The sequence below is a fragment of the Anser brachyrhynchus genome (genome assembly GCF_964034855.1).
Source record: "Anser brachyrhynchus genome assembly, chromosome: 22".
NCBI classification, from domain to species: Eukaryota; Metazoa; Chordata; class Aves; order Anseriformes; family Anatidae; genus Anser; species Anser brachyrhynchus.
The window spans coordinates 1,546,460-1,668,355 of record NC_137715.1 but is presented as its reverse complement, the minus strand read 5'-3'; the positions used below and the strand labels follow the sequence as shown (position 1 = coordinate 1,668,355).

General features: G+C 46.3%; 6 protein-coding genes and 2 long non-coding RNA genes across 20 annotated transcripts; 4 read left to right on the top strand and 4 right to left on the bottom strand.

Annotated features, from left to right (window-relative positions):
• Positions 1-1,983: 1,983 nt before the first annotated feature.
• On the top strand, positions 1,984-32,634 carry IGF2BP1 (insulin like growth factor 2 mRNA binding protein 1). The gene is made up of 15 exons (XM_080564977.1): positions 1,984-2,574; positions 3,615-3,675; positions 23,876-23,924; positions 24,447-24,498; positions 25,737-25,800; positions 27,520-27,801; positions 28,530-28,664; positions 28,902-29,024; positions 29,540-29,675; positions 29,806-29,928; positions 30,239-30,355; positions 30,554-30,628; positions 30,980-31,111; positions 31,297-31,410; positions 32,003-32,634. The coding sequence occupies exons 1-15, from the start codon at positions 2,400-2,402 to the stop codon at positions 32,093-32,095; spliced, it is 1,731 nt and encodes a 576-aa protein (XP_080421103.1). The 5' UTR covers positions 1,984-2,399; the 3' UTR covers positions 32,096-32,634.
• An 882-nt stretch (positions 32,635-33,516) lies between these two features.
• On the bottom strand, positions 33,517-46,897 carry GNGT2 (G protein subunit gamma transducin 2). Its single transcript, XM_080564992.1, has 3 exons — positions 45,284-46,897; positions 44,593-44,684; positions 33,517-44,205 (listed from the first exon to the last, which is right to left on the bottom strand). Exons 2-3 carry the CDS (start codon positions 44,674-44,676, stop codon positions 44,080-44,082), a joined length of 210 nt encoding a protein of 69 aa, XP_080421118.1. The 5' UTR covers positions 44,677-44,684; positions 45,284-46,897; the 3' UTR covers positions 33,517-44,079.
• ABI3 (ABI family member 3) lies at positions 44,212-53,741 on the top strand. 2 transcript variants are annotated; one of them, XM_080564978.1, is made up of 9 exons: positions 44,212-44,457; positions 46,896-47,252; positions 48,194-48,361; positions 49,261-49,437; positions 50,140-50,222; positions 50,484-50,579; positions 50,968-51,149; positions 51,273-51,398; positions 51,615-53,741. In XM_080564978.1, the coding sequence occupies exons 1-9, from the start codon at positions 44,416-44,418 to the stop codon at positions 51,773-51,775; spliced, it is 1,392 nt and encodes a 463-aa protein (XP_080421104.1). In that variant the 5' UTR covers positions 44,212-44,415; the 3' UTR covers positions 51,776-53,741. The 2 variants fall into 2 exon arrangements, with proteins under 2 accessions (XP_080421104.1, XP_080421105.1); XM_080564979.1 differs by lacking the exon at positions 50,484-50,579.
• On the bottom strand, positions 52,571-61,216 carry PHOSPHO1 (phosphoethanolamine/phosphocholine phosphatase 1). 10 transcript variants are annotated; one of them, XM_080564982.1, is made up of 5 exons: positions 61,021-61,216; positions 58,986-59,088; positions 55,972-56,258; positions 55,668-55,757; positions 52,571-55,112 (listed from the first exon to the last, which is right to left on the bottom strand). In XM_080564982.1, the coding sequence occupies exons 3-5, from the start codon at positions 56,014-56,016 to the stop codon at positions 54,354-54,356; spliced, it is 894 nt and encodes a 297-aa protein (XP_080421108.1). In that variant the 5' UTR covers positions 56,017-56,258; positions 58,986-59,088; positions 61,021-61,216; the 3' UTR covers positions 52,571-54,353. The 10 variants fall into 10 exon arrangements, with proteins under 10 accessions (XP_080421108.1, XP_080421106.1, XP_080421111.1 ...); XM_080564980.1 differs by having other exon boundaries at positions 55,972-56,088; XM_080564985.1 differs by having other exon boundaries at positions 55,972-56,088; positions 58,986-59,022.
• A 254-nt stretch (positions 61,217-61,470) lies between these two features.
• Positions 61,471-67,606, top strand: LOC308181596. The gene is made up of 2 exons (XR_013941512.1): positions 61,471-65,018; positions 67,099-67,606. It is a non-coding gene; the product is annotated as an uncharacterized lncRNA (long non-coding RNA).
• Positions 67,607-74,920: 7,314 nt separating this feature from the next.
• Positions 74,921-101,904, bottom strand: ZNF652 (zinc finger protein 652). 2 transcript variants are annotated; one of them, XM_080564976.1, is made up of 6 exons: positions 101,768-101,904; positions 83,435-84,587; positions 79,865-80,012; positions 79,440-79,555; positions 76,527-76,671; positions 74,921-76,121 (listed from the first exon to the last, which is right to left on the bottom strand). In XM_080564976.1, exons 2-6 carry the CDS (start codon positions 84,341-84,343, stop codon positions 75,607-75,609), a joined length of 1,833 nt encoding a protein of 610 aa, XP_080421102.1. In that variant the 5' UTR covers positions 84,344-84,587; positions 101,768-101,904; the 3' UTR covers positions 74,921-75,606. The 2 variants fall into 2 exon arrangements, with proteins under 2 accessions (XP_080421102.1, XP_080421101.1); XM_080564975.1 differs by lacking the exon at positions 101,768-101,904 and adding an exon at positions 101,264-101,555.
• Positions 101,681-111,249, top strand: LOC308181597. Its single transcript, XR_013941513.1, has 2 exons — positions 101,681-101,807; positions 110,928-111,249. It is a non-coding gene; the product is annotated as an uncharacterized lncRNA (long non-coding RNA).
• On the bottom strand, positions 109,837-115,356 carry PHB1 (prohibitin 1). 2 transcript variants are annotated; one of them, XM_080564990.1, is made up of 7 exons: positions 115,239-115,356; positions 114,536-114,661; positions 113,979-114,140; positions 113,320-113,462; positions 112,414-112,530; positions 111,191-111,286; positions 109,837-110,208 (listed from the first exon to the last, which is right to left on the bottom strand). In XM_080564990.1, the coding sequence occupies exons 2-7, from the start codon at positions 114,621-114,623 to the stop codon at positions 109,996-109,998; spliced, it is 819 nt and encodes a 272-aa protein (XP_080421116.1). In that variant the 5' UTR covers positions 114,624-114,661; positions 115,239-115,356; the 3' UTR covers positions 109,837-109,995. The 2 variants fall into 2 exon arrangements, with proteins under 2 accessions (XP_080421116.1, XP_080421117.1); XM_080564991.1 differs by having other exon boundaries at positions 115,057-115,264.
• Between the last annotated feature and the right edge of the window lie 6,540 nt (positions 115,357-121,896).

Here is a 121,896-nt window from a genome sequence, read left to right as displayed (position 1 = left end):
TACATGGGGAAGGTTCTCTGTAAACCAGTAAAAGCAAAACCAAAAGTGGTCTGGTCAAGATTAGAAATAGATCTGAAGCAGATAGTGGATCATTTATTTTAGCTGTATTTGTGTGTGATGTAACTGTGGAAGAAAGTGAATATTCCAGTTTTCAGTCAGGCATGGCTTGAAGTGCAGTTTCCAAGCCGCATGAAACTTACTTCCAAATTTCATTTCTTTATTCTTTTCACCTATGAATTTTGAGCATGGATTATTCATTGGTAGCTTCAGAAGCATGCACATGGACACAGCAGTTCTTCTACAAAAACTCCTCTGGCGAGTTTGGTTTGGTACTTCCAGGAGAGCAAAGTAATGCAGCTGGAAGTATGGGAACCAAATTTCCCCTGGTGAGCAGCACCTACGTGTTTTTAAAGCAAAAACCCCGGTATAGTAGAATGGATCAGATACAGAAGGGAAAGCTAAGGACTCATTGCTTTAAATTACTATTTCCCAGTTTTGTTGTTATTCATTTTATTGAGTTTCCTAAGTGGCTGTAGCACAGAGCACATAGAAACGTCCTTGGGTATGCGCATCTATTTTTTAAGGTTTACACAGCAACCGATTCTCGAATAATACCAAATTTATTTACTAACAAATTCTCCACGTGGCTCTTCCCCAGCACTGCCGTGGCTGGCATAAAAACAGTGATAATAAAAAGAAATGGTTAGAAATATAAAGCAGCACAGCACATCTGCGTAGCACTGAGAGAACAACTGAAGAACCCGGGCGTGCTGCCGGTGCCGGTCCCCCCCCCGCCCCCCCCGGGGCCCGGCCCCTCCGCGCGGCCGCCCCGACAGGCGGTGCCCGCCGCGTGCCCGCGCAGGAGGCGCGGAGCTGCCCGAGATAAGCGCGCCCAGAAAGCCCTGAGCCGAGCGTCCCTACAGATACCCGAAGACTCGTGCGTTCGGAAATCGTTTTTCCGTGCCTGTTGTTTCTTTATCGGGGGGACGGGGAGAGCGGGACCTTCGGCCCGGCGGGCAAGGCAGGCAGGAGCGCGTCCCGCCCGGGAGCGCTGCGTTTAACTGCGGGCGCGGGGGGGCCGGCCCGTGCCACTACTTGCAGCGCGGCAGGAGGGAGGCGCCCTCCCCGCCCGGCAGCATCCCGGGCACAGCCCCCGGTGCACCGCGGGTCCCCCGCCCGCCCCGTCGGGGGCGGCAGGAAGGCGGCCGGGTGGGTGAATGGGGGAGGGGGGCGCGCTGCTATTTTCAACCCGTCTCAAACCTAAATATAAAAGTCTCCAGAAAAAGCAGGCGGGGAGGGAAAGAGGCAGGGTCTCGGGAGGGGAGTGTGTGCTCCACATAGGTCATTCGGCCGACAGGGCGCGCTCCCCTCTCGGCCCGGCCTCGTCCCCGTCGGGGATCGGACCTTCTCCATCGTGGGGCCCTTTTGTGCCGGGAGGAGCCCTCCCCCCCCGCCCGCCCGCCCCCGAAGGCTTCCGCAGGGCTGCACATGAAGGGCTTAAAACAATACCGGGGACAATAGCCCCCCCGGGGGGCTCCCCTGTTCACCCGGCCGCGCCGGGCCGCCCCCGGGGGGCGGGAGGGCCATTCTTCCACAACCCCGCTCCCCTGGCGCCAGGGGACCGCCCGGCCCCTTTGATGCCGAAGTTTTTTACACCCAGAAAAATCCCATTGAGGCACCGGAGAAGGCGTGGGGGAGGGGCGCGGTGGGGGAGGGTCGCGGTGGGGGAGGGGGACCGTAGCAGATGGTAAAGTGCCTCCGACGGGACGGGCGGAGTTGGGGGGGGAAAGGGGTGGATGCGCTCCTCATTCCTAAGGGTGTGTGTGCGTGGAGGTAAATAGCGTAGTATTTAAATTAAAATAAATAATTAAGTGGTGGCTGCCCCCTCCCCCCCGGCCCCTCCCCCCGGGGGCCGGGCCCTCCCGCATCACCACGTGGCTTCCTCCAGCAAACATTTTCACTCATTTTCCAGGTCGGTTTTATTTAGAGGCGGTGCCCGGCTGCCGAGAGGCGTCCGGTGACACTCCAGTGCCACTCCACCGACTTGGGGGCCCCCAGAGCCGGCGCCACCGCCTCCCTGCCCTCCGCCACCGCCCGCCGGAGCCGCCCGCCCCGCCGCCCCCTTCCCTGGGATCCCCCAACAGTCGCCGCACCCCTCTCCAAAGACAAATCCGTCAATCCAACAAATCAAGCCAAACAAACAAAACCAAACAAAATAAAAAAGGAGGGGGCTTAAAAAAGAAGACCACCGAGCCCCCGCCCCTGCCGTGGGGTGGCAGAGCGCGGCCGCAGTCCGACGGTGCGGACGCACGGTGGAGCCCCCCCGGCAGCCGCGCTCCGAGTCCCGGCGCGCCGCCGCCCGCCCGCCGCCCCCCGCCGCCGCCCCGCCGGCAGCCACCATGAACAAGCTGTACATCGGGAACCTAAACGAGAACGTGACTCCGGCCGACTTGGAGAAAGTCTTCAACGACCACAAAATTTCCTTCAGCGGGCAGTTCCTGGTCAAGTCCGGCTATGCCTTTGTGGACTGCCCCGACGAGCAGTGGGCCATGAAAGCCATCGAAACTTTTTCGGGTAAGCGGCGTTCTCTGGCCCTCTCTCCCCAATCCGCTCTCACCTCCCCGGCGAACTGCGGGCACCCGCGGGTCTCAGCCCCCCGCCTGGGCCTCGCTCCCCGCACAACGGGGGGGGGGGGGGGCCTCGTGCCCTCGCTCCCCGTCGGGGTTTGCACCGCGGCGCGGCGGGGGCAGCCCCCGCTTTCCCTCCCAAGCGTTAGCGGCGAGCGGCGGGGGGGTGTGGAGCGGGGCCCCCCGCAGCCTCCTGCCCCGCGCCGGCCCCCCCGTCTCCGGGGGCACCCCCTGGGGCAGCCGCGGCGGGGGCAGCGCGGCGCCTGCCCCGGCGGGGCTCGGCGTGGGGGTCCCGTCGCGACACGGGCGGTGGGCTGGGACTTTGGCCATTTTGATTTGAAACTGGGTTTCCTGGGGCATGTGATGTGTGGAGTAGCGCGAAGGTCGCCATGCTGCTCGCAGACAGAAAAAAGCTCCCCGGGAAACAGATAATTTCTAAAATTTCCGAATGTTTCCCCATGCCCAGGGCTCCTCCCGCTAGGCTCTTCCCATCGCTGCTCCCCTCTTCCCCTCCCTCCCCCAAAATAAATAAATAAACGAACGGCAAAGAAAACCATCCCGTTTTCAAAGAGAAATCCATTTCTGCCGTGGAGTTAACATTTCTAGCCTTTAAATGGGGAGGAAGATTTCTGCCTAGAGGAGTTTTGGAGGGATCGAACATACGGAATTAAATACAGACGAAGATTTTTTTTCTCAAAATACTATTCTTCATTTTCTTTTGGTCAAAGCAGACCAGTATGAACTAAGGAATTAAATATTCCTAAGAAACATTGTCCAGACAGCTAACTCACCACTCCCTCCCACCGCTTCCCATTTGAAGCCAGTCTTGTATTTAATAAAATGCACTTGTGAAGAAATCAGAAAATGTATTTTTGTGTGCTTTGTAGTAATTCGATTTAAATCGAAAGTTTCGCATGATAGAATGTTATCCAAAGCTTTCTGACCCCTCCACCCAGATTATAAAAAACAGACACATTTTGTTTTTAGGGAAAGTGGAGCTTCATGGAAAACAGCTAGAGATTGAACATTCAGTACCTAAAAAGCAAAGGTAATACAGTGTTCTATTTTTTTTTCTGTTGGGGGGGGGGGGAAATCGTAAGATAAAGGAGGCAGAAAAAAATATATCCAAATATGTGCATGTGAAATTAGGTACGGTAGAGATTTTACTTTAGGTATGTCCCTAGTGAGATAAAAGGCAGTTTTGACGATGAGCATTTGATTTCTTATCTTTCTTTATTTTTTTTTTAAAGAAAACTTTCTTTGTGATTAAGCTTTTTTGTTTGTTTTAAAAAATGGTTAAACAATTATCCAGCAACCCACCCAAGGTGATGAGTGACTGAGACGTTTTGGGTTGGGATTTTCAAACTTGTGGCACTGGAAGAATTTCCCAGCGTTGCTCTCGTCCTCCTCTGCAGAATGGGTGAAGTTTGTTGTTTTCTAACAGAATTGTAAAGTTTTTGATTGTTTTTCGTTTTAAAGCAAAATTTGCTGGGATTGATGGTGAAGACTTGAAAAGAAAAAATATGGGGTTTATTGCTCTTTGCCATGCTGGGGAGGGATTTAAACCCTGACGAGGGCAGGGTGCTGGCCTTAGCTTCTGGCTACTGTCAACTTTTCTTTTCGGGGCTGGAGCTGCATTTCTTCACGTTCTCGGTCTACCTGAGAAACGGCTTCATGGGCCTCTGGCCTTGCCTAGTCCAGCCTCTCCGTGTTCTTGGCCCTTTGTTGTGTGCTCGGCTCATGTGCAGGATGCCAAGCCCTAGAGCAGCTCTGAAGAGCTCAGAAAGTAAGCTGCGGAGTGCTGGGGGTGCTCAGAGTTTGTTTTTGCGGGGGCCCCTCCATGGAGATGCTGCACCCCTCTCTGCTGGGCGAGTTCATCCCAAACCCCAGCAGTCCACGTTGGACCACGCAGCCCGATTCGCCCACGTGATGAGGCGGCTGCTTCAATGCCTGGGCACAGAAGGAGGTGGAAGAGCGAACTCTTCCTCCTGAAACTTGTGGGGCTCCCTCACCACTGAGAAACCCATCTTGGGACCCCATTTTGGGGTCCTAACCCCCTCAGGGGGCTGTAAAACTCTGCACTGATTCCTTCCTTGGAGGGGCCCCAGTGCCCCCTCAGTGGGACCATGAGTCCTGGAGGGCTGATCCCAAAGGCAAAAATCCATTTAACAATTTCCTCTCCAAGGTTTCTTTGCAGTGAGACCCACCTCGTGGAAGGATGATCGATATTGCTCGTTACAGCACTCAGAGACTTGCTGTGGCTTAAATATCAATGAATGCAGGGGTGTTATTGGAAAGCCAATTGCCCTATGAAGGGTAACATAATGACACTCAGAAAAAAGCGGGGGGAGCGGCACAGAGGGTCGCTTTTTTTTTTCTTTTCCCCTCCCTCTCCTAGTGCTGCTGGATAATCAATAGGTTGGGGGGAGTGGAGCAGATTTCAGGGTATTTCCCAGCTCCCTTCTTCCCCCTCTGACTTTTCCTAAGAGCACTCCGGGAGAAATTCAATGGAAATGTAAATATTTCTTTGGTGGCTGTAATTCAAAGAAATACTGGTTGAAACTTTACAATAGGTGGAAGCAAACGGAAGGTTAGTTAGCACGGTTTAATGAGAACCAGGAGAAATGCAATTCATTATATTTTGTTGCTAAATCCCGGGGGGGGGGGTGAGAGGGTGGCTTTTAATTTTAGCCCCATAGCCCCTGTCTGTTGCCTTTAAAGATACAGGAGACATTTTTTGTTGTTGACTTTCCTCATGTGCTTTGCTTGAAATAACTTCGTTAGCCCAGATTTGGTTGTTCCTTGCTCAGTGATTGCCTGCTGCAATGGAGCAGTTGCTACAGTTACTTTGTCTTAGTTTTGGGAGGCAAGTTTGTATTTCTGGGTCAGCAAAGGCAACTTTGGCAGCAGCTTGTAGACTTTGCTGGTTGTTTGCCCCCATCTTCGGTGGTGTGCGATGTTATGGCGTATTTTGCTCTCCTCCCCCTCTGCTCCTCATTCTGGATGAAGGCTGAAATGATGGGATGGACTGCCTCTGTTTTGAAGTTGGTGGCTTCCCCCCCCCCCCTTTTTTTTTAAGACTGGATTTTCCAGTTTAAAGGCACATACGATATGGTTAATTAAGTATGAGCAGTGAGGACAAAATCAGATGGTTTTGGTGTGATCTGAAAAACTGCCCCCAGCCCCCAACCTGATATTATTTTTTTGAGTGTAAAAATGTGGGAAAACAAGTCATGATCTATGGTATGCTTCCCAGATAATTTATAAAAGAAGAGCTTGTCTTTGTGGTTGTTTTTTTTTTTTTCTTTGAAACTGCAAATACAAATGTTCAGGAAAACTGATTTGGGTGCTTTTAGAAATAAACGTGTTCAATGAAATTACATATTGTAAGGAAATCTTTCTTGCTGGTGTATTTCCTTCATTAAATTTTCTCCCATCCTTAACTGTATCGCAGAAATGAATTAAAGAATAGAGAATTTGTTAATATGGCATTAGAAAGAGTGACTGGTGTGTAGCTGCTCCAAAACTCACAGAAGAGTAAACTGGTTTATAGCTGTTTAATTACAGTAAATTCTTCAAATAACACTTAGAGCTGCAAATTATCCTAATGATCATAGGAAACCATTTTGAAGAAATACTTTAAAAGTATTACTGTGTAAGAGAGCCATTGATGATAAACATAACATTTGATTAAAACCCCTCAATTTTAAAATTTGTTTAGACTTATTTTAAGTATCTTTTTGTTTTGGAGTTATTTTTCTGTAACTTTGCTGATGGAAAAACTTGGGGAAACCTAAGAATATTTTTTTAACCTGAAAATTTCTACATGTTTTATTCCTCAGAAGGTTAAACAATAAGCTTTAAGGGGGGAAAAAAGTTCAATTTTCCAACTCAAGATTAAAAATCAGTTTGGGGGGTTGGAGCTCCAAAACTGAAAAGACCTCAGTAGATAGTATTAGAACGAATGAATGAAGGAAGGAGGAGGGGCAAGGGGGGAAAAAAGTGAATCCATCAAGCAGACATTCCAAATATGAGGAATGTGGAAGTGAGTCGACCAGAGAGAATGAAACCAAGTAATTGGGGGAAAGAGGGTGTTTGGTTGATAACAGCCAGTAGACTTAAAACTAGAAGTTTTTGTGCAAGGTATTTTTATGTAGAGGTCATTCATAAACAACTCTTATTTAGAAGGGTCAGTGAGTTCCTGAGTAGAGGTGGGAATTATTAAATGTTGTTAATGACATGAAGATACAGTGTAGCACATGGAATCGGATGGAGAAATTTTAAAATTGCCGTTTTTTAAGTCTTTGTTTAAAATTAATGTTTTTGCACTGGAGAAATACTTTGTGTGTGCATAATCATACACTAAATTATTTGTAATGAAATTTTAAAACATGATAATAGCTACTATGTTTTCTTTGTATATATTAATCAGAAAATATGCCTTTTTCCCTCGTATCGTTTGGATTCTGTGGACAAAATGAACTGAAAAAAGTTTTTGGTAGTTTTTTCATGTAAAATAAAGACTGTTTGAATACTGAGACAAAAAAATCCCCTTAGGCCATTTCTAAGGGCATTCTCTTCCCCTTAAAACAGGTGTGCTTTACAAGTTATAGTATCGTTACAAAATTAGCAATACCCTTGTACACAGCAGTGTTTGAAAATCGAAACACAGGATGAACGCTTTTTTCTAAGGATGTTTAATGTGATTTGGTTTGTTACTACTTTTCTTGATTATGAAAGGGTAATAATACCGAGTTTCTCTATTTATTTTGAGTGCCCATCTTTGAGCTGAACTCTGCAATACTGAATTTACACTGCTCAGAACTGTGATCATTTTGAAATTAATATATTTTAATATTTTCCAGCTATAAAAAATAGAAATTTGTCATTCAATGATGGATTAATAATTTGTGAGCACATTTCATCAATTCAGTTTAAAACTGGGATAATTTGACTAATTTTAACAACTTGGGAGAACAACTATATTTAACAATTTGCAGTCTGAAGTTAAAGAAATGCCTTTACTTCCCATTTTCCAAGCTGGAGCAGTAACTGGGAAATAAGTACAAGAAACTGCAATTTAACCATAAATTTTGTAGCCTCAAGTTTTGAACCAATAGAAGATGGATTTTGTCCTGCTCAGATGCCTGCTTCAAGTGTGTGCTGATTTTTCAATTCAGAAGAAAAGAATTAATTTGGCAGAAAAAAAAAAAATCACTGCATTGGTGGCAATTGCTAGGGCTCAATCTGCTTCTCCAGTTTAATCTGCTTCTGTCTTTGTCTTTTAGGTTAGAAAACAAGCAAACAAACCACAGAGATGTGGATAAGGGAAGTGGGGTTAAAGTACTCACTTTGAAAATTGAGACCTTTCATAATTAAAAATGTAGAAGATCTCTTCCCCCTCCCCCAGTCCAAGCCCCTAGAAATGTTAATGTTTTCCAGAGTTACCAGTAGGGTTTGGGAGAGTTCAGGAGGCTCAAGAGGCTGCTCAGGATGGCACAAGGTTAGCCCAGAAGTATGAAACTCCAGTCTGGGGCAGGAGGAAATGTCTCCAGCCCCTTTTCCTTCTGGAGATGGCATTACTGACTTGAGCACATGCCTTTCCTCTTGTTTCCAAATTTGCTGAATTTAGCAAACTTGGTATTTCTGCCTACTTCAATGCAGCCAGAAAGGATTTTTCCTGCTTCTCTTAATGATGCTACTGGTTTACAGCTTTCATGGCAGCTATAATACTCTAGAAATGGGGCCATACCTGTATGGCACAGGGAGAAGTGGGAGCTTAAAGCAACTGCACAGAGAAGCACCTGGGGGATGCCAGTGTCTCCCCCTTCCCCAAAAGTGAGGAGGACAGCAGATGAGCAGGAGGAAACCCAAATAATTCAGGGGACCTAGAAATGGAGGTTGCAGGTTTCTTTTGAGGAAAAGGCATTTTTTAGAAGTTGCAGAGACATTTCTGGGGTTTCACCAGAGAGGAAACTTTCAAAAGTTTTAGGTGAAAACTCCCATTTTCAGCATGCCTGAAGGCATTTAATAGGAGCTCACACCTTCGCTTCAGCTAAATTGCCGAATCCTGAGCAGTGTTAATGCATGCAGCCAGCTGCATCTTTCAGTTTGTGTGTGAGGGGTTTCCCAACTGATGGTGCTGAGCCTTTGTGCACCTTTAAATTCTTATTGTGCCCAGTGTGAAGTACTCAAATGTTGTGGAAGAATCCTTCACTGAATACCTGCAGGTATTTAAAAACGCACTTGCTCAGGGAAGGAAAACAACCACAACAACATGCAGGAAAACAACTAGCATGGGAGAAAAATGCCTCAGAGATGGCGGTAATGTCCTGCAGCATTCTGCCTCCGCTTGGGATTGCTTTTACCTGCTCCACAAAGTGTTGCAGAGGCAGTTGTGAGATAGTCTGCTCAGTGGGAAAGTTTTTCACTTTTTTTTTTTTTCCAAGAAGTTAGAAGCCCAGACCTGGGCCAGGGGTATGTTTTTCTCCTCTACAGTAATCTGTATGTGGTTTTATCCTGACTGCTTTCCCAGGTCAACTGGTCATTACCAGCACATGGGAATTTAGTTCAGAAATCTTTGCTGGACTTACACCTGACAATTGCCAGCTTATCCTAGATGTTGTGGGGTTGGGGAAAATTACAGAGGCCTCCTCTTTTCCTTGTTTCTGTAAGTGGTGCTGTGGGTGTGCATATGCCTCTCTTCTCTGCTGCGTGTTTTCTGTGATGTGCAAGCCATTCTGCCTTGAGCAGCTTTGAAACCTGTTTACCTGCAGACGGGGTGGCTGGGGGAAACACTGAGGTTGGCCTGGGATATCTCCTGGGTCCCTTCCCACCTGAGTTGTGCTGTGAACCTAGTGAAGATGTGTCAGACCAAAGCGGGCTGGAGGTTTTATACTGCTTGTGTATTGGTAATGCCCCTGGGAAACTGAAGTGTTTCTCTATTGGAAAGTTAGTGTCAGGTGTTGTTTTAAGCTGTTTTTCTTAAAACCAGAGTGTGTATTCTTCTGATTGAATAGCCTGCTGAACAGGAGTGGAAACCAATTTGCCATCTTTTTTATGTCCAGTGTCCATAGCACACTCTTGGAGATGCCGGAGAGGTCTTCGTGATCCTAAGTATAAGGATTAAAAAGAAAAAACATGCTTTAATTGAAACCTGTTCAGTTTTCTCTTCTGGACGGAGGCAGCAATGAATGGGGCTTTCTGCAAAGGGTCTTGAAAGGGTTGCAGCCCTCTTCTGGCTTGATGCCACCATGCTGACTCCTGCCAGCCCTTCCTGTAGGGGACACTGCACAACCTTTCCATATTTCCTGGGGTTTGGCTTCATTTTGAATGTTGTGCGTGACACTGGCATGCCCTTGACTTGTGGACAGGAGGTTTTACAGGGAGCGCGTGGTCTCTGTGGGTGGCTGCTGGCTCTCAGGAGCTGCAGGTTCTGTGCAGGAGCAGTTTCTGGAGCGGGACTCTACCAGACCGCGTTTCTGTAGTACTGTGGTTTCAAGGTGCCTGGGGTTATCCCAGTGGTCTGTGTGTGCCGTGGAGGGCTTCTGTGCTACTTGTGGTGCTTTTGGGAAACCATCGGCTACCACTCGCCCTTCCCTGAACTATTGCCTCTGGTCAAGCCTTCTACAGCCCCTGCACTGGAGCTGCTCCCCAGCATGGCTAATAAACCTGAAGAGCAGAGGACACTTCATTGATTCTTGCTCAAAGTGGACCAGGACCTGGCAGAGCCTTGGCAGAGGGGGGCATTACTGAGGACAGGGCAAGAGCAGTCAGGAGGGCACTCTCAGGGCAGTAGCACAAGCACAAATGCACCCCCAGCCTGCTCTGACCTCCTGATGCCAAAGAGCAGGGGAGTGCAGCCTTCTCAGCAGAAAAAGAAATAATAAACAAACATAAAAATCTGTCCATCTGTTCCTCTCAGAGGAGCCCTTGTGATCCATCAGGAAATGGGTCATTTGTTTTATTGTTACTGACACTTGGGAGCTCTGACATGGTCAGACCTGAAACTTCACACTTTTCTGGCTACCTTAATTGTCTGGTCCTTATGCAGGAAAACAGTTTAAGGACATAAAATGTAATCCACCTGCATCTGCGGCAGAACTGGGTCCGCACTTTTTCAAGAGTAAAACACCACATTGAGTTTACTGTGCTATGAACACAGTATGACTATAATAAAAATAGCAGCAACCTCATGCACCAGGAACCACTCTGAGCTGACAAGGCTCCATGCAGAGCACAGCAAGATGCAAATCCTGCACCATCCAGGGGGTGCTGTGAAGTGTAAACAGCACTGGAGGTTACAGTGAAACTGATGTGCACAAAAAGGAGAAAGTTTGATTCTGATGCAGGTCCTGCAGCAGCTTCCTTTTACAAAGTAGAAAGTGTAGCCCTTAGGAGAGCAAACTCTTGTACTGGAGTATAAAATGGGAGGATGAGGATCTTGAGCCAAATAAAAGGAGATGGGAGAAAATGTACTCAGAGCCAGATTTTCCAAGTTGTACTTAATCATCTAAATAAAAGCTACGTTTTCAGATGTGATTAGCACCTGATATGCTGAGTACTTTTGAAAAATCTGACTGGTGTGGTTTCTTCTTATTTTATTATTGAGATTTTGATCCACTAGCTCTGCCAGATGATGCATAGGAGGTTTAAGCGGTCACTGTCCCACCAGGTCCTGTGTCTTCAGCCCCTGGTGCTGCCCCAAAGTATCTGAGGTGGGGGGTGAATGCCATCCACGCAGACTATCAAATCTAGAAAAGTTACTTGTCCCCCTGCTCTTGTGCTTCTAGCTGTGTTGAGAACCATTGCATATAGTGCTTGTGCTGTGAAAGGCTTGTAAAACTGGGAATTTCAGTAGCATGGTTCCTTCTGGTGAGTGTGCATTGAAAATAAATCTGAATTTGTGGATTAAATGCGAAATAAGGGACACTAAGTTGTTGCACAGGGAGGTGGGGATGATTCTCCCGTCTAGCTCTCAATTTTCTCTGACGTGTCACCTACAAAGCATTGCCTTTACTTAAACTCTTTCATGAATCAAGGCTGTGGGATCAGACATTCTGAATATGTTGCATGCAGAGAACTACCTGCAGGTAAATGATAACTATATTGTAATATCACAAACAATAAGCAGCTTTTACCTGAGGTGCTGGGAAACACTGTATTCTCAACAGGAAAGCTAATGGGGTGGGATGACCTCTGCTGTTCTGCCTTATATGCAGGACTGTCAATCTTATCCAAATTATTCCTTGTTTAATATTGGTCATGTCCAAGCAGGCTTGATCACCAGAGTGGGTAGTAGTCGTGTGTACACACATTTATATAAATATACGTGAGAATGTATGTTTTCTTCGCTATGAAGACACTAGCTTGTGTTTTGTGATCTCCTGTGGTTCAAGCCTCTGGCATAAAAGTGTATACAAATTGGTCAAATGAGCAAAGAATAAAAGAAATTTGTGATCTCCACTATAATGAAGAAGATGTGGCTGCTATACTCTTTTTATGGAGTTGTTTGTTAGGGTGTAATTTCATGGAGAGCCATGAACCTCACATAAATTTTCTGCTTTTAGGCTCTTATTCACAAGTCTCCTAAGGACATGCTTTTAAACAGGGAAGTCATCTTTTTGAAGTTAATGGGGCTGCTTCTATGTTAAAATGAGGCATATGCTGAATTTGAGCCTAAGTATAGAACTTTATATGAACTTTATATAGTCATTGTTTAGCGTTCAGTTACAGCTGAACTAATAACAAATTTCTCTGACATCTGTAGCCTATTCTTGATTATGGCAAAGATGCAAAGTAGCTGTGACTTTTATATTTAATACTTTTTGTGGAGAGTGAATTTCTGCAATTTCTTTAAAACTATAGCTTGAATGAAGAGTTTGCATCAATGAGTTTTTATCTGTCTTGTGATATTGTTTCTGTGCCTTACTGGTTGCACATGCCTGGCGTGAATATTTGCACAGTGCAAATTTTATATTTAGTTTCCCCAAAGTTGTTCATGCAACTTTGAAACCTACTCTCTGCTGCTGTTTGTGCCAGTAAAACTTGACTTGTGAATGTTTATGGAAGGCAGACAGGAGAGAGGGCATGAACATGTCTGTGGGGAATTCACGTAGGAAAAAGTCCAGATCAGATATTCAGACAGCTTTGTGCTGGATTCCCCTAACTGTGCAATGAATTTATTTGGTGTATGTGTCAGTTTGGCTTTTAATGTTGCCTATGCCAAAGTAGTACTGGTGGGCTTTAAATGGCTTTGCTTAGGCATCCCTGTAATAAGATGAATGGCAATCAAGTAGAAAAGCTTTATTTTTGCTGTTTTCAGCTCCTGCTCTGTCCTACCCAAGCTTCAGATTTTTCCTTTTCTCCTCTCAATCCTGACACTCTTGCTGTAAAAACAAAACAAACAGAAAAACAACAGGACTAACAAATATAAGATGGCTTTCCCTATCTGGAAAGTTTACATTTCTTCTGCTGAATAAATTCTTCCAGCTTTGGGAGAAGGAAGAAGCCAGAGTGGTTTAACCACCCTGTTGTTTAACCTTCTCCCAAACCATTTAGATACCTAAGGAGGAACCACAGCAAGAAACCAGAACATGGCCACATACATGTAGACTCTGTGGGTGCCTCTGGCTTCTCTGTGAGTTTATTGGCATCTTTCCTCCTGCTCCCAAAGGGTGATTTTTGTGGGCTCTGCATGGGAAATCTTATTTTTTAGTGAGAACCCTAGATCATGTTTTCTTGGAAAAGTTTTGCTTTGCTCTCACCTCCTTTCTGAAGAGGAAATACAAGAGAAAGGGAGTGTGGCTTCAACCAGATTTGGTGAAGAATTCTCCTATTTAAAATTTATGTTGGAAATGCAGGAAAAGAAGTCCCACGTGTACTTTGTCATATCAGTTTTTCTTCTCTTTACCTTCCCTTAGAAAGAACAGAAGCATTTTGATTTCACTTGTCAGTGGAAAAAACATAATACTTTTAACCCAGCTCATGCTCAACTGTAGTCTTGGTACCAAACCTGCTCTCATATTTCTCTGTCTTCCTTGCTTGTCTGATCCCTGTACGCAGACCCATGAAAACTCGAAGGGGCTTTGGGAACTTCTCACAGGTCTGTGTCAAACTTCACGTCTGATGTGATGGGGGATGTGATGACGGATGCTCACAGCTGTTTTGCCCTCTACAGGCTGTTGGAGGTCTGAAAAAAACACACCACCTCATCAGCCAAACTGGGAGGACTGGAAGGCCTGAATATGGCATCGCAGGTTTTAACTTGAGTTTTGGTAAAAGATTCTCCACCCTTGAGTTAGGTTCATAAGATAGCATAATCTGTGTTGTAACTTCTGGATTCTCACTAGACTCCCTTGACAAGTTCACTTTGATCTTTGAGATCTTGTCTGTATGCAGTCATTACACTAGTTTAACCTGATTTAGCTTGAAAACAGATTCAGTGCCATTGGCACAGAGCCATGCATGGAGACTCTTATTGATTTTTGTTGCAGCTTTCTCTGACAAATCTGTACCTGCCAGCATGAGGGATACAGAACTGTGCCCCCCTCAGGGAGTATGGCGAAGCGAAACATCAGCTACTGCTCTACTGCCACAACCCTCAAACCTGCACACGCCTGTGCTGCCTTTTCTTCCTCGTGGCACAGACCTCCATCAGAAGTACCCCCAAGTTCTCATGCAGTTTTGCTTCCTCTTCCTTTCTTGCATGGTACTGGTGTGTGCTTAAGCATCTGAAGTTGTGAGGAGCCTGAATCTTTGCAGCTTCCCTTAGTTGCAAAAAAATAGCTCGAAGTACTCTGAGCCTGCAGTAAGATCTCCAGTAACAGACTAATACCCCACTGTCCTTGGTGGACTGGGAAGCACAGGAAAAAAAAATTGGCCCTGGCCACTTTCTCTGAGCAAAACTATATGAAACTGGAGTGACAACTGTCAATCACCTGGTAAAGATGCTTAAATATAAAGAAATTAAAATGGTCTGAGACCCACCATAGAGCATGTATTGATGGGGTTTGGGGTTCCCACTGACATCAGCTGCATGGGGGCTACCCTCGGCTGCATTGCAATGTTTGTACTCAAATTGAAGCAGCCCCAAGCCCACAGCACCATTAGAGCCACTGGAAACCAGTTAGAAATGCATCCTGGGAACTGGAGGAGGGCAGATGTGCCCTCTTCTGGCGAAGAGAAGTAGATGACACCCAGTTGAAACCTTGGCCCTAGCACACCAATGAAGGTGGCATTAAGGGGAAAGGGGTTGGTGTGACCATGCTGTAGGTTTCACACCATCTGAGCTTTTAACTTATGCATTGTCAGATTTGAGGGGGATAGCAGGAAACATGGTAGGCTGACACGTGTTGTGTTGGTGGCTTGAGTCAGAGCTCCTGGAGGCACGTGGTTGACTGAGAATCCACGCTTAGTATCTTTTCTGTTCAAAATCAGTCATAGTGGGTAAAGAGAGATGGTCTGAAATGTGGTGTGAAACTGCAGGTCTCAAAAAAAAAAAAAAGGCAGCATATACTTTACCTCTTGTGTGCTTTTATTTTTATTTAGGTGAAGTTGGAAGTGCTTGCTTCAACATTTTGAGGGCATGCAGATGATACCACGTGTCCCCTTGCCCTGCTGCTTTGGCAGATGTTGTATTCTACTGTTCTCCAAAGTGATGGTCTCAGAAGTGCTTTGAGATTCACAGATGAAAAATGAGTTGTGGAACAAGACACACTTTCTGTCTCCTCCCCCATATGTAATATCTGCAAGACAATATGCCTTTAAGCATTGTATATATTGGCGTGCTTGTAGCCCAGCTAGTTCTTGATTGATGCCAGTACGAGCTCAAGGGCCAGATTTGATTAAGGTTAGATTGAGATTTGCAGTTTTATATTTTCTTAAGGGATGAAAATCTCTCAACTTGTTTCACTGGCTGCTCAGTGAAGTGGGACTGAGCAGAGCCATGGTTGGAGTCTGCTGGGAAGGAACTAATGTATTATCCTCTGCCTGTTTGTCAGAGGCAGCATGTCCTGGTCAGTTTTGGAGCTGGGTTGCCAGTTGTGGGGGCTTACAAAATTTAGCTGGGTTTGGCTTTGGGTCATGTTCATAGCATCAGAAAGAGCTTTTCAATAAATGGCAACTTGCCAGCAAATTAGAATTGGAAGATAATGGATGCATTGTATAAAACTCATCCATCTTTCCTCTATTACTTACTGTTAAACTTGTCCTGTCTGCAGATACTTGATGTATTGATTTAGCAAGGACTAACCCCAGAAGTCTGGGGGATGATTAGAGTCTTCCTCTGGGTGTGCAGAATATAAAGGTTTTTGAGATTTCTTGCATCTTTTGAAGCATGAGGTGTTGACTCCTCTCGAAGGTTGACACTTAGCTGAGTGGACATGGCATGTGCTTCGTGCCAACACCATCTACCTGGGATCAGTGGGGAAAATGGAAAGGTAGCACAGCAACTTTGTAGAGGAGGGAATTTAAGAGTGTTTTTTTCCAGCACTGGGCATCAACCAATTCTTCCCCTGCCTGAGATTCAGCAGTTCTTTAAAAAACAGGAATGAGTTCTTTTGGTCTTTCAGAGGGTTGTTCGTGGACAACTTCTCATTCTCAGCAGCTCTCTGAAAAATCTTGTCAATTATTAGGTATGATTCTTTGTGTACAAAGCAGTTCCAAAAAAGAGCTAATGGGGTGAAACCAATTAAACAGATTTATTAGTCCAGGATCAAATTCTGTTTGCCGAGATGATTGGTGGAAAGGTTTATCATGTTCTGCTTGCTTGTCAGAGATAACTACTAACCAGGGCAAGTTGGTCTGTATGATATTCGTGCATGGAGGATGCATATGCATTTCTCCAAAATCCCATGGCAGGTTCACTTCTGTGTTCCTACAAGAAGCTGAATGCCTTTGTTGACTTCCTAAAAGCATGATCTCAGAGGGGTGTTTTGGATCATTTCTCTTGGCCTCATTAGCAAATCTTCAAGGGATGAGCCAGGTTTTCTCTCTGCCTTTTATTTTTTTTTTTGCTACTGCTGTTTTAATGTTGTCATATATTTGCATATTTCTTTCTCAACCTCCTCTTCCTTTTATTCCACCCCCAAATCTCTCTCTCTAGTTAGCCACCCTGCAGCTCTGGCTTTGCTCTTGCACACACAGCTGGAACTCTCATCTCCTGCCTTAGCTGGGATCCCCAGCTAACAGCAACCACTGGCTTCAGAGTTTTTGCCACCATGTGGTTTGTGGATACGTTATTGCTTTGTGAGGTTTTAGGGTATGAGGACAAGCAAGTCACTGGAGTTGGAAAGAAGCAAGATAGTGGCTCAGAATAACACAAGATGGTTTTAGAAAAAAGGGTGTGATAAGAGATGTGTGTATCGTGATGAAGGATGTTGCAGCGAGTGAAGTTTGCTTCACTGATTACATTAAACTAAGGTCTGGGAGAAGGTGTTGGAGACATGGAGATGGTTTTCCTTTTGCTCTATGGATGTGTGTATAACTGTGCCTCACCTGTCCAACTTCACAGTCCAGGTCATGGTCCAAGTCCACCTCAGTTAGCAACTGCAGCAGTGAAGCCAGGCTTTGAATGAAGGGGCACAAATGTGCACAGGGGAACCCTAGCAACGCTGCTACTGGGAGATCCGTGGTGGGGAGCAGCACAGCCAGGAGAGGGCAGTGATGACCTTAACTCTGGCAGAAAAATTCAGCGCTGTGGAAAAAATGCCCTTAATTTGAGGGTCTCCCAACACTTGTCTCCCCCCCACACTCCAATCCAGATCTGCATTTTTTTTTTAGCTCATGTGCTTCAGTTTAATACACTTAATGTTTCATCTTGATGTTAATGCACAAAACAAATACAGTGCCTCTTAATCTCAGAGCTCTGAATTTAGGCTTTTCGCAAGCTCAAGGGAGGACTTTCCTCTGGTTCCTTCCCATGCCCACATTCCTACCAAATCACAGAGGCTATGAAAATTAAACCTGGACCTCCTGCACCTCTGAGAGGTTTAGATTCAGAAAAAAAAAAAATCAAATATCTGCCTCTGGGTAAGTATGTCTCAAACTTTAGTGATTCTGCTTCCAAGTAAGGAATTATGATCTCTAGGCTTGCTTCAGCATCATCTGGTGAGTTTTTCCTCTTGCCTTGCTGATGCGTGCCTTGTCTCTCTGGGAAGTCCATGTGTCAGTGGGTTTAATAGTACAAGAACTGACTGGCATGTGGGGAAGCTGAGAGCCATGTTGGATTGGAGGGCGAAGCAAAAGATAACAGGCAAATTGGCTGAAGCCTGGAGGCCGATCCCACCTGAGTGGGTGGACAGCTCCCGTGGTGCCATGTTGTGCTCAAAGGCATGATAGAGACCTGCTGTGGTCTTTGAGCAGTTACCTCCTTTTCTGCGCTGTTGTTTCCTTGTCAGTGAAGTGAGTGTAGGGATGTTTGTCTGACAACTACAACTTTTCTCTGAGTCCCTTGGCAACATTTGTGTCTTAGCAACCACATTTTCCTATTTAAAAATGTTTAAAATGTTAAAAAACAACAACAACAACACATTAAGCACAGGATTAAGTGTTTTCCTGAATCAAAACTTAACTAGATAAATGAAATGCTGTTAATTGAATCAGGGATGCACTGTGTTTTCAACCCCCAAATTTGCATAACATTTCCATTTGATTGAAAAGCCCTCATTAATGTTGTTCAGTTCTAGTAGGTTCTCCCAGTGTCTCTGTCTTTGGCCATTCTCTTGCCTTTAGGAGTTCCAGAAATGGTTTCAGTGGGAGATGGTCACGCTTGGTTGGTGTTCAGGGCTGTGAAGAGCCTGGAGCCTGGCTATACTTTGCTGGAATTACTCGGTCCCTCAGTGCTATTGTGCCCTTAGTCACCTTGGCTTTGAGAAATATGTGGTGAGGTATAGAGAAGATCCAGGAGACATCAGATGTAAGGGAGATGCTGTAGCCAGTATCACACAGAAGCCATGTCTGTTGCATGTGCAGCTCTGGTGTGTCTGTGTAGCTCGACCCACCATTACTGACACTTTAATACAGACAGAGGGTGGAGAGAGCATCAGGTACCATGGCAGGGGGGTGAGAGCTAGATGATCTTTACGGTTCCTTCCAACCTAAACCATTCTATGGAAAGCAGCTTTCCTGGGTGTTCGCTGCCATACTGGTCAGGTGCCACCTCCAAGTGCTTGTCCCAAGACAGCCCTGTGCTTCAGTGTGACCTGCCGCAGACCACGCGCTAGTACCCACCTCGTCAGGGCATGGCGTCAGCATGACAGGGCTCCTCCATACACTCCCCACACCAAACCCTCCAGCTGCCTCCTGCAATGCTCAGGGCTAAATCACATTGGAAATCAATCCAAATCCCTAAGTAGTGTCCCTGTCTGCAGCGCGAAGTTCCATGTGCTGTGAGGGGGGGAAAGAGGTGCGTCTGCAGGTTCAGGTGGGCAGATGAGGGTGTTATTCTAACCTCTGCTGCTGACCTGCACAGTGGCTGTGTGGGTGCAGTGATGCTCCTCTCCAAACATCCAGCTCTTCCCCCTTGAGGGAGAGACTGTCTGCTTCATCTTGGTTGGAGCATGTGGTCAAAAGTTTATTGGGAGGAGGCAGAAGCAAGTCTCACTGCAGCTCCTTGCAGAAAATACATGCACCTGTGCTGGCAACGCAGCAAGGAGCAGCTCTGCCCCTGAAAGCATCCCCATGAAAATACCCCACAAAGCTCATGCAAAAGTGAAGGGAAACTTTGAGCAAGAAAGGATTGTACCAATTCTGCTGTGCCATCGCTTGCAGCAGTCAGCCCCATCCTCCTGCTGGCGCCCAGCCAGGCTGCCTGCTTGTAACTAGCTGGTGCCCTTTTCTTGGGTCACTGCCACTAGTGCCGTGCCAGTCCACTCCAGGGGAATTGCAAGCAAATTCTTAATTAAGTGGGAGGCTCTGGCCACCCTCTTGAATGCCAAGGGAGATCCCGACAGCTGAATCTGCACTGGGATATTTCCCAGTGAAATTTAAAAACAAACAAACCCATCTAATTCTGGATTGTTAACAATGATTCTGCCTGCGGTGTGATCAGGGTTTTCTGTGAAGGACACAGTGGATACCAGCACTGTGTGCTGAGTGGGATGTGCTGCCCATAGTAGAGATGCTGTGCGACTCAGAGTGCAGCTGCTGCTGTGGCACTGACAGCCAGCAATGCGGTGTGAGTAAGGAGGGCTTTGGGTGTGTTAAAAACAGAGCGTGGTTTCCACCTGGTTTCAGGACTGTCAGAGAACAGCAGTGGGTATTTTCTGAATGAACAGAGCTCTTGTTTTGCTGCCTCTTCTTCAAAAAAATGATCTCTGCATTAGTTTGTCCATTCTGGAAAAGGGGTTGCTGCTGATCCACTTTGTTCTTGAACCATGCAGTCTGTCCAGGTGCTGTATTGATAGGCACAGTATGAGAGGGCAAAAAAATCTCCGTGGTACTGAATATTTCAGGATAGTCCGTACCTTTTCTGGACACTCCAGGTTGCTTCAGGACTCTTTGCTCCATCTCTTTGCTTTTGCCCCCCTGTGAGGTTTAATCTGGTAGTGTGTTCAGCTCTTGGGAGGGAGACAGTTGAAGGAAAAACCCAGGGAAGACTTTGACAGAGTACATCGTGATGTCCAGGAGTCACAAATACTAACCCAACTCCATAATATGGAGCCATCTTAGCCTCCTCTTACAGCCTGGTTGCATCAGGGTGGGTTTTTATTTTTCCAGTGAGCCCTATCCACAGCTCAGGAGGATTTGTGGAAAGCATCAAGCGTTTCTGTTTGTGATTTCAAAGATCTTGGTCTGCCTCCTGATTCCTCGAGAGAGCCAGGATGTCTGTACTGGGCTGCCAGGCAGCTTTGCAGGTTTTTGAGGGCTGAAGAACCGACATAGTTGAATGCTAAAATCCCATTATCACAAATAGCAATATAGGCATGAAGCAGGAGGACGGTGACACTGGGATCCGTTCCTGGGACTCACATTTCCTCTCCCCTTAGAGCCCTACAGCTGTTCGCCCTCCTCTTTCCTTTCCCCATTTTTTCCCTTTTCCTTTTTTATTTAATTATTATTTTTATTATTTAAAAAGCTACCAGCGCACGGACAGGAACTGGCCAGACTTGCAAATAGACATTTTTACCAGGTGGTTTGCTCTGCATCAGATCACCCCAAAGGTTTTGGATGTTCCTGCTTTTGGCATAAGGCAAGCAGCACAGCTGGAGGCCGTGGGGACCTCCTGCCATCTCATGCCAGGTTTATCGGGTGATTCCTGCCTGAGGGATGCAAGCACAGGTGGTGCTACATCTTTGTGTTGTACAGAGCCCCTGAGCCAGTCCCAGCTTGCAGCTGAGGTTGCATGCACTGAGTTAGATAGCTGTGCAGAGGGAGGAGCTCCCTGGGTTTGGCACGTTATGAATAAAAAGCTGGGAATCACCGACAAGCAGAGTTATTTATTTGGAGTAAAGCTTAGCACAGGGCAGAGGCTGGAGGGAGCAGAACCAGGCTGTCGCATTCAATGTTCTGAAGAGTGACATTCACAACAGGGTTCAACATACAGTGGGACCTGCTTATAGTAAAGCAAATAAGATGGATTTATTTATTCATGACTTCCTCTGTAATTCTAACCACAGCTACTGCCGAGGGCTTGGAAGGAGCCAAATCCGAGCAGGAGCGGCTCTTCAGACAGGGTGATTTCCACCTGCTGCAGGGAGAGTCCATATCGAGCCAGAACCTCAGATCTGAGTGGAAGGCGGATGGATGCAGTCCCATTTCCACCTGCCTCAGCACAGGATGGGCACTGCAGCACTGATGCCACAAATATTCAGGGTGCTGGCTCCTTGGATGGACATCTCTGCAGTTCTCAGTGCAGGAGGGCATGTGGGCTCACAGGAACCTGCTTTGTGTTTTGCAGCTCTGTCAGTTGGGCTGATAAAACTCATCTCTCTATCCAAGCATGCCCTTGCTGGGATTTAATATTTGTATAATATTATATTTATATATATATAAAATAATAATATTATATATATAATATATAAAATCGCATATTATTATATAATATTATTTGTATAATATTTAATAATTAACAAAAGATTCTTTTCTCTCCATGGTGCATTTGATTCTGGTCACAAATACGAAGAACGCATGCTCTGCCTGTGCAAATGCTTGTAGGTAGCTAGGTGGAGAAGTTTCTGTGGCAGGGGTGGATGGTTGGAAATGTAGTTTCTCTGTCAGTTCAAATTCTTTTGTCCCTCACTGGACTGTGACATTCTTTGCATTCTGAATTTCTTAATCTCTCTCCTATTCATTCTGGGATGTAGATGAGCATGTAAACAAGAGATCTGATTTCTTAGTGTCTCTACGGTCCCCTTTTTTCCTGCACCCCTCTGCTATACCTTGAATTTTAAGGGTTTGGGTTATCTGTTCATGTCCCCGTCCCCCCCCCCCCCCCCCAGTTTGCATCCATAGTAGCAACAAAATTTGGTGTTTCAGAGCCTTGCTGATGTTTGAGCTGATGAGAGTGCAGATTATGTATTTATTTCTGTGCTTCATTAGGGCTTTCAGACAGCAGAGCAATCCCACATCTTTCTGGATATTCCGTCCCTCCAGTATGAATCTAAATGACTTTGGGAAACATCCAAAGTTGATTTGTTTGAAACCAACCAAACCAGCCCTTTCAGGCATTTTGATATGTGTGAATTTGAATCTGCAGCGTAGATCGGAGGATGAGCTCAAGACAGATGCTTTTACCTGACAGGATAAAGGCGCTTATGAGGAATCTTTACCTGCGTGCCTAAATAATACTGGTTGCTTTTGACCTTTTCATGCTGAGACCAATTTATTCTCATTGACGAATGAGCTGGGCCACCTTCTGAAGTTGTGTAATTAGAAGAAAAAAAACCTAGAATCTCATTTTCTCTCCTTTTTTGGACTATTTCACACATTCACAAATACTTTGGATTTGAAGTTTGGGTCCGTGATGAGCTTGTCCAAGTGTATTTACCCAAAAATAGTGCTGCCAGTGCTGAGCTGCCTGTGATGGTCATGCCGTTTAATCTCCCTTTTCTTTAGGGATCTTAAAGTTCCATGTTCTGCTGAGCAACTTGACTGGGTATAGGGGTAGAGACTTTCTCCCACTGCACTTAGACGCTCATTTCAGATTGGGCCTTTAAATTAGATGCTGAACTTTTAGAGGGCTAAAAAGTCAATCCCACAGGGTGTTTTGCAGCAACATAAGCAGGAGGCCAGCAGACATTTGCACCCTTAACTCAACTCTGCTTGGACCAAAGCTAGCCGTGTTTGTGCATTTGCCCTCACAAAGCTTCATCCTCCAAGGGTGTAAGCAGCACTGGGCACCTAAGGGTGTTACTGCTGTGAGATGAATGTCTCACTGGGTGTTGTGAATTAGGAAATCGAGGAGGCTCATCTGAGTGCTCTCCACTTCCCTTTGCTTGTGCACAACGTGTTTTCTTCTCCTGTGGGCTACCAACACTGTAGAAGGTGGCAAAACCATATGGTGGAAATATCACAATGGTGAAGAAAAAAAACCACATTTCCTGGCATTTACTGTTAGCAAGGGCTCTTGGGGTACCAGCAGCAGCAGTTTGTGTGCTGGGGCTGGAGTGTCCAGAAGGGCTCACAGCTGCCCTCAGCTGTCTGTGGCAGCTGCTGGGTGAGGAGTGGGTGGCAGGCAGCAGCACCTACAGGGTAAATTTGACATCAGAATTAAAAAAAAAAAAGTTTCTACTTTGGGAAAAGTTAGGTTAGGAAGAGCCAAAAATTTGAGTGGAGAAGTGGCCTGAGACTAACTCGGATGCTGGAGCTGAGTTTCCAGATGCCATGGCCATGCCCTGGAAGCTCCCTGCCAGCATTTTCTGACATCCCCAGAGTCTCCCCTTCATGGCCTGGATTTGTCTCCAGTGTGGGGGGCAGGTTAAATGAATGCATGGCTCCCTTTTTGCTTTCTAATAGTTGTAATTAATCTGTCAAATCTATGCATTTCTAGCTATGCCCTTGTTACGGCTACAGTCAGTGCAGAAGGGTTGGGTGGATTTTGGCATCTTCTTCTCAGTAGAAGCTCACAGCATATATCTAGCACCTACCAGGCAGTAAAGCAGGGTGTAATTAACCAAACACCATCAGAAACCCTGGAAGCATGTGGGAATGCAAAGCTTGATTAAATACATCAATGAGGAGCAGTTCAATGTGAGATGGATGAATTTCTGACACCAAATCTGGTTTTAATTGCTTTTCATTTATTTCAGGAGCCGGAAAATTCAAATCAGAAACATCCCACCCCAGCTGCGATGGGAGGTAAGAGGGGCAAGCGGGGAGAACAGCACAAGGACTTGCCGCTAAGAATTTTAGAGCAAATTTAAGGCGTAATTCCCCCACAGGTTTCTGTACTTGGGATTAAAGCTGATTCATCCTTTTCTTTGTTTTTATCTGGGTCTAATTATACTGGATCCTTGTGTCCACATCACTTGTTCCTCTTCTGCTACAAGAGTAAATTCAACTGGTATAAGCAATGTAAGCTACATCAACAAAATCCCCATTTATAATACTGTTATATGATTTATCTATTGTAGGAACAAAATGGATCCTTTCTTCCAGCCAGCTGCTGGGACTTTTCCCTGACTCTTTTTTCTTCCTCTCTGCTCCCCACAGCTGGTTCTGAGGCCCGTTGACCCATTATCCTGGGGCAGACAGGACCTTTGTTTCTCAAATTGCTTATACTATCTTAATGTTTAGAACTCTGTCTTTATTGATTGATTGTATTTCCTGAGTCTATCCTGACTGTCCCCATGTAATGTGATTTTTTTCTCTGTTTTCCAGGTCCTAGATGGTTTGCTAGCCCAGTATGGCACTGTAGAAAACTGTGAACAAGGTAATGCTGCAAAAAGAAGCCAACTTGGTGTTACTTAGGTATTTTCTGTCCTGCCTGTTTGGGGCAGGAGGATGGAGAGGACAGACACATGCTTTTTGTTTGTCAGCTGTATCCCTGGCTGAAGGTGTCAGGAGGTCTCAGCCTGGTCACTGGGTCCTCTAGTTGTTGTTGTTATCACTCTCAACCACTAAGAGGCAAGTCCAGCAGAGGCTGTGGGTAGTGCACATGGGTCTCCCTCACAGGTTACTGGCCAGCATCATTCTGCACCCTTGGGCCCCCCTTCAGTGAGCCACAAAGGCTGCACAAATGTGGGCCATCAGCAGCTCCTCCAGGGAAGGTTCAGGATCCTCTGGAGGCTGGTGAAGGGACTACTGTCTGTGCTTAGCAGATCTTATCTCAGTCTCTAATGGTAATCAGTTGAGACAGGAGCTTAAATATTGCCCCAGAGATGCTTAATGTGTGTAGAGTTACCATAACTCTCCTAGATATAGAAAGGAGGGCTGGGGGGTGCAGCTTAGACAATCCCTGGGCTCCAGCAAGGGGTGGCAGGAGGATGGATGGAGCTGGCTTTGGCATCTTTGCTGCTTCAGTGCAGAGAGCAAGGACAGCCTGAAAAAGAGGAGGCTGAGGGAAGACCTCATCACAGTCTGCAGCTTCCTCTCGAGGGGGAGTGGAGGGGCAGGCGCCGATCTATTCTCTTTAGTCACCAGCGATAGGACCCGCGGGAATGGTGTCAAGCTGTGACAGGGGAGGTTCAGGCTGGGTATCAGAAAGAGGTTCTTCACCGAGAGGGTGGTCATGCGCTGGAACAGGCTGCCCAGGGATGCAGTCATGGCACCAAGCCTGTCAGAGTTTAAGAAGCATTTGGACTGTGCTCTTAGTCATATGGTCTGAATTTTTGGGTAGACCTGTGTGGAGCCAGGAGTTGGACTTGATGATCCTTGTGGGTCCCTTCCGACTCGGGGTATTCAATGATTCTATGACATACTGGTATCCTTTTAATAGAGCAGGAGGGGCTGTGCTGCCTGGGACAGTGTCCGTGGACGTTGTCAGTAGTACCAGTATGGCTCAAAACCTTGGACGATCTTCTCCTTTGCAGGAGAAAAATTTGTACACGTTCCTCACTGGGCTGGGACAGGACAGACCCTGGCCATCCTGAACATGGTCTCTCTGCTTTCCAGGTGTGCTTGGCCTGAGATGCTTGCATTGGCTCTAATTTCTGCTTCTTTTACTTGCAGTAAACACTGACAGCGAGACTGCCGTTGTTAACGTCACCTATGCAAACCGGGAGCAGACCAGGCAGTAAGTGCCCTGTAGCCCACCCAAGCAGCACAAGGCTGCCCTTACATGGCATGCTGCTGTGGCTTTGTACCCTTTCCTATGTGCAGAAAATAGGATTTTCAGTGCTGGGAGTCACATTAACCCAGAATTCATAAACTTGGGGTAAAAATACGGCAAATCTTTGAGAAACACCCTGTTCCCTGATCTGATTTCTTTTTATTTGCCTTCAGATTAAAGCCCTTTAGAAGACATCCAAGTTGTTAGGCTTTTTTTCCCTGCAGCTCAAAGAGTAAAAACAAACAACCTTTTTTCAAGGAAAACACAGATTTTCTTGTATTCAAACGATTTAAGGAATTGTGGCTCCAGAAAAAAGTAATACTGAGGCCGAATATCATAGAAACTGGTAGGTTCCTGGGTGTGAGGCAACATGCATCCTCTCTGGCTAATGGTTGTGTCACTGGGAGACTTTCAACTCTAATCCTTATCCTGCCTGGGGAAGATTAGGCTTTACACTAAATGCAAATGGAAAATTAGTTGGGTTTTCACCGCTGTGTTTATTTCACTTTCCTCTTGCTCTGATGAAGGGCTCTGGAAAGCTGTAAAAGTGATGGAATCAGCACTTTCCTCGGAGGACAGCCAGGAGGAGCTAATTGATAGATTTTTATCCAGGAAGGTTTACGTCACTGAGTTGGGCATGTCTCAATTGTGGCCACTGTGGTCATGCCACAGTCCCCAGGGACATTGTGTGTGGTCACCCCATGAAAGCATCTGCTTCCAAATCACTGCCTGGCCTATAACGTTTCAACTGTCAAAGCTGCGGCCACGTGAACTTGCTGTGGTTGTATGTGTGGCCGCACCAAAGCTTCACTGGAGCACAACCCTTTAGTTGTACTTTCTGTAATAGCATGGGACAGAGTCCAGCACCACGAAGGGATTGCTCCCATGCATAACCAGTTTGTCCTGTCCAGTGTCCATCTGCACTGGCACTGTGCTTTGCACTTGGAAATGTTTTGGATTTCCCTTGTTAGGAAGCCTGTAGCAAAAGAGCTTTTTGTGAGTAGATTAGCTCTCAGGTCTGCAGCCTTTCTCACCTGCTTTTTTTTTTTGTGGATGCATACACTTTATCAAGTGTTTTCCTCTGGAGCCTCCCCATCCTGCAGGGATGGGGCTACTAGTCTCTGTTCAGCCAGTTGCAGTGCTTTGCTTAGCACCACCACCAGAGTCACTGAGTTTCTGGAAACCTGCAGTTTGGATTGTCTCTGTAGAAACCTTGGGAGGTTAGAAGGAGAGCTGTGGGGAACTGTGGCAAGAGCAGTCACTTTGCTCTTGCTGCCAGCCCCATCTATCGACAGTTTACAGCTCTTGCAGCCAGTACTCAAAATCCCCACTAGGAGATGGGTTTGAAATATTGACAAAAAAATAAATAAATTGTAAGGCAGAGGAGACCTGGAAATCACTCCTTGCACCTTCCTGTCCTGCGTCCATTGCTCTAGTCCCCTGACCCAGGGTTGGGTGCTCGGAGAGAGCCCTCTTAAAACATTTTGCCCTATCCAGGCTGGGTGGAAAGCCCTGCCAGGTCTTCATGGCATCGATGGCTTCTCAATGCACCATTCCCCATGCTTCCTCAATGGACATTTGGTGCCAGGGAGGGTTTGACCTGTTTTGGGTGGTGCTGATACGCTGCTGCTTGGGGAGGGACATCCACCACCCCAACCCCTTCTCTCCTTGCTTGTCTTCCAGAGCCATCATGAAGCTGAATGGGCACCAGTTGGAAAACCACGCGCTGAAGGTCTCCTACATCCCTGATGAGCAGTCCATGCAAGGGCCGGAGAATGGGCGGCGGGGTGGATTTGGGGCACGTGGTGCCCCCAGGCAGGGTTCCCCTGTCACCGCAGGGGCACCGGTCAAGCAGCAGCCAGTTGACATTCCCCTCCGTCTCCTGGTGCCCACACAGTATGTGGGTGCTATCATCGGCAAGGAAGGGGCCACCATCAGGAACATCACCAAGCAGACGCAGTCCAAGTGAGTCTGTTCTCCTTCCCTTTCCCCGTGAGCTGGTTTGCACCTTAATTAGTGGACTGGTCTGCAGTGATTTTTGAGGCTGGATTTCTTTGTGGAGCGTGGGCTATTGGAGGATGCTCTGGCACTCCTGCTGTACTGGGTGGTATGTCCAAGAGCCGCATTCACATGCTGTTCCTCAGCTCTGCCTTCTGGTTCCCCACGTGTCTCCCTTTGCCAGGATGGCCCTGGCTGAATCAGGGCCCACAGGCTCCTCACTGCTGGGCAGCAGAGCAACTTCAGGGAGTGCATGGGGAAGTCACTAGTTCAGCTGGTCTCATTTAGCACAAGCCTGCTGAGCTTCACCTGCCTGCATTTGGCCTACAATCTTGTGTTGACTACTGCTCTTCTCCAAGGAAGGCTTTTTCTAAGACATGAAGTGATGGACAATGCATCCCATCTCCCAGGAACATGCTTGTTCCACCATTTAATCAATCCTGTTATTTAATATAAATAGATGCTGCTGCCTTATTTGGATTTCTGTGTTTTGAGCTTATAGCTACTGTGTCCATGTCAAGTATTTAGCCCAGAATTAACTCCCCTTGCCTTTCCTGTGTGCATATAACATAGTGCTTGATCTTAGGGCAGTCTGCAGGGATGCTGGGGGAGTAGAGCAGCCAGCACTCACACTGCTGGAAAGCCACAGAGCCTCTCCCCTGTGCCCCACCCCAGCATTGATCCTGTGCTTGCAGGATTGATGTGCACCGAAAAGAGAATGCAGGAGCTGCAGAAAAAGCCATCAGCATCCACTCCACCCCCGAGGGCTGCTCTGCTGCCTGCAAAATGATTTTGGAGATCATGCAGAAGGAGGCAAAGGACACCAAGACGTAAGGTTTCCCCCTTCCCTTCTGTGCATGCATATCCTATCCACAGCTCTTTGCTGGGCTGCATTACTGTCTTAACACCTGGACCTGTGTGGCACTCCAATCTGCATGTTGGAGCCTCGCCTTGGGAGAGCTGGAGTACTTTGAGCAAGGAAACATGAATTTACCCTGTCACTCTGTAGTCAATCTCTCTTCTTCTGGCAGTAGTAATCTTTTTTTTTTTTTTATTCCTCTCTCTAGAGCTGATGAAGTGCCTCTGAAAATCTTGGCCCATAACAACTTTGTGGGGCGCCTGATTGGCAAAGAAGGGCGAAACCTGAAGAAAGTGGAGCAGGACACAGAGACAAAAATCACCATCTCATCGTAAGGCTCCTTGCTGTCTTTGGGAAAACCAGGGCAGAACTTTTCCGGCCTGGGGTGGATGGGAAGGGTGAGGAAGAGATGGATGATGTGATGAAAGTGGGCGAAGATGCCTGTCCATCACATGGGAAACCAACCTATGGCATGGGTACTTTTGGTTTCCAAAGCTGTCTTGAAAAATCTTGGTATTATGTTTTCTTTATTCACTTCCTCTTCCCCTCTGTGCTGCAGTGGCCCATAGGTCTGGCTGGGTTTTATAGCCAGTGAGAATTGTTTTTTTCCTCTTGAATTGTATTTTTGGGGAAGGCTGGATGGACTTCCCAATGCAAACCATTATTTTGGTCCCTGCTCTGACTGGCACTGGGGCAGGTGCTGCCTTTGCAGTGCCTGCTGTGATGATAGCAGCTAATCTTCCATGAGAAGGAAGGGAGGATGCACACACTGCTGGGAAGGCATGGCAGGGAGATGGTGCTGCTGCTTCACCAGGGTAACACTGACCGCCCCCCTCCCCCCATCAGATTGCAGGACCTGACTCTGTACAACCCTGAAAGGACGATCACAGTGAAGGGCTCCATCGAGAACTGCTGCAAAGCAGAGCAGGAGATCATGAAGAAAGTGAGGGAAGCCTACGAGAATGATGTAGCAGCCATGAGCGTGAGTGCAGCTCGGCTCAGGGACGGCAGCTCTGCTGGGCAGGGTTCCTGCCCTACCTCTCATCTGATGTGCGCTCTCTAAGAGGATGTCTTGGTAAAAGCAATGAGCATTTCTCTCCTCTCACCCTCAGCTGCAATCTCACCTCATCCCTGGCCTTAACCTGGCTGCTGTTGGCCTCTTCCCTGCCTCCTCCAATGCAGTACCTCCTCCTCCTAGCAGTGTCTCTGGAGCCGCGCCGTACAGCTCCTTTGTGGTACGTGAACACCCGGCAGCTAAAATCGCTCTTGTTTCCAGCTCAGAGATCTCCTCTGCATTGGGAAGATCCTTGCAATGAATGGGGCTGTGACTTTAGCATCTCTTGCTGTCAGCTGGCAGGTCAGGTCCAGTGTGGGTGCAGAATCTGGACCTTTAACTTATTGCAAATACAGCAGACAAAGTACTCACCCAGCACCATCGGGAGAGGCGTAGCTGTCACTTGGGCTAGCAGAGGGGGGTTCAGGGCCCTTTACTGCCCAGATCCTCACGATGGCATCTGAGCCTGAGCAGTAACACTGTACCTGCAGCCTCCGGAGCAAGAGACCGTGCATGTCTTCATCCCTGCGCAGGCGGTTGGTGCGATCATTGGCAAGAAGGGCCAGCACATCAAGCAGCTCTCCCGGTTTGCAAGTGCCTCTATTAAGGTAGTGTCTCCCTGTCAAGGAGCTCTGTCCTGCCAGCACCTCTCACCAAGTGGGTGCCTTTCTGGTGGTGAAAAACACCTTAAAAGCCCAGGTGATGTGTCTGGGTGCCCAATCCTGCACTGCAGGGGAGGATGGCATGGCCATAATCCTGCCTGTGCAACTCCCTGCTGCAGTGACCGTCTCTCTCCTCCCCTCCAGATTGCACCCCCAGAGACACCGGACTCCAAAGTGCGCATGGTCATCATCACGGGCCCTCCAGAAGCTCAGTTCAAGGTCCCTCCCTTTGCTGCCATCACTGGGAGGGGGGGTGGGGGAAGGGGTCTCCCAGTGCCCTCTTCCACTATCCCCTTCCCTGCAAAGCTGGGTGGGGAGGAACAGAACGGCCACCTCTTCCTGGTGTGCACTTGTGAGACTCCCCTGGACTGTGGCTTTTTTTTTAACACAGCACCAGCCCTTCTGGGGGCTGAGCTGATACAAAACGCTGAGGAACTGGGATTTGATTGGGATCTGGCATATGTCCCTGGTCCCCAGGATGGATACCTGCCAAGCTGGGTGCACTGAGGTGATGTGCGGGGATAGGACATCTTAAGCTGCACCTGATGCCGCATTCCTTCCCCTCTACAGGCACAAGGCAGGATTTATGGGAAGCTGAAGGAGGAAAACTTTTTTGGACCGAAAGAAGAAGTAAAGCTGGAGACACACATCCGGGTCCCTGCCTCATCTGCGGGGAGGGTCATTGGCAAAGGAGGCAAAACTGTAAGCAAAAGTGACATTTGGAAGGGGATGAGAGCATCGTGGGGTTGTGATGTCTCTGAGAGCGCACCCACTTTGTGCCAGCACCCAGGGGAATCCCAGTGACAGGTTTTCCAGTGGGATGGCTTGGGGGACATGAATGTTCTTCCCACACCATGCAACAGGTTGGTCTCTACCCTTCCGTGCAGGTCAATGAGCTGCAGAACCTGACAGCAGCAGAGGTGGTGGTACCACGAGATCAGACCCCTGATGAGAACGAGCAAGTCATTGTGAAGATCATCGGGCACTTCTATGCCAGCCAGGTATGGTCCTGGCAGCTCGGTGCTGGTAGAACCCTTAATGGCTCTTAAGGAGTAGTGTTCACCTGTATTTTCTCCTATAGAAGTTTTTTCTGCACTTAGCTGTTGATTTTTTTTTAATCAGGTGTCCATGAGCTGTCCCCTTTGCTGTGGGTGATGGTGTGAGATAGTGGGGGAAGGAGGGAGAGCTGTGGGCTTATGTGCACATGCATTCACAGAGTGTGATGTCCAAAACCCAACTTTTTGAGAAAACCATAGTAAAATAGGAGAGAAAGGGATCTCCAGGAGTTACCTAGCCCACCCGTGCCACCATGACCAATTCCTGCCAGTATTTGATCCCACATGTTCTTGAAACTAACCAGCGACAGAGATTCCTTTTTCCCATCCCACTTAGCAGTCATTGTTGGGTGAAAAAATGTCCTGAACTTTTCCTGTGACGGACTTACCTGTGCTGCCCACATCAACACCTGTCATGACATGCAGTGCCGTTTCCCTGCAGTTTAACAGGACAGACAGGCAGGGGGAGAGCCAGGGAGTGGTGCTCTCACACCAGCACAGGGACCCTAGTTTCCCTCTTTGCTCTTCTTGTCCACAGATGGCACAGCGCAAGATCAGAGACATTCTGGCCCAGGTGAAGCAGCAACATCAGAAGGGACAGAGCGGCCAGCTGCAAGCAAGGAGGAAATAAGAGCAGCAATGACACCAATGTGAAAAGTGGAACAAGCCAATGCTGGGCTTAAGAGTGGCTGGGAATCAGTTACCATAGACAGACACAATTTTTTCATTGACTGGTTGACATTAAAAGGCAGTTTGATTGGCTTCCAGGTTAGAGGGCTAGGTTAAGAATCAGACCACGTAATTTGATCCATTTTTAGCTCCCCATGCCAGAACAGCTACTTAAATGAACTGAGAGGTGCTGCAGCGCACTGGGAGGACCAGCTGTGCTGCTGAGGCTGGAGCACTGCGGGGTGCCAGGGATGGACAGTGCAGCAAACCTGCAACTGCCACAGCACTCAGCCCCTCTTCTGGGTGCAACATTTGCCTTCTCATTTAAGTAGCTTTTGGAGGTACCACCACCACCCCATCCATCTCTGGCTCCCACCAGGGCTTCCCTGCAGCTGAATCTCCCTGTCCCTCCCTCCCTCTCCTGCCTTGGCAGCATAGCTGATGGATATTTCCAGAGAGCTTTTAAACTTTTTGGAGCATTTAATTTTGATTTTTTTTTTTTTTAAGAAACTGTAGCAAACTTACCAACTCCCATTGGTAACAAGTTCCATTGCGAGGGGGATATACAAAAAAAAAAAGCCTTAGTGCCAAATGGATTTGGATCCCTTGGGAGCTCTGAACCTATTGAATCTTAGGAACACCCAAGGGCAAGCTGGAGAAGTTCCCTCTCACCTGTGCTGTGTGCAGTGCCTTAGAAGCCAGGACAGCACCTCTATTTTCCAGGATGACTTTTTTGTTTCATTTGTTCTAGTGTTTCTTTTCATTTTAGGTTAGTTTACTTTAAAGAAGTTTCTTCTGAAGTCTTTGAAATAATGGCAGAAGTGGGATGTACAACTTTAGCAGTGACCGTTTTCTCAGTAATCTTAGCTGTGTAGGTGCCAACCTGTTCCAGAGATGAGGCAAACTGCATGGGGAAGGGAAGGGGTGAGGGAAGTGATTTGGTTTTCCCTCCTCCCTTCAAGCAACAGCAATAAAACAACAATAACTAAATCAAAGAAAACCCTGCTTGGTAGGAAGTATGAATTAATCTGCATCTCTTTAGTAATCAGATTATGTGAACTAAATGCATGCAGAACAGTTCTGGAGTTCAGGAGAAAGCCAAAGGGATTTGGGGGTGTGAAGGAGGACAGATCTTTAAGGCTCTGGATATATCAGGCATTGAAAAAGAGCCTTGGCAGACTTGGCTCTTCAGTCCAGTTTTGCTGCTGAACCAGGGCATGCGTTTGCCCTGAGATCTCTGGTATTTGGCGCAAGGAGGGGCAGCAGCTCCTTTGCAAAGTCCTCTGCAGGTGGCTGGGGATGTGAACTCAGCCTCAGTTTCCCCACCTGGATCAAGAGACTTGTGCCCTGAAATCCTGCTGGTGTCTCCAGGGCTCAGCTACAGGTGGGTGTGTGGCAACACAACTTTTTTGGTTTTTGCTTTTTTTTTTTTTTAAATATCCAGGGGAATATTGTTAACAAACTTGGGATGTGCCAGTTTGTTTTAACTCTCCTGGAGTTATTTGATGTTCCCCTCCACCCAAATCTCTCTAGGTGGAGAAAAATATTCTTGAAATGTGGCACATTAAAAGATTTTTTTTTCCTTATTTAAAAACAAAACAACGCAACCACCACCACCCTTCTTTCTGTGGTAAGAATAACTGTTCTCATGAGACAGTACCAAATATATAAGTCAAACGAATGTAAGATGGTTACTGATTCCCGTCACTCTTATGAGGATTTTATATTTTAGATATATTTTAATGGTTTGTTTTTAATACTGAGTATTTGGAAGGGACAGTAACTGCTGTGATTGCCTCTTCCATGCAGGGTAAGGTCTTGTCTCTACACGGGGGCTGAGGCAGGGCTTGGTGTGCATTCCTTGCTGTGGCAGAAGGGCCCTGGTCCTGTGCAGCCCCTGGCCATGGCTCTGACTGGAGCAGGGGGGCTGCATGCCAGGTAAAGCCCCCCCTGTGCCATGTTTCTCTGTAATCCAGCCCAAATGCTGGTTGATGCTGGTTTTCCTGCAAATTGGGGTGGGGGGTGAAAAAGCAAAATTATTTCTGGCTCTGGGGGAAGGTGGTGCAGCCTGGAGCCTGCAGTGTGCTGTGGGGAGAGGGGCAAAGCAGGCGCCCCAGGAGGCAGGAGGAGACCTGGGAGCAGCCTTGGGTGAGCTGATTCAAGGCTTAAAAGGAGGGAATTGGAAATAAACCTCGCACTGATGCTTTTACCATTTCTTTCTGAAATGGAGACCAGACCTCCCATTTGAGCAGACGTTTTCCTGGGTGCATCCTCCAAAGCGAGAACTGGCTTTGAATTTGGATCATGCAGCATCAGGAAGGCGGGTGGTTTATTGATAAGGGAACACGGCAGCAGTTACTGTCCTTTTAGACATTGCGACAACAACAAGGTGTAGGGGAAGGCCAGATATTGCTGTGTGTTTGAGCAACAAGAAAAAAAAAAGAGGGGGAAAAAAAAAGCTACCTCAAGGTATGAAGTTACCTCAGCAATTTTTTTTTGGGGGGGGGGGGGGCTTGCTGATATTTTATATAAAAGCTGATAGTCTTGAATATTTTATTTTTTTAATGAAAAGAGAAGTTAAGTTTCATAGTTTCTTATGAGCCAGGAGTTATGTGCAGGTAACCAAGTGTTATGAGATCTCTATGGAGAACGACAGAAACTTCAGACATAGTGGAAAAGATGGCAGCAGTATATTATTTTGGCCTTTTCAAGCCAGAAATGAATTTTAGCATGACTCAAGAGCTGTCAGATGTCGTGACTCTTTGAGAACTTGGACAAATTGGAGCCCACCAACTTTTTCAGTTGGAAAGACTTTTTTTTTTAATTTAAAAACAAAAAAGCCACTGGATGAAAGGCCTTTGTCAATCCAACTCCATCAGGAAACCAAATTGTTAAAGTGCTTGGAATTGGAAATATTCTGCTGAAGGCAATATGAGGATAGACTTGCCTTCAAGCACCATTCCTCGGCATCAAGCTGGCTATGCTAAGTCGGGTACATGGGGTTTGCTGATATTTTAACTGTGCCAGCTTGGGCAATTTTACCAACAGTTGTAAGCCATATCTTTCAAAATGCAAATAAATTGTCCTCCTGTGTTGACACAGAGGAAGTCTCAAGCCATCTTCTCCACTATGATTCTGTTAAATATTTTACAGAGATTTACCTCAGTTTTACTGAGGACAAGCAATCAAAAAAAAAAAAAGAGAACAACAGAAATAAATGGGAGCCAACTTTTTTATACAAACACTAAGGAGAGAGAAAAAGTGAACAACCCTAATGAATGATAGGTGTGAACCTTTCCCTGTCTGCTTGAGGAGGTTCATGTGCTTTTTTTTAAAAAAAAAAAGTCCCATCTTGCTATTTTTTCATTATACCTGCAGGAAAACAACCCTTTCTTGAGTGTTAGTTGGAAATATATCAGTGGTGGTAAAGTCAATTTGTAAGTGGCCAGCTGGCTCCCCAGCCTCACTCCTCTCTTCCACTCCTAAACCCCACAGAAACTTTGGGTGCGTGAGGAACACAGGATCAGGCTCACCTGTAGTGATGGAGAAGTGCTGGCCCTTTTCCAGAGAGATGGGAACAAAGGAGCAAAGCTGGACAGTGGCAGCAGGGGGAAACTCCTGCCCACCTGTGCAGCACCTGCACTTGTGCCTCTCCACAAGAAGGTGCTTCTGCCTGTTTTTCCTTCTCTTTCAGAGACTGGCATTTGCCCTAGGAAAAACAGTTTCTTATTTAAATCTCTGGCTCTCTACTTTTTACAGCCTTGCATAAATCAGTGTATTCAGACATCGGTGATTATAATTGTATTTTCCAACAGCAAGTGTTTTTGATAACTGGTGCAAACTATCATTGAGGAAAAAAAAAACACGGAACACCCACAGTACTGTTAATTGGATTGTTGCAGTGAGAACATCTTGACACATACCTAAAATCTGATGATTCAGGGACACCTTTGATGCTTTTCACCAGCAAAGGGCTACAGGCACAAAGCCGCCTCAAGGCTGATCCCTTTGCCACCATTGCCTGAGGCTGTCTTTGTGGCAGCTGAGACATCACTGGTGCTGTCACATAAGAGTGAGCGGTTCTTTGGGGAATATCATTGTTTCCCTGAGGGAAGGCAGCATCAGCTGTGGTTTCATAAGGCAGACCCAGTTGCCAGGAAGAGGCAAGTCTGCTGCTGGCCGTTTCTCTTCTCCCCGTGTTGGGGAAGCACTTAAATACCTGCTTAAATTCCTACTGACGTCCCTTTGAGTTCAACAGGACTTCTGGAAAGAAACTTTGCTTTATAAAATTATTCGCAGTAAGGAAGATGCCTCTAAGCACCTCTGTATTTCTCCAGAGCCAACCTGAGCTGGGAACAGCTAAACCAGCATAAACCAGGATCCCCATCCAGACTGGTCATGAGGGCCAGGGGAAGGAGATGCAAGCAAGCTTTGAATTAGGCTTGGAGTGAAGAAGCAGGAAACAAATCTCTAGTAAAACCTGAAAGCAAGCAGAAAGGAGGATAACTGCTCTGCAGTACCTCCTTCCTGATAGCTACTCTGTTTGCACTGGAAAAATAGGCAATTTAGGGGGAACCTCCCCTAGGAGCCCTTTAATAGCAAGAAAATCAACCCACATCCACTGTGCTAAATCTGATGAAACCAGACTGGGACACAGCAGGGACCCAGGGCAGATGCTTGCTTGTGGCTTCATCTTCACTGGGGAGCAGGGTGATGAGCAGCACTAATTGCTCCTCTCCTGAGCTGCTGCCTCGCTTTTGTACTAGCAGATTTCCCCCCCCCGTTATTTTATACCCCCCCCCCCCCCCTTCCAAGGAGGTAGCAAACCCAGCCCTGCTCCTCCTAGGTGCTGGAAGGGGTGCATGGCAGGTCAGTTCGTTTCTGCAAATTGTCCTTTCCTGTCAGTTTAGAAAGCTTTTAATTTGAGGCAGGGGCAGGCATGTAGAGAGCCTCTGGGATAGGAGAGGGGGTTTCTGCTTGCTGTCTTGGGCCTCGCCAGATCGTGCCAGGGTGGTCGCTTCAGGCAGGAAGCAGTACGTGGGTAGAGCACGGAGTTTGTTTCCCAGCTGTGCCACTGGCTGGCTCTGAGGCCGTAGGGCAAAACGGAAAGAAAGCAAATAAATAAATCTCTGTACGTCGGTTTCTCCCCAGTGGGAGTAATACTTCTTACCTACTTCACAGGCCTGTTGTGAGGATTAACAAATTAATGTCTCCGAAGCACTTTGTGATCCTCAGTTCCATATACCGGGGAAAATATTGTTGCCAGGACTAAAAACCATGATGCTATGTGGATTTTGGGGGGGGTTCATCTCAATGCTATCAGAATCTTGTTTTGTCATTCAGCTAGGGAAAAGGAGAAAACAAAAAACAAAGCCAAACAAACAAACAAACACAACCCAACAGTTAATGTTTTTCTCTTCCAAGTTCTGACCACTTTCTCATCCCCTAAGTGTATCTGAGGTAGGGAGGTGAGTTGGGGTTCAGCAGCAACAACCGGGCCATGCTCCCTCCTGGCAGTCATGATTGCAGTCTGACTGCACTGACAGGCTTGAAAGAGTTTTACAGAGTCAAAATAGATGAAAATCCATTGTAAATACTGAAAAGAAACTGCCTCTAACATACACTTTATGTTTCCTGGACGTTACGTTTTGGTTGTGTTTTAAGTTTTGAGTGGGGAAAAAAAAATCAGTATAAGTTAGTCAAATAGTTCATCAGTGCCAGAATAAAACTCTCTCTTAATTTCTAGCTCCAAATATTGTGTTTTCTAGCTTCTGAAAAAAACAGTTCAGAAATGCAGACTTGTTATAAATCAGTTAAAGACACAAATTTAATTTCTTTGTTTTTAGTTCTTCTCTCTCTGTCCCCTGGTGGTTCACAGTACATAGGCTTTTAATATTTTTGGAAGTTTTTTGTTTTCAAAAAAATTAGTAACTGAGATTTTGGGATGTGTGGGGATCTTTTTTTCTTTCCCCCATTGTGGCTTTTGTTTTGTTTGGATGAAATCAGTGTGAGCCTGTGAAAAGTGCAGGCCCCTAAGAGGGCATAGGAATATTTAAACATCCTAATATCATGCTTGCTTCTGAAGGCCCCTTGGGCAGAGCAAATATGCTGGGATGTGCTGTGCCCAGCCTGGCCCTGGGCTTTGCTAACTGGAGGTGAAGAACACAGATTTGCTATGCGAGAAGGGCATGGTGACTGACAGCGTGAATTAGTGCATGGAAGTTTCAATTCCATTTCAATTCAGCCTGATTGTCGAAAGTGGGTGGCCAAATGCTTGGCTGCCCAATGCTTAGAAAACTGCCTCCAAGCAGGTGCTTGCAAATAAACATGTCCAAGGCTCAAATTAATTTGGGATGTCAGATGGGCAGACCTGTGCAGCAGCTCGCTGGGAGCAGAGTGCCACGACAGGATAACTATTGTTAGGCAAAATGAGGGTCTGAAGTTGCAAAACTCTCTTGAAGGACTTAGCTGCCATGGTACGGTGTGTAGGAGATGCACATCAATGATGTGTAGGGAGGGAAAAATGAATCCCAATTCAGCCTTGAATAAGCCTTTCTTACTAGTTTCGGTGTCTATTTTTTTTTTGTTTGTTTGTTTTTAATAATTTGTGATTATGGGTAAGATCTGGAGCACAGCAAAACCACCCAGAGGCTCTTAAATTGCAGTTTTTGGAGAACATGCAGATGATGCAAGCTGGAAATGTACACATGCAAACTACCTCAAGGCTGACCCAATTGACGGACAGGGGAGGGTCTGGCACCACTGCCACATGGGAACGGCCTCAGGACAGTCTTCACACACATCAGAAGACACATCCTCCCAGGTGGTGGAGAGGCAGGTTTGGTACCCTGTCCTTCCACCCCACAATTAGGGAGCATTGCAGTATAGAAGAGGAAAGGGATCTGATGAGGAAGGCTCCTGGGACCATTGGTTTGGGATGGTCGCTGGTCAGGATGGGCAGTAAATTGGACTCCTTGAAAGTCAGCCCATTGCTGACTTTAGTGTGCATTTGAACCCTGCTGCTTTACTGTACCTTACTGATTTTTTTTTAGTTTTTCTTGAAGGCAAATACCTCTCTGAGTTGTGGCAAGGCATGCCAGGATGCTTTGCCTGGTCTGCAGTGGCAGCCTGTCCCTGCTATTGTGGCAGAGCAGTGGATTATGAACTGTGGAAAGTATTTGTGTGCTGCATTAGCAAAGTATCAACATGAGCTAAAGATGAAAGGAATTTTTTGCTAAAACAACACAAACAAAACCACAACAAATTAAGACCCAGGAGTCAGCTGTATGACAGAATTGAAGCCATTTTTTGACCGGTTTGGGTAAAGGTTTTTGAAAAGCAACACTAAGTCCAGCAGGACATAGTTGGTAAATGTTTTCCATAGGGATTCAGCAGCATGGAGCGGAGAAGGGCTTGTCGAGAGCTGCTGAGCTCCTGTGCAGGCAGAGTATCCTGGAGGATGTGGCGAGCAGCACTGGATGCATCGGGCTCCCGTTGCTGTTGGTGGATTGTCCCAGAAAAGTGGTGGGATTGTCTGGAATCAGTGCAGAAGCTAACCGTCAAAATCACCATAATGTGTTTAAGTGTTCGTTACCAAGCAGTTAAGCATATTGGTTCATTTGAAATGTATCTGGATTCATCATGAGATCAAATTTGTTGACTTCAAGAGGAAATCTGGCCCTAAAACATGACACATACCCCCTCCCCCCCCCAATGTTGCTTCTGTAACCAGCTCTGTTAGGCTGAATTGAAAAACGACAAATTTTAGGGTCTCTCCAGGTGAGACAAAGCCCCAGATGAAACCCTAGAGTTTCTCGAAAGCCCCAAACGGCTGGTGCCTGTGGAGTCTGCCAGCTTCACTGCATGTCAAACACGGGGGCATGACCTTATATATAACCAAGTCATTTTTGTTTATCTACCTCTTAGCAACAATAGGTTAAAACTAGGTAGTGGCAACTCCACATGCTGTAGTGTAGAGGAAAAAAAAATAACTTTTTCCAAAGAAAAATGTTCTTTAAAAATAGAATTTATGGGCTTTTTTTTCACTTTAAAGTGGTCGTTAGTTGAAAAAGCTCCAGACCTCAGCAGTCCAAACTATTTAGTTGTGACTGATTTTTTTTTTTAATGCTCAATCTTCCATTACTTTTTCCTTTTGAACTTTGATATTTACTTCTGTCAGCAGTAGAATATCCATCCTCCTCAGTTCCCCAGTATAGTGGGGCTGAACCCCATCTTGCATGGGTGGGAGACGCTAGGGAAATCATGCTCAATGTTTTTTTCTCAGTGGCCATGTGTTTATGCATCTTTTTTGGTGGAGGTCGGTGGCATCAGGTTGATGGCAGTGCAAGGGGTGTCCTGAGCAGCACATCCGCCATGCAAAGCAATCCAGTGAATTGCAATGGAGCCAAATAGGAGGTCCTGTTTTACTCCGCATCCTGACACCAGGAGCACCCAGCAGCACCTCGTCCGTGGGACAGGTGCACCTAAAAGTGCTCCTCAACCCACTGAGCAAAGCTGTGTCTCTCTCCAGCAGCTGCTCCAATGCAATTTCGAACTATTCCTCAAAAGAAGTTGTACGTCATTGTAATGATACTGGTTTTCCTCCCTTCAGCTGAATGTTTCTTTCCACCTTCCCCCTCTCTCTCCTACTTGCCTCATCTAATCTGTGTTCTTCCCTTGTACTCCGGTGTGAGGCATTTTGTTGGTTTGGATGTGGAGTTGGGATTAGGGGTGGATGTGGGCTCCATTTCTCTTCCAGCAAGGCTTTGCCACGAACTGCTTTACGCCACTGTTTTTCTGGTTGTTTTTGTTTTATTTTTTTTTAATAAAGAAGAAAACAAACAAACCAACCAACCTAACACTGTTCCTGTGTGTTTTTCATCGAGTTGCGGGGAAGGAAGAAAGAAAGAAAGGTGCTGGTGGGGAAACGGGCGTCTGAGGACGCGCACGTGGTGGCAGCAGCAGCGTCCGAGGACCCCTTGGGGGTTGCCGTCTGCTCTTCCTCGGCGGTGGGACCCAAACCCGGTCTGTTTCACGACTGGGTTTGTAGGAGCGTGTGCTATACTTCTCTAGCGCCTCTGAGGGGCGCTGGGCACGGGGCTCAGGCCCTTCGCAAAGCCCAAAGCCCCGCTTCGGTTCGGGGCACCGGGACCGAGACCCGCGGCCCCTCTGTCCGCGGCCCGCGCTGGGGACAGGGGCGGCCGGGCACGGTGCCCCGGTTTAAAACAGAGGAAACGAGGGCTCGGCGGGAGGCGGGCGCGCCGGCTGCCGGGCAGCTGCAGATTTCGTCGGGTTTGGCGGCGCTGCAGAGCCCCGGCGCATCCAGCCCCTCCCCGGGCCCGCGGGGCGCGGCGGAGCGGTGCCGAGCCACGCGTGCGGCGGCGGGCGGGCTACCTGCGGCGGCGGCGCCCAGAGCAGGCCCCGGGGCGGCCGCAGGGGCGAGCAACCGGCGCGGCGGCGACGAGAGTCAAGACGCAGCAGCAGAACGAGTCCGCAGCGGTCCCATGGTGTAATGGTTAGCACTCTGGACTTTGAATCCAGCGATCCGAGTTCAAATCTCGGTGGGACCTCGCGCCATTTTTGTCTCCGCTGTCCCAGTAATTCAGCGGGAGGCGGGCGCGAATCGGAGCGGCGGTGGCGGCACCAGGCCTGCCCCGAAAGCCCTCCCGTCCTCCGCCGGTTGCGGGCATCCGCACGCCTCCATTTTGTGCGGGGGCGCCGGCTCTCATGAGCGCATGCGCGTGAGCACAGACGGGGCGGAGCTGCGGAGGGCGCTGTTCGGCTGCTGGCGCAGGTTGCGCGCGGGGAGTGACGCTGCCACCTGCCCGCGCTGCTATTGGCTGGGAGAGTCCCGCGTCTGCGCTAAGCGGCGCCCCCGCTGCGGGGGGGTTCCGTAACGCGGGCTGCGGAGCGCTTCCCCGGGCGGCACCATAAATCCGGGGGGGGGGGGGGGGGGGGGGGGGTCCAGCTGCGGCCCCTGCGTGGGGTCGGCAGTAGAGAAACGCCCCCCCCCCCCCCCCCCTCCCCCCCGGGGCAGCGCTTGGCTCAGCCCGCCGCGGAGGACGGGCGGCGTGCGGCGGAGCTGGGCTGGCTGTGACGCGGGGCTCGGGGAGCTCAGCCGGGATTAACCGGGCGGTCTGCCCGGGGCTCAGGAGACCCGGGCCTGTTGGAGACCTGCTCCTCCGGGATTAGGAGCAGGGATGGACAACAAAGCTCCGTTTTGGCACAGAAGCTGGTTTTCTTTCCTTTTTTTTTTTTTGTGGTAAGGGCGTCTGGCCTGGCTAAAGCAGGGGGATGCCTGAGGATGCTTATCGCTAGGTTGGATTCGTGCTGTGTGGCAAGCTTGTCCTTCCCAGACACAAGAGACAGAGGCTGTGCTTCGAGTGCACACTGAGTGGATTTATTTAGCGTAGGCAAGAGAAAGAACAAAACCTTTATCGATTCAGTTATTTATGGCTAGGTAGGTACACAACACCAGATGCGGAGGATTTGTGTGAGTTCCCTCCTGAGCTGCAACCAGGAAGAACCTCTTTGTTGTGTTCAGGTTCCGCAGGGGAGCCCCAGGTTTTGGGCCTTGTCTGACGTTGAACAGCTGAGGACCTCCAGTCCCACAGCCTCCTGCGGGCAAGCGTCAAGCGTGACCAGCAGTGACCCGGCAGCCAGGAAAGCACTGCAGCTCCGCATGGGTTCAGGAGCAATTTCCCTGTATGTGCAGCATTTAAAGTAATCCTAAGCCCACCTCCATGCTCTTCTGGAGCCCCATCCCTGGCTGCTTTCTCCACCAGCATCATGAGAGACAAAGGCTATACCCAATATGCAACAGGTACCTTCTGCGCCATCACCTCTTCCCAAACAGCCGTGTCCCACGTGGTGGGAGAGGTTTGTTCCTGCCCTGAATTTGTAGCAATTATCATTGCTGCGTTTAAGTCTGACCTGGTGCATGTACCACCTCTGAGCAGAGGCTGTCTGGGCTGCCAGCTCCAAGTCATCCCTGTCACCAATGAGACGTTGTGGGACAAGACTTTGCAGCACCCCTACCTGTATGGAATTAGTCCATCTTCCCCACCTGCCCATGGCACAGCCTCAGCAGCAGAGGAGAGCAGACGGTAAAGCCAAGGCAGTGTTTGGAGCCGCCACAGCTGCAGGCAGGCCCCGACAGCTTGCTCTCCTGTGGCTGCTGGAGGGTTTCCCAGGGAGGAAGCGAGACCAAGAGGCAGGGTGAAGCTTTTGAACAAGCTGCCTGGAGCCTTGCACCTTCGTGCGGCTCACAATGTGTTGGTTGAAGTCCCCAGACATACTCTGACCATCCCATGGCTCTAGATGCATTGTGGATGTGACCTGTGGTCTGTAGGAGCGATGGACAGCATTAATGGGCTGGGAGTATACATTGGAATAAAGAGAATAAAGCTTCAGACCACTGGAAGCCTCAAACTAGCAACAGTATATTGTCTGCCTGTGCCAGATAGGGAAACAGGGAAATAACTCAAGTGAGGTCCCACTGGGAGCATTCTTCTGCAGTGGGGGGGGGGGGGGGGGGGGTGCGCTCAGCTCAGGGCTTTGGAGCCTATGCTGGTGTTGGCCTGCTTGGAGAAGTCTGAGACAAGACACAGCCCTATGGTTTCATTAAAGCCCAGTTTGCTGCTGCCTGCTAAAAATACAGAAGTTTTGCTTGGCGGAAACCAAATGTAAATCAGTTACACGAGCACAAAAAACACACTCTGCTCTGGCTGCTGAGCTGCATCTCCGGTGTTGGGGGGGAGGGGATAGCTTTTTTTTTTTTTTCTCTCCTCTTTCTCTTTTTTTTGCTACTTTAGATGCAACTACATATTGGTTCAGGACTCCCCAGTGCCAAGGTCAGACTACAGGAAAAGCAGGTTTCTTACAGTCTTGCCTCCTGCATGAAACAGCCCAGTTCCTGGCCAGGGCAGGGAGGGAGGAGGAAGGGTGTCAGCTTATTGTACAGCCACCCTTTTCCTTAAAGGGGTTCTTGTCCTCAGGGACACCTTTCAACAGTGGGTCCTCTCCTGCCATGGATTCGACGTACTCCTTGATCTCTTTGCCGGTCTTGGAGACCTACAAGGAAGGAAGGAGATGCCCCACATGGGTTACGGGAACAAGCCCTCTCTGCAGACGTGCACTCTTGCTCGTGATCTGTCTACAAACTCATTTGCTCCTTTGGGAGAGGAGAACTGTGGAGCTACTCATGGCTGTGGTATCCCCAAGAACATCCCCAAGGTGCCATGGACACTCCACCGTGGGGCTGCAGCCACAGGACTGTGAGACATGAGGCTAAACCCCAAGGGGATGCTTGTCTCGAGGCAAAAGGTTTGAACTCACATGCTTGTGCCTGTATATGAGGTTTAATTTCAGGGAGTTGGGGTTTGTTTTCCCTTCACAGCACAATCGGGTCAGAACATTACCCCAGGGAAAGCCCATTTCCATTTTGGGTGAAATACTCACCATTTGCCTCTCATTCTTCACCTCCTTTTTCAGCTGATCCAGTTCCATCTTCAACAGTTCCTTCTCTGTCATATCCTGAGCCATTTTGCCCTGTAACCACACATAAACGGCATGTGTTTAAACTATAGATGGGCTTCGCCTAGGGCACATTAGGACTATTACTTTGGCCGTAACACAAATGCTGGTAACATCTCAACTACCCTCATGTTGAGAGAGGGGCTGAAGCTTTAAAAACAAAACAACAACAAACACAACACACATTTCAAAACACTTTGTATAACATCTGCAGTAAGCAGATTTTTGTTTGCTTGTTCTCACTAGACAAATCAAGCAAAATGTGCAGTTTGAGGGCAGCTGAGGAGGATCTAGCCTAGTTCTTAAAGAGGTTTTTGCCTACCACAGAGGCTGTTTCCCAACAGCATGAGGTGGCCAGTTCAGCAGGGCCAGCTGAGCCCAGAGAAAAACGAGGGATGTTGGATTAGCAGCCCCTTAGGAGGACACAGATGGGAGTGCATCAAATTTCTCAGTGTCTCCTGAACAAGCAAAGCAACATAAATGCAAACTAGATCTATCTAATGTGTCCTTTGCTTGGGCAGGAGCAGTTTTGCAGGTTTTCTGAGGAACTACCAACTCATGAAGATAGTGGCACCTACGGTAGTGTTTGTGCCTGGAGGAAGCAAAGCCACTTACCTACAGGGACAAGGAGCTGCCCCCTCTCAGTGGTGGAAGCGTTCAGAAACCCATATGTGCCAACAAGATGCCGTCCTTTGCACCCTCACTCTCCTGCTGTGGGCTTGAAGACTCCTTTGTATCTCCCAGCCAGTGACAGGGAGCAGATGTCTTTGGTCCTTAAGCTGATAATAGACTCAGGCAAATAAGCTGGTCAGGTGTTGAGTATTAGCCTCAAAGCCCAGGGTAATCAGTGGTAGGGCTGTAGGGGAGGGCTGGGAGAGGGTGAGGATGGGAAAGGAAGGGCAGGGATGGAGAAATGCTTTGTGGAGCTGATGGCTAAGGCACTTGGGAAGCCCCTGATTCCAACTGTGGATGTCTGAGTCTGTGTGGCAGTTAGATCCTGACCTGCCTGGCAGACATGGAGCAATGGGAACATCCCCTGTGCATACAGGGGTGGGCTTCACCTGTTTCAGAAGGGATGAAGGGGAGGGGAGCTGGGGCAAGGAAACCATGAGGGGCTAGGGAGCAGCTTGGGTAGCTCTTGGCTCTTGAGGGTGTGAGAAGCAGAGCCAGTGCTGGAGGAAATTCGTGATTTCCCTCATCCTTGTACTCATATGTGAGGAGGGAGGCAAGCGCTCGTGGGTCTGCGGGCTCAGTAAGGGTGTTTTGCTGCCATCTGGCCCACGCAAAGTTGCCGAGGCTGTGAACAGAGCTCAGGAGGCCCTGAGGAAGTGCCTGCAGGAGGAGGAGGAAGAGAGGGCGGAGGGCGATTTTTCAAGCACCCGAGACTGACCTTCCTCAAACAGTGCTGGGAAGCGGGAATTTCATGCCCTTAGCCCTGCTTGGCACAGCCTCTCCCACTGTCCCGTGGCATTGGAAAACACAGTTAGCAAAGCGCCATAGGGGATGCTCTGCCCTTGGTGAGAGCAGGACAGGAGCTTCCACTGGGCCGCTTGGCACATGGGCTCCAGCAGGAATTTGATGGCTAAGAACAGCCTGAGCTGAGCAAGGTCAGGGGGCACAGCTTGATCCCAAATGGGGTGCACAGGGCTTTTCCAGGAAGGCAGACCTGGCAGTTGAAGCACTGCCCTAGGGGGTGTATCTCTTGCCTATCTGATAAAGGCAAGGGGAAGGAACTTCCCCTCCCTGGATGCAGTGGATCTGGGCTTGGCCTCACACCCTCTGGGAAGGCAGCAGCACCTCCGTCCCCTGATAGTTGCTACAAGCTGGCTTCAAAATGCTCAGAAATGGGCAAGTTCGGGCTGTCTGGAGCTGAACTGCAGCATTGTCCTGGAATATCACCCTGTTTTGAGCCTGCTGTCTCCAGTGCTGTTTGCTTTCAGGCCTTCTTGCTCCAGAAGCTGTTCCCCCCTGAGAGCCACAAAGAACTGCAGTTTGGAGTCTGGAGGTGAATACAGATATGCAGGTTGGGTGCAGGTGGCAGAGGTGGGTATTGGGGTCCCAGCACACCAACAGCTTTCAGGCTTCCTCAGCTGCTTGCCCCCCCTGCACCGCCGGTTCCTCCATGACCCAGATCCTTCACTGTTGCAGCCACTCCTGTCCACTGCCCCGGTGGGATGGCTGCCGGCTGTGACACGGGGCTCCCCTGCTAGCCTGTCATCTCCCCACAGGGCCACGGTGAGCAGAGCTGGGGAAATGCTCGCTTCCTCTCCTGGTGTTCCCCTGCCTCTCCTTGGCTCTCCCAGGGCCAATGCCTGAAGGCGGCTGGAGAGGTCATACGCCTGTGCAGCATGCCGGAGGTGGGGGCTGGGATGTCGAGGGACCCGCAGGCCCTGCGTCAGCACCGCTGCGAGCTTCAAAACCCGGTGCCGAGGCGGTTGGGGAGGAAGTGGGCGCTTGAGCCCGGCACCATGTCGGAGCTGCGGCAGCTGCAGCAGTGTGACATCCCAGCCGCCAGGCAGGTCCTGCGCGACAACCACTGCAACCTCCACCGGGTCGCTGACTACTGCGAGAGCAACTACGTGCAGGTGAGGGCATTGAGGGACAACATGGGGTGAGCTGTGATGTCGGAGTCAGCTAGGAGCCTTATCGATCTTCTTATTGAGATGGTGCTACCTGGGGATGAGGGTGGGGGTAGGGGTAGGGGGGGGGGAGGCTGGTGTGATGATGAAGACTCTTGGTGATGGCAGCTCATGCCTCCCCACTCATTTCCTACTTAGCAGTGAAAGCTCTCAGGGTTTGTCTTGTGCTTTGGTTTCCCCTAATGCTCCACAGATGCTTCTCTGCTCAGGTCTCAGAATTAGGACTAGGACAAAGGGAAAGTCCTCCGAGGGTTTTGATGCCATCAGAGATAACCAGGGAGGGGACCATGAACACCAGCTCGAGCTGTCCCTGGAGTTGTGGAGGTGTCTCCTCACAGGACAGAGGCAATCTGGGTACCTGCACAGGGTTTGTCCCCACCACGTCCTGATGTAGAGTGGGCACAAAGCTCTGCTGCCATCGGCTTCCCTCCTCCTCCTCCCTGCCCTGATCCCCTTGTGACCAGCTGAAGGAAAGGTGGGGCGGGGGCTTTTGGGATGCAATAGAAGGGAAAAGGGTTGTTTTGGCCCTGTTTGCTGAGGAGAGTGTCATGACGACGGGGTCCGCTTGTGCTTTAAAGGATCCTCTCTTGGTGGTACCACTCACGCACGGCAGAACCCTGCATTGTGCCACTGCACCAGGATGGTGCTGTCACTGTCCAGGGAGGATTCACCATGATCTCTCAGTGCCAGAAAAGCTGAGCACTGCTGACCGTCTGGTGTTTGTGAGTCCTGCTGGCTGAGCTGGAGGAACTGTGATGCATTTGGAAAGAAGAAGCGTCTTCACTCCCGTATGACCCCAGCGTGCAGACGGTGGCAGGAGGGTGAATGTGACATGGTGTGGTATCAGCTGTCTTAGCTTGGCTCACCAGGTGTGTTTTGCCCTCCAGGCGAGTGATAAGCAGAAGGCGCTGGAGGAGACAATGGCGTTTAGCACTCAGTCCCTGGCCAGCGTAGCGTACCAGGTCAGCAGCCTGGCCACCACTTTTCTCCAGCTGCTAGACCTGCAGGTGACCGAGCTGCAGAAGGTGGAGGCCAACATCAGCTGCGTGGCTCAGGTGTGTCTGTTCTCCAACCACTGACATTTCATGTTGGGTCCATGTTGCTGTGAGATTTGGGCCCTGAAAAGGATGGGGTGGTCTCCAGAAAAAGGGCCTGTTACTGAGAACATTAGGACAGTTTAAAAGGACTGGAGGCCATCCTTCACCACGGTTTCAAGAGCCCATCAGAGCATCTTGCAGTGCTTGATCTCTCTCCCCGGGGTGATGGTGGTCACCCAACAGGTTGCTGAAGGACGAGTCCACCTGGGGCTCAGAAACCGTTGTCTTCTGGGGGTGTGTGTGGGGGGAGGGAGCAGGCGCTGTCTCAGTGTGGGTGTTTGCAAGTAGCAGTGGAGGGGACCGTGGGAGCCACCTGGGAAGCCACCTGCAGCGTGAAGCAGTCATGTTGGTTTAGCTGCTTTCTCCCCTCAGGGGAGACTGGTCTCATCCTCTCGGAGCCTGAGGGCACTGGCGCAGAGCTCTGCAGCCACCCACCTTCTTCCTGCTGGTTGAAAGTTGCCTGGAGCTTTTACTGCCATGGAAGGGACCTGGCAGTCACTCTGGAAGCAGCAGGAAAATGGCTGAAACTTGCAAATCCCTCACCATTGTCTCATGCCTTCGCTCTTCCACTTTAGGAAAGGCCAAATCCACTGCAGGTGGATATGGTGGCGTCAAGGGCATTGCTTGCCTTGATGAGATGTAGAAGAGCTGGTTCTGACCCCGTGACTTCTATGGGGGCTCCACACAGGCCAGCGGGATCAGGCTGAAACTTGAATTAGGCCTGACCTCTGACTTATTTTATAGGCAGGGAGAGGGAGATGTGGGGAGGTCTGTGAAGGCCTGGTGGGACTTGGAGATGGCAGCAGGAGGTGGGGAGAACCCAGGAGGGGATGGTGGTGATAATGCCATCTCCACAGAGGATTGACATGCACAAGGAGAAAGTTTCTCGACGGGAGATTGGGTCATTGACCATCAGCAAGAGGTTTCCAGCCCACCAGAAGATCATATCACCTCCCGGCCCACCCTGCCTGGAGCCCTACTACAGGAAACCCCTCAACTTTAGCATCTTGGATGACATTGGTCATGGCATAAAGGTCAGCCTGGTGATGGGGTCAGCATGAGGAGGATGTCCCATGGAAAGGTGGAGGCTCAGATGGGCTTTCTCAGTCCCCAGTGACCTGGGGTTCTGCTGGTGGGTGCACAGATGGGCTCAAACCCCTCCCGGATGGAGAAGTGTGTGTGTGGGGGGTCTGTCTGTACTCTCCCCCAGCCCATCCCAGGACTCATCCCACTGGGGCTTAGTGGTCCTGTCTTGGGGCAGGAGGAGAATAGGGCATGGTCAAATGCAGCAAAGACACACAATGCTGGAGTTGCTTGGCTAAGGCTGGCAGCAATGCTGGGGCCAGGGCTGAGCCACTGTGCTCTCACTCCCGAAGTGCCTTTCCAGCACCGAAACTGCTCTCATCAGCTGCCCTTGCCAGAAGGTGCTGGGGGGTGGAAGGGTGGTGGTGGTGTTCGGCAGCATCACAAGTACATGCACAGTGTGAAACCACCATGGGGCTGGAGGGGAAGTGGCGGTGCTGGGGCTGCTGTTCCCACGGTGGCAAGACAGCACTGGAGCACCAGCACTTTCTGCTGCTTGGCTGTTTCTGTCAGCTGGGGCAGCTCCCAGCGCCACCTGGCAGCATCCCTTGGGGAAGGGTGGAACAAAGACCGCAGGGACGCTGCTGCCCACAGGGACAGCACATCGGGGTGCAGTGTGCTTGTCATGTGTCCATGTTTCCTTATGCCTGCAGGACCACAGCACCCAGCTCTCCCGCACAGGCACCCTGGCTCGGAAAGGGATTAAGTCAGCCACACAGTCTGCAGGCACCCTGGGGTGAGGCTTCCGGGAGAAGGGGGGGAGGGGGTGCAGTGGTGGGGACTTTATCTTTCTGGACCAACTGTGACCATCAGGGCCAACACCATGCTGGTGTCACTGAGCAGGTGACAATGGTGTTTACAGAGTCAGAAGGTGCACTACAGGTTCATGTGATGCTGCTGTCATTGGTGTCCTGTCCCTAACCCCATGCCAAGCCACTTTCTGTAAAGGAGGTGCAGTGGGAGGAGGAAGGGGGTTCAGCGGCTGCTCTGCTTGCAGGAGGAGCACCCGTGTCCCTGAGCCCATACAGCCACCTGTGGTTCCTCCGGGAAAGCTCTCCACAGCCTCGTCCACCTCTTCTCTGACATCGGTCAGGTACAGGCATGGTTCTGAAAGGCCCAGGGCTCAGTGGGCCTGGGGCAGCCATGGTCACCCCGCTGCTCTGGGGAGCTTCCACTTGCAGAGAGGTTTTGGTTAAACATATATATATATATATATGGGTTTTGGGAGTTTGAGATTCACTGCTCTAGTCAGTGCTCATCTCTAGAGCAAAAATACCTTTAAAGAGAGAGTACATAATGGGGAAATTGAGGCATGGAATGAGGAAGTGGTTTGCATGCAGATGCTGAGGTCCCTGACCATGGTGACCACAGTGGGTGTCACCCTGTGCTGGCACAGGGGAGGTGTCTGTGTTCAAAGACAAGGGGCTGAGCCACAGATCTGGCCTGGCTCCTCTGACTTGGCATTTCCTCTGAACCCCCAGCTCAACTGGAGCCCTGGGAGACACTGGTGAAGGCATCCCTGCAGCACCACCGCTCCCGTCCTTCCCAGGGCCACCTCCCCTGGTTGCAGCCACTGTCCGGCCACCCTCACCTCTCCCCACAGACCTACCCCCCCCACCGCTGGGGGACCTGGCCTTGCCCCCACTGGACATCATCCCCCCAGGTGAGTGCTGAGGTGGTCCAGGGGTGCTCGTCATGAGGGAAACAGGGACACAACTGTTGCATGTGGCCCCTGTTCCATGTGGAGCCCTTTTTCCCCCATTGCTTTTTTTGGGGGGATTTGCAGTTTCTGATGACCTCAAGCCACCGCTGCTGCCACCACCGGCTTTGCTTGACTTTGAGGATTTCACCCCACCACTGCCACCAGATGTGGAGGAGCCCCCCTGGGCCCCAGCAAGCTACCTGGAGAAAGGTACAGCAGCTCCAGGCTCAGGTCCACCAGGATCCACCAGATTTCTTTGCCCCATTGAGCCCCTGACCTCAGTCACAGCACCAAGGGAGCAACTCTGCTCCCCCTAGAGGACAGCATGGAGGGGGCTCACACCTTCTCTCCTGCCCTTCCTGGTGGTGAGTTGTCCTGGAGCTGGCCTTGTCCTGCTCCATGGCATTTCTCTCCCTCTTCTCACAGTGGTGACCCTCTATCCCTATGCACAGCGGAAAGACAACGAGCTCTCCTTCCAGCCTGGGGCGCTCATCTACGTCACGCGGAGGTACTCGGATGGATGGTGTGAGGGCATCATGGGCGAGGAAGTAGGTTTCTTCCCTGGCAATTATGTGGAGCCCTTCTGAGTGCCAGGGGTATGCACCCTCTGCACCCCCAACCCCTGATCACCCACCCGGCTCAGCTGCATCCACTCATGCTCAGGCTCCAGGAGACGGGGAGGGCTCTGCTATGCCGTTGAATTTTGGCTTTGAACACATGGTGTTCTGCACAGCTCAAAGCTTTTGCTGCAGTATGGCAAGGGCAGCCATGCTGGGGCTCCATCTCAGCTGCTGCTACCCTCACTGCTGCACCCTGGCAGCCTCCAGCACCAAGCGCATCCCCACTGCCTGCTCCCTGCACCTCTCTCACCCATGTTTTATTTTTTAATTACACCAGAAATCACTGCTGATAATGTGGTGAAGGTTCAGCACTAGGGCAACTCAGCTGTCCCTCATGCTGCCTGAAACACGGAGGGCAGCAAGCCTGAAATCCCTTGGACTGGCCCTGCTGATGCTCCTGGCCCTTTGGGAGGCCCCAGGGTATAGCAGAACCAAAGCTCAGAAATCATGAATGACCATGGGTGCAAGGAGGAGAGAAGCACTCTAGCAGTAACCCCAAAGAAAATGCTTGTTGTGCCCAGCTGTTTGAGTAATGGGGAGAGGGCAGGGGGGGCAGGAGCCGAGCCAAAAGAGGCCCAATCAGCAGAACACTATTTGTAACCCAGCCCCATTCCCCCCATCCCTGCCCCCCCATCCCCCCTCACCCCCCTTCTGCCTCCTTCAGCAGCCCAAGGAAGAGCAATGCCATGTACATGCACCTCACAGCCATTTCACACCCAGGTGTACGTTGTGGATGAAAATAAACTGTGTATCTGTAATATATAGATATATATATACATATATATGTATTTTTTTAATTCCATGGCTTCGAGTTCCACACAGTTGAACAGCGTCCAGAAGAGGAAGAACAAAGAGAGAGAAAAATTACATAAATGAGGAACAACTCAGGGCTGCTTTGGTTATTTCTTTACCGCTCAGATTTGTTGCCAGGATTTCTATGCTTTGGAGTAGTTACAAATCACCCTCTGGGGCCATTAAGGCTGTGGATAAATCCAGGAAAAGCCAACACCAGAGAGCAACAAATGCTGCAGGTCCCCCCTGCAGAGTGCAATTAGAAGGGGCAATTAATACTGCAGTGGGGCAGGAGGCCACAGGTTTAGCCTCCAGGGATCCAGTACCAGGAGAAATGCCAAAGCACCACACCTCCCTCTCCAACCGGGGGGGGGGTTTCAGCACCTCTTGACCAGGTCACACCTGAGGTCACAGGGGAGTCAATACGATTCAGCAAACGCAAGTAGACAGCTGGTAAGACTGGCTCAGTGTGGAGGAACCTGTCTGCATCAAGAATGCAGGGGACCTTCTGCCCTGGACGTGAAAGCAGCAGGTGGAAGAAGAAAGTGAAGTCAGGTCCTCTTCCCTGTAGTGGGACGTGGCCTTCGTGCCCATACCCTGGGAAAGTGGGGTGGGGGCAACGGGAGCTAATGAATCATAGAATGGCTCGGGTTGGAAGGGACCTTAAAGACCATCCAGTTCCAACGTCCCTGCCATGGGCAGGGATGCCACCCACCATATCAGGTTGCTCGGGGCCTCATCCAATCTGGTCTTGAACACCTCCAGGGATGGGGCATCCACGACCTCTCTGGGCAACCTGTGCCAGTGCCTCACCACCCTTTGAATGAAGAATTTCCTCCTAACACCTAATCTAAATCTCCCTCTCTTTTATTTTTTTTTAGTTTAAAACCATTCTCCCTTGTTCTGTCATTATCTGACTCAGCAAAAAGTTACTCTCTATCTTCTTTGTAAGTCCCCTTTAAGTACTGAAAAGTTGCAGTAAGGTCACTCTGGAGCCTTCTCTTCCTTAGGCTGAAGAGCCCCAGCTCTCTCAGCCTTTCTTCATAGGAGAGATTAAAATATATGTATATATATATATAATTTTTTCTCAAGGTACCACCTTTCCACAAGGCTTTCTGCTAGTCTTTTTTTTTTTTTTCCCCAGAAAATAGTCTTAAGCAACAATTAACTCCAGCAAAAGGCTCACCAGCTGAGGAAGGCGTGGGGTGCATGGCAAGCTGTGGAGCCTGGGCAGCACAAATTTCATGGATTAAATTTCTAATAGCTTCCTGAAGAGGCAAGGAGCCCTCAGAGCATCAGGTTGAAGGTGACAGCACGCAGTTTCTGCGTGGCAAGCAAAGATGAGCAGGAGGAGAGCAGGGTGAAGTCAAGAGGAAGCATGTGCAGGTCTCAGCCTTCAGGAAAGCTGGCTTCTGGATTTTAAAGAATTGCTCTTGTGAAGTCAAAAGGGGAAAAAAAAAAACCACACTGTTAGTGTTGTCAAGCACCGACACTGGAGTTGATGTCCAAGCTGCATAGAGAAGGCGTCATCTCAACACGGCAATGGAAAAGGGAAAGGCTGGGGTGAGGGGGGGGGGTAGAGAAAGTGCTTTTACCACCGGGGAGAAAGGAGCATGGAGAGGAAGGCAGGAAAGCAGCCCAGGAATCGGAGTCCCAGTAGGTAGTGCCAGATGAGCATGGAGTACAGGACCTGACCCTCCAGGACTCTCCTTTCCCAGATGCTTATAGTAAACAAGCCTCTTTTGAGCTATCTTCAACACTTCTTGAGGACCTCCTGGAGATAGCGGGTGACCTCTGTAGCTGACTCCCAGGGAACGACAGTGGCCTGGAAGGCTCCAGGTTGCTTATTCTCCATCTCTTGGGTCATCCGGTGCATGGGGTAGCCCTTCCGTGGGAAAGCAATATCAGCTGAAGTCAAAGTCACGGAAGGGCAGAAGTCATTGGCACCGTCTCCCACATAAAAGACCCTCTCAAACTCCACCTCTTCCTGGGCTCTCTCTGCCAGATACTCTGTTAGGATTTTGCGTTTGCACATGTTGGCTGGGCAGTCAAGGCACTTGTGGCTGTGGTAGGGCCCCAAGGTGAAGTACCCCCTTTTGTCAAAGCTGGATGGGTTGCTGAAGATTTTGCGGAAGAGAGAGTAGAAACCAGCTGCCCTCAGATTGCATTCAATGCCAAACATGTTGGCATCGGAGATGAGGATGATCTCAAAGACTTCATGGTTCTTGGAGAGGAACTGGAAGAGGTCAGGCATGCCAGGGGACAGGGGAATGTTCTCATATACAGTCTTGAAGTCCCCCATCTTGACACCTTGGTCTCCCATGTACGTCAGGACACGCTGCATGTACTCATTGTAGAAACCCTCACAGAAGGTCTGCCGGATGTGCTCTGGAAGTGCCTGCCCTGGTGCTGCCCTGATGATGGAGTCATCACTGTTCTCATTGATGATGGTCTCATCAAAGTCGAAGATGAGGAGGTACTTTGGAGGCTGGGAGCTGGCCATACCAACACCCTGTGAGGTGGAAGAGTAAAGCCCAACAGTTAGTGGAAGGTGCTTTGCTTTGGACCCAGCACAATGAGGGCAATAAACACAATAGCAAGAGGCTGCCAACTCCACAGAGCAATGTTTCCTAGCTAAGTTATCATTGCCTGTCTTTTGCCATGTCGCTTGTTAACCCCACTGAGGGTTGGGGGAGGGGGAGTAGTCCACTGCTGACAAACCTTAGCCCTAACTCTAAGGTGCTTGTCCTTCCTACAGAGAGATCATTTTGCTACTGCTAATTCCTTTACTGCAGTCAAGGTGGTCGGTGTGCTAAACTACCGCCATACACGTCCTTCCAAAGGACATGGACAGCATGAGCCTTGGGGAGTTTATGTGCAGCAAAGGTCCTGGGGAGGGGACGGAGGAAAGTTTGCTCCCCATCCCACTCCTGTCACACCTGCAAAAAGGGATTTGTGTCCCTGTAAACCCCTCTTGCTGCTCCTTCTTATAAGCTCACCTGTTCAAGGACAAGTCTAGCTCTTCCTAAGAGGAAAAGACTTTGCAGGTTAATTTTTGCTCTGTTACCTGGATGTGGTTTGCCTCTGGGTTGGGCTCTGCAGGCACCATGGACTCCCAAAAGGCCCAGGGTAACTCAGAGCTGGGGCCTGCCTGTCTCTAAAAACAAAGTAAAACCACGTTGCTGACAATGTGGGAAGCCGGAGAGCCCCAGCCTCTCAGCGTTGAACCCAGCAGCATCTGCTCACTGCCCCCAGCTGCTCTCTGTGCACGTCTCATGTGTGCCAAGAGAAGTGCAGGACAGATACTTTACTTTCGCTCCCTGACCCTGACAAGAGACAGAGAGGTCAAAACAGATGAGAATCACACTGACCTTAAACAGGCATGGCAGCCCAACACCCTCACAGCACCTTTTCATTTTAAGACCATCACTCTCCAAGCACCGCTTTGATGAAGGTCCTGTTTAGGGCTCTCTGTGCTGGTCTCCTCACTGCAAACCACAAGGGTGATGTTGGTTAATCACTTTGTTTTCCCTGTCTGTCACCTTTGGATACCACATCAGAAGTCACAATGCACTCAGAAACATGCGGCTCCAGCTTGCCAATGTGGAGTGGCGCGCTGAGTTGTCTATGTCCTGCAGTGAGCTTCCAAGCTCGCGACCTTTTATACCAGGAAATAAACAATTAAATGACTCTGTAGAGAGCAGGGTGAGTGGGCATGCACCTGAGCACCCTTAATTCTCCCAAGTGCTCAGGCTTTGCCACATATGAAAGGACCCAGCTCAGCAATATACCCTGCCAACATGTCCTGTTCCGTGATTGTCCTGATTTTCTTCCAGTATAATTAGTTTGGGTAGTTTTTTATTTTTATTTTTAAAGGGAGTAATTATCTTGGAATGAAAAAAAGGCTCAGGCAGCTCCAGTAAAGACATGCCAGACTGCTACCCCAGAGCAAAGTCAGGCCGCAGACTACTTCCCCTGAATTGTGCCGACCTCTTGTGGTCCATAGTGATAAAAAGAGAGTGACAGACAAGCTCAGAATGCCAAACCTCACAGATCAACCTGTCTGGGAACTTTGGCAGACAGTCAGAATGAGGAAAAACATACTGGAAAGTGGGAAATTTTAATTGTTTGCTAGTACCTCATCTTAGCTGAAGCTAGGAGGATTTCAATTTTTTTTGATATTAGCATCACAATAGGAAGTTTGTCATCTAAAGGTGATTTATTTGGGATGTGTCTGGTTTTAAGTCTAGCATCAGGCTATTTTGGCCACAAACTGTTCCTGATTCCACTAAAACAAAACATAACTGCAAAGCAAATGTAGCACACTGCAAAAGAAAGTGGTAACTCAAAATTAAACCCCAGCTTGAAATTTTGTAAAAGAAACTTTTTATGAAACCTTCAAACCAAAATCTAGTTACTCAGAATCATAGAATGGTTTGGGTTGGAAGGAACCTTAAAAATCATGCAGTTCCAACCCACCCGCAATGGGCAGGGATGCCTTCCACTAGATCAGGTTGCCCAAACTAACTTCTATGTTAAAATTTTCCATCAAAAGATGATGCTTATTAACAGACACTATTTGAAACAAAATGAAGTTAAAGACAGCCTGGAGGTGAAATCAGTCACTGTGATTTTCAGGTCCAAATCAAAAGAGACAGGAAAAAAAAGCATTAAATGTGTGTGCAAGAGTAATTGCATTTTTTTTTTTCTTTAAATTCTAAAGCAGCATCAACAGTGAAAAAATCATTTTGGTTCAAACCATAAGGATGCATTATGGTAGCAAGTCACAGGCACATGGAAAGAGCCCTGGAACAGCTGGTTAAAGCCCCCATGGATGACAGCAGTTACAGGCAGCTGTAAGAGATGATGTGGCTATGACAAGTTTATCTGACTCCTGAAAGAGCTTTCTTGGGTCTAAGATTTTTGTGTTTTGCAAAACAGAAAACAGAACAGATCTCAACAGATACCACACATGGGCAGATGAGGTTGAACACAGATATTATATAAATCTTATAGTAGTTTATAGTCCCTTTAGCGTTTGTCATCTGAGGTTCCCCAATCCCCTTATATGTAGTCATCTCTCCCAAATTAAAGTTTTGTTATAAATATTTGAAAACAAAAAAAAAAAAACCACAAAACAACAACAAAAAAATCTATGAGCTGGAGAAAAGCCAGGTTGGTTCATTTTAGCGTGGCATCCTTTTAAAGTTGAGCAGCATGAGGTCTGAAGGAGCATTAGCCACCCAGGTCTCATGTGAATTTGCCCCATTGCAAGCTCCTTCCTTCCCTCCCCACCTCCAGGACATCACTTCGCTCTCACTGAAGTGCCATGGACATCAATAGCCCCACTGGGGATAAATCTAGCTGTGCCCATCAGCTGGAAAACAAAATCAGTTGTTCCACCAGGCTCATTGCTCCCAGTGTTGCCAGCACTGACACTGCAGTGACGTCCCTGTTACCCTGAAGAGCCTCAGACCAGCCCCAGGGGTCTGAGGTGAGTGCTCAGGCAGCAGCACCCCCCATCCAGGTCCCTCCAACACGCTCGAGCACCTGCAGACATGTTCAGAGATGAAATCTGGCAGACAGGAAAACGAACCATATGGGGACAATGAAATATCCCACCCCTTGCTCTGAGCAAATACTCTCCTTTCCTGGACCGTGCAGGGTTGTGGCGGAAGCACGAGACCACTGGACCATTTTCAGTGCCAACTTGGATTCTTGCTGCCCCCATCTACTGGCAGGAGATATGAGTGTCCCTGCCACGCTTCAGCAAGAGGCCTCTTCCAATCTCAGCCCTCCTTGACACCACTATTAATTGCATCAGTATGTGCATTACTTGTATGAGAGGAGGAAATAAAATCTAAGCCAGCGTTATTTTGTGAATAAAGATCCAGGATGGGACTTCTCACTGCTGGCCTTCAGGGTAAGGCTTGACAAATCATGTTTTTCCCGTGTGCTGTTTTGTCCTTACAATTTGGAAACATGAGATATCAGAATTAGAAGATCTTCTTAAGAAAATGATGGTCTTTCTCTCCATCTAAAGATAACCAGGGTGAACTGTAGCTACACTCCAAGATTTGGCAACAGCCACGTTAAACCCAGACTCTGCCACAAGGTGGAAGGCAGTAGAGACAGGACAAAATACTCAACAAATGTCCCAGCTCTGAAGTACTCTGACAAACACAGCCAGGAGCATGGGGAGGCTGTGGTGCTAGCAGCCAGGGTGGGCACAGTTGACTCCGTATGGGCTGGGGGGCAGCCCAGGCTTCCCCTGTGGTGCTGGGGGTGACGAAATCCCTCCACAACTTTGCACCTCACGGCTCCGTGAAGCAGCAAGCCATGGTACCGCTCCCACCAGAGCTATTTATACGTGAAGATGACTCACCGGGCAGCTGCTTCCTGGAAGAGTGTCCTTCCACCTTCTGTAAAAAAAGAAGTCCTTCCAAAATAAAATAAAAGTGGCCGTGCTTCCTAACATTATTCAAAGCCTGAATGTTGAAACAGAAAATGAAACACAAAGGGTTAAACAACCAATTCAGGATGAAGGTCAAAATACACCTGATAAAAGCAGTGAGCTCTTGGTGTCACTGACAGAAGAATTTCCCAGGGTAGTTTATCCCTAAAATCTTGATGTTTTCTGTCCCTCCAGTCATCCTCAGGCATCTTTCTGCCCCACAGAGGCCCAGAGTGGAAAGACTGGAAACCAGCAGTATTTGCTGCCCTTGTTATCTCCACAGACTAGTTACTGCTGTGCATCCCAGGGGAACTCCGCCCTGCCATGGGATTTAGGGCTTAATCCCATAGCGGGTTCAACGCAGGACAAGCTGCAGGGAGAGGAGCAGCACTGTGCTGCACGCTCACCCTCTGCTGCAGGATCAGGCCCTGTGCGAGCGCGGACAGGGATCAGCACCTGGTTTCAGAGCTGGGTACTTCTGAGCTTTGAAAGCAAATGGGGCACTGGGGCATTTCCCAGTTGTAAGAACAGTCCCTCAAGCAGATTTTAATCACCCTGCTTACTCCGCTCATCTGCTCCTCTGTTTTTGACGTTTTTAAGCTTATCAAACCGTTTGATGTTTCTGGAGCGTACAACCTTTTTTTAAAAATTCAAAATCCAACCATTAACCTTTGGAAGACTTGTTTGACCACCCACTAGAACAGTACGAAAGGAAAAACAGAGTCCTGTTGCCCCAAAAGCAAAGGAGAGGAAAATATTCCTCTCTAGCACAGACGCCGACACCATCGAACATGTCATTGGGATCACTGGACAGTTTTGCTGCTCCTGGAATTAAACCAGACCTTCCTGTGTCCCTGGCTCGGCCCATTTTTTAAACAGCTCCTGAAACAGAAGCTAATGAGCAAACCAGTAACAAAAAGCCAAACGCTGGAGCTCAGAGCAGCGCATCTCAGCCAGCCCCGACCCCACCTGCACGGCGTGGTGCCTAATTCCTGCCCTCCCCTGCACAGCACCCCGTACCCCACAGCTCTCACTACTCTCCGAATTCCCTTTGCAGGAGCAAACAGGAAAACACCTTCCCTGCAGCCGCTGAGGCCAGGACCTGTCCTCCCAGCTCCCTTCCCGTGTGTTCGGACGGGGCACGGCAGACACTGCAGTCACTCCGGGTGATGGGATGTTCCTTTCTTTCCCCCCTCTCCCCCCCTCTGTCTAGCAGGAAGCAAAACACAGCGTGCCCCCAGCCAAAGGCTCCCGAAACACGCGTCAGGGCCAAAGCACCACTCTCTGCCTCCTGGACTCTGAAAAAAAAGCCGAAGCAGGTTGTTTCGGCCCCGAAACGCTGCACTGGGGAGCTGACGAATGCCAGATCCGGACGGATGGTGGCCGCTTTGCGGAGTCCAAAATCGGCTCCCAGAGCCCAGCCCGGCGCCGCTGCTGCCGCTGGGCACGGCTCGCCCCCGGGGGAGGCGGCACCGGCAGCGCTGCCTGACCCAGCCCGCCGGGACCGACGGCGGCCGCTGCTCCGAGTCCGAGACCGACGCGTCCCGAGGCGCTGCCCGCTGCCGAGGAGAAGGGCAGGTGCCGGTGCCGGCTCCCGTGCGGCCGCTCCTCGGGACCCGCCGGCACCGGCGACAGCCGCAGCAGGGCTGACTCACGCGTGACCGGCGCTTGGAGGCTCCTGCCGGGTACCGGCACCTCCCGGGAGCGGCACCAGCCTCGGCGGTCCTCGGGTAGCCCCACCGGATCGGTGCCTCCCGGGACCGGCACCAGCCACCGGAGACTCCTACCGAGCGGGCACCTCTCGGCACCGGCACCAGTCCCAGCAGGTCGGCACCTCCCGGAGCAGGCACCGGCCTCCCCCGCGCACCGGTCCTCGGCGCCTTCGACCGGAGTCGGCACCTCCCGGTCCCGGCGCCAGCCGTTCCGCTGCCGACTCACGCCCGATCAGCCCCCAGACCTTCCTTACCGGGTCGGAACCTCCCGGGCGCGCCCGGGTCCCGCCGGTGCCCGTAGGTGCGCCCGCAGACCTGCGTACCCGCCGCGACCGGAGCCGGGCACCGGCGGCTCGGGAGCGCCTCGGGGCCAGCGCCGCCGCCGGGGATGCCGCGAGCGCGGCCCCTTTAAGGCGACGCAGCAGAGGCCCGGCGCCGCTCCGCGGGACAGCCGCAGTCCCGGAACGTCACCGCCCGCGCAGCCAATAGCATCCGCGGCGGCGCACATCAAAGGAGGCGGTGCCCGGCAGAGCCCCGCCCCTACCGGCGCCCTCCCGCACGCGGGACCGCCGGCGGCCCCCCCCCCCCCCCGCGCGCGCGGCCGGGCTTTGCTCCGAGCGCCCGGGGACGTCGGCAGCGGGCCGCGGACTGTTCTTCTCTCTCCTAGAAACGGGCAGATTCGCGGGTTTGTAATCGAGCGCTTCCGGGGGCTCTGCCTCCCCAGGCCGACGGGTGGCGGAGGCTCAGAGCCGCCGGCCCGGGCGGGACGAGGCCCCCCCCCCCCCCCCCCCGCGCTCCCCGGGACGCTCCCGGTCTGCCGAGCCGGGACAGCGCCGCCTCGCCCAGGGCGCGGCCGGCCCCCTCCGCCCGCAGCCGGGCTAACTTTAGGCGGCCGCCCCGCCGCAGGATCGCAGGGAACGCGGCGGCCACGTCCCCGCCGCGAGCCGCCGCCCGCTCCCGGGGCGGCATCTCGGGCTCTGCAGGACGTGTAATTTGTACGGGAGGCACCCGCGAGTACAGGGGGCGCAAAGCCGAGCTCGGTCAAAGTCTGCAAGCGGAGGGCGTGGGCAGGGAGGGGACGTAACGGCGCGGCCTTCACAAACATGTACTTAGGGGCTGCCTGAGGTTGGGTTTTTGTCTTGCTTTTTAATTAACGACGTCTAAAAAAAGACGGACACGAACCTCAAAAGAGCTGCAAAAAGCACGGCCTTCTGCTGCCTACGTGCGCGCGTGGTACACAGGCTGGATGAGGACCACTGAGACCCCCCGCCCCGCTGCCAGCTGCTCTGCGGAAAGCCACGTTGCCGAAGTGGTCAAGCCTCAGTCCTCAGACCTGTAACATTTCCCCATCTCTCCAAAATTCGGTTCCAGCTCCAACCGACCAGAGCACTGGTGCAGCCCAGCTGTTGGTATTTTGAGACCTCTCCTCATGGACTTTGCTTCCAGTTGTTACAGGACACTAACCTTCAGGTACTGATAACTGCCAGCGGTCACTGTCCTTATAAAAGAACCCTACTTATCAAGGAAATATTTTATCATCTATTTAGTTAGAGACATTTTGCCTTTTTGATGTAGAGCACACACTGTTTCTTCTGTACAGCATGGGTTTTGATGCTTTTCTTTTTGCATTAGCTCCCCCTTGGAGTTAAACCAGCTTCTATGAAGACAGAAGTCTGTACTCAAAGTGATTTGTCAGTGGGTCTAAGGCAAGTGGGAAACTCAACAAGGGCAAATTCTCCCCTGCCTTCTGTTGCTTTCCTACTGAAAGGCACTAGGGCAAAGATCATTCCAGAAACATCACAGGCAGAGGAGTTTGGCAAGGGTGATCCAGTCTCCCAGTGATTTTCCACTGTTAAGAACTCTGGAGAGCAAGTGAGGACAGCATTCCCTGCACTGGGCTGACTTGGCTCCTGGCAACCCCTGAACAGACAGGCAACCCTCTCATGAGTACACAATTTCCCTGCAATGGGTGTAACATCCCCATGCTGCAGGAAATTCACTGATGTACACTTCTCTCCATGTTTGTCCTCCTGTTTTCTAACCCACAAGTAGATTGCATCAGCCCTTAAGTAACTGTAGGCTTACAAAATCCACGTATTTAGGCTTACAAAATCCACGTATTTGTGTCTGCCCCCCCAATTTCCCTCCTGTGACACACAAAAGTTAGCTTAGTCTTAGCCTTAGTTCAGTGGACGCCATGAAATCCATCCAGCCACCTGCTTCAGATAGGGTCCAACCCTTATTGCACTACGTATTTCGGGGAACCTCGGAGTAAATTTGGGGAACCTCAGAGTAAAACTAAAGCTTTTCTTTATTCACAGGGGGGAGACCACCTCTACAGCTGTCTTTAAGGCACGTGGACAAGGAACCTTCAACTGCAGCTAGTCATCTTGTGCCATCTTCTCAATACAGTATTATCTTACACATTATTTCTAACAATATACTTTTGGTGGCCAAATTATATATATATTTTTCTGATACCCAGCATACAATAACAAAATCCCCACCCTCAAAAAACAAACAAAAAAACCAACAAACTGTACACTCCTTTTGTTTCATTTCACTACTTGGGGTGACCTTCCCATGCATCTATTTCTGCAGTCTCCCACAAGGCAGCAGTTGGGACACTGGACACAAAGTGGCCAGCTTCACTCAGTTCAAGGCTAATCCAGTCAAAACTCAGCTCTCCCAAGGTTTCTCCAACTTGGGCTTCAGTTTTGTGCTTCGTAATGATAAGAATCAAGACAGACAGAAAAGACAGAGACAGAAAGACAGACTCCCCAGAGTGGCTAGGTTCACCCAGCAATAGACAGGAACCCCCAAATTTCTGTTTTGTAAATGTTTGTTTTTATGAAAATGAATTATTAAATGGGGTAAGACAGTCATGCTCTGTAGCACTCCAGGCACCTTACTTGTACTCGTGTGGTCAGGGGAAAGGGTACGACTCCAATTTCTTTTTAAAGAAAATTTTATCAAATATCTAACTTAAATCCTGGGCAAGTTCTTTATCCTCTGGCTTACAGACCACAAGGCGATTTATAATTCCCCTCCACCCTGGGAAATATGGATTCCCCCTCCCCAACAGGACTGCCACCTAGTTCTGACAAACTGAAAGAACCCCCCTGAGATAACTTGTTCACCAAAAGCTCCTGTCTCTCTAGTTAAGCATCTTGAGGGAGAAGCCTTATATTAAAAATTATAGTTAAGAAAGCATTTACAAGGCTAATTACCACTAAGGATTCATGTAACAAACAGCTATGATATAAAATCACTACAAGGGATTAAAAGAAGCCAAACTGGAATTATGCAGCTCTATATAAAACAGATTACTTCCTATGTTTGGGTCCATACAACATATAGAAGTCAGGGAACATAGGCAACAAGATAGGGCTTTTATAAGGTGGGCTGACTTAAGAGTACTTAGTGGCCCTAATTAGGAAAATTCATTTTAAATAATGTGAAAATTTGGGGGATCTGAGACATTAGGAGTTAATTGGAAACCAGCTTCAAAATTGGAGAAAAATTCCTAATTCAGTAAATTACTTCATGCAAAGATTCCAACATTGTTATGACTAGAGGAGCATGCTGCTGACTTCCTTCATCTACTTCATTTGCTTCTTTGAGTAGCTGTCAGTGATCTGCTTCGCTGCCATCTCGTGGCTAATCCTCCACAAAATGTTCCTCCTGCAGTTCTCAACAGGAAGGCCACAGACTAAATTCCAGCCTTCTGGTGAACAATTTCTCTGTGGGATGGGAAAAATCATAAGATCACAGAACATTCTGAGTTGGAAGGGCCCCATGAGGATTACTGACTCCAACTGACTCCACACAGAACCTAAGAGTTAAACCAAGTATCTAAGAGACTGGTCCAAATGCTTCTTGCACACCAACAGGTTTGGGGCCACAACCACTTCTCTGGGGAGCTTGTTACACTGCCTGACCACCCATTCAATGAAGAACTTTTTCCTAATATCCAACCTGAACTTCCCATGACACCGCTTTAAGTCATCCCCTTGCGTCCTCTCACCGGTCAAGAGATGAGCACCTCCCTTTCTACTCTTCAGGATGAAGTTGCAGACAGCAATGAAGTCAACCCTCAGTCTTCTCTTTTTTAAGCTGAACAAACCAAGCATTCCTCATAAGTCATGTCCTCTAGTCCTTTCACCGTCCTCGCTGCCCTCCTTTGGAAGCATTCTAGTATTTGCATATCCTTCTTATATTGTGGAGCCCCAAACTGCACACAGTACTCAAGGTGAGTCAGCACCAATGTTGAGTATAGTAGGTCTGGGACGTCTTTTGATCAGTTAGCAGTACTGTGCTTGATGCACCCCAGGATATGGTGGACCCTTTTGGCCACCAGGGAACACTGTCAATTCATATTGAGCTTACCATCAACCAACCCTCCCAGAGCACTTTCTGAAGGGCTGCACTCCAGCCGTTTGTCCCCCAGACTACACGTACCACTAGCAATACACTGTCCCAGGTGCAGAATTTGGTATTTGCTCGTTAAATTTCATACAGTTGGTGATTGCCCAGTGCTCTAACCTATCAAGATCTCTCTGTAAGGCCTCTCTGCCCTTAAGGCAATCAAGGGCTCCTCCAAATTTACTATCATCTGCAAACTTACTAAGCCCAGGTCGTTGATAAAAACAATGAAGAGAAATGGCCCTAAAATTAAGCCCTGGGGAACACCACTAATGGCTAGCTGCCAGCCTAATGTTACCCCATTTACTATAACTTTTTGGGCATGACCCTTCAGCCATATGTTCACCCACAGTATTGTGTGTACATATCTAGCTGTAGGCTGGACATTTTGTTCAGGATACTGTGAGAGACAGTATCAAAAGCTCTGCTAAAATAATAAAATAAAAATAATAAAATAAATATAAAATAATAAAATCAAACATATCCACTGCCTTCCCTTTGTCTACCAGACAGTCTAAAAACAGGTGAAGAAGGCATTAAATATCCCTGCTTTAACTTCACCCGTTAGCATAACAGACTTATGTTCTCTTTAGTCCTTCTATAACCGTTAACATACTTAAAAAAAACCACCTTTGTTATCTGCCACAGTACTGGCCAGCTTTGACTCCAATTGATCTTTGGCTGTAAGAGTTTTCTCCCTACAGTGGCAATTGGCATCTCTCTAGTCCCTTGGTGTAGCCTGACCTTGTTTCCTAAGTCAATATATATTCTTTTTCTACCTAAGTTTCAGGAGACCTCTGTTCAGCCAAACCTGCCTTCTGCCTTGCTGGCTTGACTTCCAACACATAGGAATTGCTTGCTCCTTCACTCTTAAAAGATGTCTCTTAAAAAGTAACCAGTATTTATGGACCCCAACACCCTCAAAAGCAGATTTCCAGGGTACCTTACTATTTTCTTGAGCAGCCTGAAGTCTGCTCTCTCAAAATCCATGGCAGTAGCTCTGCTGACAGCTTTTTATCACAAAGGATTTTAAACTCAACCATTTCATGATCGCTGTGGCCAAGACAGCCACCATCATCACTTCACACACAAGACCATCTTTATTTACGAACAACAGATCTGGGAGAACATCCTTCCTAGTCAGCTCCTTTAGTACCTATATATATATATTAAAAAAAAAGGTTATTTCATGTTTCTGGAATTTCCTGGACCTGTTTGTGTCTGCTGTATGATAGTCCCAGTTAACACCGGGGAAGCTGAAGTTGTCCGTAAGGACAAGGGCAATTGATCTAGAGATTTCCCTTAATTCCTTATAGAATAATACATCGGTGTCATCACTCGGGCTTGGTGATCTGTAGTACGCTCCCACAACGACATCCACATTAGCTTTTCTTCCAATCCTTACCCAGAGGCTTTCAACCACATCATTCCTAAGTGCGAGTGCTGCACAGTCCAACCCCTCCTTCACATGCAATGCTACCCCTCCACCCCACCTGCTCTGGCTCTCTCCTGAAGGGCCTGTAAGTGCCCATCACAATACTCCAGTCACAGGACTCTTCCCACCGAGTCTCACTTAGCCAATGGTGTTGTACCTCCGCAACTGAGACAAAGGTTCGAGTTCCTCTTGTTTATTTCTCAAACAGCGTGCCTCGGTCTGTAAACATTTCAAATGCACTGCAGTGTACTCAGTACCTCGTGGAGCAGAGGGAAAGCCCTCACCAGCACACCATCCCTCAAACATTATCCTGCTGTTACACACCTGATCACTAAAAAGCCTGATATTATCCTTTTCCCCTTTTGAACCTATGATAGAAACGTGAGGTACCATGAGTTACATTAACTTAAACATCTGAATTTATCTTCTGTGACAATCTAACATGATTTGCCTTTTTTTTTTTTTTAAACAGGAGGCAGAGTGGATGGATTACTGTAAACAATGAAAATGTCTAAAAGGAATAAATGAAAATCTGAGACACTGTGTAACAGAATACAGTTGTCTTCCAGTAATAACAAAAAGCTTACATTTTCAGACAACACTTCAGCCAAGTATTTTCCTATGAACTAACAACCTTAAACTAGCAAACGTATGATTTCTAAAAGAATCAGAGAATGGTTTATGTTGGAAGCGACCTTAAAGCTTATCCAATTTCAACCCCCTTGCCATGGGCAGAAACACTTTCCAACAGACCAAACTGCCCAAAGCCCCATCCAACTTGTCCTTCGATGCTTCCAGGGATGGGGCATCCACAGCTTCTCTGGGCAGCCTGTTCCGGTGCCTCACCATCCTCTGAGTAAAGAATTTCCTTGTAATATCTAATGTAAATCTACCCTCTTTTAGTTTAAAACCACTACCCCTTGTCCTGTCACTATACTCCCTAATAAAGAGTCCCTCTCTGGCTTTCCTGTAGAACACCACTCGGGGGTCTAAGCTCTATGTAAACTAGTATATTCTGACACACTCAGTTTCCTTGGTAGTGGCTGATGAATGCTTTTTCCATTACAGACCTGCAACTAGAATGGACAGGTATCTACCAGACTTCCTTAACACCTTCTTCCCTCAGTGCACTGGTTCTCTTTCTACCCCCGGGAATGAGGTCATCTTTCAACTAATATCAAATTCAACCTCTCCGCTGACATACAATAAATTTTATTTTAGCACCCTGCAGAAACTGCTCTGTGAAAGGGAGGTGTAGAATACCTGTTGAAATCACAGATGTTACAGAAGAATCTGAGCAGTTACCAAACTAGAGTTTGAATAGGACACAGGCATTATTTTAAGTGTCATAAGACCTTCAGACTATTAAGGATATCTAAGGTTGAACAGCAAGCTGATACCTTCATGCTTCAGCTGACTTGGAAGGTATAATTTTTCAGTCTAATTTTGTTTATCATTTTTCTGAGACCTCTCCAACAGAAACACAGGCTATGTTCTTTTCCTTGTTTAGCTTAAGTGATCAGAAACACATTGTGAGATGAGTAAGACTTCTGAGCTGCATTTTTCCTGTTCACGTTTTTTTTTTTTTTTTTGCCAGTATATAGTACCTGCAGTATAACCACAAAGGGGCTGACTGCTCATCTCCTTTATTGCAATATACTCTATCCACTATCTGAAAAAACCTTACGGAGGAAATTATGCAGAAAATCAAAAAAGAACTGAAAGGGGAAATGGTGATCCTGCGGTTATGGCAGTAGTCTGGATCAGAAATAACTCAGAATTCTGTCACCAGCTGTCACTTGCTTACATAATGTCAGTGTCTCAGTTCTACATCTGCAAAACATGGATATTTATTTACTCATCTGACAGTAATATACTAAATTTAATCACACAGGCTGCTCAAGTAGACACAATAGTAAGCACCACTGGAAACCCTTAAATAAGTTATCTTCTACAACAGTTCTCTTTGAATAAACTTACTAGTTTCATCAAAGCTTATGGACAAAGTTGTATTCCCAGTAAAGGAATTAAGAAATTCTCACTTAGTGCAGAAGAGAGGCTGAAGAGTTTTAAGCATGGAGATGAAAGCACGCTAGTGCTTTTAAATCGAAAGCAAGCAAAGAGCACTTCAGTTCATTGCCGTGCACTGAGTTTTCCTTCAGGAAAAAAGGCAGGCTGAATTCCTGTTTGAAAGCAAAACTGGAAGCTACTTTGTAATATGCTGTCTCAGTTTTTCATTTTGCAAGCTCTCTGATGTGCCAACGCACAGCTACAGAATTATTTTGCAGCTCACAGTTCACAGACATGAACACGTCACATAGTTTTAACTCACATATCCCACTCAAATGTGCAGCACACAGTAACAGCACACATGAAAGACCGAAAAAGATCAAGCTACTGCGGGCACTATCAGCTATCCCTTGATTATTACTCAGACTGTAAGGCAAAGCAGCACGGAGGCAATATGAAAATGAAATTGCAAAATTAAGTGTGTAAACAGAAACAGCACTTATAACATTCAGTTTTGTTCAGGTCACACAAGCAAGAAGTCTAGTATAACCAATACCCATCCTTACTGTTTTTTTCAGTTCAAGGTTGCTGAGGGCAGGATTGTCAGTAATTTGGCTACTTGGTGTATATGCTGTAGCTTTCTCCTGATTTGTTCTCCTGACTTCAATGACCCTTTAGGAAACCAGACACCTAGTTCAAGAAAATTTAGATGTGTAGTTTATTGAAAAAACATCCTCTACTGATCAGTGTCAGTGTTATTACAAATTTTATCTTTGTGCAAAATCAGAATTAAAAAAGAAAACCAAACCAAAACAAAAACAGGGAACCATGCTATTGCTGTATAGGTTGACTAAAAATAAAAAGTAACATTGTTCAGAGTTCTCTAAGCAAAAGATAATAATTAACATTAATAGATCACTTCCACAGGGGACTTCTGGTCTGCTACCACACTCTGCCCAGGAGTTTTTGGCAGGTTTTTCAGGGAAGGGAATTCAAACAAAATAAACAAAAGCAGTATTTCCTTGTTGGCGGAAACTTTACATAATTTCTCAGTTTCAAATGTGTTTGAACTGCATATTATAAGGCTCTTTTGCCACGGTACATGGTGAAGAGCCGCAGATTGTGAAAAATGGCATAAGAATTAGAAATGCAACCACATATCACACAAACCCATTTTCATGCTAAATTAAAGGTATCAGCAAGACATGGATGAAAGAAATAATTAGCAATATAATGAAGTAAGAGACTGTATACTTTTAGACCAACTGGTGTTCTCAGGGAGCTTCATTTGACTACAGTATTTGTGTAACATAAATTCTCAGTACAGAGAGGCCTACATTACTATTTGTATGTACACAGGCCATGACTCAGTACAAAGACAGCTATTCCCAGTATTCAAAGAAATTTCACCAGAAGGTATTTGCTAATTCCAATCTGCAAAGGCAGCAACAGATCAAGAAAATATGAGGATTTACTTGCAAAAATACAGAGAGAGATGAATTTTTAAAATGGAAAAAAAAGCCAAAAAAATCCCTCTCAAATCTTTATCCTCATTTAAATAGGCACAGCTAACAACACAGAAGAATGCAACTCTGTCTGAAAAAGCACTGGTTACTTCCGAAAGCAGAGGGTACCCCTTGCAATCCACAACAAACTTTCTTAAGCACCAGGATAAATTTGAATAGGTTAACTCGGTCTGAAATTATACTGGAGAATTGGGAAATAATTATGAAAATAATGCAATTCTCATTTCTTATTCAGAATTATATTAAAAGCTTAAAAACTGCAAAATTATCCTGTTGCTACCAGGATGAAAGTCTTTATTAAGAACATCTAGGAACCTTAAGACTTTTTTCTAGTGTCTATAAGGAAACAGAAGTGCTTGCCTTCTTTTTGAACTTCTCCTTACATAAGGGTGGATTTTATTTTTTTCTGCCATGTCTTCAATACACATATAATATACCGTACAACTTTTTTTTCAGCACTTTCAATGGGCTTAAATCCAAAAATTAAATAATTTATACCTTCCAAGGCCTGCCAAACACTACTACTTATTAGTATCAGATTACTTCAAAACTGCCTTCTATTTCTGTCTGCTAAAACAGTGAAAGTTGGATTAAGTCCAGTTTTGAACACCCCTAAATCTTCAAAGAAAATTACTGCGTTTCATCCACATGCACACAAACTCTGGGAAATAGTGCATAATATCTAAAATTACTCAGCAAAATATCTAGTGCCAGTCTCACTTTCTTTAACACACAAATATAATCCTTTAAAGACACGTGGCTATTGGTTATATCAAGTACACATACCTCCGTTCTATGCTTTTCTAACCAAGATGCACAAGATCACATCCAGGCTTGAACTTTACATGAGTCTTCTGCTCAGCAATAAAAATTACACCAAACAAAAGAATAAAAAATTATATACCCATTAAAGAAAAAGAAAGAGAGCGATGAGACTGTAAGGACAGAGGTCTGAAGAACTTTCATACTCACTCCTGAAAAACAGTAGAGCTCAATGTTCAGAAGCGGGAAAACTATAAGAATAAAGTCACGTTCTCCAATAAGGATCACTCCTATCTTAATCACAGTTTAGTACACAATGGGCTGGAAAAACTGTCGGTTCATTTCTGCATGAAAATGGGCAAACTGTTTATTTAATATACCTCCATCATCTCTCAGAGGTGCCACATCTCCCCAGTTTTAAGACCAAAACCAACTTTAAGAAAAGAAACTTGATCCAACTTCTAATTTACAAGTGAGATGCTCCTCATTGGTGGGTGTAAATAAATCGTGGAGACATATATTACTGTTTGTTTTAATACTGTTAATTAAATGAAATATGAAACCATAAAATAACCATTTAAACATTTTACAACCCTGAGCTCAGTTCCTAAGAGTACAAATTTGACATTATTTAGTGTTCTTAAGTGCCTCATTTGCACACTGCGTACTGTTTTTATCATTTTCTCAAAGGCCTACATACTGCACAAGTAATAATCAGACCAAAAGTGTCACTGCAACACTATCTTTGTAAGCACAGAAACAGCTCTGCACAACAGTCTCTCTCTAAAACTCCTAACAAAATGGTACTCAGTCCCACTGACGGTGACACCACTGCGTACATTATAATGCAAAGAAACAGGCAACAAATCAAACAAATTACAAAAATACTACTCTTTTCAGCTCAGAGGTGAACTTGGTCTTTCACTTATTTGGCTAAAACAGACTAAATCTGTCAACGGGAAGCACTATCTTTTAAACTGCATGCTTGTGAGTTTTACCTTCTCCTCTCCAATAAACTGAAAATTGCTATTAACATGCTCAAGAGATGCAACCGGGCACAGACAAAAACATCCAGATGGACTGCACTGTTAAGATATGAACTAATCTCCCAGTGAACAGAGCCTGAATTCAGCTTAAAGCACTCTTTCAAAAGCCCGTAATTAAAGATGTAGTTGTCACCCATACAAGGTGGGTGACGGTGCTTTTGATGTGCAACAGCAATACAAATTAGGTCATCTAAGAAGCATCTTAGCTGTGTAAAAAGGAGAGTCAATAATTCAGACAGGCATGACAATACAAAACAGGTAATCACCACACTTTTATCCAAAAAGCTAAATTTATCTTAGATAACACACTGATTAAACAACCTCGCACAGCCTATGCCTTTATTAAGGATAAGGCACTGTCCAAAGGACTAGTGGTTTAAATTGCTCTAGAAAAGATACTGCCCTTTAAACTGCTCATCTTGGAATGCCTATCTCCCAATGATAGCGTTAATTCTGGTGAATTCTCCTTCTTAAAAATCTCATTTTAAAGATTTAGTAAAACTTTGCTTTAGGCGGTAGGATGCTTTGGAAAAAATAGAGATGTTAGTCCCACTTTCCAGAAATATTCAGACCAAACCCAAAGTTTGTGTAATTTGTCTTTGCTCCTCTTGAGGGAAGCATTTCAGCAACACAAACCAATCCCTTAATTTAACAAACCAACCCCTTAATGTACTAACTATAGTAAAGCTAATATAAAACATTATTGTTAGCTTATCAACATATGCAAGAAGTAGTAAATGCACTTGAATACATTCCTTAGCGTTGCACAAACCCTGTAGGTGTGCATACTTACGCAAATTTAAGCAGAAGTGAAATGCCACAGCAAATCTCAACCTTTAATTTTGTGTCTTCTGTAACATCTATTTCCCTTTTTCTCTAAAATATGTACTTTATAAACTACCAGATTGTAACGCTTTTAGACCAGTCTATGAGCTTTCAGTATGTTTGTCACAGATGCCTAGTTAAACAGGTTAAACAGTTTAATCTTCTTCCACAGAAAGAACTCCTAAGTACCTAAGTCTTGGAAGGAAAAAATTATAAAGTGTATCATTGCTATGAACTAAAGAGAGAAAAAAGCAAACAAAAACCCCAAGAAAGAAACAAAGAAAGAAAAACCTGCCCCAGATCTTGGAATTCTGAATAGCAGCCTAATACTGTAAATTTATTGAGAAGAAAACCATTTTGCAAAAACGGAATACAACTGATTTACCAAGAGGTTTGGTGGTGGTTTTTTTTAGCATTTAAAAATCATTTAATAATGGGCCTGACCACAAAATAGTGGAACAACAGAAAATATAGGTTGCAAATGTGACATGGAATGCATAGAACCCCTAGGGCGGACCAGCCACAGTAAATACAACAGTCATAATCACGAGTGTAAATTCACCTTCATAACTGTCTTTTTTGTCTAGAAGATAAGAGTGTACATAAATATTATAGAGAAAACATTTAAAAAACACATTGTTTTAATTTTCAGAAATGCTGGCAGGGGCTTCAGCTCAAAACTGAATAGGTTTGTTGGGCCAAAATTGCCCATCCTGTTTCCTAGTTTCCTATGCTTGTTATGAAAAAAAACCACAACATTAATGATTAGATGGTAGAAAATCATGAAAAGCATGAACTAAGGAGCTAATTCCCAACAGACCAAGGATATAGTGTTTTAAAAACACAGAGCTTAACAGCAGTAACTTTGAGGAAGTAATGGTAGGAAAAACTTCCACCATTTCTGCTAACCTTGAAAACTAAAAAAAAATTAATCCCATTAGCCACAGAAACCCAGTTCATTAGTAAGCAGAATAGTAAGTTAGACATCTGCCTATGAGAATATCCGGATGTATAGTTTGGTGGGATTTAATTTAAAAAGCAGCTCAGAAGAGTACAAATTTAAAAAGCAGCACAGGAGAGTATGAATTTTAAGGAAAAGAGGACTTACAGTACGTTGCCTTGGGCCTCTGTCTTCATTGAAGGTAGCAACAATTTACTAGATTGCATAATGCTGCTATGTTTAGTTTTAGTTGAAGAGACATACAAACCTGAAAAAATAACTGCTACACAAGGGTTAAAACAGATACATTTGGCATTCCAGCCCACAATTCCCAAACTAAACTTGTCATTTCCTCCTCATAGCCTCTCAAGATTATGAAACAGTGACGTGCCTACAATTAAGAGTTTCCTATCCTACAACTGTAAAACGTAGATTTGCCAAACGTATTACTACAACCTCTAGAAATCATCCCATAATTTTACGCATATTACATTTATGGGATAGAGCTTCCCATGGTACATACACTACCAGCATTTTCTTAACAAAGGAACTGAAACACCACTGTCTCATTCAAACTTCTCACTTTTACAATCAGTCAGAAACACCACATTTATGATTTCACTTAATTCCCTTCTCTTAACAACTCCAGGAATTCCAACACGCAATCTGAAGAGCAGCATTTTATATGATCCCCCGCTTAAAACCATACCATGAACAGCCATTAAAACTGGCTCTCCCACATAAAGAGAAAAGATGTTTGGCTGACTTGAGATACTCTCTCTCTAGCCCATTTCATACCTGACTCTGACTGAACTAAACAATAACCGGTGTAGGAAGAATATGGTATCTCAACATCCTTGTCCAAAAATAAACCTTAAGAAAAACTCTAAAAAGGGAAACTTAAAGCAAAGAACCCCCCCCAACATTCCCACCCCCCCCAAAAAAAAACAAAAGCCAACAAAACAAACAACCCCCCCCCCCCAAAAAAAAAAAACAACCCACCAACCTACTAAAATAAATTACGTAAAGTTCTGAAATCAACATCACTTTTGAGGCAACATTTCCAGAGACCTCTTGGATTGCGTTCTTCTATGAAGCACATTTTGCTGCTGTAAGTTGTATAGTTGTAAGAATAACTTTAACTATAGAAGCTATATGCATCTTTTAAGAATCACATTTCAATGATTATAAAAATTTATCTATTATACAACATAGGTCCAGCTACACTGAAAAAATTACACCGCTTATTGAAATACATCTCATTTTAGAAACAAACTACTAAATAGGTCTATACAAAAAACTCTAAAATAATTTCTGTAGTAAAATAAAGAGTGTGTTAGGAGAGCTACAGAAACAAGATTTTTTTTTGTCTTTCTTTATAATGCTCAAATATACTGTGATACGTGGCTGGCTCACTCCATAGCCGGCACCAAAAGCTGAAAAGAATCCATTACAATACACAGTGATACAATTAATGCTCTGTATTAATCTCACAGCCTTTCCGATTAGTACAAAGAAAACCCGGGCTTTCTCCTCTTTGAGGAGAAGTCCAGGATATAAAAAGCAAGCATACCTCATCAGCTGATATGAAATTATAAAATTCCACAAGTTTCAGTATCTGAAATTTATAAAAGTCACCAGTAAAACACACGCAAATTGGGGTTGAGTCCTGTTGATTCCCAGGTTCAAATGAGCACTGCTGATCCAAACCAGGATTTCCTCACTTGCTAACCAATTCAAAGGAAAAATGAGGATCATCTGCTGGGGCTAAGAGATGGACAAAAGTCCTCATCAGCTAACCCTCTGTACTTCCATGAGGGCATGTTTTCATGTGCATAAAATGGGAAAATGACTGTCAGGAAGCCAAGATGTTAGTGGTGCTGTGCTGAACTGTTTTTTTCTGCCAAGTGTCGCAGAAAGTTGTCCTCACTCTGACCTCTGTGATTTAAAGGCTCACTCTTAAAAAGAGCTGGAGGAGGAGGTAAATGGGGAACAGGAGGAACCGGAAGATGATGTGGATGGTGAGGATGAGGATGTAGGTGAAGGTGTGAGTATGGATGGGGAATGGGGCGTGGAGGAAGTGTATTCACTGGGTTCAGGTTCATAGGTGGAGTTGGGGTGGTGGGTGTGTTTACTACAGCAGGGACTGTGGTGGCAGGAGAAGCTGTGGACAGCGCAATCTGGACTGCAGATGACACATTCACAGGGCTGGTAACACGGAAGCACTTCTCCTTGTGTGCCTTGAGCATGTTGGAGAAGCGAAATCGCTGGCCACACACATCACATGGGTAGGGCTTCTCCCCTGTGTGAGTTCGGCGATGTCTCTTCATGTTTGGGCGGCTGGTGAAGCTTTTCCCACAGATTTCACAGATAAAGGGCTTTTCTCCTATTGAGCACAGATATGGCAACTGGTTAGGCACAAAACATCTTCTAAGACTTTCTTTAGCATGCTTATACAAACTGTATACTACAAGATCTATTCTGACTGCTACGTTCAGCAGAGACAGCTGCTCTACAGAAGTCCTCAGTCTTTATGAAATCCTCTTTTTTGGATTTTGATGCACAAGAAAACCTTCTATAAGGCCTAAACTCTCAGTTCCCCCAGCAGTGAATCACAGGACTATAAGCAGTTCTTTAGATTTAACGTAAATTAACATACTAATCTCTCCTTTCTGATTTTCTAGGCTGGATAACAGCTTTGATCCCAAGTTCCAAGGGATGGAATACAGATGGAAGAGTAGGAATGTTTTTGTCCTGGAAGTCCCTGTACTTTTCTTTGCTAAGTTCTTACCAGTGTGTGTTTTCATATGCTCGTCAAAGTACTGTTTCATGTTGAAGTCTTTGCCACACCACTGGCACATGAACTGTTTGTGCCCGATGTGGATGCTCATGTGGGAACGCAGCTGGTACTTGTACTGAAACCTCTCATCACAGTTCTGCAACAGAAGAATAGCAACCATGATATTCAAGCATCGCAGATCAGAAAGCAAGGCAGTCACAGGACAGCATTCAAACGTACTAAGTGAAGGAGTACAGAATACCTGAACTTCCCTGAACTAGGGAAACATCACTCCCGTTTTTAAAAAGGGTATAAAGGAGGATCTGGGGAACTACAGACCAGTGAGCCTCACCTCTGTGCTTGGGAGGATCGTGGAAAAAATCCTCCTGGAAGCAATGTCAAGGCACGTGCAAGACAAAAAAGTGATCCGAGAGAGCCAGCATGGCTTCACCAAGGGCAAATCATGCCTGGCCAATCTGGTGGCCTTCTGTGACGGAGCGACTGCATCAGTCGACAAGGGAAGACTGACTGATGTCATCCACCTGGACTTCTGTAAAGCCTTTGACATGGTCCCACATGACATTCTGATGTCATGATGAACTGGAGAGATACGCATTTGATGGGTGGACCATTCAGTGGATAAAGAGTTGGCCTGAAGGTCGCACCCAGAGAGTGGTGGGTTATGGCTCTATGTCCAGGTGGAAGCCGGTGATGAGTGGTGTCCCTCAGGGGTCTGTCCTGGGACTGGTACCATTTAGCATCTTCATCAATGACATTGACAGCGGGACTGAAAGCACCCTCAGAAAGTTTGCAGATGACACCACGCTGAGTGGTGCAGTCAATACAGCAGAAGGAAGGGATGCCATCTAAGGGGACCTGGACAGGCTTGAGAAGTGGGCCCATGCGAACCTAATGAGGTTCAACAAGTCTAAGTGCAAGGTACTGCACCTGAGTAGGGGCAATCCCAGACATGAGTACAGGCTGGGAGAAGAACTCATTGAGAGCAGCCCTGCAGAGAAGGACTTGGGCGTTCTGGTGGATGAAAAGCTCGACACGAGCCAGCAGTGAGCGCTTGCAGCCCAGAAGGCCAACTGCATCCTGGGCTGCATCAACAGAGGCGTGGCCAGCAGGTGGATGCAGGTGATCGTCCCCCTCTGCTCTGCCCTCGTGAGGCCCCGCTTGGAGTACTGAGTTCAGGTCTGGGGCCCCAGCACAAGGATGTTGATCTCTTAGAGTGGGTCCAGAGAAGGGCCATGAGGATGATCAGAGGGCTGGAGCACCTCTCCTACGAAGGAAGGCTGAGAGAGCTGGGGATGTTCAGCCTGAAGAGAAGGCTCCGGGCAGACTTCGTTGCACCTTTTCAACGCTTAAAGGGGGCTTATAAAACAGATGGATAGCAACTTTTTGCTCAATCAGATAATGACAGGACGAGGAGGAATGGTTTTAAACTAAAAGAGGGGAGATTTAGATTAGAGGTTGGGGGAAATTGTTTACTCTGAGGGTGACTGTAAGGCACTGGAACAAATTGCTCAGAGAAGCTGTGGATGCCCCATCCCTGGAGGTGTTCAAAACCAGGCTAGATGAGGCCCTGGGCAACCTGATCTGCTGGGAGGCGTCCCTGCCCATGGCAGGGGGGTTGGAACTGGATGATCTTTAAGGTGCCTTTCAACCTGAGCCATTCTATGATTCTATGAAATCAGCATGGATACAGACCCTCACACTCTACGAATGCAGGATTTAAGTTACTCAATGGGAATAGAATTTGACCTGTGCTAAAAGGTCTGCTGCCACAATAGCCTTGACAAGAAGCATGGAACAGTCATAGCCTTTAGCTGACATAGCTGTTGGCAAAGCTGAGGGAGGGACACAGTTATGCCAACAGAAAAGTTCACTTAACGTATCACTTGGAGGTTTGGCAGCTTTGCCAGATCTCTCTACTGGATTACGGCATGCCTCCACTAGAGGACTCTGCTCACACAGGAAAACCAACAGCAGCTCTGTAAATCAGGCTTGTGTTTCAGAAAAGCAGACAGTTTCCCAGCTTTAATTAATTGGCATGAGGTAATTTCTTTCCCTACAAGTTCCTCAAGACGACTATGGCTGCAATACCACCATTACTACTCCATATCACGCTGAAGTTGTGCTCCACTTCGTGGACAGGGTGAGCCACCCAACCCGACCTGGAAACAGGAAGGGCTCTACATCAGGGCCTGCCTCCCTCATGTGATACCCACAAGCATCCCCATCCCATGACCGAGACATTATTTGCCCTAGACACATGACTGGCTAAGTCTATACCATGCAGATCTCCTTCCCGAGGGCAGGTGCAAAATTACAAATCACAAATACGCATGAATGCACTAGCAAGATACTTCCCCCTTCCAACACATACACTCAGTTTAGGAAATGTCAGTTTAGACCAGTCTTGTATCTCAGTGAGGTAACAGTTTGCAGTGATGCTGATAGTTTTTCCTCACAAGTGAAAATCAAGCAGCAATGTATTTTCACTGTTGCCACCTCTGTCTGTTTCAAGTCACTGGGCGGGATGAACAGGATTACCATAATTTACATCACGACACTGCTTTATTATGAACACTGACGGAAAACTGGCAGTCAAATCTTGCTGTAGTGTGTACTAACTGAGAAAAACATGACAGCCAATAGTAAAAGCAAACCAAATACATCTCAGTTTGAACTGCTGTTAGATGCACTCCTGCTGTGCTCCCCAAACAGAGAATAATTTTCCCCAAATTTTTATGGAACTGTTCTTCATCTACAAGTTAGTCAATTCAGTTTCCACCCATATGCCCTACTGACAGTGTTATTATTTTTATGTCTTATATATAATATCTAAACACAAGAATGTTAAACAAAATAAATATCTTATATCTTTATATCTAAACAGATTAACAGTTGCTGCCTCACCTCACATCTGAAAGGTTTCTCTCCAGAATGCTGTAGGGAATGTACTTTGAGAGACATACTGCGTTTGAACGATTTTCCACAGGTTTCACATGTAAACGGCATGTCCTTTGTGTGTGCTGCAACACAACAGTACATTAGAGATGGTCACTACCACACAAACATTTAAGCTTTTGAATAAAATTTCTTCTCCGGTACTGAGAAGGAAAATGATTATTACTCTTGTACAGCTTTTAAGTATATATATGTTTGTACACACGTATGTATATACACACTTTGCTTGCTGTCAGTACCACAGATTGGAACATTTAAGCTACGGATAAACTGAATTTGCTTTTTTTTTTCTCCTCAAAACCAGGAATTCTAAGTGAAGAACCACAAAGACACATTTGAGGCAGAAACAACAGAAGCACCGATCAATAACTCACCAACCATATGTTTTCGCACATGGGCCATAGTGTAGAACTTCTTTTCACAAATCTCACAAGAGAATTTCTTTTCTGCATATCCGTGGACAATCTTGATATGTTCGTGGAGGGACCAGAGCTTCTTGAATGATTTATTACAGGAAACGCACTGAATGAATGGGATAAATACAAGGAAGTTTAAATTAGAAAGATTCAGCGATTCAAGTTTGCAGAGTTAAGCCACGTGTCCTACTCCTGCATTACAAAAGGCAACCCAAACCAATGCAAAATGCTGTCTCAGCATTTTATTGTCAGCATATTGTCTCAGACTGCGCTACAGCCTACTCTTACTGTTTCACAGTTGAAACAAACACACTAAGAAAAGCCAGAAATTCTGATCAAGCACAATTAGAAATGGTGTTAATACACTGCATTTTGACACCACCCAAAGAGCACCACAGCCACTGTGCTACCTTATTTCCAAAACACAACAGCGTACATAGCTGGATGCAGCCTCCAAGGAACTGAGCGAGTCCTAAGACAAAAATGATGACTTCACAGGCACCGATGCTGCTGGTAATCTAAACCATGGTGTGGGAAGAAGCCAACAAAGGTGGAGAAGGGTAACACCACCTAGTTGTTAACCCCCATCTGCCCATCCAGCCCTGTCTTTTTCAGGAGCACTCTGAACCTTTTGTAACCTTTTTAGTTCTGTACAGAGGACAGCTTCTATCTTGCAGCTGTTGGCCATGCAGAGTCTGTACACACAGTCAGTACAGCAAAGCAAGTTGCCGCCTTCATCTTTTATGTTGCCGCCTTCATCTTTTATGTTCTAACTCTTCATTTATACTTATCAGTAGCACTGAAGGTCTAAAATGACCACGTGCAACCGTTTTGACCTCTTCGCACAACTACCGTGAAACATTCAGAAAATCAGTGATGAGCAGGATCCACAGGCTTTCACACATTCTCATTTTTCAACAGAGTTCTTGCTAAAGACTTGATAAAAATCCTTGTGCAATTTTGAAGGTTCCAGAATAATCCAAGTATAAACTTGATAGCAGCCATACGTGTGAGGATACAAAGTTATTTTCATCTTTGAAGTAAAGAAGAAGGAATTGTGGCTTGTTGTTTTTTGTTAGCTGTTGGGGTGTTTGGTGTTTTCTGGTACATCTCCATTTTTCTGCCTGTCAGTTACTCTCCTCCCCCAAGTAAGAACAGCTGTTTGCTGCTCACTGAAGAACTAGCAAATACTATGCCTTCTGACAACTTGAGTTGTTTCTTCTCTGCACAGGCAAGTTATGCTGCTTCCACAGTGCTCAAGTCTCTGCAGGCCTGGAAAATCTGGTACACCACTCACCATGCTGACTCCAAGGAGATCATTTACCTCTGAAAGTACCTACTTGGAGGCAAGTCAGGATCAAACTGTAGTCCGGGGTGGGGGACGGGGACGTGAGGCGGAACAGGACTCTACAGAGCAAAGTAATACTAAGAAACGATCAAAAATCATTTAAGGTTCAGTGAGACCTTGACGCTGTCAATCTACAATTTCACTGATGATCAGCAGCAAGTAATTTAGATTGTTAACATCTACCACACGGAACCTAAGATGACAACAGAAATTCTGTGAGGGTGCTAATTTTGAAAGGATAAAAACCAGAAGTTACCTAGAAAAACAGACATATTACATCACTTTGTTGAAAAATACAGAGAAGACACAGCCATGTTTATCAGTTCAACTACCACTTACGTAATGAAGCCATGTTTCTAGACAAAGCTCCGTATCTCCCTTGACATATTAAACCCTATATTAATGTAACACTTTCCTATCCCCGTACTCCTTTTGCCAAGTGCAATAGAAAATTTGCAGGCAGCTGTGAAACATATTCCAAATATTACAACAGACAAAAATAATTGCTGAATATATACTTATACTGAGAACTTGAAGACAACTAGTGGTGCTTCTACCACCTATGAATATCAGGGAAAAAATCTGGACCTGGTTCTTCTGGTATAGGATATAAAACAATCTCTACAACTTCTTCTTTCCTTATTCCTTTGGAGAAATGAATGTAACCCCTCAGAAGCACATGGGTGCATGGATTACAGGACGCTTCTCCATTCTATGCCACACATTCAAACTATTCATAAATTCTTGTTCAAATCAAAAGATTTAATGCTGTGAATGAGCCATCTGGATGACAGAGCATCCCTGAAATTTACATTAAAATGGTCTCTGCCACATAAAATTTCAGAACAGTTTATTTCAAAAATTGCAAGGACATCCTGAAATGTTTGTGGATTTTACTATGTTCAAGACTCATTATCATATATTATATTCCTTCCTTCAGTCTTCCTCCTATGAGCTGAAACATAAGGAAAAATAGCATAGTGTTATATAGAGCTGCATTTGAGTCTTACAGCAAAGAGAAATTGCAACAAACATTTCAACCATCTCCCGCATAGTGGGAATTGAATACAAATTCAGTTTAGCATTTAAGCAAACAACAACAAAAAAAAAGTCTTAAATGTTTCTGGTAAAACTCATTGGACAGACTAAAAAAACCAAACTTGTTGCCCTACAAACTAGGAACATTTCAGCTGCACAGAAAATGAACCCCATCTGCTTCCTCCTAGCAGTGGGAGTATTTCTGAAGTAGGTGGTAACACTGTGCCTAGTTTAACAAGGCAAAAAAAGTTTGTTAAAATCGCCATATAAAACATTGCCTCCAGTTACATGCGAACATAGATGCTCATGAGCAAAGAACAAACCACAGATGAATGAGAACCTCTGAAACTCTTTCCACAACTGTAACTTTAAAATAGTTCCATTACAACACGAGTTTCCATTGTTGTATACAATTAAAAGCTGCAAATCCTCTGGCAAGAAAGATCAGACGTCTTTTTATGATCAGTGAGATTTACTGAACTTTTTGCACTGGAAAAAGGGCAGGCTCATGAACAGATTCAGTCACTGAATTCATATACTTCCCTATACATACATGAACTATAAGCAATGCTGTACATTACTTATGATTATTTCAGTAGGACTAAAAAAAAGTTACTTTTTAACACAAATCCAAATCCTAACTTCGCTAGCTTCATTCTCACCTGCTTGCCTCTCCAGTATTGTAAAAATTTCTAATTACGATACCACATACACATCCTAATTTTGTTCTCCCTTGAAATGTTATCTGCATATAATATGTGACTGAGTATCAGAACACTGAAACTTTAAAGCTAGTGATAGCTGCAGGTGCTCAGCACCTGAAGAACTAGGTTTTTTCCTGCCACGTGCACTTGTTTTCAGGCCAGTTACTCTAGAGTTTGACATGTGTTAAAGTAGCTTTGTGTTTTCCCCAACATGTAGTTAAATACTAGAGTAACTCTGCTAAACCAGACAACACTTGCATACTCTGTTCCCTACAATTTACTTCTTTTGGGAGACACCAAAAAGTGCTGATAGGCAGAGACAAGGTCTTGGTCACAATCTGGTCTGCACAAGAGATTTCCCCCTCTGAAGTGTCCACTAGCTGTATCTAGGGCACAACAGAAGGTATGGAAATCTGGCAAGCAGGTGAGCAAACCTACCTGGATATTTTTTTCACAGTCTGTTTGCTGGTGAAGGGACAGCTCACTTTCTAGAACAAATTTCTTCCCACATTTGTCGCAGATCTGCATGCGCCTGTGAGTGACGTTCATGTGCTTCTCCAGGTACCAGCGTGTGTTAAACACCCTGGGGCACTTCTCACAGGTTAAAGTCTCCTTCTCTTCACACTTTGATTTCTGCACAGGTGCCTTGGGCTCCTTTGCAGCTTTCTTCTTACGCTTGGGGGGCTCCACACTCTTTCTACGACCCCTTGTAGTTCTGGGTGATGGGGAAGTTGTGGCTGCTGCAGCAGATGCAGCTCTCCTTGTTCTCCTTTGTGCAACACTAACTTTTTCCACTCTTTTCTCTTTTTTCTTCTGCCTCTCATTTTCCTCATCATCATTACTTTCTTCAGTGGCCTCTTCCCCACTGTCACCCTCCTCTTCCTCACTGCTGGTCTTAAGAACAGCAGTCTCTTTGGACTGGGAGGGGACACCCTTCTCCCCTTTTGATACATTTAATGTTTGGTTGTTAAGGTTTACCTCTACTATAATCTGCTCCCTTTTGTAAGTCACTTCATCTTCCTCCTCTTCCTCCTCCTCAGAGTCGTCAGAGTTTTCTCTATCTTCTTTCACAGCCCGGACTTCTCCTACTGATCTGTTCTCCCTGAAATATGGCTGCTCTTCTCTTTCATGGAGATGTGGTTTGCTCATTTTGCTGTCCACCAACACTGAGTAAGGACTTCCTGACTCTCTCTTGTATACTTTGGTGGATAGATCAAGTTCCTGGCTGGCACCATGATAAAATGTGGGTGGCACTTGACCACGGTGACTGTCCTCTTGCGCCATACCTGCTACATGCACTGCACAGCTTTCAACCAACTGTTGACAAGAATTGGTTGTCTGACTCATGGGGGGGGGACGGGACGGGGCACTCTGATTCAATGAACACCTTTAATCCCAGAAAACCAAGCAAGCAGCTTTAAATTCGGATGGGTTCTCATGACCGATGCCTGTTTCATCTACACAGAATAGGATTCTCTGCTGATGTTTAGCACTGATGCGTAGGTCACAGAACTCTGATATTAAGCCAAGAGCAGAGCAGTAGCAATTATTCTTCTGAAGAAAGTTGTCAATGAACTGTTGAACATTTTATCTATAAAAGACAACAGAGAAAACATGATCAATTACAAAAAAAACAAAAACAACACCCTAAAATCTTTACAAATTTCTTCTGGGTTTGTACAAGTAAGGTAAAAAACAAGGTATATACCATCCATGAGCTGTATCTGCTGCGGGTGGATTGTCCTATAGCATTATCTCAAGCAAAACTGGGAGTTAGGTACAAATACATGCACCTTTTAAGTGGGCCAGAACTAGTACTAGAACCCTCAGAAGTAGAAATCAAGGCATGCTATTCATTTCAAAATGAATACTCTGCACCTGCCAAAGATCACCACCTTCTAACTGAAAGCTGGGCCAATATGCTGATCTCTGTTTCTCCTGGAGCACTGATGGCCCCTAGACTCTGCTCAGCTCTCATATGCCTCTTCATCAAACAACGTGTATACACGTATACCTATGCAGAAATACCTCCTCTTCTGTAACTTCCACAGAAAGCAAATCCTTACCCCTAAAGAGGCCATATTAAGAACTTCTATATCAAACAACGTTCCATTAACGTAGATATGCACGAACAATTTCAATTGAAACATTTTCAACTGGCAGCACTAAACCAGGTTAAGAACAGTGTGTCCCCCAGCTTGTTTCCACATCAGACATCCCTCAAAGCCTCTTGATTTAAGGCACCTTATTCTTTTCTTCTCATTCTCTTTTCCCCCACCTATTTATTCCTCACTGCAATAGCCAAACAATATTACCTTTGCCCATCTAAATTTCATTTGCAGTTATCCAAGCTGGAATTTGGCCAAGACACTACTGCTACCTTTCGCAAAAAGTACCATGTGATCCCTAACGAATACAAGTAATCAACCTCTGGCATTTATTTTTTACCCAGTCAATTACATTTTAGTAGCACAGTATTACAATACCAACTGGTCAGAGCCAAACTTGCGACTAAAGGGTGCAGACAGAAGAGGTTCATTACAGAGAGTCTGAGGGAGATCCCATGACTGGATGATAGAGAAGACCCCTGAGAGAAAATGGAAAGATTGAGCAGCTAAGTATGAAGAGCACTGGATCCCTACTGTCGGGGTCTGAAAAATTCCTTGAGTTTGAGGTTATAAACTTGGGAAAAGTCCAGCAGACAGGTATAAAACATTTGAACTTTGCAGAATCATACCCTGATTTTTATTTTCGTTATTATCAGAGCAACAATAAAAAAAAAAATCTGAAGCAGTAATACAAACAGGATTTTTACAACAAATTTCTGTCCACTTCGTTCTAAGTTAAAATGCTCTCTACACTACAAATGCAATAACTTCCTCGCAAACATTTTGACACAATTTTTATATATTGTAGTTTCAATCTTACTGTTCCACAAGAAATTTCCCACTTTGAAATGAATTTAATTGAACAGGAGATGAACCTCTAAGTGGTTTGAATAACAAAAGACCGAACTTTGCCCTACAATCTTTGTGAAGTAACATACTAGTGAAATTGACTTACCAATAAGCACTTGTCTGATTACCAGCCTGAAGTTAATTAAACAGATTCTTGAACAGTTCTCCAGTATTTCCAAATGTACTCAACAAGCACCCTGCAGATAGAGTAACCTGGACTCACAACACCAGGGTCTGCCCCCACTGCTGCGCACCCCTCAGCAGGGTCTCAGGTCCCAGTTTCCGATCTCCAGAGGTGACAGGCAGGAGGGGGAGTGTCAAGACCCAGCTGGGCCAGGAAATACATGGAGATAGGGCTGTTAACACTGACTTGCGATACCAAGTCATATTCAGATGGAAAAACTAGTAAATAATAAACTGGTTGTGACTGCAAGCCAAAATTAACAACCCTATACCGAGGTTAGAAAGCAGTGGGCATAATGAAATCCATCGTTTAACTTTTCCCTTGAGAAAATCTAAAAAATTATTTAGATGTCCAAAAATCACTCATGTTGAAATTCTTTCCTCAGCATATTAAGTATTTTTCAAAACTGCATGACTAATTCAGGAAGGCTGCCAGAATTCTGCAGCTAGATAACCAGGAAAAGCAAAAAACTTGTCATGAAAAGGAAGCGTTACCTGTCCCCTCCCCCCATTTACTGAATGCTGACACTGAACGACAGAACAGAACAACAGAACGTATAGAATTTACTGCATGTATCAGTACAGGCTGGGGGATGACCTGCTGGAAAGGAGCTCCGTGGAGAAGGACCTGGGGGTCCTGACGGACAACAGGTTGGCCATGAGCCAGCAGTGTGCCCTGGTGGCCAAGAAGGTCAATGGGATCCTGGCGTGCATTAAAAGGAATGTGGCCAGCACATCAAAGGAGGTGATCCTTCCCCTCTACTCTGCCCTACTGTTCATGCCTCGCCTGGAGCACTGTGCCCAGTTCTGGGCTCCCCGGAACAAAAAAGACAGGGATCTCCTGGAAAGAGTCCAGCAGAAGGCCACTGAGACGATACAGGGCCTGGAGCACCTACCTGATGAGGAAAGGCTGAGAGACCTGAGTCTGTTCTGCCTTGAGAAAAGAAAACTGAGAGGGGATCTTATCAATGTCTATAAATACCTTAAGCGTGGGAGATGAAGGGATTTGGCCAATCTCTTTTCAGTGGTCTATGGGGACAGGACAAGGGGCAATGGCCACAAAATGGAGCACAGGAAGTTCCACACCAACATGCAGAAGAACTTCTTCATGGTGAGGGCGATGGAGCACTGGGACAGGCTGCCCAGGGAGGTTGTGGAGTCCCCTCCTCTGGAGACATTCAAGACCCATCCGGACGCCTACCTGGGCAACCTGCTCTAGGGAACCTGCTTTGGCAGGGGGGTTGGAGTGGATTATCTCTTGAGGTCCTTTCCAACCCCTACAATTCTGTGAATATCCTACAGTGGGACGGACCCACCAGGATCAGCGAGTCCAACTCATGGCTCCACACAAGACCACCCAAAAATCAAACCATATGTCTGAGAGTGTTGTCCAAATGCCTCTTGAAGCATTTGAAATATTCTCTTTACATACCCTGCCATCATTTAACCTCTGCTCACTTATAGAATATTCAGTATGATAAACCACTTTGTATGAACATATTACCACTTCAAAAAATAATTGAAAAAAAAAAGGGGGGGGAGGCACGTTCTGAATTATCAAAGCTACTGGGTCTTAAAACCACTTCACTCTACAGAAACAGTAACCTACTTTCACTTTGAATACATCACTTGCTACCCTCAAGGGACCCACAACTTTCGAACAACATTATTTAGCAGTCAACCAGATGGTAAAGCAAAGTCCTCCTTATATACTTGAGATAAACAACTTGCTATTAGACAACTGACAGTTCTGAGAGACAGTACTTTAAATACTGCGAAAAATCTTTTAACAGAACATTTTTTTCTAAATTTTCTGATCCCAAACATAAGGAAGCACTCCCCCCTCCCTCCCCTTTAATAAATGTAAATCCACTTTTTTCAAAACTGCTGAACAGCTTGGGCTCGCAGAATGAATTTCAGCCATACTAAAAATGGAAGCAATAAAAGATCCGATTAAAATGTAAACAGTAGTTTACACTCTGTGTTTTAAATGCAGTTTCAAAGTTATTTCTGAGGAACCCTATCAAGACATGAAACTGAGGAATAACTATCATGAGCACAGAATGCATTTGAGGTACATAAAACATTTGGTAATCAAAGATCGTATAAGAAAGGTTTGCAAGCCTACAAATATTAAAGGCTCACACCCAGAAAAAAAAAAGTAGAAACAACTTGCAGGCAAATATGTAGGTGGAGGAAGCATGTGTATGCGGGACTAACACTTTGTATAATGCTTTCGCTGTTTCTGAAGAAAAACCACATTTCTTCATGCTATTTGTACCAAAAATAGAACAATTTATAACAGAGACACAAGTACAGATAGTTACCTGCCTCAACTCTGACTCAGTAGATGCCTTGAAATCACCACAGACCAACTTCAATATACTCAACAGTTAATGGCTTCAAATTACGTGTCCTTGGTTGGGCTCAGAAAGGGACCAGCTTGAAAGTCTGGACAAATCTCGTATTTTAGTCCAACCTGTGCAAAGGACATACGATTTCTGTGCTGGCAAGCATCCACCACAAGTAAAGAAAAATACTGCTTCTTTTACCCTGGCTAGTAAGTGAAGTGGTTGTTACTTGGTCATTTCTGCATATCAAGGCCCTGTAAGCTACCGACCCCTACATGTCCTACAGCTGTTTGCCTGCTATCGTACTTTGGCTGCCAGCTCCACAGATATACACTTAACTATTCATTCTTTCTGCCTGGACCGTTTGTTGGCTCCCAGAAAAGGGATGAAATGGCACTTCAGGGCATTCCACAACCAACTATGACCCTGCCACTCATGGCCAACGTGAGAGTGACCTAATTTAATTATTTTTAAAACCAGTTTAATTGTTACCCACATTAAGTTATCAATATTGCATCTGAAAATTGTCATACATTGGTATAATTCACTTTGCTACAGGTTGGCAAGTCTACGAAAAGTACTGCAGGCACTAGGATGATTTGTATACAAATGAGACATAAAGATGGCACTGTATAGATTTATTACTTAGTTAACATCTGGAGGTTCCCTTACTCTTCCCAGACAGCTATAAGGGCCAGAAAATTACAGTAAAAAATAAAATAAAAATCCATGCCTGAATTTGCAAATCTTTGGCATTTGGATAAGTTTTACACACACCATAAGGAAAAAGAGAAGGAAGGATAAGAGCTTGGGGTTTTCCTGAAGCTCACCTATACCTTGCATGAAAAGTGCAAACTGTGAAAAAAGATATTGCAATAGTCATTGTCCAAGATTAAAAATACATTAGTTTATTGGTCACCTTTTTTTTCCCCCTGTAATACACACTTTCAAGACAGATACAGACTACATATACATATTCATATGATTATACATATATATAATAACTGTACCTGTCTTGAAAAAATATATATATACTTTTTTGTTTATGAGCTACTTGTACTAGATTTCTCTTCCAACTTTGCACAGTAAGAAGTGTTCTCAACTTTAATATAGCTCACAAGACACCCTGACAAAATTATTCTTCCACCAAGTATACAGAATTTGACCTGTGGATGAATCTGAACCATAGATAACACTGTAGCACCAAAATAACAAACACCTTATATAAGTTTTACAAATTATTTGAACAATTCCTTTCCATAACACAAGTCCTATAACTTCACAAGATCTAAGTTGCACACACATCCTGCTGCTTCAGTTTGAGAGCAATCTGTTCACAGCAACTTTTTACAATCGAGAAGCACTGCATGATGTGAATAGGTTTTCCACTCTGCCACTTATAGACCAATATATAGACCACTATATATTAAACCAAGTTCAAAAAGAAAGCTTGAGTATATTGGCATTTGAAGTTTTTCTTTTCCATAAAATGAGACCTCTCAAAATACTGTTAGAAAAACCAAAAGTTAAGAAAAAAACATAACTGTGTTATAATTAAAGGCAATGCCATTTTGTGCATGCATTAACAATGTGAAGGTGTTAAGGATCCTGAATCTCTTTTGGTTGGAAGCTACAATCCAGCAGCTCCACTACAGCCCAAGGCAACTAGAGCTGCGTTCAGTTTACAAGCAGTGAAACAACCATGTGTATAAATAAATCATTTACATTACTTAAGATAATGCACTAATTTCAAACTAGTCAAGTATTTGTTGATGAAACTTTACTCTGAACAGATGTAAGGCAGTGGTTGCAGGCTGTGGGATTAATTAAACACAGCCCCAACATTATGCCATACCTGGGACATGTGACAGTCTGACCACCACCCAAATTTCGAACCAAAACTGGAGGGCCAGCTTCTCTGCTTCCTGAAGCTGGGTCAAAGTTCATTCAACGGGTAGAAATTTCTAGTACAGATAAAAACTCTGTGAAATCAGAATACAACAGGATAGCTCACCCTTTCAAAACAGCAGAATCATTTTAAGTAAAAAATTTTCACACTTATTAATGACCTTATTTGCGTACAGGAAGAGTATTAGGGCCATGTTAAGACAGCACAATTGTGTTTATTTTGAAAGGCTGATAAGTGAATGCATCATTCCGGTAAGTACAAATGTAGAGGTAAACAGCAGTGTGATTTTTCGCTTAACTTCCATTAACATTTGTACAGTCTGTGTTACCTGTTAATCAATTTCATGTCAATTTCTTTACGTGACAGGATAGAAATACAAGAAAATGTATCAGAGAAGTATCTGTTTAGATTTACCGAATCCTTTAATAATAAGAGTTCTTTTTTTTTTTTTCCCTGTGAAATCTGAGTAGCACATTAGCAAGAAACAACTGCGGATGCAATGTGAAAAAACAGCGTTTGACTAAAATGTTCCAATCATGTACATTTCAATACATCAGCAGTATTTCAGAGCAGATGAAAAAGTGTTTCAATACACTTGCACAATCTGAAGAACAGGTGCGTGAAACAGGACAGCAGCCATAGCAATTCTGTTAGTGGGAAAACACACCTGGTACAAGTTACATCACGTCAGTAGATAGTAATCAGGACTATAAGACAGGAGGGAATCGTTTATATCATCATAAAATCACTCCCTTCTTGTGCATCTCAGCCACTTTTTATGCAAAAAAGTGTTCTTAAATTCTAAGTTCTATCTCAAGACAAAGGCACAGTCAGAACATCTTCACAGACTTTGCATTTCTATGGAGATTTACTCAAACCTGCCTTTGCCCACCTAACTACAGAACAAAAAGACTGAATGTGACCAACAGCCTATTTCGTCATGTTTAATACCCGTCTAAGAGATGGTATCTGTAATAGGTTCAACACTTAGGATTACTCTTTTCTACTTTCCTCTATAGCTTTTACAATCTACTGTTTCAGAGTGTTTATTTTGTGCAACTGATGCAGACTTTGGGAATACGGTTTAACATGCTGAGAGGACATTCAGAAGCAGCATTCACAAAGGAATTCCTGGGACTGTACTGTGAAAACAGAAAAATCACAACAATCTTCTTTTCGCTGCAAGCCCAGAAATCGCTTGAAGCAGATTTTCCCATCAACTTATATAAAAGATCAGATATAGAAGTGTGGCACTGTGGCTTGTATTTTGATGAAATTAAAGCTATTCAGGCATCATAAAAAACAACAACAACAAACAAGCAAAAACAAACAGACAAAAAAAACACGCACCACAGCACTGGCAGTAACTGAAGATATTGCAGTCAGTCTCGGGAAGGAAACAAAAGACTGGAGACTGAATCAGTACTGTCCGGTTCTCAAAGTAAAGGTTGGCAGAAATATGACAGGAAAGTATACAAAAGGCTGAAGATGCAGTACAGCATCCAGACTGTCCCATCTTCCAGTTATTTTTTTCAACCTCTCCTAAAATAATCTATGACAGTTATCCTGCTAACTCAGCAGACAACATTTTCATCGTAAGGAGCAACTTGCCTCTAAATATTTATCAGTCTAATGGAAACTGAAGCAGACCACATTTCCCATTTGAGAAAAATGCCTTATGTAACATCTTGCAGCTAAAACATAATACTAGGATACAAAACCTCCAGATTTTTTCCATTTCTTAGGATGAATTATTTGTCTGTATCTAGAAATGCGGTTTGTGGGACAGAGGTTTTCAAACCAGTGATTTCCAGAACTGTAAATCTGGAATTTTTTCAGGCATTATCTCCACAGAAAATAGTTTAAGGTTACCATTTCAGAATTCAGCAGCATTCTAACCCCTCAGTTTACGAAATAAGCTGAAGGCTTCTTTCTGTTGGCTAGGAACTAGTTTTAGATATGACAGCCATGGACCCCAACAGTTTTCTTTTTCAAGGCAAAACCCTCTTGAAAAATGTTCTAGTAAAGCACAATATGCATTCAAAAAAGTCTTAGTACTTCCTGCTACCTTAAATGTGTTAAAGGTAAACACTGTGACTGGATTAGGAACTTCCTTGCATTCAAAACTATTCTGACTTGTCTATTTCTTTCGATGTCAAAAAAGAGAAAGCAAGATTAAAACAAAACCAGGTAGTTATCACTCAACAGCAGTCATCCACACATACACACCTAGCTTTCACACCAATCACTCTTCTGTAATAACTTATTACAGAAAGATTTTCTGTCCCTTTAAATGTACATATTCCTAAAAATATGCGCCAGAAGTTCACAAAACTACCTACTGCCATGATACTGAAAGGCAACTGTTTCACCTAGTAGTCTACCCTTTGTTCCAAAGCACTTTTTTGGCCTGGTTTTCTTCTCATTCAGTAGCTAGATTCCTCTCTGCTTTAAAAACTCTTCCTTTCCTCATTAGCTGTTTGCATGTTTTGAAAACTAGTAAAAATTCTAATGTTTTAAACCGTTCACTTATTTTCTTGGATGCCCAGTGATGACACTTATTAAACATCACCGGCAAGGCTGCAAGCGATTGCGCTAACAACATGGGCTACACACAAAGCCATACGAAGACAAAAAGGAAATCAGTCATCAAGATCTGTACTTCTTTTTCCCAGAGTTGGCATTTTTCCTCCTACAGGGTGAGTTGTGACAAAAGTGGCAGCAGATGTGTAGCTATGCCTTTGAATATACAGATCAGTGGATTAGATTTTTATTAAAGAAATTAAATGGTCTGTCCACAAAGTAAAGTTGACAAGTATTAACTTCCATCTGGACATTCATTCCGTAAGTTTTTTTTCTCAGTTTAAGCTAACAGCACTATCTTGGTAGGGAAGAAAAAATTATGGAATACCTGCATTCAGAATTATACCCAGAATAGGCTGAGCTCTTCTCCTAGTGAGCCCTAAAGGAGACCTTCGCAATATTTAGAATGGAAAAGACATTTTGTTTTGTACTTTTTACAAGAGTTCAGTTTTGAAAGCTCACATACAGGTTCCGTAACACACTGTTTGCTTACAGATTTGATCAACCTGTACTACACCTCAGAGCATGTCATGTGCTCCTATATCATTCACCTTTTAAACTGTAATAATGGAATGATTAAAATAATCCCATATGAGCTGAGAGCATGATATTACACCCACCCATTTTACAGAGTCCCCCTGTTTAATGTAGTTTAAAAAACAACAACACTGATTCACTTCCAGTCAGCAAAATCTCTGGCTTCGTGGAAATGTGAATTTGATTTCTCTAAAATAAAGTTTGTTCTTCTCACATCATTGGAATGTGGTTACAGATAAGGTTTGAAATCCTCCCGATTTAAAATCTAGAACTCTTTACACATTAGGTAACTTTTGACTTTGAAACCAGCAGCAAGTTTGTAAAAACCTCCCAAAATGCTTGCAGCAGCTGCACAACTGTCCTCTGCATAGTGGCAGACACACTGGTTAGGAGGTTAGGAACCTGACTCACCAGTCTCTCTCTCATGCTGCTAAATGCTGCACTCACTGAGAACTATCACAAGGAGCTTCTCCTTACCTGGACTTTTCTTACTATCTCCTCTTTTCAAACTGCCCACAAAAATTATATGTCTGCATTTGCGTGCAGAGTTCCAGTTTTATAACGTCTAGCAGCATTTTAACTACCGAATTGCCAAACACTACTCAAACCAACTCCATTTAACCTTGTGGTTTTTAGTACAAAGATGAGGTGTGTGTTCACACAAGCACAAATCACCAATGGAACTGATGTCCTGGAACAATTCCCAAGACATTTAGGTAAGATAGTGTTGACAAACTCTAAATGTACCAATACTAAAACTATACTACTCCGTGTGTTTCTCTTTGCACAGTGTCAAAACGCTTCTGTAAACCCTGAAAACCATTCAGTACATTTGAGCTACCGAATCTCTTCAAACACTGCACACAGAGATTGATTTAGATGCACAATATAAACTTTTGGAAAAACATGAAGTCTTGCTTTCGTAGCATTTACGTAATTTCAAAAAGCACATTTAATAACAAATTTATCAGCTGTCAAGAAGTGCTAACCAAGTAACAATACTTCAAGAGAAACTCCTATTTCCAAAAGTTCTACCTTTGCAAGTAGAAACTACATTAAGTACTCTCACTAAAGTTACCAGTTAGGCATGGAGATAGAAAGCCATTCAGCAAGCCTATGTTCACCTGAACGTGTGATCAAAACACACAGTGTACCACGGCAGCAGTTCATCTCATGCTTCACGTTTGTCAGGTGCAATTCTCAAGCGTAAGTACTCTCTTCACTGATACAACAGATGTGATTCCCAGTTTTAACTCTACATCATCAGGCAACTATAGACATCTTGCCTCTGCTCTAAGTTTCCCTCTAGGTGAAGTGAGGGCAATAATCAGGTAAGGCAAAAGTTATTTGTTCATTGTAATCTGATCTAAGTCTGTGTGATGGCCAAATGAGGCAGTACACTCTTTCCCTATTCATGCGCCAGCACTAACATTCTTACGGTTGCGGGGACAGCTGCCTTGTGAAAGCAATCCAAAAAACAGTAATTCCTTGGGATTTGTTTTCAGCTGGATCAGTTCTCTGAACCAGCTCACCAAGCAGCTTGATGAATACTACCATCCATTACAAGACTTTGCTTCCTGAAACAACCTGTTTGCTCTACAGGTGCAATCTGGCTTTCAACTTCCATTAAATAGCAAGGTAAGAAAACCAGAAGCACAACAAATTTGCAGAATAAATCCAAGGATGATGCTAAAGAATCGATCTTGAAAAAATAATTTATTTTCAAGAGCCTGTAGCAAACTGGACATTTTCTTCAGTGATTTCAGCCTCTGTGTAGCTCAAGCGTTCATTTAAAAATGAGTTCCATGGCCTAATGATTATAAAAATATTCCAGGTATAAGCTCTCTCTTCTTACTAATATGTTACAATCTAAAACCACAGATGTATCTTAAGAACATTAGGATTAGAGTCGTAGGCTTCAAGTCAAATTCACACCTTTTCAAAGGTCTAACTATCACAGAAACCACCTCAGTACCTACTCCATAGCACAAGAATTCCACGTTGCAGTAACAGTGACAGTCTTTAGAGCAGGCAGCAAGTTTCAGGGTGAGAATGAGGACGCTTGGGGAAAAAAAGACAAACACACAACTTTTCTTCTCCCTCTTGGCAGAAATTAACAACAGTTACTTAATTTCCAGAGCAAGACGGGGAGTAGCATCTCTGTAATGCCCAACGCTACCCTACAGACAAAGACCGGTGTTTTTGTTGGGAAGTGAGAGGGAGGAGAGGGGTGTCCACTGAGCACAGATAATCAGCTCCATTTTACTGTCTGAATTTAATGCGACTGGCGTGTGGGATAATAGAAGTCAGTTGTCCACAGTAGATTTTATGTTAAATGATTTTATAGCACTATAAACGGGCTAGGTATTTTACCAAAGAGAAGTAGAAGGCAGGATAATTCATCAAGTAATCTGCAGGTTAGAGGCAGAGCTATGAAACTTTAAAAGAGGGAAAAGAAAAAAGGTAATAGACTGTTTTAAGAAACAACTTCAGAAAAGGCAATAGAAAACACCATAATAAAGAATGAGAAAGGAGAGGGGATACCAAACACAAAGCCAGGAGATTTGGAATAAATTTAGAAAGGTACTACCGGAAGGAAAGTGCAACAAGGTATATGTTAAAACAAAACTGCTGGGCAAAAAGTTGCAATTACATTCTGCACATAACTTTTCTCAGACTTTTAGACTGCAGTCAGAAAGGCACTTCACTCCAATAGATTTTGTCCTGCAGTTCGGAAGCGTGAAACGAATGATTCAAGATACGCACATTACAATACAGCTTACTAGAGATTAACAGCAGACATCTTTATTATTACATGACATAGATGATGAAGACTTATTAGGACACGTTTCTGACCCTGCTAAAAACTTCTGAATTTACATCTATATGCCACAACTTGTAAACTCGTATTTTCATAATGTTGAGACTCCTGATGTCATAGTGCGTGTCACACCTATCCCAAATTAAGTTCCTTGAAGTGGCATGCAGTCAAAATGTGAAATCTCAGTGTAGCGCATTACACTTAACAGTGAATTCACATAACTTACTACAGTGAGAAAGCATACAAAACAGAGGAAGAGCAATACAGCCGACCCCATAATTTCTATGAGAAATACCTCAAATTTGCTAGCCTGAGAAAAAAAAAAAGAAGTTACAGGAATCAGCAAAAGAGCTCCCATTACTGTATTAAACGGTATAGTTTGTTAGAAAGGACAGAACCAGAAAAGCTACAGAAGTGTGGCCAGGAAGGAGAGCTGCTTCTTTAAAATATATAACAGCAATCAGGCTTTTAGTTAGAAATAACCTGCCTTCTATCACTAAAATTCACAGTTGTCACCATATGTCATTTGCCTTCAGACAGCACTATTAAGAAACATTACATAATTTCCCTTTCATTACATAAGCATTAAAAAGGTTTAAATCAGTATGACTTGCAAACAACTGCAGAGTTCAGAACAGATTTTCACCATTTTCCATGAGACTAGTCAGCCACAGGAAAAGCAAAGTTCTAGTCATCTTTCTGCACCTGCAAGATTAAGCTGGGCTCCAACTCAAATATTTGCACCCTTTTGTGTACCAAATTCCCATAAAAGAAAGTACATGAATCAATGGATGCTTGTCCATACGTTTTCAACTATAAAACCTACGAAAAGCGTGTGGGTGGGGTGGGGGGCAAGTACGGAGAAGAAAACCTTACCAAGCCATCTGTCTTCACAGTGGTACCACAAATATTCCTCCAAAACTCCAGGTGAAAAAACTTTGTTTGCTTGTATTTAGTACCAGAGCCAGGATGAAATTGGCTTAACAGATTTTGTCTCAAATTTCTCAATACGGATCCTAATTCCAGTAACCTATCTTTAAGCAGGCCCAGCCTCTATTAGACTAGCCTTTCACAACATTTCTAAAATCACTCTTCCACAGCACAAAGTTTCCAAACTTAAAAAATACATTAACGAGAACACTACAGCACGTAAGTGTTGTTAGATGTTTAGCGTAGCTAAACGTTTCTCTTGAGTGAAAAGTACTAGTCTGAAACCTCCTGAGGGGAGGGTGTCTGAAAGTGTCAAGGAAACTAATGCAAGCTGTTTGTGTTAATGAGTTTAAGATGCTGGCACCAGAGCTACCACCAGTGTTTCATTACCCACGCAGTTGTTTTCTGGGAGGGAGGAGCAATTCAAAAAAAATCACCAATTTAAAACCACTCAGAAAACTAAGCATCTGTAAAACTAACTTGAAATTAGGTACTAGAAGCTTAAGTTACAACGTATGTTTCAACTGAATTAGGAAAGTCAGTCTTCACATAGATCTCACAACCAGTAAAAGCATGACTTTTACTTATAAGCAAATCCCACCCACTTTTCAAACTACTGAAAATATAAATCCTTTAAAGACCTGAGATAGTATATAATTTTACTCATACAGGTGCCTAAACTGAGCTTGCAACTTCAAGGCCAAATACTGTTTTTATGAAACTGTTCTTAAAATAATTAAATTTGTAACTTGTAGACAAAATATATTTTTATATTAATAGAGAATAGTAATTTAGGCTTTTGATACAAAATAAAGGAGTTATTGCAAAGGCTTTAAAATTTGTAAGCCTAGCATTTGCTAGGAAATATTTGCTAGCGGAAATATTTGGAAGCTAGGCATTTCAATCCACAAAAAGAAGAGGTTAAAAACTACAGATCCTCATGGAAAACAGTGAAACAATTCAGCATGCTTACTCAGCTTGAAAAAGCTCAAAATATTATAGGATGATGTCAACTGCAGACAGCACCAGGTACATTGATTGCATCAATATTTAAAGCGTATAACTTCACGATAATACAATGATCTCCACATAAGAACCTGCAATTTTTCTAACTACTGTGGGGGACGCCCCCACCCCCGAACTATAAGATTCCAAAAAGAAAATTAGCAAAGACTTTACAAAATGTAAACGAATGATTTCTAAAGAAAATGTGTGCTTTCAAAATGTACTTAATCTTCAGTTTAGAAGACGAGATCTGGATCTTGCAGGGAGGGGGCTGTTTTACAGCAGAATACATTAGAAGATAAGCTGTTCTGTGCTATAGGAATTTAACCAAGTAAGAGAATGGTTAAAAATATTTTAATATAATAATAATCCACAGAATCAGGTTGTTATGAGAACATATCAGTTTTCTAATATGGTTGGCGCTCTCTTTCAATTATATCTGTCTTTTTTGTGGAGTTAGAGGTTTATTCTTTCATAAGGCATGTTATATTGCGCCACATAAATAGGTCACGTAGTGTTGTAATCACCTTAAATATACGTATACTCAGATACACTATCGGTATCTGATATGGTATGGTACACCACTCTTCCATTAGGCACTGGTATGGCACATGATATAAAGAATGGAAGATGGGACCTTGTTTACTAAAAATATCAATTTAATGCAGTTGTACACACTCAGAGGATTCTTCCCAAGTAGTTCTTACAAGTATATCTTACGCTCTAGGTGGGATTGCACTAGACAAAGTATTTCCAACCTATAAACAATTTCTTGTGCGTATAAAGACTTCCCATCTTTAGACGAAATTGTACTTCTCAGCATGAAAGTTTCAGAGTCTATTATTCTAGCAATGAGAGCAAAACCAGAACGTCCCTGTACCTTGCACTTGCAACGAGCTTCACAGATTTTTTAATTTAGTTCCTGTATATACCTAAACATTCATACGAAACTGCTGAAGAATTTAGTCTCCAGAGAACATCAGCAAAAGGCTTTCTGTATCAGCATTAAACATGAAATAATAATAAAATCAATGGAGTCCTTTAAAACAAATTAACAAGTCTCTAATGACAAAAAGTCTCTTCTGATCATGTAAATATTTTTACCTTTTAAAAAAAAAAGTGTTACAAATGCTAAGCCACAAAACATTTACTGATCTTACCAAATACAACTGTTCTGTTATTGCAAATAAATACTGCAGTACCCATGAATATTAGGCTCATCAAATACTAGATAGAATTTATAAATACAATCTTAAGTCTCTGATATCCCACTACATACAATTGCTTGGTTAGAAAAATAAAAAAGCCTTTATGATTTCTCACTCCTCTTTCAAACGCTCTGAAAATGCTTTCAAAATCTCTATCCCTTGACTACACATTTACATTGTTAGTTTATATCTCAGCTTTATTATCGACATCTGATTGTTGTGCCTGGGGCAAGGACTTAACTCATAGAGCACAACACTTATATTGCATATAGTCGATTAATCTCTAAAAAGCACAAACAAATGCATTGTATATGCTGGGAGAAAGACGGAGAAAGGGGCATCAAATACATACCAGTGATAACAGCAGACCCATATAAAGGAAGCAAATTATTTGCAACGATAAAGTATTAGTTCCTTTTTATATGAGATTCTGAAACTCCACAGTGTTTTTTAACGTTTTCTCTAGTCCTGTCTATAGTCCTACGATATGCATTTTGTTAATACGCACCAACTGCCTCCACAGGAAGAGTGTCTAACTCGTACACGTGAACAAGCAAGCTGCAATCAGCATAGTGACAGATCAAGGTGCATCAGACCGTGCTTCACGAATCCTTGCTCACACAGTACATCTCCTTTATTCAGTTTACATGCATAACCCACCCTCATCCTCTCGATTCACCACATACACTGCTGCCAACAAAGCACGTGCCAGTTGCCATTCCCAGAACAATACAGCTCAGGTCATCCCCTGAAAGATAAAAACGCACATTCCTCACATCTTTTATGCTAACGGTACTTCCCTCTCTTTGACTTAAATCACTTCTGCTGCACAAGGTGCCAAAACTCCGTGATGACTGAAGAAGGTACTCACACGATACTACTAAAACCAAAAGAGAAACATTTACTGAAAGCGTTAACTTCTCATTCTAACAACGCCTGTACCAAAACATCCACAGAACTGCAAGTGGATGCAAGACATTTAAAAATCAAAACAAAAATCAAAACCCTGGCACACACAGCCTACAGCATACGCCTTGAGAGCAATGAGAAGAGGAAGATACCTAAGCAAACAACTGAGGAAGAGAAAAAACATCTGTTATTTTCCTACACATGCCTAGATCCAGAAACAGCCACTGGAGAAGGCTACGTTTCAGCTCCTCACCTACCCAAGGACAACTGTAGTCCCAGAAGCTAGCGCATTTAGTAACAACGCTTCCTCCTAACAATCACGGACCGCATACCGCTGGGGGTGCACAACTAGGCAGGCAAGCGGCAAGAAGGATGTAAAGGGCTGCCAGCCGCTCCCCTACCCCCGTGCTACCACTCCGCTAGAGGAGGCTGGAAAGCAGTGCCACAAAGCAAGATGTGCAGAAAGGCGGCCCAACGCGTCCAGATGCAGCACGGTTATTTCTTCCGCTCACTTCGTGCAACTGACCCGTCTCTCCCCTCACCTCCCAGCAGGTGGACCAGCCCCTCCCCGCGGGGTGCCCTGCCAGGGCAGACCCCAGCGCCTCCAGGAGCGTTTCCCCCGCTCGCCGGGGGCTGCCCCGGCTGCACCCGCGGGGCGCCCCAGCCGCAGCGCGCTACCCCCCCGGGCCGCAGGCCGGGCACGACGCGCCCCCCCGCCCCTCGCAGCCCCGCTCCCTTCCAGGCCGGGCGGCGGCCCTGCCCCGCTCCCTCCGCCACCCACCCCCGGCTGGGCCTAGCGCCGCTCGGCTGCTGCCGCCATGCCCGCGGAGAAGGGGGAAGGAGATCCCCAGCCGGGCGGGGGGCCCCCACTCACCCAGGCCGATCCCCTCAGGGCCGCCCCCGCCGCCTTCCATGCCGGGCGGCGCGGGGCGGGGGGCGCAGCAGGGGCGGCGGCGGGCGGGCGGAGGAGGCGAGGCGGGAGGGCGGAGGGCAGGGCGGCCGGGGCCCTCCCTCCCCGCCTGCCTCCGCTCGGCCCCCTCGGCCGCCGCCGCGGCGCTCGAGCAGCCTCCGCCTCGGGGTCGGGGTCGAGCTCGGGGGCAGGCCCAGGCTCCGCCACCGCCGGCGGACGCGGCTCCCGCCCGGGCTCCCGCTCCCCTCGGCCGCCGCCGCAGCGCTACGTGGCCGCCGCAGCCAGTCTCGCGACTCCGCCGCGCGCACGCGCGCGGGAGCGCGCCGAGGAGGTGGCTGCCGCGAGCGGGGCGGGGGGGGACGCGCGCGCGCTGGGCAGGGGGGAAACTCCCATAGGCCGAGGGGAACGCGAGCCAGGGGCGCATGCGCCGTCGGGCGGCTGCCGGCTCCCCTCCCGCTCGCGATTCACCTCGGGCCGCGGCGGAGCCGGAGGGGAGCGCGGCGCGCAGGTGAGGCCCGGGGGGGCGGGGGGCGCGCATGCGCGGGTTCCGGCGCCCCGCGGGGCTCAGGTGAGGTGGCGGGGGGGCGGAGCACGGCGCTGGCTCCTCTTAGCCGCGCTCCCCCGGTAGGGCCGACCGTTAGTCTGCTGAGGCAATTACAGAGGCTGCCCTAATTGCAGTCAGCTGAGCCGGGCAAGCCGTGGCGAGCGCTTCGCCGCGCTGTGGCTAACCGTGGCCCGCGCCTCCCTCCGCGGCTCTGGCGAAGGCCCCGGTCGCAGCATTGCCGCCGGCGGCCTGGGGAATAATGGCCGGAACGAGAGCCGGGCCGGTGCCAGGCCTCGGGGCCCTGCTCCGCCGGGATAAATGTGGGTAAGGTCTCACAGAGCGGCCGCCGTGCAGGGACGGTGGCGGTCTCGGGCTGGGAGGCGCCTTGGAAGGGCTACTTGCCATGCAGGGTGTCACAGAGCTTCCCCTCGAGAGCTAGGTAAGACCTTAAAAAGGGCCTTATTAGCGAGGCCCAATTTAACTCGCAGTAGATGGAAGAGCCTATCGCTTCTGTTATGCCAAACCCCAAGTAGCCACTTGTTCCAACCTTTCTCTCCCATTACAATACTAATAAATACTTAACTCTAGCTTGTGGTTTCTTGATTGCACCCACCTACAGGGCCTAAGTGTGATATATGAGAGAGAGATGTGACAAGTTAAAAGCGTTTATTTGTTGATAGAACTCACTGTTTGTCAGGTATGGGGTTCATAAAAGGATGTGGAGTGGGTCAGGGCTCCTTTCCAGGCTGGCACAGCGTTTTGCAGCAGTACGACCTCTGCCAGGAAGCTGCAAAGCCTGCTCCATAGTCTTGAAAACCACTTATGAGCACTGTGTAGGAGGGAAGAGCACTGCTGCGGTTTAGGTTTAGCAGCAGCAAAAGAATTAGCAAAAGCAGCAGAAACAGGAAAAGGGTGAAAGGCACCAGTGTTTTTGGTAGTTAGCTGCATCCCAGGGACTTCAGGAATCTCATGTCATGTACTTTGACTCCCTCCTGCCCACTTTCAGACTCATGTCCCTGCCATGGCACCCACTTTTTTTTATCTTTTAGTCTACAACCCTTTCTTTACCTGTGGTTTGTTGTCTTACCTGCTGTTTGCTGCAAATGCTCCCCCTAACAGCATAGAGCACTTGATTTGAGGTTCTGTAAAAAAAAAAAAAAAAAAATCCATCTGTCCTCTGAAATGCTTCCTGCTAGTGTATTTGATCTTCTCTTGATTACTGAACTGAAAATCCAGATTTGAGCTCCCTGTGCAGAGCAGGGGTTGGGACTCTCAAAGTGCATGATCAGATAGGGGCAGTATATGCTGGAGAAGCCCCGTGGTGGATCAGAACGATGTTGCGAGCTTTCTTCTTTGCCCTAGCAACCCTTACTTGGGGGCATCGGAAAGGAGCAGAGCACAAGCACTTTGCTAAGAACTAGCCCCATGGGAGCTATTACTAGCAGGCCCAGTCTGTTCTCTCCTCTGCTTGGACTGTGTATAGCAGGAGGGGGGGAAGGGATGGTCAAGGGAGACCCTGGGCTTTGGGAGCATTAGCATTGCTCCAGTTCAGCCCAACACCCTTGTGCAACGCAGCTTCTTGAGGAAGAATAAAGAGAATGTCATGGGATGATGCGATGCTGCTGTTTGTTAACTGGGTGTATGCGAGGGATGCCATGTAACTGAATTTCAAGCCTTAAAAGGACAAGAAGAAAAATGCTGGACGCCTTTTTTTTGGCAGGTGAATGAGCAAGACAGCGGTGACCCTCTTCAAAATTCTGAATTTCATCAGAGGGACATCAGAAAGCAGTGGACGTTCTTGCTCAAAGGAGCACAGGTGCAGAGTGAAGCCACCAACTATTTTAATACCTGCACAAAGGCACAGCCACTGCTGGCATCTGTTCATGGGACGAGAGTAGGCCAGTGCCTTGATGAGTTCTCCCTCTGGTGTGTGGGGAAGAGCATTTAGTCTCCCAGGTTGTTTTGCTGTTCCCTCTTCTCTGATGCTGTGTCTGTAGTTTTCTACCCTGGCTTCTTTACCCTGAGCATACAGCATGAGGTCCCCTTACGTTGAAATGGCTACTGGAGGATTACAGAGGCCTTTCTTGTAAAAGATGCTCCATATCCTCAGTTTCAGGTGATGCCAACTAGGGTGATGTTACTCCAGCCATGAGCTGTGCCTGAATTAAATGGAATTATTAAGTCCCTCTTTCTCAACCAGAACTCTGCAGAGGGAGATGGGGGGAAAAATATGGGACCTCCCCTATGAAGAAAGACAAAAAGCTGGGGATGTTCAGCCTGGAGAAGAGAAAGATACAGGGAGACCTCATTGTGCTTAAATGGGAGCTTATAAAAAAAAAAAGATGAAGAGTGACTTTTTACGCAGGAAGATAGTGAGAGGACAAGGGAAAATGTTTTCAAACTAAAAGGGGATATTTAGATTAGAGGTTAGGAGGAAATTCTTTATTCAGAGGGTGAGGTGAGGCACTGGAACAAGTTGCCCAGAGAATGCCAAGATGCCCCATCCCTGGAGGTGTTCAAGGCCAGACTGGGCAACCTGATCTGGTGGGTGGCATCCGTGCCCGTGGCAGGGCTTTTGGAACTAGATGGTCCTTAAGGTCTCTTTTAACCTGAGCCATTCTACAAAGTGCACATGTTGAGTCTGAAGGACTTCTGACGTGATGACACCAAAGCATTTGTCCTTATCATCCTGCTGTGTCACTTAAGCATTGGTGTTGGGGAATGGGCTGCTGCAAAGGAGACTGACTCTTCCTAGTCCCACTGTGTGGTTTGTCTCCTGAATGCCCAGGGCAGCCCGCATTTGCACATTTTGCCTTTAGTCAAACAACTAGCAGGAGACAGCTCCTCACATCTCCTAGGGAGAGATCCAGCTGAGTGGTTCGCTGCTATACTCACCGCTACCTTCAGTTATTTACATTCCTCTCTTTGATCTAGTTTTTAATGTGAAAAGACATGTCGGCCAGGTAGAGGGAAACAAAATACAGGAACGGTCCCACATCTCCGGTTGCACATGATCTGCTCCCTAGCACACACCTGCCTCATAGCCACAGATCCTTATCACAGCCCTCTGTTTTCCTTGCTGTCATCTCTGCTTTCCCTTCACACTGTTGTTTAACTTCTAGAGGCAAATTTGTGCATCTTGTTCACTGTTCAGTAAGGTGCTGTGCTCCCTTGCCCCTTCTGGCATTTTTCTTCTCCCTGAAGTATAACCAGTATGGGAAATGCTCTCATACGTCTTCCTCACTGCATGCAGTGCCAGGAACAGGTGATACAGATCTTCATTTCCTGCCTTAAACTGTGGCAGTGTTTCAGCAAGGAGCTTTTTGCAGCTCACTCCAGAAGTAGCAGCAATACAACAGTAGATGAAATTATCCCCTGCTGGATACCAGATCATTTCTTGCTAAGTGGCTTAGGACCTTTCAGGGTAAAAAATACAGTAACAATATGAGAACTTGCAGGACCAGTTACTTCACACACCAGAACACAGCGTTACCCACCTTTGCTTTTTTGTTGTTTTCCTATAGGAATGGATGTTCTAGACTTGCTGAGAAAGCAAGCCTAATGAGGTCGAGTATTGCTGAGATGCAGCTCTCTCTGTGTTGGGGATAACCACTAACACACCAGCTGCAGAATAGCATGGGGAGGGGAAAATCAGACAGAGTTGAGTTCCTACATATATCAGCAGTTAATTTTCTTGTGGCACGGTTCAGCTTCTTGGGTTTGCAAAGCTGGGTATTCCTGGGCAATCTCTGAGCTGGCTGCTCTGGCTGTTTTTTTGTGTCTTACCAGGTAGTAATCCCAGGCCGGAGCCCTCTGGTAAGGGAGATGTCTGTCTAGTCTAGGGCCTGCAATCCCATGTGGACTGTGCTGCTGCGGAATGAGGCACAATTTATGCGAGTTCTCTATTTCACCCAGGCAGCGATGGCTGTATGCTTCATCAGGGCTCTTGCTACAATGATTTCTTGGGAAACTCTCAGCAGCCAATGAAACAGCCCTTCTAGCATTCTTTCTTCCTACAGCCAGCAGGGAGATGGGTTGCATTCCTGCCTCTTCCCAAAGTGAGAGGTGACTCTTGGTAGCTTGTTGGTGCTGGGGCTGGGCCTGGCACTAAGAAGGACTTGGTGGAACAGCACTAGCTCTTCTCCGCAAGCTTGCTGTTTTGCTGAGGTTTCCACATCCTAACAGTTCTGTTTTGGGAACAGCCTGAACTGGGCACGACTCAGCATCAAGGACCTCGCGAGTATGCAGTTGCGAGTGGGACTCTTTCTCCTTTCCCAAAGGAGGAATGTCCTTGGAGAAGGGCGCTGCTCAAGGGTGCTGCAACAAACAGGCCCAGCCCCATCTGGGAAAACAAGCCAAGGGTGAGAAGAGAAACTTAGGCAGGGGCAGGGACACTGACAGCTTGCCGATCTAGACTGCAACCCAACCGAGTTCTCTTGGACCGACACTTTATCTTTTAGGTATCCTGCTATGTCCTGCAGGATTCAGGATCCTTTCAAGCAATGGGAAAAGAAAGGGCTTTTCCTGCTAGCTCATGTCAGAGGAAGCGCTATGCCCTCTGAAGGAACCACGACTCCTGAGTGCTGTCCTTTGAGACTGTATAAGAGCAAAGTAGAAGTTCAAAGAGGAAATTTCTGTCCCCACTCTCCATTCACCTTTACTAGTTCAGCGTTAAGTCACAATTAAAGGTTATCTGCCTTCAAATAATATTGCGTAGTTAACACGCATCAGCATCTCTTCATGCCCTAGATTAGACCTCAAGAGCAGCAGGATGTAGGTAGTGTTCATACAATAAACAAACACCTGAGAAGCAGAATTCCAGACTGAAGTGCTTACCAGTGGTAGTGGTGACTTTCACTCTACATTTCTGAGAAGACACACACAGCTTTCCCCAGCAAGTATTTTAATGCTGCAGGAATCTCGGTGTCTTCAGGGACACAGCAAGGACAGGTGTTTTCAGCGTGATTTTACAGGGCCGTGCACATTAAGAGTTTAAACTCAGCCTGGCTAAAACAGCTGCAATAAATGGCTGCTGTAGTTGAACCGCTAACTGTGATGATGCTTTCTTCAAGTGGGACAGGTCCCCTTGGTGTCTCCCCAGCTTCTCTAGTTCCTTTCCGGAGAAGAGCTCAGCAAGAAATGGATGACTGCCCTACCGCAGGTCCTTTGCCCGTAAATTTATTTTTTTATTACTTTCTGTGGGTGGGGAAGGTGAACTTACCATAGTTATGGTGAGCACACGGTTAAAAGAATTATCCACTGTATTTCTTCTGAGACATCAGATACGTCACCTTCTCTGGAGTTTGTTCTGCATCCCTTGAGCTAGAGTACGCTGTCCCCCATCGCTGATATTTCTCACTAGGTGTGACTCTCACCTCATGCTTCACCAAGCAGAAAAACAAAGCACAGGGAGTTGTCATCTCTAAGTAAACCTGACCCACCTCTGAGATTTACTTATACTAGTGTATGTCAGGATGGACTTGCTGGACTGAAATCAGCTTAATTCTGCTGAAGGAAAACAGGCGTATGAGGAACATCTCTGCCCTCAGTGCTACCTAGTGCCAGCTAAGGAATAATTAAACTAAATTTGGCCCTAAGAATTGCTCCCCATCTCCCATCTGAGAGTCCATCTGAGCTCTAGCCTGGAATAGGCAATTATTCACTTCCTACCTCCTACCATGAGTGTTTCTCCCCTGTCCTCTGCATTTTAGGACAGAGGCATTTTCTGCTTGATCCACGTGGATATAAACAGCACAAAGGGAGCTATAAGGAAACTCCTCCCTATTCCTCATTCTAACTGCTTCAGACATGCTGCCAGCTTGCTGCAGGGTACAAATCATTACAAGCTTGGGTAGCTCCCCTAGCTGGAGAGGCGTCAGCAGCTCTGGTGCATCAGTAACTATCAGGAAGTAGATGCCCATTCCTATGCAACAGCCATTCCGCAAATTACAACTGCTCCAGAGTATCTGTCCATATGGTTGCTTTTGGTTGTCCCCTCGCGAGTCAGATAGGCTGGTTATCTATTAAATAGGAAGAGAGAGGGTGAACAGAGGAAATCAGGCAGTTTCCTCTCCATCACGAACAAAAGTTTGTTTGGCTGGTCTGAACATTGCTAGCAGACTGGCCCAGCTGCAAAAGCTGAGCTCTTCCACTAGCATGAAAAGGAAAGAGAAGTAAAACCAAATCTCCTGGGGGGAAAGTAGAGAAGAAAAAAACACACAGACCACCTCTTTGGAAGTTTGCAGCCAAGGCAGAGTGGGGCGGGCAGGGAGATTTCACTATGGATTGTAGGGCATTGATGCGCGAAGGTGGCAACCAACTGCTGCTCTTCAGTCTTAAGTGGGAGATGCATTCTAGCAACTTTTTGCCAGCACAGAGGGTTGCACTCCCCCTCATACAGGGCCCTGCAGCAGCCCCAGCAGGTCTCTCATTGCATACAAACAGAAGACCTTGCCTCACGCTGGGTCCCCATAGCTTAGTTTTTGGGCTGTATTCAGAGAAATACAAGCAGCAAACCTGTGTTACCATTACTGTAATTGCTCTGGTGCCAACTAAATACAGGGCTTCAGATTAAAAAACTGCCAAGTTTTTACCAACACCGGGTCTTCCGGTATGAAATCATCATACCAACGGTCTGGATCCAAAGACTCAATGCAGTTTTCTAATAGCAAGCTAAATGAGCTTGTGCCACTGAAGTTACTCTAGATGTTTCTGTTACTTCTGTCCACCCTGAATTAGTATTGAGCTAGGGAAGGCCTTTGGGGGTTACGAAAAGGGCACAGAAGGAACACTGAAAGGGCTACAAAGAGACACACTGTAAAGCCAAGCCACCCTGGGACCAGCATTAGAAAAGGAGACAGACATTTGCACACTTCAGTGTGTTACTGTAGCTTAAAGGGGTTAAAGCCTGGAGAAGGGATCAGAAATGCCCAATACAGAGTCAAATGGGCATCAGACGTTTACCAGCACAGCCTGGTACAGGGAGTAAATGTTTGTGCCTACCTGTGGGTGCAGCACTGCCTGTCTCGTGTGGCAGCTCGTCGAAAGCTCGTATGGCAGCTTGTGCTCCGCCCCCCCCATCCCCAAACACTGTGTATTATTGTGTGCGCCCTCGTCCACGTCCACTCCGTGCATCCTCAGCTCAGGGCAGGGTGACCTGCTCACCTGTCCATACGGGGAGGCAGAGGCACACACACCTCTTTGTCCCCACCACTCTCCCGGTGCAAAGAGCAGAATTGCTGCTGCCATCTGGTGGGAGAGCAGCCTGGCTGCCGGCCTCATCCACTCCAGTTTGCATTCATTTTGCCTTCTGAAAGAGGTGACCTCATCTCAAGTGTTCTTTTGAGCTAATGCAGCCTGTTATAGAATCACAGAATCATAGAATGGTTTGGGTTGAAAGGGACCTTAAATAGCATCTAATTCCAACCCCCCTGCCATGGCCAGGGAAACCTCCCACCAGACCAGGTTGCTCAAAGTCCCATCCAATGTGGCCTCAAACAATTCCAGGAATGGTACATCCACAGCTTCTCTGGGCGACCTTTTCCACTGTCTCACCACCCTCATAGTAAAGAATTTCTTCTTAATATCTAATCTAAATCTACCCTTTTTTGGTTTGAAACTATTATTCCTTGTCGTGTCACCCCAATCTCTGACAAAGGGTCCTTCCACAGCTTTCCTGTAGCCCCCTTTAGGTACTGGAAGGCTGCTATACAGTCTCCCTGAAGAACAAGCCCTGAGCATCCCTATTCCACAGTCCAAGACCTGTAATTATGTGACAACCCCCGTTCAGCCAGCCTAAAGGTTCTGAACATCACTGTGACAGCTGATACAAGCACTCATGTTCTGGGAGGCTCCTGGGCTACTTGTTTGTGCCAGGAGCAAACAGATTAAAACCGCTCCTGTTGCACAGACTGCATGAAAAAGGTGCAATTCTCAAACCTAGCTTAACAGTCAGTGGAGCCACTACTCTGACCATACGTGGGAGGAATGCCGGTTTGTTCTGAAGAGCATTCAGTTTTATTTAAGAATTCAAAATCAAGTGTATTTTAATTTTCTCTGCTTTTAGGCAACCAGGAAGTTACAAAGATTCTTTTGCAAAGGGCTGATCTGGTAGATAAAGGTGATTAGGCTACCTACAGCTGCAAAGCCAGGTTCACTGTGGCAGCTGGAGGAGCACAGACTGTCCGGAAGGCAGGTAGGTGATGTTGCGGGACCGTGAGAGCTGGTAAGCGATGTCTTCAGCTGCCTCCAGCTTCCGTAGTTCTATCAGGCCATCACCTGCAGTGGCCAGTGAATTGGCAATCAGCTCAGCTGCTTTTGAGTCTCCCTCAGCAGAGATGACAGCTGCTTTCTTCTGCTGCTCAGCCTGAGAGGGAACAAGTGAGAAGGAAAATGAAACAGAAAACAAGAGCAAAAGGGAAGGAAAATGCTACTGTCCTGTTTAAAGTAGCAATTCCTACTTCACCACCCTACTGCTCTTTCCCCAAGCAGGAGTCTTGAGAGAGATAAAATAGAAGGTGGTTTTATTCTAAAGTTGTATTTTGACTTTTTTTTGTCTACTGTGGAAAAAAGGTTTAAAAATCTTTGAGATTGTCTTATCTTAACCTCATGAAACATCAACCCACCTAAGGGTACTCCTAGTAGAAAGTTACCTAAAAAAGATTTGAGATCTTCGCCAGTGGGGCTAAATAAACTCTTGTGCTGTTTAATTATCCTGTCTGATTACATGCATCTTACTACATCCACTGGATGAATTCTGGGTGTAGTTTCAGGTTCTTGCAATCTTAACAGGTGTTCAGCAGGTTCTCAGCTCTATCAGGGTAGTTTTACATGAAATTATTTCTGTGGGTGTTCGGGCTCCTCACTGACATCCTGGGTCGATATGAGATTACACAGTCTCACATGCAATTAATAACACTCCTATGACACAGGCCTCATGCCCATGATACCAAACACCATGGAAAACTTCAGCCACCTCTCAAAATTCACAAACAGCAGGATCACTCAGGTTGCAAATCTCAACCTTTAACCCCATTTATAAGTAACAATTTCCCTTGAGTGTATTCTCTCTTCTCATCCTTGCAGGCACTTCTGTCCTGAAGTCTTACAAGATTTTGACATGAAATAAAAAAAGGGAAAAAGAAAAAAAAAAAAGAACAGAACCTTAGGCTTTACCTATCCAACAATGATGTGCCAGAGCCGAGAGCTGTATAAGCATTATGACCCTCAGTGACATCTGTCATTCACCTGTCCAGTACCCTGAACAGGAGATGTTCACTACGAGCTGGATTGGCAAAGAGATACCCGGGACTGTTGCCAAGTGAAAGTTCCTCTGAAGGATAACGTACCTTTTCCACAATAAATCTGGCTCGCTCTGCTTCTTGCTGGGCCACTTGCTTCATTTCAACCGCCTCAGTGAACTCCTTGCCAAAGGTCAGATGTGTCTGGAGGACAGAAATCACAGTCCACAACAATGACAATTTACTGCAGCACTGTTACGAACAGCACACCTCTGAGGTAGAGGGCAGCCTGCCTGTATCTGTGAAGATGGAAAACCAGTATCCCTAAAAGAACTGCAAAGTAACAGGAACTATACCAAGCAGGCCTACCCAACTTGTTTGGAAGTGTCAAGAGAAACCATAAGCACAACTCCAATCCAGGTGATGGGTTAACACGAGTACCTTAAGGGACATACCATACTCTCCTGACATCACTTGCTTGCACACCTAGAGGAGGGAGACTGTTTGCTCCCCTCCCTTGCCAGCGGAGCCTGCAGTCTGCCAAGCAGCCGTGAACTTTTCACGCTCAATTATTCAGTGGTGTGCTCTGCCTGAGCTGCTGTAGACACATACAGATCACTGCAATGTTACAGGGGAAAGGGGAGTTTCCTTAAGTGGTGTATTCAGAAAAAAAGTTTAAAAAAAATTACAAAGCCACCTTCCTGTGAACACTTCCTATGTGTTCAAAGCTAAATGAGAGTTACTTACTTACTCTAGGCAGACTTTGTGAAGGAAATCCCAGAAGAGAGATATGCACATACAAGTCAGGCTGCACAAGGTTTCATTTTCAAAGCTTATAAGGAGGTAGAGGGAAGGAGGGGAGAGCTCCCTCCCTTGAATAGCCTTAGAAGACATCACAACTAAGAGGAAGTAGTATACATAGCAGAAAAAAGGATGCTATCGGAAGTATACATTTTCACTACCTCCTCGTGCCTAAGACTTTCTCCCTGTGTCTCAGGGTGCCTGTGGAACAGCAGCCTTTCTTTATAGCAAACTGCAGACTGATCTATCACCCACAAAATCATTTTCTTCTCATTTTTAACTATAAAAGCCCTACAGTAGTGAAGTCTGTTGATAAGCCAGTGCATTGGAGTCTGCAAGAGCTTGTTCAAGGTCACAGAAGGCCAGTGACAAAACTAGAGGTACTGACTTGAACTGTAACCACTACATAACATGCAACTGCAGACAGACAAACGTAGTCTAAACTTCCAGGCCCCTTCTTTGGTCATCCATCGATTCTCTTCCCTACTGCTCTTATTTGGGCAAAGAGAAAAACTGAAAAGAACCCTTACCAAGGATACATCATCCAGAATGAGGCCAAAAGTTGCTGCTCTCTCTGTGAGGTCTTCACTCACTTGCCTGGAGACCAGCTCTCTCTGAGTGATCAATTCTCCAGCATCAAAGCGAGCCTGAAGTCAGGGTGAACAACAGTGAGAAAAAGGCTCCTATAAATGATTCTCCGTGCCCTGCTCATCTTTTCACCCATGAGCCCCAGAGTTAATCCAATGCATCTCCCAAAGCTTGCAAACACTGAGCTACCCATGCATTTCAGCATTGGAACAGGCTGCCCAGAGAAATGGTGGAGTCACCATCCCTGGAGGTACACAAGAGAGGTGTGGACGTAGTATTTAGGGACATGGTTTAGCAATGGACTTGGTAGTGTTAGGTGATGGTTGGACTTGATGATCTTATTCATCTTTTCTAACCTAAATGATTCTATCTGAATTGAGAGAAAGATTGGGAATTGCTGTCCAGTTGAGCACCTCACATAAAAGCATACAAACTGTACTACAGATGGTTAGTGCTTATTCAGTAGTCCCCTGGGGATGCTTCCAAAGCCAGAAAACTTCAGAAAGCTGAAGTGTAAGAATAAATGAGAAACGAGAATCCAAGTCTTCTGACTCAGACTCCCACTCTGAAAGGCAGCGCTAACAGCAAGTCATGAAGAAGCCTCCTTCCATCCAGACATCGTTCCACTTGAATAAAGGCCAGGCAGTTAGAATGACAGAGGAACACAAAATTGTAGCACAGCTACAATTAGCTCTTCTGGGTTGCCCATTAGAGCTGGAGGTGGAAAGAGATTTCTTAGTTTGGAGCACTACATCTTATATCTTCTACACTCTATCAGGTCCCTTGGATACCAAAAAGAAGAAAGAAAGGTGACAGGTGGAGCTCAGCGGTTCTCACACGATTCTTACCACAACAGACTTCAGGATTTCAGTTGTGATTGAGGGCAGAACACGCTCATCATAGTCCTCTCCAATACTTGTGAAAATCCGGGGTAACTGGGCAGTCACTGGTCTAAACAGAATACGCAATGTGATGTTCACATTCTGTAGATCTGGAGAAATACAGTCACAAGTTTAGCTGCAAACCACAGCAATAGGAAATGTTCTGAAGTTGTCCTCTCTAGAGTAACTAAATGAGAAAGGATAAACACTCGGACTTCTTTTTGCCAACAAAAATGAGTAACTTTTAATATTCCTTCCATCTAGGGATCCAAATCTTCCTTACAGATAGGATTTAAGCTTCAGCTTGCAATGCAGGAAATTACTGGCCCTACTGTATACACAGAGATTTTATGTTTAAGGGAAGATTTACAAAACTGAAGGAAGGATCCCTTAATCCATTCTGTAACTGAAAGACAGATCAAACCATTACTGATGCTGTGCCAAACTGGACTCAGCATACATGGAAACCCCGTGTCCAGAAGAGAAAAGCCTCACATAAATATTCCTTTTCTGCAGGTTAGAGATCACAGAAGTCACGACTGTGATAAAGCTTTTTCTCATGCCTCTGTCCATCTAGCTGATAACTAAGCAGTGAAATCTTACAGCTGTCTGGTTCAAATACTCACCTTTGCTGCCAGTGATGACAGGTATGTTACGAGGGCGAGAACGGCAATCAAAAATGATCGGTTTCTGTACCCAGGGGATGAGGAAGTGGGTACCTTCTCCTACCACTGTGTCCTGGACCCCACGGAATCGGTCAAAGATAACGGCTCTGTGGCCTGCATCGACTGTGGAAGAAATAGTGGTTTAACTATTATCATCAGTTTAAAGTACACACCATCAGAACCTTCTCTGTAGAAACAATCTACTGAGATGAGTTAAGATCTTTTGCTATAGGAAACCGGTGAGATTAATTATACTGTCAGGAACAAAGGAAATAATGTCTCAGCCATAACTGGTGACCCCTCAGGCTGCTCACAAAAGCAGCATCTAATTGACAGCTTTCTTGAGAAAGGACTCTGCAATCCTCTTGCCTATGGAACGTATAAGGTATAAAACAGCTCAGCAAGGCTTCAGGACTGTTTTCCCCAGATGCCATTAGCAATAAAAGAGCAACCAAAATGCTGACGAAAAGAATATAAAGTGATAGCCTTTAGGTAGTAAAAGATGTACTGCCACTCACCATTGTAAAGAGCAGAATTAACTACTCCACCTGCAACAGCCAACCCCAGGCCAAATTTCCCAAGGCTTTCGAACACTTTTGCAGCCATTTCACATGTGAGGTTCTAGCCCCTTTAAGAAGCCCCTCCTGCAAAAACACACAACTTTGCATGCACTTGCCTACGGATCTGAGAATTAATCCTCCTCCAAAAATCCCAACCTGCAATGTTCGCATTCACCCCAGAAACTCTTTTTCTCCCCCTCAACGGCCACTTCAACCACACCGGCATCCTCCACTCTGACACCTCGCGCTACTTCTCCCTGGGGCTCTAAGCCCAAGGCCTCACAGATACCCGCGCTCCAGGGTCTCTCCCCTGCTGCAGCACCACGCCGCAGGCCCAGGCCGCCTGCCCCTAGGCCACAGCTCTCCCCAGCCCCCCGCGCTGCCCCGACCCCCGATCTCTTCTACACTGCCCCCACCCTGACCACCCCCCCCCCCCCCCCCCCATCCTCCTTCCTTCCACCCGCTCCAAGGCCGCTCACCCCTAGGCCGGGCGCCTCGCGAGCCCACGTCCTGCTGTCTCCCGCAGCGCAGCGCAGCCCAGCCCGCTCCCACACAGCAGCCCGGGCCCCGGAGCCAACCGCACCGTCCCCGATTCTCCCTCTCCCTCTCCCTCTCCCTCTCCCTCTCCCTCTCCCTCTCCCTCTCCCGCAGCGACCCTGACCTCCACATGAATTCACGACCGCCAGCCGCACTGCGTCTGCGCACTATGCCAAGACGCCCGCTCCTTATTGGCCCACGCTTCTTCATGGCATTCTGGGAAGTGTAGTTCTTCTCCGCCTTCCCGGGGAGCATACAATTACAGGCGAGCCCGGCGGCGTCCCTCTGGTTGAGCAAGGCCGCTTGGCATTGGCTGCGTCTCTCTCGCTGCGCGCAGGTTGTCCTGGGAACTGTAGTCCTGGTAGATTGAAGACAGATAGGGGTTGTACTGGTACGGTGTCCAGGACGGGGGAATGCTGAGACTTGCGAGGGTTCTGAGTTGCTACCTAAATGCCCAGACGGGATGGAGCAGCGTGTGCCCACTCCTTTCCAATCACCTGAGAAAACGGGGCTGGAACTGGCCTTTCCCAGTACTTCCTGGGCAGAGGAGCAGTGGGTTCTGGGGTTGTGGGGGGCATGGCTGCCCCTGGCAGTGCAGAGAGGGCTGTCAGACAGCCTAGTGAGTGCCCAGAGCTGAAGGGCACCATAAATGGTTTTCTGAGAAGTGGCAGTGGTGACAAAAGCAGGGACCCCAGACGCCCAGTCACATCCCCTGCCTGACTGCAACATTCCCAGCTAGGTTCTGCATCCAACTGCTATGCACCGAGTCACCCCTTTCGTGTGAGAAACCAGGCAGCCCCAGAGTCACCCTGGCTCCTGCTGTGAGCACAGGTGCTGGCACAGGACAAAGGCCCCTTATTCCGTTACCATGAGCATACCCTTTGGCCCAGCAACCCCCACAAGCAGGAAGACCAGTGCTGCTGAAGGTAAGCAGCTCTCTCCCATTGCCTCCATGACTCCTGACTAAAAGGGAAACGAGAGGAGAAACAAACAAACAAACAAACAGACAAAAACAACATGACACTGCCCAGGGAGACCCCAGAGCATGCCCTTCCTGCACAGAGGCATCCACGTCCACTGTGCACCCACTGTGGCACCTTCCCTGGTGGATTTTCCCTCCGATGTGACACCTGTGAGCACAGGGGACATCGTGGGAATAAAAATGTTGTTTTTGCAGAGTTACATTGTTTAAAGGTAAGGAATGGGGTATTGAGATATGCTTGCAGTGATAAGAAAACTTAGCAGGTGACCTTGTAAAATGCAGACAAATAGACTCCTTAGAACAATTAGGTGAAAATCACGGTGTTAAGTCAAGTCAGATAAGCGAAGAAACATTACCACTTCAAACAGTGAAAAAGTCAAAAGAAATTTGAAATTTAACAGGCCGGCAACTGGAGGCCATGCATTGTCTGTGAAGCATCAGATAGATTGTGAACCTGGATTACCCACTCAGTGGGGAAACAGGGGAGGGTCCTGTCATCAAAAAGTATATAAACTGTGTTTTGGAACCACTAGGCGCGCTCCTGCTTGTGGGACGCCCGCCATTGCAATTGCAAACAAACTGGTGCTTCACTGAGATCCTCGCCTGAGCCTAAGTTATTGGCTACAGAGTGTTTCTCACAATGGGAATTGTTGCCTCTAGAAACAGCCCGGTTCTCTTTGTTGTACTCTGCACACTGTTGACCTAAGCCAGCCAAAAAACAGGGCTGCTGCTCCTCCTTTTCTCTTCATCCCTTCTTGAGCTTTGCCCCCCCCCTTTCCCAGGTGATTGGGGCGGGGTGCCAGGCGGGGCCCAATGGTATATGAGCCACAGGCATCCCACCAGAGTTTGTTCTGCCTGAGCTGCTTTTTTGGGGGTAAGTGCTTTGTTTTTTCCTCAGTCAGTTGCAGGTTGTGTGTTTTTTTTTTTAAGTGTGGGTCAGAGTCTGTGTGCTGATGTGTTTCCATACTGAGAGAGGTAAGCACATCTTTTTGAGGTAACAACTAGTAGGATCATTTAAAGTAAAACAATCTATATAGTAGTAGGTGCATTTATTGCCTATAGCTCTTCTTCAGGTGAGTAATTTTTGTGGCGTCTATAGTTAGAAAGATGACATTGCTTTGTGTTTGCTTTGTAATTCTAGGCCCCGTTTGATTTTTGCACAATTACAGGGCTTACTGTGAATGTGACCCTATGTCTTCACCTGTTCTGTCAAATATTACCAAAGATATAACCTGGATGGTGAAATGATGGAGCAGGGTTTAGGGTCAATGTATCATCTAAGATCTTTGTGCAAGTATGTATCTGAAAACAGCAGCAGTAAGCACCCAAGGAGTAATCTTTTTCAGGGTTAGCAATAGTTGGTTATAATTCTGGAACTTTTGCCTGCTGTTTTGCTGGCTGTTAAGTCTTTAGACCTTGTAGCCTTCTAGATTTTAAGTGCTTAGAATTCAGTTAATAAGTGGATATTTAGGAGAGGTTGCTGGCCAGCTTGTTTCTGGGACATGGTGGGGTATATTTCTGTTTTTGGGTTATGTTTTGATCTCTAGATATATCAGACCACTTGAGTAACTCTCCAGAAGACTCAAAAGAGCTTCAGTACACTGTGAGGGGCTTGACCTCATAGGTGTGGTAATACCAAAAGACTGAGCAGGGTCATAGCAGGGTTACCTTTTTCACCTATAAAGGTTAAGTCTGTGATTACCCCTGTCAGGGCTGCTGTGTATGCATGGCTTTTGTGCATTTGTGGATCTGTTTTTTTTTTTTCTTTTTGGGTTCTGGTATCTGTGTTTGAGTCATTTGGGCAGTCTTGGCAAGCACCGCATGACAGTAGCGTGCATCTCCTGCCACATTCCTGAGGTACACCGGATGTCAACAGTTCCAGTTCCTGAGGTGCTGGAGATGCTCAGAGTGCAGGAGGAGCAGGGAGTGTGATGAATCTCTTTGGGACATTAGGTGAGCAAAGCAGTGGTGCTGGGCTGGGGGACATGGTGGCTCTGGGGCTTGGCTGTTGGGGTAGGGGAGGAAAGAAGGGGAGAGGATATATACTGTCTTGTGGATTTTCGGGTAGGGTTAGTGTTACAGGAACAGATACAATTAGGGTTTGGAAAGAGAGAAGGTGCAGTGTCCTGTTGTGTGTGGGGTTGCGTAAAGGCTCCCCAAGGGAGTTCAGGTGTACCCAAAGGCTTCTGTTGGGAGCACTTTTTGACGGGAGAAAGTGGTGCCGTATGTGTTTCCTAGGGTCCTAATTAGGGTTAGCTCAGGTAGGGTTAGCATTACGGTATGGGTTAGGGTTATGGTTAGGGTGTGGGTTAGGGGTAGCTACGTTAGTGTTAGGGTTTAGGTTAGCGTTAGTGTTACTGTTATTTTTAGGTTTAGGAATAGGGTTAGGGTTACGGTTAGGTTTAGGGTTAGGGTTGGTAGGCCGTTAGGGTTACGGTTATGGATAGGATTAGGTTTAGGGTTAGCTATTAGGGTTAAGTATTAAGGTTAGGGTTTCGGTTAGGGTTACGGTTATGTGTAGGCTTAGATTTAGGGTTAGGTTTTGGGTTAGGGTTGGGGTTTATTTGTTAGGGTTAGGAGTTTTGGGTTAGGGTTTAGGGTTAGGGCTAGGGTAGAGATAGTGTTAGGGGTATGGGTAGGTTTTAGTGTTAGGTTTACGGTTAGGGTGTTTAGTTTTTTTTGGGTTAGGATTAGAGTTTTTCATTTTTTTATGTTAGGGTTAGGTTTGAGGTTAGTGTTTTTTTGGGCTAGGGGTAGGGTTAGGTTTACAGTTAGGTTTATTTTTTTTTGTATTTTTGGGTTAGGGTTAGGATTAGGATTAGAGTTTTTCATTTTTTTATGGTAGGGTTAGGTTTGAGGTTAGTGTTTTTTTGGTTAGGGTTAGGTTTAAGGTTGTTTTTTTGGGGGGGTTTAGGGTTATGGTTAGGGTTTAGGGTTGGGGTTAGGGCTTGGGGTTAGGTTTAGGATTAGGGTTAGAGTTAGGGAAAGGTTTTTTTTGGTTTGGGGTAGGGTTAGGGTTTTTTTTGGGTTAGGGTTAGGATTAGACTTATTTTTTTGTGTTAGGGTTAGGTTTAAGGTTAGTTTTTTGGGAGGGGTTAGGTTTAGGGTTATGGTTTATTTTTTTTGGATTGGGGGTAGGGTTGGGGGTAGTGTTACAGGTAGTGGTTTTCTTTTTTTTTTTTGGGTCTAGGGTTAGGGTTTAGGGTTAGGGCAGGAAGAGGTTCTTCACCGAGAGGGTTGTTGCGCACTGAAACAGTCTCCCCAGGGAAGCAGTCACCGCACCACGCCTGTCGCATTTTAAGAAGCGTTTGGACTGTGCTCTTAGTCACATGGTCTGAATTTTTGGGTTTGGAGCGGCGGTGGGGGGGGGGGGGGGGGCGGTTGTGTGCGCTTTGCCGACTCCCCTCTGCGTTGGATGGACTGCTCCGTCCCGAGGCATGCTGGGAGCTGTAGTTCTGCTGTGCCGGGAGGTCACGTGGGCTGCAGAGTGCGCGGCCGGTCTTTCCCCGAGATAGATAAAAATAAAGTTTTCTGTATTCCAAGGTAGTCGTGTAGTCATAATAAGGGGAAATGCTAAGTAGATAAGTGTAGTCCTGGCTTTAAGCGTAGGCGTAGCTAATGATTGTTACTCAAGTGGTTTGATTGTTCATTTATCTTGAGCTGAATTTTTGTGCAGCGCTATGTTTGCAGTGGTAACATCGCGGCCGAGGTGTTTTTGATTAAAATCGATCTTAACTGTAACAGTGAATTCAGTGTGGCTTTGAATTGAGTGTGGCTTTGTATGATGACTCCCATGATCATGACATTTTTCTCTTTTGTCACAGATAGGAGAAAAGCTCTTTCCAGAGAGATGGATAAGGAATTAATTATACCTCTGCCTCATCCTGTGAGACCAGAAGACACGGAGTAACTGTAAGCTGCGATTCTCAGGAGACATACTTAGAGTCTCGGGTTCCTTTTCTGCCTGTCCCCCAAGGCCTTGGGCACGTTGGGTTCACCCTGGGAAGGGCACGTTGCTCAGGGCAGTTACTTCCTCCCTGAGACGACGTGGGGTGCGTTTTTCTGCTGCACTTGTGGTTTTCCATGTGGTTCTCACTGCTTCCATTATTGAGAAAACGGTTTAGGAAGCTGTGTCTGCCGTTTCTCAGGATTTTTTGCCACCACCTGCTGGCAAAAAAAATCAGTAACGCAGGTGGAGCCATGTAGGACTTCTCAGAGGTAAGTCTTCAACATACAGGGACCCCTAAAATCATGCGCTGAGCATGCAAGACAAATGTCTGTGGCACAAAGATCAAGGATGACTTCTCAGAGGTAAGCAGCTTTTCCTTTGTTTCCCTGTCTTCTCAGGAGCCCTTTTTACGATACTTGTACACACTTCAGGCTCACAACACTCATTTTCTCCTCTACTTAGTATTCCTAGTCCCTGCCTAACCTGCCCTCCCTCCCCCCACTTTCCAAAGACCTATGTGCTCTGCTCACCTCCCTCCTGAGGTCTTACAGATCTTTTAAATCTGCTCAGCAGCCTTTCCGGCTTGTACTGTTCCATTATTTTTTCCCTGCTCCTTTTGAGAATGTCTGTACCCTTTTCAGATCTTGATTGGGTTGGCTTTTTTGGACACATCTGCATAGCCTTTTGTTTTTTGGATAGTCTACTAAGGTATGTTACTTCTCCTGTGAGTTATTTTACTACACTGAATAGTATTTTTGTGGTTTGTAATCTGTTACACTCCTAGATTACTTCTACCTATGTAAAGAAAGTTTTCAGCTAATTACAGTCAAAAACAGTTTTAGTTACCTACTTGGTCATATTGTCATTTCAATAATCAGAACTGAAGCAAAGCACAGGAATTGTTGCTTCTAGTAACGCTCCACACACTGTTGAGCTAAGCCAAATAAAAAATGTAGCTGCTGCTCTCTTTATCCCTTCCTGTGCTTTGCCCCTCCCCTTTCCCAGGTGATTGGGGCAAGGTGTCGGGTGGGGCCAAATGGTATGTGAGCCCCAGGTATGCCATTCGAGAGCTCATACTGCCTGGGCTGCTCTTTGGGGTAAGTGCTTTGTTTTTCCTTCAGTCAGTTGCAGGGGTTCTTTGGGCAGGTTGGAGTCCATGGATTTCTAGATTTTAAGTGCTTGAAATTCACTTACTAGAGGGATATTTAGCAGAGGTTGCTGGCTCACTTGTTTTTGGGATGGTGGGATCCACTTGTGTTTTTGGGTTATATTTGAATCTCTAGATGTATGAAGGCACTTGTGTAACTCTCCAGAGGACTAAAAAGAGCCTGATTACACACTGCAAGAGGCTTGACCACGTAGGCGCAGTAATTACTAAGAGACTGAGCAGGGTCATATCAGAGTTACCTTTTTCATCTATAAAGGGTAAGTCTGTCATTACCCCTGCCGGGCCTGCTGTGTGTGCATGGCTTTTTGGTGTTTGTGGAGCTCAGTTGTTTTTTTGTGTGTATGTTCTTCCTTTTTTTTTCTGAGGGGCAAATAGTGTGTGTGCTGAGTGTGGTTGGCAGGAGGAGGTGGGGAATTGTCTGGCAGGGGAGCTGTTCAGGACTGGTAGGTTTGGTTTCTAGGAGCGTGCGGCATCCTTCCTGTGCGATGCCACTGATTGTTGGGCAGGAACGTTCCAGCTCGTGTGTCTTAAACAATGTAGCTTGTGCAGCGTGTGTTGTGTGGCCTGGGCAGAGTTTGCCGCGGCGCTGTGAGCGAAGAATCTCAGTTCGAGCTGGTGAGCAGCTGAAGAAAAGGAGCTGGGAAGAGAGAGGTATTGCAGCAGGTCCGCTGTGGCTGTGAGGT

Bases quoted from the DNA above. Each gene is read 5' to 3' on its own strand.
- ZNF652 (XM_080564976.1), bottom strand. From the start codon at position 84,343: ATGAGTCAGACAACCAATTCTTGTCAACAGTTGGTTGAAAGCTGTGCA. The intron at 79,556-79,864 runs GTGAGTTATTGA...GTTGTGTTGCAG, and splicing joins TGTGCGAAAACATATGGTTG to CACACACAAAGGACATGCCG. The intron at 76,122-76,526 runs GTAAGAACTTAG...TGTGCTCAATAG, and splicing joins GCATATGAAAACACACACTG to GAGAAAAGCCCTTTATCTGT.
- GNGT2 (XM_080564992.1), bottom strand. From the start codon at position 44,676: ATGGCTCAGGATATGACAGAGAAGGAACTGTTGAAGATGGAACTGGAT. The intron at 44,206-44,592 runs GTGAGTATTTCA...CCTTCCTTGTAG, and splicing joins TGAAGAATGAGAGGCAAATG to GTCTCCAAGACCGGCAAAGA.
- PHOSPHO1 (XM_080564982.1), bottom strand. From the start codon at position 56,016: ATGAAAAGGTGCTGTGAGGGTGTTGGGCTGCCATGCCTGTTTAAG. The intron at 55,758-55,971 runs GTCAGTGTGATT...CTTTGTTTTTAG, and splicing joins GGCTGCCATGCCTGTTTAAG to AGACAGGCAGGCCCCAGCTC. The intron at 55,113-55,667 runs GTAACAGAGCAA...TCCACCTCACAG, and splicing joins CAGAGGCAAACCACATCCAG to GGTGTTGGTATGGCCAGCTC.
- ABI3 (XM_080564978.1), top strand. From the start codon at position 44,416: ATGAGGCTAAACCCCAAGGGGATGCTTGTCTCGAGGCAAAAG. The intron at 44,458-46,895 runs GTTTGAACTCAC...ATCTCCCCACAG, and splicing joins TGCTTGTCTCGAGGCAAAAG to GGCCACGGTGAGCAGAGCTG. The intron at 49,438-50,139 runs GTCAGCCTGGTG...TTATGCCTGCAG, and splicing joins ACATTGGTCATGGCATAAAG to GACCACAGCACCCAGCTCTC.
- IGF2BP1 (XM_080564977.1), top strand. From the start codon at position 2,400: ATGAACAAGCTGTACATCGGGAACCTAAACGAGAACGTGACTCCGGCC. The intron at 3,676-23,875 runs GTAATACAGTGT...CATTTATTTCAG, and splicing joins TCAGTACCTAAAAAGCAAAG to GAGCCGGAAAATTCAAATCA. The intron at 31,411-32,002 runs GTATGGTCCTGG...TCTTGTCCACAG, and splicing joins GGCACTTCTATGCCAGCCAG to ATGGCACAGCGCAAGATCAG.
- PHB1 (XM_080564990.1), bottom strand. From the start codon at position 114,623: ATGGCTGCAAAAGTGTTCGAAAGCCTTGGGAAATTTGGCCTGGGGTTG. The intron at 113,463-113,978 runs GTGAGTATTTGA...GTATTTCTCCAG, and splicing joins TGTCATCACTGGCAGCAAAG to ATCTACAGAATGTGAACATC. The intron at 111,287-112,413 runs GTAAGGGTTCTT...TCTGTCCTCCAG, and splicing joins TTCTGGATGATGTATCCTTG to ACACATCTGACCTTTGGCAA.